The 144,179-nt window shown below is 40.5% G+C and overlaps 4 protein-coding genes across 15 annotated transcripts in view; 1 reads left to right on the top strand and 3 right to left on the bottom strand.

Moving 5' to 3' along the window:
- LOC133127783 (volume-regulated anion channel subunit LRRC8D-like) overlaps positions 1–6,906 on the bottom strand; it is a 12,167-nt gene extending 5,261 nt beyond the window's left edge. The window contains exons 1-2 of one of the 2 annotated variants that reach the window (XM_061240947.1): positions 6,779–6,906; positions 1–1,304 (exon numbers count right to left, since the gene is read on the bottom strand). The exon at positions 1–1,304 is cut by the window's left edge and continues 5,261 nt beyond it. In XM_061240947.1, the coding sequence (XP_061096931.1) occupies positions 1–1,302 (1,302 nt within the window). In that variant the 5' untranslated portion in view covers positions 1,303–1,304; positions 6,779–6,906. Of the gene's footprint in view, positions 1,305–5,180; positions 5,391–6,778 lie in introns of those variants that run through there. The other variant, XM_061240948.1, reaches the window with a different exon arrangement.
- Positions 6,907–20,566: 13,660 nt separating this feature from the next.
- On the bottom strand, positions 20,567–34,895 carry lrrc8c (leucine rich repeat containing 8 VRAC subunit C). 3 transcript variants are annotated; one of them, XM_061239468.1, is made up of 4 exons: positions 34,775–34,895; positions 30,214–30,268; positions 29,546–29,688; positions 20,567–24,382 (listed from the first exon to the last, which is right to left on the bottom strand). In XM_061239468.1, the coding sequence occupies exons 3-4, from the start codon at positions 29,681–29,683 to the stop codon at positions 22,121–22,123; spliced, it is 2,400 nt and encodes a 799-aa protein (XP_061095452.1). In that variant the 5' UTR covers positions 29,684–29,688; positions 30,214–30,268; positions 34,775–34,895; the 3' UTR covers positions 20,567–22,120. The 3 variants fall into 3 exon arrangements, with proteins under 3 accessions (XP_061095452.1, XP_061095451.1, XP_061095453.1); XM_061239467.1 differs by lacking the exon at positions 30,214–30,268 and having other exon boundaries at positions 34,775–34,881; XM_061239469.1 differs by lacking the exons at positions 29,546–29,688; positions 30,214–30,268 and having other exon boundaries at positions 34,775–34,876.
- A 14,471-nt stretch (positions 34,896–49,366) lies between these two features.
- On the top strand, positions 49,367–61,043 carry LOC133126515 (kynurenine--oxoglutarate transaminase 3-like). Of its 8 annotated transcripts, XM_061238812.1 has the most exons (15): positions 49,978–49,995; positions 50,920–51,026; positions 51,241–51,305; positions 51,414–51,558; positions 51,981–52,130; positions 52,329–52,415; positions 52,518–52,643; positions 53,085–53,205; positions 53,315–53,391; positions 54,154–54,243; positions 55,399–55,585; positions 57,258–57,331; positions 59,399–59,485; positions 59,597–59,662; positions 60,699–61,043. In XM_061238812.1, exons 2-15 carry the CDS (start codon positions 50,928–50,930, stop codon positions 60,756–60,758), a joined length of 1,434 nt encoding a protein of 477 aa, XP_061094796.1. In that variant the 5' UTR covers positions 49,978–49,995; positions 50,920–50,927; the 3' UTR covers positions 60,759–61,043. The 8 variants fall into 8 exon arrangements, with proteins under 8 accessions (XP_061094797.1, XP_061094800.1, XP_061094802.1 ...); XM_061238813.1 differs by lacking the exons at positions 49,978–49,995; positions 50,920–51,026 and adding an exon at positions 49,367–49,450; XM_061238816.1 differs by lacking the exons at positions 49,978–49,995; positions 50,920–51,026 and adding an exon at positions 49,461–49,546.
- Positions 61,044–70,528: 9,485 nt separating this feature from the next.
- Positions 70,529–112,284, bottom strand: LOC133126357 (serine/threonine-protein kinase N2-like). Of its 2 annotated transcripts, XM_061238519.1 has the most exons (22): positions 111,938–112,284; positions 100,091–100,391; positions 88,376–88,530; positions 86,329–86,452; positions 84,601–84,743; positions 83,223–83,436; positions 82,358–82,543; positions 81,869–81,978; positions 81,122–81,265; positions 80,794–80,869; positions 77,962–78,097; positions 76,773–76,878; positions 76,435–76,556; positions 76,127–76,202; positions 75,931–76,022; positions 75,667–75,843; positions 74,704–74,766; positions 74,398–74,474; positions 73,818–73,960; positions 73,485–73,592; positions 72,621–72,701; positions 70,529–72,526 (listed from the first exon to the last, which is right to left on the bottom strand). In XM_061238519.1, the coding sequence occupies exons 1-22, from the start codon at positions 111,956–111,958 to the stop codon at positions 72,323–72,325; spliced, it is 2,859 nt and encodes a 952-aa protein (XP_061094503.1). In that variant the 5' UTR covers positions 111,959–112,284; the 3' UTR covers positions 70,529–72,322. The 2 variants fall into 2 exon arrangements, with proteins under 2 accessions (XP_061094503.1, XP_061094504.1); XM_061238520.1 differs by lacking the exon at positions 72,621–72,701 and having other exon boundaries at positions 70,529–72,580.
- Positions 112,285–144,179: the final 31,895 nt, after the last annotated feature.

The following is a 144,179-nucleotide window of genomic DNA, read 5'->3' as shown; positions in this document are numbered from 1 at the left end:
CCGCAGCTTGTTCTCACTGACTTCAGAGAGAAAGACCCCAAACCGCTTTGAGTACAGCTGGTCATACTGGTCAACCATGTGCAAAAGGAAAGCAAAGTCATTCTTAACATCTGGAATGTCACTGAAGCTGCTCTCCTCTCTAACTTTCTCAAAGGAATACTCCTTCAGGGAGCGTCTGAACAACCAGAAGAGGGTGTATATACACACCATGCCATACACGCACATGAGGGCAATGTAGCTGATGAGTAGCTTTCTCAACATGAATGCCATGTTATGTGTGCACTGGAATCTAGCATACCCAGTCAAATGCTTGATATCTGGCTGACACAGGTGCTCAAAGTTAATGGCAGCCGCAAAGGTTAATGTATAACACAAAATCAAGATAAACTTTACAGTTTTGATAATGGTCTGAGCAACATAGAGCTTGTAGATCAAGTCGCTGTCTTCCACATGGGCACGGAACTTCCTCACCTTCTCAAAGAGGGCTTTGGCCTGCTCCCCATCTTTTTTGTCCAGTATGGTCATACTTGGGACTTCAATGACCGGCTTCTCAGCAGAGAATTTCACCCCAGGTTTTGTTAGCATAGGGGTGGACTGGTTTGGACTTCCCTCTTCGCTGCTGGTTGAAAAATGCTTTGGTAAAGAGGTTGTACCTGCGAGTCTCTGCTTGTTCTCTTCAGAGTCCTCACACGCAGTCTCAGACAGTGCCTTTGTAGTCCATGGTGACTCAAAACATTTCCCTAGAATAGACACAAAATGCTCAATTTTTGAACTGGTCTTTGGATATTTGAACCAAAAATTGCTGCTGACCATGAGTACAATGGTGTGGATAAGAGCTAGGTAAGGAAAGTACTTGGAATACCATGGCAAGGCATCATGGTAGCACATCTGATTGACAAAGACATACTGCTGAAAATCTAGGTTGGTTCGGACCCCTGTGGGTTGTGGCTGGCCAGGGTATTTGTTTTCCATATCCTGAATCACACTCTCGGGCACATCTTTAGATGTCAACGGAGCAGCCGCCAGTGTCACTCTGTTGACCATCCCTCCGTTGCCTGAGGCAACGGTGGGGTCTGCTGGTCTCTGTGTGGTGTAGCCATTTGGAGTTCCATGCCCTCCTCCAGATTCCAGAATGGGAAGGCAAACTACTTGGTCTTTGGTTAACTGCATTGTCCCAGCAAATATTGCCAACATCAGCATGACAACTCCAAGGTAATCCATAAAGACGTCCCACCATGGTTTCAGAATTCGGTAAGTTGGCTGGATGTCATTGAGAGAAGCTACTTCTGTGAGGGTAAACATTCCTGCCACAGAAGAAAACAATTTAGTTAAAACTGGTAAAGTGTACTTAATGCTTGAATACACAGAGGAAGTTACTGCAATCAAAAAAACTTGAAAACATATATAACAGTTATAACAATATATCCTGTTAGTTGCAAGTATAATAATGGCCATAAGTGTTAACACAAGACATGCATGACTAGGCTCATCTCCCTGTCTGCTCATCAGAACCACCTCCAGAGAAGTGAAAGAGAATGAACTAGACCAATCACTTTTCAGAACATTGGCATCTCTACCAAGCACTCATACAGAATAGGAATTGATTCGTTTTTGTCCTGATTAGAAGGAACAAAAACTCTCTTTTAGCCTTATTAGTGGACGACACACCACAACTATGCCAAATATGGAGTTTCTATGTGCCACCAGCGCGTGTTCGTTAAATGTACTTCTACAACTAGCACAATGCATTACACAATAGCATCCATCTGGGAGTTGATAAAAATATTAATTGTTCAAAACAGACAATTAATAGTTAAATATATGATCAGTTATGATTTACAAAGCATTATTTCTCCATTTTAGATAGATTTGAGGACAGTAAAGGACAACAGGATATACTGCTTACATTTTGCTTAATTTTGCTTTTAGTAGTTCTGCATATTACCCTCAGGTTTTGTACATTTGTGGTGAAGGGGTTTAGGATCCTGTAAATATACGATCCCTTCAAAAAGTATTGGAACAGCAAGACCAATTCCTTTGTTTTTGCAATACACTGAATACACTGGAGTGAACATGTAATAATGTAATGTAACATTAGACAATTTCAGCTTTTATTTCCTGGTATTTACACCTAGATGTGTTAAACTACTTGGAACATTACATTATTGACATTTGGCAGACGTTCTTATCCAGACCAACGTAGTTGATTAGACTAAGCAGGAGACAATCCTCCCCTGGAGCAATGCAGGGTTAAGGGCCTTGCTCAAGAATCCCCCCCCCCCCGTTAATCACCTATTCAGGAGGTGAAATGCATGCTCAAAAGGGTTAAGGTCTGGTGATTGAATTGGCCAGTCTAAAACCTACTTTTTCTCTCTAATGAAGACCTGTTGGGTTGGCAGTGTGTTTTGGGTCATTGTCTTGCTGCAGGATGAAGTTCCTCAGTAAGTTGGCATACACAATGTTTCATCAATAAAGATTAGTCAGCGCACTCCAGAAGCAGTCAGCATTCCTTCTTTCTCCACACTTTGGTAGAGGTTAATTTTGGTCTCATCAGTCCATAAAACTTTGTTCCAGAATTTTTATGGCTTATCTCTGTACCTCTTTGCAAATTGTCATCTCGCCTTACTACACGGTTTGCATCTTGTGGAATAGCCTCTATAGTGCTGTTCTCCAAGTCTTCCTCAAACGGTTGAGATACCTTCACTCCTGCCCTGTGGAGATTGTTTGTGATGTCACTGACTTCTGTTTTGGGGTTTTTCTTCACAGCTCTCACAATGTTTCTATCATCAACTGCTATTGTATCCAAGTTGCTGTACAAGCTAACCCCAATGCTTGTGCAATGGCTCAGAGTGATTTCCCCTCTTCTCTAAGCTTTTCTAATGGCTTGCTTTTCTCCCAAAGACAGTTCTTTGTTGTTTATATATATCATGTTGGTTTATATTTTCTAACACAAATGCAGTCTCCACAGTAAAAACCCTAGGCTAAAACCAAGAGTAGACATTTAGAACTATTTATTGTTTAACCAATCAATCTAACAGGAGACATCTGGGCAACAAAAAACAACTGTCAGTCACATGTTCCAATACTTTTTCTCACCTAAGAATTGGGTGGTCTGATACAAAAGTTGATATTTTTCAAGTTATTTAACAAACCTAGGAAATAAAAGCTGAAATTCTGAACTCTTGTCTCGTGTTCATCTTTTTATCTCAACTCCAATGTATGCAGCTGAAATTCAGATCTGTCACCTCATGGTACATCTTTTGAGCTGAAACTCAATTGTCTTCAGTATATAGCAAAAAAAAAAAGGAATTAACCTTGCTGTTCCAATACTTTCGGAGGGGAATGTATGCCACATCTTGTTAACTACAACTGTCATCTGCAAGGTGAAAACAAAAAGACAGATTTTACTCACAGAAAAGATTTTCTGTTTTTGAGTGGATACAGATTATTGTGGAAGTGTCTGGCATGCTTAGAAACAATGCAGACAGACAAAATACTGGACAAATCCCCTTTCAAATTTGATGACATTGTCACCAAAAATGTCTTGAAAAACGACAGAAAAATTATATGATACTATGGGTCTTATGATGTGTAAAATACTGTATTTTGCTACTAAAGTATTCTGAACAATAAAAAAATAAAAGTCTTTGCACTTCCCCCTGCCTGTCACTCTCCCCCTACCCCTACCTCTCCCTCTCCCTCTCCTTGTGCTCTCCTCGGACAGCAACAGGTCAAGAAGACTGTAAAAACAGTTCCTTCTGTATTGATAGTTATTGAACTATGGGTAAATTTACATCATGCATGAGGAAAGGTCCCCTTGCATTGCACTGAATACAAATAGCCTACTCCTTTTGCTGCTAAAAGAATATAGGCTTTTTTCATCGGAAATGTTACAGTTGGCAGTATAGTTTACATTTTGCTGGAGCCAGGCAGAAACATAAATGGTAAAAGCAAGGTTTTTTGGGGGGGTTTTTTAACAGTGATGCCTGAAACTAAAAAAAAAAGAAAAGCCAATTATGTATCGCTCCTGTGGGGATGCCAGCCACATGGGCACCGGTCGGGTTCAATCTGAGACTTTGGTACATGGTCATGCGCCGCAAAAGGCGCTTTTGCTGAGCAAGCTACCTAGCACCCCCAAGGAAATATCACGTTGTTATGATGCAAATCATGCAGCAAATCAAAGAGTGAGTGAAGGCTGATGTGCAGGCATTACGCAGGACCACCCTTCATGCAGATGTAGAAAATAAAACAATGAGTGTGTCTTACAATAAGAAGCACAGTCACACTAACAAAATATACCAGTTCATTTCATTTGTTGACTTCTTTCTACAAATTGTATTCAGTTTAGGTAACACTAGAGTAGAGATAAGATATGCACATTTTAACTCATCAGATGGCAATGTTAGTCATTTGTCAAGCAATATAATTGTTTTATCAAAAGTTTTTTTATATTAGTTTTTAAACAAAAATCACTGAATGGACTTATTTGGAATGCTTGCGGGTTTAATGGGTATGCATATCGCCTTTAAACCCAGGACTGACTTCTTAGACATTAAGTAAAATATCTTTATTTAATTGAAACAATTTTGAGGTGAACTGCTGTGTAATTAAAGGTGAGAGATTAATCTTCCCATGTATTATTGCTTTTTTGACAAAACACTTAACTGTTCATTGGAAAATTGTCTTGGTTTAGATTTAAGTACACTTAATGGGGGGGCGACAAGAACACGTAGACGACTTTATAAAACGCAGACACGTTAACAATGTGAAGATGCAACAACAAGCAACTTTTTAGAAACAGTGACCTCGGAGATCTTTAAAAAGACATAGAAAATAAATTATTCAGAATAAGACTACAATTCACGAATTTTCCACTAATAAACCTCTCTCTAAAACACGAAGGAATTTCGTTATTAATTTACAATGCATCAAGTCTTCAGATATATGTATTCATAATTAGCTAGATAAGTTTCATTGTTCCACAACCCCGCACGTTAAAGTGTCGAAGCTATGTCGCGGCTCGTAGCCTACAGACCACGTTTATTAACCAATAGATGGCCACTGGGTACAAAAAGACCACACTATATCTCAATATAAAAAATACTAGTACAAAATGTAACCACGTTACTATCGAATACGCTAATTGTCCAATATGAAAGAAAACATCGGAGAATACTTACCGTGACAGGGCGTTATTTGGACATCTGCAATTATCTATCCAAGCAAACTCTTCCGAACAAGCGTTCTCTATCTACACATATTAATGTCAGTCAAGCTATATGCATTCATGTGGGCACGAACACATACTTCGTGATACATGAATCGTGGTTTTTATTTTGTTTTTCTTAGCCTACTGCATCGACATCAACGCCATTGTGATACTGCCTTTGGCTGGCATGTGAATCAGCTTGATACAATGTGACATAGGCTACTTCTTCGCAGTTTCGTTATCGAAACCCTTCTTTGAATAAAAATCTACATAGAGAGCACGGTCGCGACATTCAGAAAGTAAACTACTCATGGTCCAGTGTTCAAACGTAATCCGGAGTAGGCTATGCGGGAAACCACGGGCATCTTCTACGGGAAGTTCACGGTTTGGAGCGTTCTGGAAATAAGAGTAGCTAGCCTATGATGTGTACGCTAGTATCAAACCGCTGTAGCCTACACCTTTCTAAACGTTCAGATAAAAAAATGAGCCGATAGAATACAGACGAAAGCTTTGTTTCCACTTTCGTTCCAGGTAACAGAATGAATAAGACTTCCGTCTCAATTCTAAGTATAAAGGCTAAATGGGTGCCTCGCGCACGGCTAACCAGTCTGCACCGGTTCTCGAAACATTTTGCAAGCTGCGTCTCTCCTAGACTGTGGCATGAGGGAAATACGCGTTTATTCTCTGCAGAGCGAACAATTTTTCAAACCCCACTGTTATAGTCTTATCCAAATGTCAACATCGTTACTACGTGCAATAAAGAAAATAACAACAATTCATCACCGAAACAGGAAGTATGCTACATGATGGCAGTTTGTGAGTTTACAGGGCAACGTGAATCAGGCTATATAGGCTACTTGCGTGAATTAGCCTACTTGCCCGTAATAAGAGTGCTACAAAATAGGTTATAGTCATTACATGTATCTATATTCATTGTCACCTTCATTGCTTTAGTGTTTTTTGAACTTTGCTCTTGAACAGTAGTAGCATAAGCTAAGTGATGACGAACTGAAGACCTTTGAAACAAAGTCACTGTTGCTACTACAAATCAAGCACAATGTCAGCAGATTCTCTTAGGATCTGGGTTAACCCCTTAATGAATTGAACAGGGCAAACATACTTGCCTATTTTATTTTAGTCGCATTATTTATAAAAGGCTCCTAGTACTAGCATATTGCACTACCATATAGCCTACACTTTATTTACGATTAAACTTGAAATTGATCTCACTTTTAGGAGATAAAACAATATTCAGTGCAAGTACTATTTGTATCAGTCTTTTAGATCATATTGCTTCCATATAATTCTGCTGCCTTAACATATAGATTAGCTATCTTTCGTTCCTTGGTTTATTTATTCCACAAGCGCAAACTGAAATATCTGTATCCTACAAACTAATAGGGGGGCGCAAACACGCAGCTTTAACTAGCCTACGTATCCTACATTATTTTCAATCCACGCCGAAGCGTGATTTAGTTATACATCGCAAAATATTGAACATTATATAAAATACTAGGGACTAAAACTGAAAAGCACAAAAAGGCGAAACCAGTCTGTTATCATACAAACCGTCAGCTGAATGAGATCCACAGTCTCGGTGTTTCTGTCGAAAAATACGACCCAGCAATACGTTCCATGCTTCAGAATGTAAACAAAGCCTTTAGCGTTACCCCAAGGAGCTAAACGTACAGTATGGCATGACTGCGAATAAGAAGATTAACTACTGGACTATGCTTCATTTGTACCTCCGAATTAACATGCTATAGCCATTGGCCAAAGGTTGGTTGCACTACTGTAGCACGCTCCACAAGAAGAGCTGGGCCAATAGGAGATTGTTAGCGACGAAAGTGCTCACAGGAAACTGCACGAGGAATCGCGCGGTATCAGGTACATAGGTGCGCATAAGGATATTATATTCTGGTTTAAGTTGTAGCCTACATGCGGTTAGTCAGGTCCGATGTATTCTAAACAGTGATGAAGCAGTCTGACTTAATAAAATGTTGCCAGGATAAGTTTCTAGAAATTCTTAGAAAACGCATCTTTAAAAAAACTTTTTTTAATTGCGATTATTCTGATTTTTTGAGGGCCAAAATACTGGAGGAAAAGGTGGTTTGTATAAGGGAATAAGTGGGTTTGACAGGTGCTTGTGACTACAGCTGTCCCTGAGAGGGCTGCAGCTGTCCCTCTGAGAAACACAAAGAACAGTTGCTGGATCCCAGAAGCTGTTGCAAAAGCCTTGATTAAAACAACAATATGGACCCCTCTCTCAACCTTCAAACCCATCCTGCTGACATGTCGGGATGCCTGGCCGATTTCTTGGCACGTGAGCCTTTGGTTACTCTGTTCTGAAAGTACAGGTTTCAGCCAGTTCAAACTAGACGACGAGCACAGTGGGACCTGCCTGGGTTCAACCCTTGCACTTGAGAAAGAAGGATGTTTTTTCTTTATGGACAGGCTCAGTATTGCAGGGGGAAGTTGGCCTGCATTGCGCTCCAAAATTATTGCCACCCTTAATAAAAATGAAAAAAGGCTGCATATAATAAACAACACAGATAATAATCTATATGTTCAAATGTATGGGAACACTATATACTTTTATTTCAATACATTTGCTTTCATGTTTCTAAGTTTTTTTATTTAGTAATCAAATTTATTCTGAAAGCCATAGGTGTCAAATTGACACCCCGAACAATTATTGCACATAAAATCTAACTAAGTGAAATGATTTAAAGTATTTAATCTCAGTTTAAAGGAACTACAGTGCAGTCTGTAAATATTGGGATAGTGGTACGATTTCTGTTCTTTTGACTCTGTATTCAAGCAGATTGGTTTTGAAATGAAATAATGGATATGAGGTTAAAGTACAGAATGACTGCTTTAATTTGAGGGTGTGTACATCCATATTGGGTGATCTGTGTAGGAATTATATCCTTTTTATACATTTTATGTCTCACATTTTAGGAGACCAGAAGTAATTGGACAGTTGGCTTCTTAGCTGTTTCTGATTAGTCAAGTGTAGCTGCCTTTGGAGTCTGTTAAAGGCATTTGTCAACATGAGAACTCATTGTGGATGTATCAGTGACTACTCTCTGGAGGCTAGACTGCAAAATGCAAACCATAGAGTTCTTGAAATTATTGTGGACAAATGAGACCAAGATTGTCTTGTTTCAGAGTGATGGCAAGAGCAAAGTGTGGAGGTTAAAAGGAACTGCCCAAGAGCCAAAACTTGGAGGGTGTTATAATTTGAACATGTATGGTTGCCACTGGTGCTGGCTCACTTGCCTTCATTTATAATCTAACTGCTGATAGCAGCAGCAGAATTCTAAATTGTGGAGAAGCATCTTATCAGGCCGCTTCCAAATGCATTGCTTCATCCCACAGCAAGGAAATGATCCCAAACATACACCAGTGCTCTCTTTCTTCTTAATGATGTTCCAGTTTGGTTATTTAAGCCTTTGTTTTTTATTTCTCATCCTCATAAACACATTCTTGACTGCCATTGGCACAACTCTGGGCTGCGTTTTTTGAAGCCTGCTTAACACTACGTTGTTCCTAAGTTGTACCTTAAGCTGTACCTTAACATTTCAGCATGTTTCCCGGAACGTTCTTAGCTAGGTTTACCTTCTGTACATCATACTTTCGTAAGGTTGGTCTATACCTTATCGATGTTGTCAGCTCACTCCTCCATTTCATTTGCTGGGAAGCTGTGGGACCGCTTCTTTTGTTTTTTTTTCTGCCATACCTTATGTTGTTTTCGCATTGGTGCGTTTTGCTTGTTTGCGCGCTTTTATTGAAAACGTCAGCTAATCAGAGAAAATAGTGAACTACACCAGTAATGTGATGGTGCTTCTGGCAAATTAAGCCTGATTGCAAAGTCATTTAAGGTACCATGACAAAGATATTAAAATAATGTAAATAAAACATGCTGAAGAAGGCGTATTCCTAGTTGGCGTAGCCACACAGCATACCACAAACGTATAATTTGGCAAAAATTATATACAGGCCTACGGTTGGATAATTTAGTTTATAAGTTTTTAATTCTATTAATAAGTTCCCATCAGTCGTGATAAATGCAATATTATAAAGTATTCCTGCAGTGTTTTATTAATAAATAACACTACTTTCTTTCATAACACAGTCAAGCAGTCACTGCATGGAGTGCATAATCGATCTTAGAGTGAGTCAATGGGCCTAGTAACCTCGCACGTAGGAGCAATCCCTTAAGCAACTGCCTAAGTGATAGTTCGGGGAACACGCCTACAAAAGTAAACAACTTTAGTAATGTATACCTTTCGATTCTTCGTAAAACGATAAGAGACACTGTTAGCGGGAATCGTGGCCCTAGTCCTTATGTTGACAAACAGCAATAACAGACTCTAAAGGCAATCACACATGGTTAACTTCTTGTACAGGGTTTCCCACCCTTTCCAACAAGGTATATGTATCATATTCAGATGATGGACAGTTTAGGAATATTGCTGCATTCGCACCTGTAATTGTAGTGGTTAACCTAAGTTTGAAATAAAGTTCCATTTTAAATGTGATGCAGGTTGGTTGGAAAGCATTAGGGTGAGTAATTCTTTTTGGTGAGTTTTTTGGACACTTTGGGCATGTTTTATAAAAACATACTCATATACAGGTATTTTACATTTTAGTCATTTGGCAGACGCTTTTATTCCAAAGCAACTAACAAGTGCATAGGTTCTTCCACAAGTTGAAGCATCACATCCATAACTAGTAAAATACACATGAAGGGCTGTTCTAAACAAAAATACAGTTGTTGTAAGTGCAAATTAGTTTTGGGGGGGGGGGGGGGGGTTAGACAAGAGGGATAGGGATATTGGAAAGGGGGGGGGGGGGGTCAGGAGGGAGGACTAAGGTACAGTTTGAAAAGTGTTTTTAGTCTGCATCGAAATAGGGGGAGGGATTCTGCTGTCCTGACAGTGGTAGGTAAGTCATTCCACCACTGAGGAACCAGAACGGAATACAGGTGTGAACGTGCAGCTCGACCGCCAGGTGCTCATTGTGGGAGAACCATAAGGTGACCAGAGCTGGCAGACTGGCGTGGTCTTGCTGGGGAGTAGGGAGTGATGAAGGATTGTATGTAAGGTGGGGCAGTCCCCTTAGCAGCCTGAAATGCCAACACTAGGGCCTTGAAGCTAATGGGTGCGGCAGTAGGAAGCCAGTGGAGGCCAATGAGGAGTGGGGTGACATGGGCCGACCTTGGCTGACTGGCGATTAGGCGGGCTGTAGCTTTCTGGACCAGTTGGAGGGGCTTGATGGCACAAGCCGGGAGACCGGCTAGGAGGGAGTTACAGTAATGATGAGCGCCTGGACTAGGAGCTGGGTGGCTTTCTCTGTCAGAAGATGACGGATACGGCGTATATTGTAGAGGAAGAACCTGCAGGTTCTGGCAGTGGAGGATACATGTGGAGCAAGGGTGAGGTGGTTATCAAGAGTCACCCAAAGATTCTTGGCCGTATGGGAGGAGGATACTATGAAGTCCTCAACAATCAGTGAGAGGTCGATTGTCGGAGAGGGCTTAGCAGGGATGCAGAGAAGTTCAGTCTTGGCAAGGTTAAGCTTCAGTCATCCACGCAGAGATATCAGCCAAGGTATGTGAATAAAGCTCACACAAAGGTTAATTCTCTTTACATTTTATATCAAAAAATTAGATTTATTTGAAAAATAAGCATTTCTGATCATTCTTGTGTCTGGACAAAAATATATTTTGTATTTGGAGAGATTTTGGGACATCTGGGCACAGTTTTAGGAAAACTTTGAATTTGAATGGCTGTCAATAACTTTACCACATTTTGTAAGCAAGTTGGCATAAAGGTTTGCACAAATATAAAGTAGATTTGGGTTGGTCATTGACTTATAAATTGAGATATTCAGTGCTAAACTATAAAAACATAAGGCATTTTTGTAATTTTAATTTGTAATTGTTTTGTATTTTAGTGTTTCTTTTGTGTACACTGTATGTACATGTTTTTACATTTGTCTAAAATTTCTGAATGGTACAAACCTCTTCTTTAATTCAAGTGTTCAACTATATGTGTGCAGTAAATCGTTTTTAAGGACTTGATAGGACAATATGGGTGGAAAGGGTTAATATTGATAATACAAAACATTGCATTCCACTCTGTCCCGTCACCACTCAAGTTCCATATCAGTCCACCTGCCTGCTACACAGTTGGTAGTATACAGGCTACTAAAATAGCTTAATGGAATATTGCAGAAAATAAACACTGCTGATGTTCATGCTTTACTACAGGATACTATTTGGAAAGAGACATTACTGTTGAACTTTTCAAATGTAAATATTTTGGTGATTTGAAATCACACGATGAAGGATCCATATGGTCTGCTTTACCAGGGTGAACAACAGCAAATATTTAGAAAACACAATGCATTTTTGCAAATCTATCTGTATGGACAGATACCACAGGTAAGTAGAAAAATACCTTCATTTTATTTTTGGGTGCACTACCCCTTTTAGTATATGGCAGAAATCATAGAAATTATAGGGCACTGTATGTTTTCACACACACAAAGAAGAAAAATAAATGTCACCCTTTGAGAAGTAATTAATTGACATTAGGATCAATGCTGCACCAACCTATTTAATGGCTTTGGTCTGTGTCACGGCATGTCTTGTCCTCAGAATTAAGGCAATATAGTTTTATATTAAATTTCACAGTGAATTTCAGATGCAATCTGGAATGTCAGTAGATTATCAGTGGTAAACTCTGATAGACACCCCAGCAGTCTTTTCCCCTGTGATTCCCCTTAGGGGGGTTAATTCCTCAAGGTCAAGCATATCCCTAGGGTGGCAGCTGGCCCTGTTATCTGATGACAGGATAAACTGTGGCTTTTCCCAAGCTGCTAGATGTTCTAAATAATGCACACAGCCACAACACTCCACAGCAGCTGAACTCACAAGCAGCACAGGCATGTGGAGTCTCCCCAGAACTCATGCTGGGATGAATTCATGCTACTCTCACAGTCATGAGTTTTGAAGAGGAAAATGCAAGGGATTATTTCTTAATACTGTGATATTGCTTGTTGATTTAATTTAGCTATTTAAGGTCATTTCCATATTTCTACAGTTAGATGTTGTAGCAGATTAAATATGTTTAAATGAATCCTGATGCACATTTTGATATCTAGTCTTGATTCTAAGCTTTTGATTGCCTTTGGAGTCTGTTATTAGCATTTGTCAACATGGTCCAGTTTTGCCAATGAAAGTCCAGGAAGCCACAGGAAGGCTGAATGAGAAAAAAAATGTAGCGCCCCCTAGCGTGTCTGGCTATTAGTGTGGAGTGCGCTCCCCGAATTCCTATATAGCAAGAGATCACTCTCTCTAGTGTTAATCAATGCTCTAATGAAATAATTCACTAAATGTAGGCTACTGTAAACCTTTTCACTTTTAGCTTACTCTCAGTATCAAATAAGCTACCCACAGACAGGCAAATATCCAAGAGAATCAAGTTTAAACTATTTACTTGAAAAATATGTTATATACAAATATACACATGGAAATATAACAGATAAACACAAATGAATGGCTTGCTTTTCAGTTCTTTAACTGCTATGCATTCACTCAAAACACAGTTCAGTCAAAATATTTAAACCACACTTTTAGTTTCAAACCTAAAACTATGCCGGCAAATATATAACCTAAATGCAATAACATTGGGTACGCAACCAGTTGTCAGCAGAGAGATGCAGGCCTGTATCGATGCTAACGTTCGGTGAAGCCTGAAACAAAATGGCTGCTTCGCCGCCCAAAGCGCCGCGAGAGAAAACAAAACAAACTTGCGCTGGTTGTCCTCCTCACCGCGATAGCAACGCAATGTCGGCAGCGCTGTGTGTGGAGACGTCGACACTGCGGTCCTCCTCAATTGTGTTCGGTCCATGGAGATCTTGGAGACGATGTGTGAAGGAGTGACCGGGCTGGCTACTTATACAAAGTCCTTGGATCCTCCAAAGAAGACATAGAGACATAGCCAGGCTGCCACAGGTGCTGGTTCACTTGTCTTCATTGATAATACAACTGCTGATAGCAGCAGCAGACTGAATTATTTAGTGTATAGCGTATCTGCTCAAGTTCAACCAAATGCCTCCAAACTCATGGAGAGAAAGACTTCTTAATGATATTCCAAACAGTTTATTTTGGTAAGCCTAGTGTTTTTTGTTATTCTCATTTCAGCTTCATCATGGCTTCCTTGACTTTCATTGGCACAACTTTGGTCCTCACTTTGACAAATGTCAAAACAGACTTCAAAGGCAATCAAAAGCCTAGATACTGAAAACTCTCTTATACCTGCACGAAGGAAGTGATTGAACACACATGACTAATCAGAAACACCTGTGAAGCCTTTTGTTCCAAATATTATGGTGCCATGGGGGCTATGTATGAAAAGTGCTGTATTTTATTGATGTGTGAAACCAGAATGTATGAAAATACTTGTAAATAATAGCAGAAAATCTGTACTGTAACCAGTCTGTAATTGTTTGATCTAAAATTACAGTACAGCTCACCAAATCAAGAAAAAAAAAATATATATATCAAGACTTGGAGCTCCTTGTAAGTAATATTAGTGGCAGTAAAGCTGTCTAGTGTCAATGGAACAATAATATATTTCCTATTACTCACATAATAATGTTACTATGTAATTCAGTTCTTTTACAAGTCATAAGAAAGCAGCCAATAGTTCCTGCCTGTCCTCGCTCACTTAATAACAGGTTACTTTGTTACAGCTGATAACAAAGTGACCTTTCTTCATTGTAGCATAGGAATCAATGGGCCATTAAAATAGCTCTTAGTGAAGTCTGCCCGACAAAAATTCAATCTTAACCACAACCTTTTTGCTATGTTGTTTCTGGTCTTGACTCCTTTTTTGAGGAAGTGGTGATAACAGCCATGTGAATCGAAACTAAAGCTGTTTGGGCAAGATTTATGGCATTTGGAGATTATTTGAAAAAGTGTTCTGTTTATGACACATAAAAAGGCGGATGAATACCTCACTTCACCACGTCCTGCCCTGTGTGTTAGGGGCATCTGTGCCCTTCACAGCTCTATGTTTATGGCCAAATAAGCTCTCACAACACAATAACAGCTGTTGTCCAAAAGCTGCGGGAAAGCCAGCTACAGGACACAAAGCCTTAATCACAATGAACTGAATGAACAAAGACTATATAAACAGAGAGAGTGTGTTTTTAAATTATGCAGTTTTCTGTTGTTGTCATAGGTCAATGAAGGTCAGTTCTATTGATAATATCTCTATTCAGTCTCTGTTTTAATTGTAGTGCTTGCTGTTATAATATCTGTCTCTGGTCTCTGATGCCATTATGATTGCTGGGCACACATTCCCTTCATCTTATGATTACAAAGCAGTGGGTACACACATTGAGTAATTGTAGAATGGTAACCAGGAATGAGAGATCAGAATCTATTGATGCCGAAAGACTTTCTAATTCGATCAGCAGGATAGTGGATATACACTATGGCTTAAATGAGAGGGCTCCACCTTGTGTAATGGTCTAGCTTACCAGTCTTGATCCAAGCTTTGGAAATAAAAAAGTATGAAAAGAAGGTGATGGAGACGATCAAGATTCATGCTGACTCCGCTGAACCCAGTGTGCGTTTCCTGTATTCTGGCAACTGCCATCCTCAAAGAAAACTAATCTTTTCCACAAAGATTGAGTTCAGCTGAATTAACTTGCATGATGAAATTAAGAGCTCCTAGTCTTTAAGTTTATATTTCTTAAGTCTTTATTACAGAAGATAATTATGTACCATGTGCGGTACAGCAACAAAAAAAAAATTAACAGGCCAAATTATAGGTCCACTGGAGAATTTGAAAATCAAAAACATTTACAGAATGAAACAACCATTGATAGAAGTACAGCAAAGTAATTATTATGTGAGAATAATAAACGTACACTATAGTTCAGCACCAGCCAAGATTTCTGCAGTGCATTTGACCTCTATGGTCTCCTTCAGTCAGAGGAAGACCTCAGCAACTAAAATAATATTTCTGCTGTTCTTATGGTTCCCAACTCACTATTCTCTGCTCTACTGTAGGAGCCAGTCTTGTAAAATGCAATAGATGAGCATGTCGACATGTTACATCCGGTAACTCAACCAGGCACATTCGACAGTTTCACTTTCAACCCCATGTTATTCACTTATGTTCTAAGTCAAGTAAACAGAAGAACTTTCTTCATGGGAAGGAGGCAAAGACAGCTTCCTCCCCCTCCCCCCACCCACATCCCTTCTTGTTTGCAGGTGACACATTTCAAGTTGAGGTGAACTGAAAGAGAAATTAAGCATAAAGCATGAATGCTTTGAAACTGAATGCATTGGAAAAAGGCACAAAAATATGTCCTAAAAAGGCACAAACGATTGTCACTGGGGTGGAACCCCATAGGTGCATAAAATTATATCCCTAGCCAGCAGTACATTCATTTGTATCTTTTTCGTTTGAAAAAAAGGAGAATATTTTACTTTCAGGGTATTTGCTATTTGCTATGTGCAAGAACATTTCACTTTTTGGCCTAAAAAACTCCTTGGTTGCTTTGGCTGTGTTTTGAATCATTGTCTTGCTGCATGATGAACAGCAAAGTACAGCAAAGAGAGAGCAATCAGTTTTGACGCATTTGCGCGGATCTGAGCAGGCATGATGTGAATTTATACTTACACATTCATTCTGCTGCTACCGTCAGCAAGGAACACAAGTGAGCCAGCACCTGTGGCAGCCATACATACCCAAACTATAACACCCCATCCACCATGTTTCAGATGACAGGGGTGCTTTGGTTCTTGGGCTCTTCCTTTTAACCTCCACACTTTGCTCTTTCCATCACTCAGGTTCAGTCTACGGGCCATACTTTCCAGCCGGCATCTGGTCTGAGTTGCGAGATGGTGTGATTTCAAATTTACCAGACAACTCAGATGCTTCTGGTAATTTCGGGACTCGTAGGAGAGCCACTGCTCGAGGTGTGTCAGTTAAGTTCATGTAGCTCATTGCCATTTTGGTTTAGCTAATTGCAATTTTCCGGTCAGACAGGTCCGCATTTCACCCTTCGCCACCAACCCGCTTAACCCAGGTCAAAGGCACGAGTCGCAGCCCGGTTTAAAATTTCTGGGCTTTCAGAATTGTCATGCATCTCATCATCAGCCTACTCAAAATCCAAATCAGTTTTCATGGATACTATGCTGTTCAGTTTGTCTTTGTTATAAATCCCACAAGCAGGAAAATGCATCGGTTACATTTTATTTATTGTTTACTGTTTTTTTTTTCAATCTAATTTTTATTCCTGTATTTCTGTTTTTAATTGTTTGTGGCTATTCTCATTGTAGACTGTGCCACACTATTTCATTATTTTTCTTATACCCATCTATAATGAGAAGAATGGTTTAATGCAACTTGAAAACAATTGTTTCATTTTCATTTATGAACTGTAATAGCCAGGAATATCCTATAACTCTACTGTTGGTCTATAGTCGTAGCAAGGACATGTATATTCTTTCTTAAACACTTGCTGTAATGTGTATATATATATGTATTTTAATTAAGAGTTTCAGGTTGTTCAGGTTGTTCCTCTGCTACCTACCAGTATTGTTTATTATACTTCCATGATGCACCGATTGGGCCTACTACCAACATCACTGAGTATTTATTTATTTATCTTGCTGTTAAGAGGATTAAACTGCAGTGTTTCCAGTGTTGTGCTCATTATGAAAGAGACTGAAAAACAACAAGATGTGTTTTTATTATTTAGACATGTGCTAACCCAAAATGCCTGTTTACCACTCTGAAGAAAATGGCGAGGTTTGTGGCGTACTGGATATGGGCGTACAAATTCGCCTGACTTTGGAAAATGTCAAGTTTCAGTAGCCATGCCCAGTATGCTACGCACCGTGTCAGGTGACTGCGTCAATGCACCGTGATTCCGGACAATATGGCCCTAAAGCCCTCAAAATACTATCTAGGAAACAAATTAATTCATAATTTTATAATGAACACAGTATAAAGACAGACTAACCAGAACCCATTTTGATCAAAGTGAATCAGAGAGGAACAGGCCATATGGTGATGTTTTTGCTGGGTTCCAATGTGTAATAGCATTTACTGCACAACACTGCCACCTAGGCAGGAGTAGTTTCCACGGAATAACCAGCAAACACAAAACATGATATTGCTCAGTAATGAAATCCCTTTATAATTCTTGCAAGAGAAAAACATTCAGATTTTTAGTTGTCTTATCTGATGACTCAAAAGGATCATTCCTTGTATTACTGTTTATGGAACTATATCTGTGACAGTGGCCTGGTTTGAGCATTTCTTCCTAATTTTGATTAACATAGTCATCAAATCATTTCAATTTGCTAAATTATAAAAGGTCACACTACACACAGTCCAATAATATTTAACCCTTGAGTCGTGTTAGGCTCTGTGGAACCTAACACCACTGTATAAATATAAATAAATGTTTAAATAAATGTAAAAAAATGTAAAACACACACACATTTATATTGTAATGGTGTTTGGGTAATACAAGTGTGCAAATTGTTGGTGAAAACAAGTAAACATGGAAAATATGAAACAAAAAGGTTTGCTGTGTACCTTCACACATAGCACAAAGAACCTCACACTTGTTACCCTCTGTAGTGTGTAAAACTTCACAATGTCTTGTGAGAACCAGCACAATGTTATTTTATTTAACAGTGTAATTTACAGCTGAGTCTAGTCCCACCCACCGATTCCCATAGAGATCCATTCAAATGCAATGTAGTGTAAGCAGCACTTATAAACAAACCACTGACAGTATTTCTATTTTGAAATCAAAGCATTCATCTGTACAAATCTGAGTAGAAATCTGACCCTATCACAACTGGTGAGTGACTGATTATTAAAGTGAACCACTTATTAGGCCTGCAACTAAAATGGACAAGATGCGAATCCAATGCAGCTTTGCAACGGGAGGCCTATGATATACAATGAATTTGCCACCTGCAGTCTAGTATGTACTTTACAAATACATTTTCAGCTCTTTCATTATATTGGCCATTTACTGTAAATTTGTTGTGTTGATATTGTGGTTGCATTCTGGGATGGGTGTTTTAAGTCTTTGGCTAATTTTTAAGTTTATTTGCCAGCTAGCTAGTTAGCTAGTAGGTACTGTAATCAAGGGTATGTATACTGGTTCCCTAGTAACTGAGTCTGTGAATCTGCTGACAGCAAATGAAGTGGTTCTTTCTCGTGTCACTGTTCATACAGCTGCTTCAAGAGTGTTCTTCACTCAACCAGAACCTGTTTTAAGATTTATGAATAATACCATCTCTGATCTGTGTATTTATAGCAAAATATAATTTGTTGTTCCAAACATAAAACAGCTTTTATTTTTCTCATGTTGATGCCCAGGCAGCACCTATGACTATTTATTAAGTGTTTTACCACTTCATTAAAAAATACCGATGTCATTGAATTGCTTATCAAAATTGACTCTATTTGTTTTAACCTCATCATAGAAAAAAGGTGTGCATGTGTGCAGAACAAAAGAACAACACTTTAGTAATCATTCATAGTACAAAACAATACATTACAGCTTGCTTGCTGAAAGAAACAGAAGCCTGTTTACCATAAATTGTCAATCATAAGCTCAACATTCTTATCCCCACAGGGGGCAGGATTTTAGTTACTCCATTTCGGAACAGGAGCACTCAGCTTTTAGCTCTAAAATGAAAGGGAACTTGTGTTTATTTGGATATGGATAAAATAATGTAAAATAAGTTGTAAACATTGCAGAGCTCAAAAAGACACTAATTTCTCAAGTGTGTATACCTTGGGGGTTCTGCAGGAAATTCAGGTATAAGTGAAACAGAATTATTTGGTGATACTTTAAGTGAAAAATGCTTTCCTTTCCTTCAGCTATTTTAAAAATACAATTTTCATTATGTACAGTTGCTATGCATCTTAGCTGTATTGAATACTATTGACTTCCCACATGGAGAAAATAACTAGATAACATGCCTGTGGAGTTTGCCCCCAAATTAGTGTGATTCTCCAATATTGAAGAGTGGCCGTGATATGATTAATTTATGCCGCACAAGACTGACTTGTCAGATGACAACTGAAAGCGCAAAAAATGTCAGTCTTGCAGCCCCAGAATGGAAAACATTCCAAGCCATATTGGTAGATCATTCAAGAAAGTCCATCATACTACAATTAGTGACATTTAGATTCAATGTCACTAATTGCTGAACTCAAAGTCTCTTCCGGGACATCTGGAGACAAGTGCTGAAATTCATGTAAGCTCAGATCATTGCATTCTCTAGATTTTTCTCAGAACCTATTTATAGCTAAACAAGATCAAAATATTTATGGGCATAAGGTGAACTTTCAAGGACATTTTAAAATCTTTTACCAGTAAAGGCTAAATCACCCCAAATCTCGCATCACAGAGCTGGAAATATGTGCTATGATGGATATTTAAATCACTTTTCTTTTAATTCCATTGTGTGTCCATCAAATATAACCTGCTTTCATGTCAGGAATCCTAGTAACTGTTTCAAGTACTAGTTCTCTTATTTCCATAGCTTATGCAATTAACATGGGAAACACACCAGGACAGGAGCTGGGAGTTGGAGTGAAATGTCTCAAGAATAGTGTGTGTATGCTGATCTGTACATGCTGGTCAGGAAAATAGACTTGCCTTCATTTAGTCATGATTATTGAATAACAACACACAGTGGTAGGTTCCGGCGGTGAATGATCTGCTATTTTAACTTCAGCCTCCAGTCATTCTGTTCATTCATCACCAAGAATGCGTATACAGCTAACTCTGTAAGAGTCTCTGTACCTGTGGCAGATTTATAACTAAGAAAACCAAGCCTTGCACCATATGAAAGACAACACAGTATGTACAGTCTATACTTTTTTCCTATATGACACAAATTATATACAGCAATGGAATGCAAACTGTTGATGTGTCCTTGAGGGGGAATATTTAACCGAAATTGAATCAATATGATAATAATTCAATGCACTGCAATTTTAAGAAATTCCTTGTGACTAAATAATCACAAAAATGTAATCAATGTTCTTGTCATCATCTATCTTAACATTGCTTTTAAGTTTCCTCCAAACTATTCAGAAAGTTTCTGCCATCAGCATAGCAATCCTATAGCTAAATAAATAAACTAGTTTTGTTTATAAAATAACATGAAATGGCATGTTGCATCTTAAGCAATATTAATCTGATTTTGAATTTTGTTACATTTGAAGTGAAATTCTCAAATGAGGCATATTCATTTGAACATGTTAAAGTACAGTTGGGACCATATGGAGTCAAAATATAATTTTAATTAATTTACTTGGTATTAAGTTACAACTTTGGTATATAAAACCTAAATCAAATTCACATATATAAGAATAACTTTACCTTACAATCCATGAGGTTTCTAAAAATAAAGGTGACATTTTTTCCTTTAATCTTCAACAGTATATGAAAAACATACAAAATAGATATAGTACAGAGTGCACAGTACATTTGGCAATCATATGATTGTATTTCAAATTGCAATGTATTCATTTTTTTTTCCGTACACTACTGCTATGAATTAATCTCAGACTAAAAATCAATAGCTGCATGAACATGATTGTTTTAAACGTGAACATAAATCATATCAGAAATATAGCTTACTCTAATAACATTGGGGGCATAGTAGACCATTATTCTCTTTCTCTCCCATAAACCAAGTAGAGCCAAATCCATTCCTCCGTTGTCACAATGGACATTGGAACATGGCTTAGAGTAAAATTTGTACTGTGAGTGTCAGAGGAGCAATCTGGCAGTGTCGGCCATAGATTATAATAGCACTTATAGCAATTGTTGTACTCTGGGTATTCTAGCTGCTAACCGTGGTATAAGTTGATGTATTCTTCAAGGGTTCAAATTGTATCTATGTGGTCACGCAAGGACTCGGAACCATACTTTCCTCTAGGGTCCTCATTGCATGTGTCCCTGGGTTCGATTTGCACTTAAATTGTACGTCGCTCAGGATAAGAGCGTCCGCTAAATGCCTGTAATGTAATGTAATGTAATGTTGTGTGATATTCCATACAAACATACTGTATGTAAAAAAAACTTCATAAAAAGCCTGGAAACAGAACTGAGTGATGCAATCAGATTCAACCGTTGACAACTATACATATAGGTCAGCTGCATAAATGTTCAGTAGTTTTCCAGTGCAAATGTATGGTAATGTCCATATGCCACCAGACATAATGTGAATAATGTATTATAATAATTCAATCATTTAAATATATATATATTGTACATATTGTACATCATGGCCTACATAACATTCTTATTGTCTTACTGAGTGTGATTGCATAATAGCAGTAATAGGAGTAGTATTGTGTTTGAGTAGTAACTTCAGAACAGGGAGACCACTAGATGAGCATAATCCCTTTCTTCTTGATTAAATGAAGGTAAAAAAGACCTTGGAACATGGTGATTCAGAATAACAAGTAAAACTTTTGTATGAACAGAACTGCAGTGAAAACAAACTGCATCACATACATTGCAAACATGAAACATTTACCAAGAACTTAAAGATTGAGTTAAAAAATAATCTAAGCCTAACAGAAATATTTTTTCGCAACCATTTTCCTTTAAATAGAGTTTAACTATAACTATAGGGCTATGCCTGTTTCAGGATTTTTGTAAAAATTATCAATCTTTTTCACAGCAGATAACACAATTATGTGTACTGTGCAAACATTATGTTTAAAAATAAAGTAGAAATAACTGTTCCAATGTAGAAGTTGTATACGATTGTCATATTTAGATTGTAATATTGAATATTCATATTTTTCAGAAAGTCGAGGCAGATCACTCAACTGTCATTTGTTCCCTAACATCTGAAGGCAGTGTCTCAAAGAGGGCAGCCTCCACCACAAGGCCACTGCGCTTCAGGGCCCTACAGGAGCCCAGCTCAGCCGGTAGAGCCTCAAAGTGGTTGCCCTTGAGTTCTAAGTGTGTCAATAAAACCAAGTATGAAATCTTTGGTGAGAGCAGTGACAGAGTGTTCTTCCCCAGTTTGAGAGTTTTGAGCTTTTTACAGAAGAAGAGCTCATCTGGGAGGTTCTCAATATTGTTACAAGTGACAGAGAAGTACTGGAGGCTCTGGAGGACTCCGATCTCAGGGGGGATGAAGCGGATGTCGTTGTTGGATAGATCCAGGTAGCGTAACTTGTTGCAGAGGAAAAGGTGAGAGGGGAGGATCTCGATCTTGTTGTGGCTGAAGTAGAGCCGCTCCAAGCTGCCCAGTTTCTTTATGTGCTCTGGAATGTAGGTGATGGCATTGTGCCACAACTTGAGACAGGTGAGCTTGCGCAAGTGCTGGAAGCTGAGGATCTCTTCAATGGACTTGATGTTGTTTTCCTTCAAGTCCAGCTCCTGTAGGTTGGTGAGGCTGAATACAGCATGAGGAATGCGCTCCAGGTCACAGTGCATCAACTCCAGTTCGGTCAGGTTCACCATCTTTTTCAGGTTGTTCAGCATAACCAACTTGGTGCCATCATTGTGGATGTATAGCCGTTGCAGGTGGCTAGACACATCCACGATGGACTGGGAGATTTTAGTGAAGTTGCTCTTCAGGCTAAGGGTCTTGAGGGACTTTAGCTCACGTAGGGACTCCAGGATAATGTTCTTGGAGGTTTCTGGACTCAAGGAACCAATGAGGTGGAGCTCCTCCAGGTTGCGCAGACTATAAATCCAATGTGGCAGCTCCCTGCTGTCGTCGAACTTCACCCGCAGCACCTTCAGGTTCTCCTTCAGGAAGGATGTAGCTGCACTATGGATCTTAAGGGAGCACTGGTAAAGGGAGAGCTCTTGGAGATCCACGAGCTGGGCAATGGAGGCTGGTATTGTAACATTATTGATGATCTCTAGCTTCAGGGACTGGAGCTCGGTCACTTCAAAGATAGTGTCTGGAAGGCCAGAGAGCATGAAGAGCTGCAGCTCCAGCCGGTTGTTGGAATTGACCTGCAACCTCTGTCGCAGTTTCTCTGCGGTCCACTCATGGTTCAGATTCAGTTGCTTCAGTTTATTCTCGCTTACTTCAGATAGAAACACTGCAAACCTCTTGGAGTATAGAGGATCATACTGGTCGATCATGTGCAGCATGAAGGCAAAGTCATTTTTTACATCAGGAATGTCATCAATACCAGTCTCCTGCCGAACATACTCAAAGGAGTACTCTTTGAGTGAGCGGTAGAACAACCAATACAAAGTGTAAAGGGACGTAAATCCATAAACACCAACAAAGCATAAATAACAATAAGACAGCTTGGAGAACAAGTGAGCCATTGTGTGATTGCAAGAGAAGTTTTTGTATCCAGTCATGTCCTGAATATCCATGTCACATTTAACCGTTATCTGAACTTTTGACACCAGGGCACTGTTATAAGCGATGATCAAGAGAAACTTCAGAACTTTGAGAACAGTCTGACGCACATACATGATGTAGAGCAGATCTCCTTCTTCAACATGAAGGCGGAATTTTTTAACCTTTTCAAACAAGGCCTTAGCTTGTTCTCCTTCCTTCTTGTCCAAGACACTTGCAGCTGGCTTATCGACTACAATCTTTTCCGGGATGGACCTGAGGGACTGTGTCTTCTCCAGATTGCCTTCAGTCATGGGTACATTAAGGTTGGACCTGCTGGTGACACTGATCTTCTTCTTGTCCTTCTCCTCAGGGTTTTCCCCTGACACCTCAGACAGTGCCCGGGTAGTCCAAGGCGAATCAAAGCACTTACCTAAAATAGAAATAAAGTGTTCTATTTTGGAGCTAGACCCTGGGAACTTGAACCAGAAATTGCTGCACACCATGAAGATGAGGGTGTGTATGAGGACAAGATATGGAAAATATTTAGCGTACCAGTGCAGTGCTTTTTCATAGCACATCTGGTTTATGAAGCTGTACTGCTGCAGGTCCAGGTCAGTCTTTAAACCCTTCATTTCACGGACAATTGGCAGAGCGGATGTAGGAGACACCGTGGACTCCATGGCCTCTGTTTGGTTTATCAAGGGGACTGTTTGATTCCCAACTGGCATTATTTTTGGAAGACAGATAATTTTGTCTTGCATTACCTAAAATACAAAGCATAAGAGAAGGCTGTTAGATGAATGTGAACAAATTTGTGACACTGTATTTATTCTGTACTAGAATAATAACTGAACAATGCAGATCACCAAAAGAAAAAGAAAGCAAAACAAGTTTTCACATTTTCATTTTTATTTCAGAAATTTTCACATTTTATGCATTTTCAAACTGGAGGAAAACCCCCATCCCTTTGTTCTTATCAAAGCCTGCAGATGCATTGTTTGCGTTGTACATCTGAAGCTTTTAGTGAATGGTTCTATTAACCTGAGAGAGATGTAGCAGCAGTATATTGTGGTACTAGTCATGAATAAATATAAGAAGATGGAGGGTGAGGTAGGGAAAGATAAGAGATAACTACGGGGAGTCGTGTAAAAAAAAAAGTGTGACTAGTGAGGTAGCAGACATTAATGTCGTTTCAAGTATTAATATTTTTTTGATACACAGAGCTAGTATTTTATCTTAAATTTGAACTATAACGGGGCGAACACACTAATGTTAAATATCTAAATATCTGAGGCTGTGACCTCAATGAGACTCTTGGCTCATACAGGCAGTGTTTCCACTACATTGAAATAGCCCACCACTACAAGCTTCTCACTGCCTCTGCAAGCATGTGCATGAAATGATCCAATTTATCTGGATCATTTAGCATTAATAATTTGGCTTAATCCTTACTGTGTCCTCCAGTACTGACACATGCAGTGGCACATTGCTCATACATCCAAGAGTTCCAAGAGATCACCAAGCAACACATCATAACACCATCAATGAAGGACAAACACCATGCTCACAGTTCTGCCTTGATGAAACTAGCATATCTTGAAATATAATATGAAGGTCAAAATTAAGCTGTTTTATTATTTAGTTAAACATTTATGTTGGCTCTGTACTGAAGCTAGTTAAAGACCACTTGAGTGGATAGAGCCTAACTCTACTCAAGGTAGAGGCAACAGATGTGATTGGGTTGTGTAAAACCATCAAATTCATGTGTAGCTGTGTGTAATATAGCCTACAAAAAAACATATTATGGCACCATGATTTAAAGCAAAACATTTTAGTCGGCTTTGTAAATTGTTCCTTTGTTCCTGAAGTTAGCTTCATTTTTTTCTTGCTGTCAGTAGATGGGAGATCTTAAAAAGTGGATACAGTATATGAAAAAAGCTGTTGAAAAAATGTTGTGAATTCTTATGCAAACAAAATATGTTGCTTTGTTTTGTTCAGTATTGATCCACCTTGTTATTATTCTGCATGCTAAGGTGCTGGGTAATGTGCATGGACTTTTGTTGTGTTTTGTTTTGTTTTGTTTTGTATGGTGAAGGTGCATTATCCTATGTATTGCATTTGTAGGCAACAAACCATTTTGCATATGGTATGATGTGTATGAAATGACCATCTCTACTGTTCAATAAATCAAGATATTGGCAATTTTAGGAAGAAACACACAATGGGTACATTTAAAATTAAGCCAAAATTAAGGCAAAAATTAAATACAAAGAAACGAGGCATAAAGTTGTAGAAAGGCACAGATTAGGGAAGAAGGGAAATTATATTCCATTGACTCCACTGAACTGCTGTGTACAGCAGAGGCAGGAAGGAACCCATCACAAAAGGTGTGTGCAACAAAGAAAAAAACATCACTGTGAGGTTTTATGATTAAGAAAACCACACACAATTACAGTAGACCCATTTTGTCTCGATTTGCCTCTGATTTGCCACAATTTTAGATTTAGAGTCATAGAATGAACGTGTGGCTAGCCCCTTAAGTCTCAGTGAGGTTTTTTTTTTGCATTCATTCCTTTTTCAGCCTGCAATTATCAATCACTATGGTAACAGGATATACTGTACCACTTGCAAGCGTTAACTCATGGTTCTATCTGTATAACCTATTTTCACATACCATTGCTTTAGCTCATCCACATACTACATGAAATAACGTAATGTTACTGTCCAGCGGACCAAATGCATAGTAGTCTCTCATTCTAAACATGTGCTAACTTGGAGAAACGTTGATAGAATGTCCATTGTTTCTTAAGATTTCTCTGGAGGAATTATCCTTTTCGCCATTGTATACTTCTACAAGTACTCGTACATAGAAGTGCTATTATCTAGCTTTTGTATAGGCTCTCTAGAACACAATGAGCCCAAGTACAACCGTCTCTGAACAGTATTTGTACTAGTGTTACCTCCATCCATGTGTAAGAAAATTCAGTATAAATTCAGCTCATCATTTTATTATTATTCAGTACGCTTATACATAAGGAGCCAGCCTGCTTTTGAATAATAAATAGCATGTGAAATTATGGAATGTGTTTGACTTGATGGGGGTTGGGTATTTCACAAAAAACTCATATATTACTATACAAGATGGTATTATAGTAATTATTGTACTTATTTTTTATGATCTTAACCTGTTGCTGTCTGAGGATAGCTGCAAGGAGAGGGAGTTTGGAACAGAGAGGTAGGGGGAGGGTGACAGGCGGTGGAACTTAGTTTGCTTTAGTAAGCAAAAAACTGTATTTTAGATGTCATAATATTGTTTCCAAATGTCTTTTTTGGAAAACTGCCTTTGAAAAAACAATGCAGAGTGCTCCTTTTTTTGTGATATTGTCATCAAATTTGAGAGGGGCTGTGTTTTGGCTGTAACTGTTGTGTTTCTAAGCATGCCAGGCACTGCCACAATAATCTATACAGAAATACTATATACTCAAATACAGAAAATCTTTTCAGTGCAAAATAAATCTTACACTTCCACTGTGTTTGAGCCTCTGTAACTTTGTTTTAGTAATACTGAAGAGTAATTCTTTTGGCTTTTCAAGTGTCATTTCCACTTGAACTACTTTCCTGTTCAGCTTGGACAAAACTTGAGATAAAATCATTAATTTGATTCTGGCAGCAGATTTAATCATTTGACACTGACTTCCTGAGTATGGATGACCACTTATAAAAGAATAATGGAGTAATTACTGGTCTGCTTTCAGGTGCAGTGGGAGTGATACCTTTCGAAAATCAGAGACAAAACAGGAGCAAAAGTAATATCAGCCAGAAATGCAAGAAAGCCATAATGAGGAGAAAGGGAATAGGAAACTCAGATCTGCTGCGTGGAGCTGCTGAAGATCAGCAGAAACCTAGACATTCCACAACCTCAACACACTTTATCACGCTGTATAATACGTACAAGGTGTACCAAGATGTAATGTACTAATCTAAACAACTATATATTGCACACGGTGAAAATTGGGAGTAGAAATCAATTTTCACAGATAAGCCCATGTTTACATCTTTCAATCTTGACATGGAGCTCCATTATGTCAGGAAAAAGTATTAATTAGAACAATAATGGCTGTTGTACAAGATTTAAACTATAAACTGGGCAATCTCATGTCCTGCATTTCAGATTTAACAGAATTTATTAACTGTAATAAATTACATTTACTTATGAAACCAATTCATACGGGAGAGCAGAGCAAATTTCCACCCTAATACTGAGTTCCTGCCGAGGGGATTTGTGTTATCTCCAGATAAGAAGCGGCAACTAAAGCTTCACCTGCTTTGGCTAGTTCAGCAGTGGCAAAGCAGTCTGAAGGGCTGGAATCAGTGTAAGTTTTTTAGAGGGACTGAGTGCATCAGGCAATGTTTGAGAATCCACCCCTTTTCCATTCGTAAACTCCCAGCACACTGCAAGGCTTTCATTCGTTAACACTGTACTGTTTGTGAATTCAGCAACTGTAGAACACTTTCTGCTGTGTCATATTTTGTTTGTATAATATTATATTTGTATGTGTGTATAATATTTAAATGTTCATGTGTGTAGGTGAGAGCATACTACTATAACATCGAATTCACCTCTCAATGGTCTACTAATGAATTTTAATCAGGAAGTAAGTAGAAAGGTGATGTGCTGCCATAAATCTAAAATCAATCTCAAAAACAGAAATTACATGAACAGGCTTGTGATTTAATTTATTCTAGTAGAATATACAAATTATTATATTTGTAGTTATGTTACAAAGCTGAGAACTATTCATGGCTGAGAAGCATCCATTATTCATCAATAATAGAAATATTACTCTAAAACTACTGTGCAATAATCTTGATGTTTTCCCTGGTAACAATATACAATATGAATTTGCTTGTTTTCAAAGGTACAGTAGGTAATTTTGGTCAAGAGAGGAGTTTCAGCAACAAAGGGTGACAAACACTGTTTATCCCTCCCCCACACACACCATTGGCTGTGGCAATTAGAACACATTTTCAACCAATGAGCTTGAATTATTGTACAGCTTAACAATGTTTTGGTACAGAGGGTCGATCGGTCAACTGTATATTTTGAAACCTGAATTTAAGGACTATAAACACAGGTAACATGTTAGTGAGCCTTTTTCAATGATAGGAAGGAATTTACAATTGTCTTGTAACAATGTTTTAACAGAAAAATCTTACCGATTGTACTTTTAAGTTCATCAATACGTTACTCAAGGTATTGCAGCTTTGTAGCCTTTGGTGCCAAAAAGCACACTTTGCCATTCAAAACTATGCATTTACCCATGCCAAATTATACTATTATGAACAGTACTTTTGAACTCAAACTCTAAAATGTCTTCCCTCTAAACTAATCACTCTCCAGGGACCGATTGTTTTTCTATGCCCTTCTTTTCAGCGATTCTTTTGAGGTAGTATTTTTTTTTTAAACGCGTAACACGCGTGATTGACCTGCGGATCCACCTCTCCCCATCTGCCACATCTGCCATTTTCCTATTTCACATTTTATCGATTTGCATTATTGCCATTTGGCAGACGCACTTATCCAGAACAACGTACAGTTGATTAGACTAAGCAGGAGACAATCCTCCCCTGGAGCAATGCAGGGTTAAGGGCCTTACTCAAGGGCCCAACGGCTGTGTGGATCTTATTGTGGCTACACCGGGATTAGAGCCACCGACCTTGCATGTCCCAGTCATTTACATTAACCACTACGCTACAGGGTGCCCCCTGTCTTCACCTCCTTTTCTTGCTTCCCTTTCTTGAGCTAAGCCCAAGAAAAGGACTGAGGAAAGGAAAAATATGCTATTGGAATGACCCCCCCCCCCCCCCATGTGTGCCGGTTCCTTTCTCACACTGGGTCTGAGGAAGCCTGTGATGCCGGCACTGACCTGCAGGGTGCACCCAAACACTCCGATCATAAGCATGACCACTGAGAGGTAGTCTGTGAACACGTCCCACCATGGTTTCAGCACACGGAAAGCCGGCTGCTGCTCTGAGAATTGGCGGAACTCTGTCACGGGAATCATGGCTCCTATTGGGACAGAAATGCAATGTCAGCAACTTCAGCCTGTCTGACCGCAATGGTTCAAAATTGAAACCACAGATGCTTTCATCCAGACAGCAGGGGCATTGCTGTTTATGAAATGCAGTCTTTTCAATGGGGAGTGAAATAAATAATAATTAAATTTGGTCAACAATTATCAGCATTTTGGATAATAGCAGTGCATCACAGTATGATCCATTCTAGCAGAGGCAAATGGGTTATCTTTGCTGTATCCAATAAAACATTTCAAAAATAAGAATTCATAATGGTCAGATATATTTTCCATTATTCACACCAGACAGGGTGAAGTAATATTTAAACAACAATAAATGAAAACAGGTTTGCATTGCTAGCTGAGTAGGTAATCTGATTTGTAAATAGAATTTGGTGGCATGTGGAATCTGTCATGGCAGTGCTGAATTACTTGGGGATTGTTGCACATTTGTTGTGACTGCTTCTTTCTGATACGTTTGAGCAAAGCTTTGGTACTACTATATGGAAAGTTAGCTGTACCTTGAAAGGCTTGCCCTTTAGCTTCTCATAAATATTGCAGAAGGGACTTCTTTCCCTGTAAGGAGACATGGTTTTGGATAACTTGCACCTCGCCATTTAGCATGTAAAGTAACTACAGTTCCCTATTCCATGGTACTATGATCAGGCAACCAAACACACCTAATTCTCAATGTGCATCACATTTCTAGCTATAACACTGAGGAATTAAAGGGAGAAAAAAAATAGATTGAGAAAGGTGGTGTTTTGGGGCCACAGGGTGCTTTTCAAATAGCTCTGAACTAAAATGTGCATTTTTGAGCTCTGCTGATGTTTGTGCCAAAATATGTCACATCTCAGCTAAACTACAGTGGGGCAAAAAAGTATTTAGTCAGCCACCAATTGTGCAAGTTCTCCCACTTAAAAAGATGAGAGGCCTGTCATTTTCATCATAGGTATACCTCAACTATGAGAGACAAAATGAGAAAAAAAAAGAATCCAGAAAATCACATTGTCTGATTTTTAAAGAATTTATTTGCAAATTATGGTGGAAAATAAGTATTTGGTCAATAACAAAAGTTCATCTCAATACTTTGTTATATACCCTTTGTTGGCAATGACAGAGGTCAAACATTTTCTGTAAGTCTTCACAAGGTTTTCACACACTGTTGCTGGTATTTTGGCCCATTCCTCCATGCAGATCTCCTCTAGAGCAGTGATGTTTTGGGGCTGTCGCTGGGCAACACGGACTTTCAACTCCCTCCAAAGATTTTCTATGGGGTTGAGATCTGGAGACTGGCTAGGCCACTCCAGGACCTTGAAATGCTTCTTACGAAGCCACTCCTTCGTTGCCCGGGCAGTGTGTTTGGGATCATTGTCATGCTGAAAGACCCAGCCACGTTTCATCTTCAATGCCCTTGCTGATGGAAGGAGGTTTTCACTCGAAATCTCACGATACATGGCCCCATTCATTCTTTCCTTTACACTGATCAGTCGTCCTGGTCCCTTTGCAGAAAAACAGCCCCAAAGCATGATGTTTCCACCCCCATGCTTCACAGTAGGTATGGTGTTCTTTGGATGCAACTCAGCATTCTTTCTCCTCCAAACACGACAAGTTGAGTTTTTACCAAAAAGTTCTATTTTGGTTTCATCTGACCATATGACATTCTCCCAATCCTCTTCTGGATCATCCAAATGCTCTCTAGCAAACTTCAGACGGGCCTGGACATGTACTGGCTTAAGCAGAGGGACACGTCTGGCACTGCAGGATTTGAGTCCCTGGCGGCGTAGTGTGTTACTGATGGTAGCCTTTGTTACTTTGGTCCCAGCTCTCTGCAGGTCATTCACTAGGTCCCCCCGTGTGGTTCTGGGATTTTTGCTCACCGCTCTTGTGATCATTTTGACCCCACGGGGTGAGATCTTGCATGGAGCCCCAGATCGAGGGAGATTATCAGTGATCTTGTATGTCTTCCATTTTCGAATAATTGCTCCCACAGTTGATTTCTTCACACCAAGCTGCTTACCTATTGCAGCCTGGTGCAGGTCTACAATTTTGTTTCTGGTGTCCTTTGACAGCTCTTTGGTCTTGGCCATAGTGGAGTTTGGAGTGTGACTGTTTGAGGTTGTGGACAGGTGTCTTTTATACTGATAACGAGTTCAAACGGGTGCCATTAATACAGGTAACGAGTGGAGGACAGAGGAGCCTCTTCAAGAAGAAGTTACAGGTCTGTGAGAGCCAGAAATCTTGCTTGTTTGTAGGTGACCAAATACTTATTTTACCGAGGAATTTACCAATTAATTCATTAAAAATCCTACAATGTGATTTCCTGGATTCTCATAGTTGAAGTGTACCTATGACGGAAATTACAGGCCTCTCTCATCTTTTTAAGTGGGAGAACTTGCACAATTGGTGGCTGACTAAATACTTTTTTGCCCCACTGTATCTCGATGGAGAGATAGTACTCTGGGTAAGTGGAAACATACTTTAATTGCATTTTTAGTGAACTGCCCCTTTAAGATGAAACCATATTACAGTGTACAAGCCGGTCATGGCCTGTATCCACCATGTCCGTAGTAATCCTGCATGCCACTTACAAAAGCTGCCTCGCCCCTGTTGATGTCCCCCAGCCATAGTGACGCAATTTCTCAGCAATACCTTTCAGTAAGGCCCCTTAATACACCCTCTGCTGTTGTCTCAAGTGCTAAGAGCACTTCTGTAAATGTTGTACATTTATAGGAATACTCACATAATAAATGCTAATAGCACAAGCTATTTCATATCCCTGTTAAATATATAACACAACTCCATTGCTATCCTGACTCAACTGTTGGCCTTCTCTAGCAACACAGAGCAGTGCTCTTAGTGCTAATTATAGCCCCTGTTGAAAACAAATAGCAGCTTACAAAATTCTAAACAATACCTTTCATTTCACAGCCTTACTCAAGCGTAAATTACAGTTATTTCCTCTTTGTGTTTGTGTATTATCAGCATCCAAACATTGAACAGAACCAGTTTACAAACAGTGTTTGTTATTTGATAATTACTGCTAAATAAGCTGTAATTATGTTCTCTATGAAGACAACTGCATGACACAGTTGCATTATTTTCTACCTAAATTATCCAGAGCACAAGTTTAATCTAATGTGCAACAATCCTATACATATTTAGTGCAGTGAGATCGTCTGATTCAAGATCCAGGCGGACACATGGATAAATATTTACACTCTGAAGATACCCAGCTGCTTTTTATTCAAAACATCACCAAGACGGATTATGTTTAAGATGTGCCTGTTGGTTTGAATATAGTACATTAGCTTCCTACGGTAATAAACAGAAGTGTATATGTGTGGCATAAATATAGATATTCTGTGTACTGTGTTCTAAACCAAATATGCCAAATCAACTTGAATTGTATTAAAAAGAAAACCCTATGTATAAAGAATGAGAAAAGGTATGTATTTGTTTGCAAGCTTGAAAAATGTGTTTACCCTACGTTGGTAGCATAGCACCATCACCGATCTCATCTCCTTTTTTCAAGAGTCGCAACATGAGAGGGACTTCATATCTATTTCCTGGACACCATGGCTTCTATTTAATGTGTTGTTTTGAACAGGACAAATGCACAGCCTTCATAGTCTGGCAAGCTAAGTGGAAATAACTCATTGCTTGTACCTTGAGGAGGAAGGATATAAAACAAACTGGGGCAAGGGGGATGTTTACATACAGCTGAGAAGTGCATAACGTCCGGTGAATGCCTATGGACTTAAGCCTCCACACCAGACACTATCAGTGTAGTCAAATTCTATTTTTGCAAAGGACACATTAACACCCCCATAAGCTCCAATAATGATCTCACTCATCGTAAGCCAACAACTCTTGACGAGTGAAATGGAAGCATAAGTCCTTGTCATTTCTCATAAGCACGGAACAATAGCCTTGCTTTAATGTGTCTGTGGACTGTTGACTTGAACAAGCTATCATTCCTGTTTCAGTGTTTTCTTTTATCCTCCTGGACCCTGTATCTCAAACGAGGACATACAGTTTAGGCTTCCCTAACTGAGTGTTAGTATACTTTTACAAATATTTTTCACTGCAACATGTTTTTTAAATTCAAGACACTTGTATTACGTCAAAAAGAATTTAATACTTAAACCTATTTTCTCCTGGGTCCCAGGGAGTTAAATCTAGTGAACTGCCAAGCCTTCACGACTGCCCCCTTCCTGACAGGAAATGTCGCCAGGCTCAACAGCAACCCAAAAGAGACAATGTATGTCTGACTCACACCCAATCCCAGGGCACAAATCCTGTCCAAGACATGTCCCAAAGGAAAATGTAGAACAACTACATCATTGTGAGGCTAAAGGACAATGTTTCCATGAAGACCTGTTGCACATAAACACAGCTTACTTTGATGTTATAAAATAGCACTACCACATCACCTTCTCCCAGTGCAAACACTGTTGGATACTGTACTCTGGCATGTGAGTAATATAAATGACTGTTCTTTGTTTTTTCATATAAGCAGATGGTATGGTATAGTATGACTAGTCACTGATTTCAAATATTTAATGTAATATTGGTTCCTGCCCATTCCAAATACAAACTAACCAACTGTTCTACTCAGGGAAAACACAACATTTACTCAATAGCCTATATTCTTAGAAGCACGTTCTGTAGGCTAATTTTAGTGACAAACTACGCACATTTCCTACTTAATACTCCTCCCAACTTTTTATCAATCAGGCTTACATATAAAAAAAACAATATAACGGGCTGCATAACTACATAACGGTGTAATAGACTGCTCCATGAGATACCTATCTTACTTGCTTGCGAATTGCAGTATGTCATCCACGAGTCGCAGTAGCCTATGTGTAAGTTCTGGGAAACTAAAGCAATATTGTGACCACGCTATATGGATCTTAGATACTTTACAGTAAGATTCAGTCCATAACAAACATTATTTTAACAGCAAAAACTCCGATCTAAATCATGTTTAGCGTTTCCGCCGAGGAAGAAAAAAGCCCCCAGGAAAATGAGAAATAGGCTATGTGTTCTACAAGATAATTTTATATTTCTCCTTACCGCTATGTCGTCTGTTGCCTATTTCTTTACAACGGTTGGGATTATGTTACTTTCGGTGGCCGCATGTCCTTGCTGTCGCGCGGAAGCTGTGGCTAGTTCCACTGCTTTCCGTTATTTCTCCAGTTCAACATCGTGTGGAGCTGAAAAACTACGGCGCTGGCTGAGGCTGGCAGGGCGGGGACTTCAGAAGATTTGGGCGGCTGAAAGAGGACATTGTATAAACCATGTCTAATGGCTAATGACCAGAGTTAGCATTTCCTAATACTTTTCGCGTTATTTCTTTCGTTTTTATATGAACGTAATCGACTGTAACAATTCTGAGGAATATGCTTCTTACAGGCCTAATTAAGTTTGCATATTACAATGGAAACATGCAGTACATTGTGCAGGATAATTGGGGAAAGCAGTGGTCAATTTTAATATAGTGATTTCGTGTGTGTGTGTGTGTGTGTGTTTGGGCGCACATGATCTCTCCCTCTCTCTCTCTCTCTCTCTCTCTCTCTCTCAATTACAATTTTTTATTGGCGTGGCAAATAAATGTCTAAAGCATAGAAAAAACAAACAAATCGATAAACAAAAAAAAGTAAATGGACAAGATGAAAAACACATGCACATACATATTATACATATAATAACATGTAAATAAATAATAATTAAAATGAAGTGATTATCCTATTATTAGTTCAAGCAGAGAGGTGGATACTTGGATATGGATACTTAAGATGTGATCCCCCACAGATGGAGAGGGAGACCATAAAAACCCCAAGGATCACAGTTTAAGAAAAACAGAGATTGATTGCATCTTGGGGTCACCAATTCTCAATTCTCAAAGTATGGAGGTGCACTTCCATACTAACAAACTCTTTGGAAGAGTGGCAGGAAGACAACGCTTATTAAGCACAATAAACAAAACCAAGCATCTGGAGTTTGCAAAACATCATTGGAATTTTGACTGGAGGAGACTGCTATGGTCAGATGAGACCAAAATTGAACGTTTTGACCATACATACCATCAATAAGTTTGGCAGAAAAAGATGAGTGTATACAAGCAGAAGCACCTCATACTTACTGTCAAGTATGGGGGTGGATCATTGATGTTTTGGAGATATTTAGCTGCCAGTGGTCCAGGCCAGGCAAAGTACCAGAACATTTTGGCAGAAAATCTGGTTTTCTCTGCTTGGAAGCTGAGACTTGGTCATAGATAGATTGAGATCTCATGCAAGAACATTTTCATATTCTTATCATAAAATTCTCTTTTCTCTTTGTTTTTCAAACAAATGGCTCATACAAGTGTGCCACGTTGGACTCAACAAACACACCTAACTTCAGACTTTTAACTATCCCAAATGAAGATGTCTACTATAATACAGTATATGCAGTACTGTGGGTGGGTTCCATTGGATAAATGGCCAATGAACAAGAGATAACTGAGACCTGATTGGGTAGACTGTGGTTCCTTCATTTTTTGGCAAAACATAATAACTTGAGTCAGTGCAAGCTGTACTTATCTCCTTAATGTATATATATTTAAAAATTGATCACACAAATAAAGGACAGAGGTATTATAAGTATGGCTGATTATGTATTCTGTTGTATTCATGCAATTAATGAGGGTTGATTTGTGCGCAAAATGTATCCGCCTCAAAATAGCAGGCGTAAACCGAGCTGCAAGCAAGACAGAGACACATGCTCATTAATATAAAAAATATGGTAAAATATGTCATGTCTCTGACACAACATTCCCATTCTATTCTGGCAATAGTCAAACTCATTGCAACGTTACATCTCACATTTCATTCAAACGACAATAGCCGCCACAGCTGGAATATGCTGCAATTGATACACTATTATGTGGAGTCGATACAAGGAATATAAAAAGGAATATTCAATGCACAAAACATGTGATCTGCCTCTCGCAAAATGCAGGTTGTAGGCAGTCCCATTCGCTGATTGCGCAATGAGTTGTAGCCTTTGTAAATAAGACGTTAATTTCAGGCAGACTGCAACAACACCAAGTTTTCATGTATGTAAATCTGGCCCAATGTGTTTTCCATTTGAGTTGCACATTAGTGTACAGTGCTGTGCAAAAATCTTGGCACTTCTGCTCAAAAAGCCTTTTACAATTAATACAGTGGCGTTGATATAGGCAGTGCAGCAGGTGCAGCGGCACCAGGGCCCCTGGCTTGGGAGGGCCCACCACTCTGTATCTTATATCAGTACGTCCGTTTTTTTACAGGTCTTTATATTTTAACCACTCACCAGAAAATAACACAACTACGTATGCTTAAACAGTGGTGTGTGTTTATATAACTTTAATAAGCAAACTCATCTCGGTCATGGTTATTACACTCTCTTTGTACAATATGTGATTATGCTAAATTTATACCGTGTGTCTATTTTACATAAAAAGGCTATAATGTATAAACTATTTAATGAAATAACTTGTGGCAGGCTAATTCATTTCGTGTTCGTATTATTTTCTGATATACCAAGAACACAGTGAACAATACATTCAGTGATGGTATTGTGTTGTGCTTTTCCTCCGATACTGACATATGAGTAGCCTATGGGCCTAAGCTTTAGTTATATAAACATCCCAACTATCGTTAGTTGATTTGTTGGATGTGTGTGTGTGTGTGCATAGGTTATATGCGTTTGCATGCGTGTGCCTGCATTTTGGTTACCATTTTTTGGCAGAGGATGGGCCCATAAAAAAATCTTGCACCAGGGCCCATCCTAACTAGCTGCTGCCACTGAATTAATACCTTGTTAAACAAGTTAAACATGACACATTTTAAAGCAAGATTACTTTTTATTTTTAAAAATTACAGTTTCAAAATAATGAAAAAAGGAAAAAGGCCCTGTGCAATAGTATGGGAACCCTGTCAGTTAGTACAACCAGGTTGTACAGTTCAGGTTTCCTTTCCCTCACATACAGATTGAACCAGGGGTTCCCAAATGTTTTGCACCTCGCTGTAGTTAGTCGTATCAGGTGTAGTGTGCATGCTGGGAATGGTTTGATCAGTGTTGTGGTCAGTGTGTGTGCATGTGTGTTTTTAGGGATGTTGGAGGGAAGTGAGGGTGGGGGGTTTTTGGTTTTGTTTGGATGGGGGGGGGGGGGGGTCAGGCGGTGGGGGAGAGGTGCTGGGTGTCTGGCTGTGGTCTGGGAGAGGTGGATCACTCAGGTCCTCTCTCAGCCTATACGGCCTACTTCTGGTTGCTGTGGATGGTGGAGTGGCTGGCCAGCTCCTCTGTCACTAGTCTCAGGGCCTGGTTGTCTTCCTCCAGCTCTCCCATAGCCTGCTGCAGCTCAGTGCTGTAGCATCAGAATGGTCATCCATGTTTTTTCCTATGTATATTGTGGAGGCAAGTCAGACTCCACAAACTCCCTCTCTAGAACAGAAAGTCTCAGCCACTCTCTGGATCCTCAGACTGCTGATGAGTTTGGGACTGTTTGAGGCTTAGTCGCAGCTTCACTCACTACCCTGACCTTGACCAAGGTTACATTCACCTGGTTCTTGGAAGCTGAGACAGCGTTTTCTGAACGTAATAAACATTTTATGCTGCCCCCGTTCTGTTTATTCCCGATCCTGGCATCAGAGCGGTACTCTCACAGCAAACGTCTGATAATAAGATGTGCCTGTGTGCCTTTTTCTCCCGCCGTCTTACTCCCATGGAGAGGAATTGCAGTATTTGCGACCAGGAGCTACTGGTTGTCAAGCTAGCTTTCGAAGAGTGGCGTCACTGGGTAAAGGGGTCTTCTATACCATTCATTGTCTGGACTGACCACCATAACCTTCACACAGCCAAGAGACTTAACCCCCGAAAAGCCCGCTGGTCCCTCTTCTTCAACTGCTTTGACCTTACGCTCATTTACCATCCCGGATCTAAGAATATCAAGCCCAACGCACTCTCCAATGTACACTCACCTGCCCAGATCCTGCCACCATCCTGCCACCAGGAGCCCTTGTCGCCACCACAAAGCTGGAGGTTATCAGCACTGTCGAGAAAGCCTTACGAAGTAATCTTGCTCCAGCCCGTCTGGTCGACTCTTTGTCCCTGAACCAGTTCGACCCAAAGTCCTCACTTGGACGCATAGCTTACCTCTCACCTGCCACCCAAGGGTTAGCTGCACGCTGGCCCTCCTGCCCTGTTGGTTCTGGTGGTGTACTATGAAACATGGTACCACCAAGTTTGTTGCCACCTGCCCTGAAGGGAAGTTCAGCAACCAACGTCTACAAGGCTTACTCTAGCCTCTATCCATTTTGCACCATCCCTGGTCCCATGTTGCCTTGGACTTTATATGATGGTCATCCTCACCATTGTAGACTGCTTCTCCAAGTCCTCCATGGAGACATGTTTTCTGTCTTCACAGTCTTCCATTGGAGGTCACTCAGGACAGAGGTCCCCAGTTTTTCAGCAACTTCTTGACTGCCTTCTGCTCACTCATCGGAGCCAAGGCTCAGCTCTGGTTTCCACCCTCAGACGAACAACCAGACGGAATGAGGAGAATGAACAAGGGGCTTGAAAAGAGTCTGTGCTGTGTGGTGGAGAGGTTGCCTACGTCCTGGGATAATTTGCTTACCTGGGTTGAATCCGCATATAATTCCCTGCCGATTTCGTCCACTAGTCTGTCACCGTTGGCCTGTTGCCTGGGGTACCAACCGCCGCTATTCCCGGAGGAAGAGAAAGAGGTTGAGGTTCTCTTCCAGCCTGGAAGAGAGCTTGGGCCTCTATCTTATGCCACGTGACTGAGATGAAAAGAACGCCATTGATGCCCTACTCCCCATTATGTTGTGTGACAAAAGGTCTGGCTTTCGGCTCAGGACATCCCCTTGCAAAGTGTGCCAGAAGCAGGCTCTGTGGTTCATTGGCCCATTCCCCATCATCAGGGTGATCAGTCCTTCAGCTGTCCAACTCAGCCTCCTATCTCCCCTGTGCCACATCCATCCGGTCTTGTACATCTCAAGCTCCAGGTGGCCTCTTGACTGAGCCCTCTTGCCAGACCCCCAGCTCATCAACAGTGACCCTGCATTTGCGGTATGCCAGCTACTCAAGTTTCGACTTCGAGGTAGGGGTCACCAGTTTCTGGTGGACTGGGAGGGCTGTAAGCCTGAGGAGCATTTGTGGGTCCCCGAATGCCACATCCTGGACCCCTCCCTCATTAGAGACATTTTTCTGAACACGCTGAACTATATGTTCAGGCACCGGTTGTTGCCTCTTGAGGGGGAGTTCTGACACATTCTGTTTCCCCAGTTTTGTGTTTTCCTGCCGTGTCTTCCGTGCCTTATGTCCCAGTTCGCTTTCCATAGTATGTTCATTCATTCATTCATTTCACCTGTGTCTCGTTACCTGTTTTCCTGCACTCACACCTGTCTGTCATTTCTGTGATTTGTCTGTGTTTTTATAGCAGTCTGTTTGCCTTAGTTCCCTACCAGATTGTAATGTGTGTATACTAGGGGTGACTCGTTTTAGAAGAGGACCCATAACAATTATTGACTTTTTTCAGATCACGTGTTGTTTACATTTTTTGTCATTTGGCAAAAAAAGTATGAGTAATTGGATCATTATCCATGATCAGAGAATTGGTGTGCTTTATTTTTAATTTTTTTTACATGCTGTAGTAGCTGTACATGAGTGAAGAATGCGTAACATAAAGTGTGAACTTGTTCCAATCGTAGATTAAGGATATAACTACTTAACTAGTATCTTGACATAGTGTCACCGTTCATAACTTTTTTCTGTTTGTCATGAACATTAGCTAACAATTTGAAAAGGTAGTGCGCCATGAACAGATATAGCTGCAGAATCGAAAATTAGCTAGCTGGCATGGTTAGATCTAAGTCGTATCCATTTGTATTCAATGTGTTCAAATGCATTGCTGGCAAGCTAAATGGAATGTTCATTTAAAATCATTCAACAGTAACTGTTTGCTGCATACATAGTTTGCCATGAACGTGCTCTGTTTTGAATGCACTTTGTATGGAATGAGGTTCTACCTGGGTCAGACATACTGCATTCTCCGATCGGGGTTGGAAATCACTCGTACGTATAAGTACTGTGTTTAATGATCATGTCAATGAATACATTTTTAGCTCCTAAAATGGTGAAGTAGCTGAATTGAAATAAGCCTGTTTATTGTAACCTTAGATGGTGGTTGGTAGCCTTGCCGGCTACTTTAGGCTGACTGGACTGTTGATGGATAGACATCACCCGATAGCAAAGTAGTGTGGTCGCACAAGTGTTTGTGACTTCCGGGTTACATCACACCCACTTCCGAGTACGTGTAGCCTACGGATAAGGATACGCATAATTCATTTGGTTTAACGGATACGGAAACGGATATGAATAATGCACTACACGCTCACCCCTAGTGTATACTTTGTGTCCTGACTTGTTTTGTGTACCGCGGCCTCCTTATTTTGCATTACCCTTCTGTTGTTTGTTTGATTATGTTGCCACACTCTGATTAGACTTTTTGTTTACGACTGTCGGATTACATTTTGGACCTTCACCTTTTTGGATTCCCTAAATATGCTAGGCTATAGTTATGAACAGACATCATTTAAGTCTGTTAAATCATGAACCTTTTGTTGCATACTTCAGAGCCACAGCATGAGTCAATAATTTGCAGCTCACCGATTAATTTGCAGTGTGATCATAGTTTTTCCATTTATGTATTTTATTTATCCAAAAATTTGGTAGTATTGTATTTTATCCAAAGCAGATTTCTGTCTAACAATAATTAAGGGAGAAAACATATCCTTTAGTCCATTGCAGATAGTCAGTATGAAAATAGGGGTCCAGACAATCCAGACAGAAAATCCTTTTGCAATGCAAAATGTAGTTTTGAGCTGTCTCAAATTCTGCAAACATATTTGTTACGCCATCACGACACTACTATAGCCAAGTTAAATGGAGAACAAGAGGAATGACTCATTGACCACCTGAGCACATCAAAGCTGATGACAGGGTCAAATAATATTAGTACATTGCATATCAAGTGACTTATTTTGCAACTTATGTTTAGGTGCAACTTCAGACACAAAAACAAAAATAACTGAAAAGGACACAAATGAGGATGAAACAGCTGTTGAAAATCACAAGGAAAAGAAAGCAGTGAGAGGCATCATTTAATTTATGATATCAGAGGTTGGCCAGTACACATATTTTTATTGAAAAAGTAGGTCACCCAAGCATTTGATGAACGGAGGAGAAATTCTAATATAAATTCTAATTCTCATTATCAAATGCATAAGGTGCATTTACTGCACTGATTTGCATAAAAATAAAATCTTGTGATTGATCAAGTTTTGCCCATTGTTTTATTTTGCAATGGTAATCATTTGTGGCTGACTTCAGTCATTCTACCAGAGCCAGTGTATTTACACACAGTTGATTTCTGTGCTGTGGGGGAGGGAATTATACAATATTCAACCGCATTGAAGTTTATGATTGTGTTCATCTCAGACAAGGCAAGCAACATGATTAAGGCGTACAACATTCCTGTGGTTTGATAGCCAGACTCTCTGTAGCTGGTGCATGTGCTCCTAAGCCAGAATGGGGAAATGTCGTAGACAGCAGTCCCGCCACATGCAGAAAATGGAAATGTACTGCATTTATAAGGAATCTTTGTTGTTGCTGCTGTGCCTTTTGGCCAACGAATCACACTGATAGCAGTCTATTGTGGCAAATGACAATAATATTCTGTAGAACAGGGGTTTTATAACTCAAGTACTATCCTCGGTCAGCCTATGCCAACTGGTTTTTGTTCCAGCCAATCTTTTGATCAATTTGTGTTTTTGAAAATATGTATTAAATTTCTTCCTTAATTCTAAGACAAATAGTTTAATTTCAATGAAAATTTCACTCTTCAGTCTAATGAAACCCTTCAATGCAATAACAAGTTTATGACCCATTGACATCACCAATCATTTGGCATCTTCTTTGGAAATACCTTTCCAGGCCTTCACTGGAGCCTCTTTAAGTTGATCTTTGTTTTGGGTGTTCTGTATTGAGTCTCCTCTTCAGCAAGTGAAATGCATGCTCTATTGTACTTCAATCAGCTGACTGACAGTCTAAAACGTTTTCCTATGATTGTCTGCATGACCAGAGTGTCCAGAGTACCCATCTGTACACTTCCGAATTTATCCTTCTGCTGCCATCCTCCATTACATTATCAAAAAAGATGAGTGAGCTGTTCCAGAAGCAGCCATACTGTCAGGCTTTAGAACATCAAACCCAATTGCAAGACCATAGAAGTTAAAGTCAAAGTCTTTATTAACTTCAATGCAGAGTTGACAGGCGAGGGTCAAGAACCAGAAAACAGGTACAATGAAGGCACAGCCAGCATTAAGATTCATTAAAACAAATGAATCACATTTCATGTTTCAGCATATCATATATCATAACTTATTTGTTCTTGTATATCACTGTAATCCGTACTATATTAGTACTTACAGAGAAAAAATAGGAATTGTGTGACCATTTATCCTATTTATCCACTGCATTCTGCGGTATAACCCCTATTTTATAAGACTCATATTAATGTATCAGTGCCCCATAGTCACAAAAAAAAAGAGGGGGGGGGGGGGGTCATGCCGTTTTGCTGCTATTAGTAATTGTCTTTGGGTTGTGCAATTCTTTCTCTAATCAATGCTAGGCATAGAAGAATACAAATACAAATCTAGTCCAGGTTAAAATGCCCACACTCGAAACAGCTAAATAACATATTAACAAAGTGCAAGGAAAAAAGCATGTGCAATTTAGAGGCACATAATCAATATTTATTAAAATATAAGGGTTTAGCAAGCTGAAGATACCACAGGGAAAAGGAAAATATATTTAATCTTTTCAAGATTAAAAAAAGAAAAGAATTTGCTGCAGGCTTTTTATTGTACTTGTTGTCTGCTCTTTTCAGCAGAGTGAAATTTTCCAATTCATAACAGAAGAAGCCCATAAAAAATTAAATTGCAAGGATTGTGAGAAAAAAATGGATGCATTATAAATTCACTTTAATTTAGATAATTAGACCCAAAAGGCATATACGCTGAGATAATCTAAGAAAACTCATCCTTTAGGATTCATATTTAATGTGTAACTTGGGTCATAAATAAATCAGTAAGTTAATGAACAAAAAAAACCCAGTTAATTAAAAGTTGTCCATTTAACTTGGTTACAACTTTGGACAGGGGGAAAATAATGGTTATCAGTACAAATTGACTGAAGTGATACTGCTTGTCAAAGTATTATTTTACAAATAAAGAAATTTAAAAAATAATGAAATGCTGGTATACAGTATGTCTGCCTAACCATCTCAAACTCAATTTACTTGTATAATTTAATATTTTTTTCAATCCAAAACCTTCACCTGCCCTTTGACAACATTTACCTAGGAGAATGACATTCATGTCTAGATTTCTTCTCTATGCATGTATTTAATTACATTTAATGATATTCACTCTTAGAGCCTACATGGTACGGTTACTGCACTGTGACTTGCAACAACTTAAAACTATAATTTGTTAATATTTAATAAGCTACTGATACAAATACTAAATCTCAGGGTATGGTTTTATTTTAACACACTGTCCTTTTTCACAAATACAGCTTGTTGTTCTGGCTGAGATATCCTCTAGGCTCATTAAAAATCAATGGCCTGTGACCAAAGTCCCAGGATTAATCTATATTCTCATCGTTATAATCCTTTTCACAGAACCAGTATGTTTTGGTGTGCTACTTGGATATAGCACTCACTCAGATTTCAACACTTATTTCAACAGCAAAACCAGCCAGCCAATCAATTACATCTTGGTGTACATAAGACAAATTATTAGCAGATTGAGGGGGATCTTAAATTCAGAATTTTTAATCTTGAATTTAGTTCTTGTATTTACTGGAAGAAATATGGCACAACATTGTAATTTAAATTGTTAATATGACTTAAATTGTACAGCAAAACATTGAAATGAGTGTGTGGGGAATAAATGAATTATTGGTGAGATGCATTATTTATTAAGCCTGTAATATACAATTCAGTACACATATTTATTTGTCTCAAATTAGAAACTCACAGTGAAGGGTTTCCCAGAAACGAGTGGTCATTCATTTTATTTAAAGTATTTAATATGTATTTAGCTTCTGCTCGGGATATTTTCTCTGGGCTAAAAGGAACTGTATGTGTTGCGAACTGTCGAGAACATCCTGATTAAAATGCATATTCTGAATAAGCTGTATACATGCCCAATACCGAAAATAATATCAGCATATGTCAAGTGTTAATCGGAATAAGCCATATTTGGAATAAGGCCTTATTTGGAGTATTTCACGTGAATATGCTGATTACATGTCCCATATCTTATTCAGGATATTGTCTCGTTCAGAATGAGTGTGCATGGAAACATATCAATACCTTGATAATTGGGTCTCTTAGTGCTAGGTGAGAACAAAAAACTGCATTTACAATTAAATGGTTGGCATTTATATAGCGCCTTTATCCAAAGCGCTGTACAATTGATGCTTCTCATTCACCCATTCATACACACACTCACACACCGACGGCGATTGGCTGCCATGAAGGGCGCCAACCAGCTCATCAGGAGCATTTGGGGGTTAGGTGTCTTGCTCAGGGACACCTCGACACAGCCCGGGCGGGGGATCGAACCGGCAACCCTTCGACTGCCAGACGACTGCTCTTACTGCCTGAGCCATGTCGCCCTAGGTATGTAATGTTCGTTATGCAAAGTAACATTTTCATGTTCTCTTATTTTTCAGACGGGTGCGTGGGGGGTTTGGACCCAAAATGCATGACTCAGAAACAGTAGTGTAGTAAGGTCCCGTCAGGGCTTTATTTGGGGAATATCCAGAGAGCGTAGTCAAAAAACAAGCAATGTTCATACATGTAAATATCCAGCCAGAAAACCAAAGCGCAGTACCGAGGGAGAAGGCAGTCTCGTAGTCGGTACACCATGCAGGAAGTCCGGAAGCCAGGAAAGCTGTCAGCGGGGCAGAAGTACAGGCGGACGGTAGGCAGGTAAGGTAACATGAACACATGATTAGAATGTTAGTATTACCCAATCCTGATCTAGCATTAGTAGGTTAGTAAATAGACAAGGAAAGTGTGAGTGACAGAAAGGGAGAGCGAAAAGGCAGGAATGCAAGGTTTGCAGAAAAAGTGTAAAAAAAGTGAAAAAGTGTATGCTAAATTAATTAACAGTACAACATAACATGGAACATAAATTGTGACATAACCAGTTTGCAAAACAATGACAATAAACTATATAACATGACATGGCAAGACTAACATATATACGTTATATATTAACCAACCATCCATTATCTTAACCTGCTTATCCTGAACAGGGTCGCAGGGAGGCTGGAGCCTATCCCAGCATACATTGGGTGAAAGGCCTGGAATACACCCTGGACAGGTCGCCAGTCCATCGCAGGGCACACACACCATTCACTCATACACTCATACCCATGGGCAATTTAGACTCTCCAATCAGCCTAACCTGCATGTCTTTGGACTGTGGGAGGAAACCCACACAGACACGGGGAGAACATGCAAACTCCACACAGAGAGGCCCTGGCCGACCGGGATTCGACCCCAGGACCTCCAAGCTGTGAGGCGGCAGGGCTATCCACTGCACCATCACTCACACCATTATTATTATTATTAATTATTATTATTATTACATCCCTGAATTAAGGAACTATTCTGGCTATCTCAATTGGGTGGTCTAATCATCACTCAAATTAATAGTTTTTTTAACCTGCCATAGTTCATAACTCAGCAGATATGTGACAAGCATTCTGGTGCAGAATTGCTACCATGTATCACGCAGTTGGGTTGTACACTTTGGTGATCGTTGAGGTATAGGAGTTCACCCCTTCATTCTAATATCATTTTTATATTATGAGGTAAAGATACAAGTTCAGGACAATATTATTGATAATTATTAAAAACAACAGGCAGCACGAGGGGGTGCATTGGGGTAATATCAGTCCAGGATTTTGATTCTTTGACATAGGTTACTGAACTAAAAGCATTACAGCAATGTGCAAATGGTGTTTATCACAAATTGTAATAGAGATAATCATTGTAGATGTCCTCTATATTCAACCAATTGTGCTTAATGCTGTATCATGACAGCCTCTCTATGGAATCTTGGGCTGTAACCCCACGCAATGCTTGGATCATTCTGCTTTTGAATGAAAAGAATGCTCATTGTAATCACATGCTGGTTACAATGTGTTTCAGCAAGAAGGTAAATATGTTTGAACTCAGTGACCACTTTATTAGGTAGACCTGTACACCAGCTTATTAATGCAAATATCTTATCAGCCAATCATGTGACAGCAACTCAGTGCATAGAATCACACAGACATGGTCAAGAGGTTAAGTTGTTGTTCAGACCAAACGTCAAAATGGGGAGGAAATATGATCCAAGTGATTTTGACTGTTGATTGTTGGTAATAGTCTCTGAACACACAACAACATATCATAACTTGAGGTGGATGGGCTACAGCAGCAGAACACCAATAAGTCTAAAATATCTAGTCAAATAAAAAAGAAGTCAAATATCCAAAAAAGTGGTCACTGAGTGCTTAAAATGAACTTACTGATTGCAAAGGTTTGGTTTTCATAGTGTGCAGTGACTTGAATTTTAGCTAACCTATCAGTTCTGCCTGGCATATATTTGTTCACTCCATACCAAAACCACAAACATTATTATATTATTATAATTATTATAATAATTACGGAATAGGTAGTTCAATGTCAATGGAAATAACTTAAGAATGATATAACAATTCTAAACTGTTGACTCACATCCAAAAACAAATTCTGTAAAATAACTGCCAAAAGCAAACATGTTGCAAGTGTTAAATATTTAAATATCTTAAAGGTACAATAGGAATTGCAGCAACAAACACCCTCAAACCACAACACTGTTTATCCTTCCCCCTTCTCTGTGAATGCCCCCATTGGCTGTGGAAATTATAAGCAATTTTCAATTGAATTTCTGTACAGCTATACAATGCTTTGGTACAGTGTCAGTCCGTCAACTGTATATTTTGAAACCAGAATTTAAAGACTATAAATCCAGGCAGAGGGTGAGTCAACATGTCAGTGAGCCTTTTTCAATTTTTCAGTAGGAAGGGTTTGTAAAATGGTCTTGTAAGAATGTTTTAACATAAAAAATCTTATGTATTGTACCTTTAAAGTTGCCTCTGAAGGATACTGTTTTGTGGTAGCCAACACTCCATGCCTTGTATTTAGCCCCATCTACTGCTCGCTTTGAGAACATTTGAACAAAAGAACTAGATCCCAATGATGGAGTAATACAATGTACAACATTGGCCTTTTTAAACAATTAAGATTTAGCATATAATAATAATAATAATAATAATAATAATAATAATAATAACAATAATAATAATAAAAACAGGGCAGCCTGTAACATAGTGGTTAACGTACATGCCTGGGACCCAGGAGCCACAATAACATCTGCACAGCTGCCCATGAGCAAGGTCCTTTAGCCCACACTGCATTTTGTAGCTTAGCTACATTACATTACATTACAATACAAGGCATTTAGCAGACACTCTTATCCAGAGCGACGTACAACGAAGTGTGACCATACAGATACAAATAGGAACCCTTGAAGAATAGCTACATCAACTTCCAAACTAGCATACCACAGTTGGCAGCTAGAATACCCCGAGTACAACAATACAATAGCTAATACAAAACACAAGCTACGTGGTCTGGGCTATTATTTCCCAATGAGTCCTCTGAGACTGGGGAAAGGTGTGTGTGTTAACTTTATATCAGCTAGGTTGTATTCTCGCTTTGTTTACAATTATCGGAGGGACATCACGTAGTATTGGTTTATTGTCCGCCATGGATAATTTTAAGAAGCGTGTGGTTCGGTGCAGTGTAACAACATGTTGCTGTTCGTGGCCTATATTGATCAGAACAGGCTAGCCAGTCGGCCTTTTTAGTGCCGTATTTTTCCCTTCAGTTAAAAATGAAACTTAGCAATTCAGGCTAGGATAACTAGCTAATGTGTCAATGTTTGTAGTGATCAGTCAGCCTTAGTGCCGTTCTTCCTTCTGTAACGTGAAATTAAGCCTAATGTATGGTTTGCACCTCTACAATAAACAGGCCACAGGAGACATCGCAAATACCGTAGGCTATATGGGCTAGTATGATATATGCCATCATGCTCTGTTACCAACGTCTTCCGTGACAACGGGATTAATGAAAGGGGGACAATGTTAGAGATCAGAGATCAGAGATCAGAGATCAAATCTGATCTGGCTTGGAGATGAACCTTGGCCATCGCCCCCTGCCACTTCACCAGCTAGCCCTGCACGCCAGCAATCCCAACACGCGTTGCAGAGGCCACCCACCACGATTGAAAATGAATGAGGCCCCCCTTCCGACATTTCTCGTCTAACCTTAACCCTGAATAAAAGAAAATGCACTTACGATTACTATTTTTGTTTAGAACAGCTGTTCATTGGTGTTTTGCTAGTTATGGATTTGATGCGTTTAACTTGTGGCAGAACCTATGCAGTTGTAAATCGTTTAAGATGAAAATTGTCTGCCAAATTACAAAAATGTAAATGGGGGCGGTGCCACCGCCTGATGAAACCGAAATTGGAGAGGTATGTGTTTTGCCTACTTGTACTAGGTATTATTCAAAGACTAAAATATGATGATCTCGCGTTGAGAGGTTGAAAACTAGCCACTCTAATACTGAGGTAGGCTAATTTACTGATTTATTTATTTCGCCATTTGATTTCGGCAATTTCCCCAAGAGACAGAAACATATTTCGCAACGCCAGCCATGTTTGATCTGACACGCAGATCAAATGGTCGTAGCCATGCTTATAGGCATCTTTTTTTTATTTGCTCAAGAAAGAAAGTTTAAAAGCAACATATGCATATGTGTTACAAGAGTACACAAAGTGCTTATAAACATAGGCTTTAAAAACTGATTGCATCGCCATGCAAATTGCAGAGGAAGTTGCCGTAGTTTTATTAGGGAGGGCAAAGTGGAGAATGTAGACCGCTGTGTGTGTACGTGAGCTCGCCGATACATTTCTCACAGAAAACGTAATTTGTCCACTCTTTTTACTTCACAGTAGTGTTCAAACTTACAAGAACTAAGTGCTAGTGTGTTCTACGCATTTACTGATCCCCGTATGAGGTTAGTATGATGTAGCTAGCATAAACTAATTGCACAAACCCATACAATTAGCTTTTTAACGGCACTTGGACATTCGAACGATATAAATTAAAGCATTCGATTACGGTCAATGGCACCGAAAATGTCATTGGGTGTCACTCCAACTAACCAATCGTAAATAGCCTAGGCTAAGCGATGGTTGAAGACACTTTCGCAATTTTTGTTTAGCCTAAAACAACGAAATGTAGGCTACTGTAGACCAATTGCTACTTTTATGATGGGATATTCGGATTCCGGCTTCAATTTCAATAGCTCTGGAACGAAACGTCAAATAATTTAACAAATCAATGACACAGTTCAGTGGCAACACTTGCTGTAGAATCTTACTGTCCCAAACTACAGAATAGATTTACATTTGCGGTTCGCATGCAACGTAAATTGTGAAGCTGATCCTGGCACCGCTATTTGCAAAATGATATTCAGCATTGAAGCGAGACGTATACGATTTCTATTAGTGGAATCTCGCTAGAATTGTAGGCGATTAAAGGTTTTCGGCAAGCTCCATTTGATAGACCATATTTGTGAACACGGTAAAACGTCATTTCAGGAGGTTGCACTGACAGTTTGCCTACTCTTGCCAAGCTAGTTTAACTAGCTAGGTAGCTAACAAATTTATTTTAGAGGTGAAATGCTGAATTCTGTGCAATGAACATAACACGGCCGTGGACGTTTTGATTAGCTAATCGCGACTATTTTAAATAAGATGCGTGTTTATAGGCTATGCTACATACAAGGATTTAAATGGAAAGATTAATCGCTGAATTTGTGTTTCGCATTTGTTGCAACACATTGTGCCTCTAATTTGTGGTGTTGAATGCCGTTGCTTTGCGCTGTAAATTCTGCCGCAGGTATAGGCTAATCTACTAGTGAATTACGTGTTTTCAGTTGTAGAAATGATCATCGCACATCAAACTTTAAGGTGCGGCAAGTCAGCAGCATGTCGTGTCCTTAATTTTCATTCAATGAGAGCATTCCGTCTTTCAACCACACCCGTGAGTTATAGTTATGTTTTTGTGTTTATTGTGAATTGTATTTTCACTAACTTTTGCAATGTGGGTGTAGCCTACTTCTGTCTTTGTGTTGTAACCTAAACAGTTCGCAGTACCTAAACAAGTGATTTCATTGATGTCCAAATAGTTTTTTTTCTCTACACATTCACATTAAATCAACTCTTCCATTAATTTAAATTAATTCATTTCCTTCCAGCATGAAATGGCGTCTTTCAGGCATACATATTCCAAGAGAATAGAGGGACTGGATAAGAATGTTTGGTGAGTAGATGCCATTAAATAATAACTTAAAATAGAAAGTTAATAAACCTACTGATCTGTTCTCAGCTAGTCCCTCATCAAACATAATTCCTGTGTGTCTGTCCTCAGGGTGGCTTTTACCTCTGTGGCAGCAGACCCTTCCATTGTCAATCTGGGCCAAGGATACCCAGATATCCCTCCTCCAGCATACATCAAGGAAGGCTTGGTAGAGGCTGCAAGAGTGGACAGGCTGAACCAGTACACAAGAGGATTTGTAATTGATTTTATTTGTTCTACTGTATGCACTTGGGCCACAACAGTTTTAGGACAATAATAAACAATAATAAATAATCTTAAAAATAAGAACAATTATGACATTCAGCCTGAACTGGAGCAAATGCAATGCAGTGGATTGCAAATTGTGTGTGTGGCAGGTGTACTATTGTGCAAGTTGTTTTGTTTTGTTTTGTGAAGCTCTTGTGGAGTGCTTGTCCACTCCACCAGAGAGGAACTCACCATCTTATTCAATCTTCAATTTGGCTTTTTTTGGATTTTGTGTAGAATCATGGTGTGGTGCATCGTTGATCCAAATTATTAAAGGACATTAAGACAAGGAAGCAGAAATATTGTCTTGATTTTAACCAAGTTGAAAAATGATGGGCATGTGCTCATTGCTTTTTTTCTTCTTCAAAACAGGGGCATCCATCTCTAGTCAAGGCTCTGTCACAAGTGTATGGGAAAGTATATGACAGATGCATCGACCCATTCAAAGAGATTTTGGTAACGGTAGGAGCATATGGTTCTCTATTCAGTACCATGCAAGGCCTGGTAGAAGCAGGTGATGAGGTAAGGGATTGCATCTCCATTTTCATTCTTTTTTGTAGGCTAGAAGTGTGATTTCAGTGTATAGCTCACTTAGAAAAATAGTTTTTCAATTGCTCAGAATTTACATTAGCTATACCGAACATTTCAATGGGAGCGTAATGAAAACTAAGTATGCAAGCAAAAAGCACAACTAATTTTATCACTTTCTGTCTGTTCAAGGTTATAATTATTGAGCCTTTCTATGATTGCTATGTACCCATGGTCCGAATGGCAGGAGCTAAGCCCGTTTTAATTCCCTTAAGGCCTGTAAGTTTGACCAAATATTTTGTAGAATTTGTATTCACTTGACATGAAAATACAGCTCATGAAGATGAAACCATCACGTTGGTTTCCATTTGCCTTTTTCAGAAGTCTGAAAACAAGGCAAGCCTCACAAGTGCTGACTGGGTTCTGGATCCAGATGAGCTAGCGAGTAAATTTAACTCAAAAACCAAGGCCATAATTATCAACACGCCCAACAATCCTGTTGGGAAGGTCAGTGTTCTGCCTCTCACCAGAGAATAATTGTTAGGCTTTATGTGTTTCGGGGTTCATACTAGCTTGATGGTAATGCAGTGTCTTGTGAGTGTGCCTGTTTCTGTTAGTCTTGTTAGTCTTGTAAACCATGTGACATTATGCTTATGAGCCTGGCCTGACCTTCGGTGTGTGTGTGCATGTTTGCATTTCATGAAAAAATACTTGAGTTTTAAATGGTTTCGTGGTTCAAGCACGAGAGATTTATAATACTTTTATTCAGAAATTAGGGTCCCCCAATATCCCTCCAACAAAAAAGGGAATGCATTGATTGTCTTTTTGCAGGGATAAGGCAGTCTTCTATTGACTTACAGTTTGTATAATTGCCTTCAGATATTGCTCGCTTAAATGAAATGTTGATTGCCACAAAGTCTTTTTTTTAGAATTGCCTGTCCCCAACAGGTTTTCACCAGAGAGGAGCTGCAGGTGATTGCTGACTTGTGCACGAAGTACGACACACTCTGCTTCAGTGATGAGGTTTACGAATGGATTGTATACAAAGGCCACGAGCACGTCAAAATAGGTACAGCTATCTATCTAGGTGTATTAAAGATGTGCAGAAAATGCAGTTTGTTGCAGTGATGGGAATTGTCATGTTACTGTGACCTGAAGTTCAACTGTCTCTCTCACAGCTACTTTCCCTGGTATGTGGGAGAGAACCATCACTATAGGCAGTGCTGGGAAGACCTTCAGTGTGACTGGATGGAAGGTGAGAGCTAGTGGAAATTTGGGTTTGTCGATTTTGGAGCACCATATCTTTGGTATTAAAGCAGAGGAAAAACCTGAAAACATGGAGTCTTACAACATTTTTCTGTAGTTTCAGATTATGAACTTCTCATAATACTGCTCAGAACTTATGGTCGCTCATAAATGCTATATTGTACCACTTGGCAATTCTTTCCAATATTTGATGGCTTACCACAAAAGCACCACTTGTATGATGTATGATTTCCAAACATCTAAGACGAATATATATTTTGTTTAAGAACAGGCACAAGGAAAATTAAGTCAAATTGATCATTTATTTACAGAATTATACAATGCCATAAAATGACCAAAAATATGGCATATTCAGCCAAGTAATTAGGTCTAAAGTTTCCTATCAAAATGAAACTAACTGTGAGGTTTAATGGGCCTACTTGCAGTATGTAGAAAAATATTGAATTGTTACTGCTGTTTCTTAGCATGTTTTTATCATTTCAAATAGAAGCTCAGTTCACCTGCGTATTTGCCACAATTTCCTAGAAAAGTAACTACTTTATGGTAGGTATAGCCCATTGCGTATTTGAGTTCCTTGGTCCTTTATGTATAATAAACACATTGTATCTTGGTTCTTTATGTATAATGTACCCATTTTACCATGGTTCTTTGTGAAATATACACTTTTGTCTTGGTTCTATATGCATACTATCCACTGCCCACATTGTACCCAACAAAACGACATTAACATATCTTTCCCCTTTTTTTTAAGCTTGGCTGGTCCATTGGCCCTGAACACTTGGTCAAACATCTTCAGACAGTAATGCAAAATACATTGTATACCTGTCCTACCCCTTTACAGGTAAACCCATTACAGTTCATTGCAGGAGTTGACTCCATTGTATAACACTACTCTCCCTACCATGAGTGTCTAAGACGTGGTTCTGGAACTTCCTGGGGTACCAAAGTGTGTGCTGGTTTTCTTTTCAAACCTATTGATTCACCTCAGTCTTTCATTTGATGCATAGTTGTTTCTTGGCATGCTGTTTCTGACATAATGTGGCTTAAATCCCTTTCGGCCAATGGGCAGATTAGACCTCAAGCGACTAATAATATCATTGCCTTAAATTATTGCTTTTATATTTCATTGATTCACGGTGCAGTGATATAACCCATGTAGTGGTTGTCAAGGATATATACAAGGAGTTCAGTGGCAGCTGTCCGCTAAATGGTCTCTGTTTGGCCGAATACTTTTAGACATGTATTTAAAAATGTTTTTGGCTAAAATTATGTCAACAGAACAGTTTGTCTCCCCACTGCTAACACCCCTATCTGGCTACTGAAAAATGTGAAACATACTGTATATAGGGGGCAATAGAGCTTTTGCACCTTTTTTGGTGAGGTGGGCTTTCTTCCATTATGGTGGAAAGTCTTCAGTTTCTCTCTTTCTTCTTAATGATGTTCTGAACAGATTTTTAAAATAATCCCCAGATTTAAATGTTGCAAGAAGAATTCTGATGTCAAAATGGGCACCTTGCATAGAGTAAGTTTGAAGCAATGATGTGAAACCTTCAGGCTAAATTCTCATTCAGACCTCATTCCTGTATCTTTTTCCAGCATAGCCTCGGCAGTTTCTATAAAATTGCCATATGAGACTATTATTCCCTAACTAGGAGAATCATTTGTTCAGTACTTTGCACTGGCTTTTAAGATCCCAAAGGTTATGACTTTAATGCCTTTTGAATAGCCTCTCTAATCCCTTCAGATCTAGTGTATCTTCCACTTTAGGACTTGGAACTGTACTTTCCTCTGGGGTCTTCAACGCACTTATCCCTGGTTCTGATTTGCACTTTATTGTACGTCGCTCTGGATAAGAGCGTCTTCTAAATTTACTGTAAAAGTACGGTGTATTTACAGTTGTGCAGACCTTTGTGACTCAGTCTGTTGTGAGAGGTGACAAGGCAAAGGAAGTTTGTCGCTGTCCCATAACAAAGGGAATGTTGTGTCTGCTGTGCAGGAGGCTGTAGCTCAAGGATTCCTCCGGGAATATAGCCTAATGGGCAGCAAGGACTGCTACCTCTCCTCACTGGCTGTGGAGCTGGAGGAGAAGAGGGACCGGTTGGCCACCATCCTCCAGTCTGCCGGCATGTCCCCTGTCATTCCCGAGGGAGGCTACTTCATAATCACAGACGTGACCGCTCTCAGTGAGTTTTCTAGATCTTTAGGTCATGGAAGACTCTATCAAAGCATCCTAAATTATGACTTGCCAGTAAATGCACTTTTCATCCTCAGACAGTTTGGTGAGTTAATTTTACTGACTGCTGAGCTTGCTAAACTATGCTAGTGATTTAAAAAGGTAAAACCTTCATATGTTCATAAGTAAAGCACAGTTGTTGCTTTATTGCAGACCAATATTTCAGTTTGGCAGTTTTAGATTGAAGGATTAAGGTCAACATGGGTATTCTACATCCGTTGAAGGCTACAAAAGAGGAAGTGCTCTAATACAAATTTATTTAAAAAATCAAAAACTGAAATTTCTTGTTTACATAAGTATTCAGACCCTTTGCTGTGTCACTCTAAATTGTGGTTCGGTGCATCCTGTTTGCTTTGATTATATTTGAGATGTGTCTAGAACTTGATTGGAGTCTACATGTGGCAAATTCAATTGATTGAACATAGTTTACAATGTTCAAAGGCACACACGTATGTATATAAGGTCCTGCAATTCACACTGCATCTCTAGAGTAAAATGCATATGACAGCCTGCTTGGAGTTTGCCAAATGGCATTTAAATGAGGCAAAAGATTCTCTGGTCTGATGAGATGAAAATGTAACTATTTGGACAGAACTCTGAGCATTATGTCTGGCACCACCAGGCACTGCTCATCACCTGGCTAATGCCATCCCTACGGTGCATCTTGCTCTGGGGTTGCTTCTCAGTGGCAGGGACAGGTAGGCTGGTCAGAATTGAGGGAAGGATGAATGCTGCCAAATTACAGAGGGGGCCATGAAGAAAACCTGCTCCAGAGTGCACACGACCTCAGACTGGGGCAACGGTTCACCTTTCAACACGACAATCACCCGAAGCATATAGCCAAGACATTGCTGGAGTGGTTTCGGGACACGTCTCTGACTGTTCTTCAGTGGCCCAGCCAAAGCCCAGACTTAAACCCTATAGAACATATGTGGAGACACCTGATGATGGCAGTTCACTGACCTTTCCCATTCAGTCTGACGGAGCTTGAGAGATCAGCCAGGAAGAATGGGATAAATTGCCCAAATCCAGGTGTGCAAAGCTTGTAGAGACTTACCCAAAGAGACTTGAAGCTGTAATTGCAGCCAAAGGGGCTTCTACAAAGTAATGAATTAAGGGTCTGAATACTTCTGTATAAATGAGAGATTTCAGGTTTTGATTTAAGAAATGTGCCAAAATTTCTAAAAACATGTTTTCATTATGTAATTATGGGTCATTGAGTGTAGATTGATGGGTTATGCCTACAGTTAGCCTACAGTTGACTTTAAAAGGAAATGATGTGGGAGGGAGGCAAGTGAGGAGAAACAAAAAGAAATAAAAATTTGATGTTTTTTTTCCCCTTAAACCCCCCCCCCCCCCCCCCCCCCCCCCCATCTAATAATTATAATTGTATGCCAATACTGGTGCTATTCTGTAAAATTATGCTTACACCACCAGATTTCCAGTCATCTTCTGGATGTTCAAGAAGTTTGCACGTTCGGAAAGTGACTGCAGTTTCCCTTTTATTTCTGTCATTTGGCTGAGAAGGGGTAGCGCATGATCAAAAATGGGGGCAGCTCAAAGATTTTGAGTTTTCAAGCCGTATGAAACATTTATACTGATAATCACTCATTTTTTTGCAGACGCAGACCTGTCACAAATGGGAGATGATGATGCGTATGACTACAAGTTTGTGAAATGGATGATCAAGGAAAAGGTGCACAATGTCTCTTGTTTCTAATGACCAATGGCACTATTATGAGGATAAGAACTTAATATGGTTACACCTATTCATGTACAGTGCATCCGGAAAGTATTCACAGCGCTTCACTTTTCCCACATTTTGTTATGTTACAGCCTTATTCCAAAATGGAATAAATTCATTTTTTTCCTCAAAATTCTACACACAACACCCCATAATGACAACATGAAAGAAGTTTTTTTTTTTTTTTTTGCTAATTTATTCAAAATAAAAAACTAAGAAATCACATGTACATAAGTATTCACAGCCTTTGCTCAATACTTCGTTGATGCACCTTTGGCAGCAATTACAGCCTCAAGTCTTTTTGAATATGATGCCACAAGCTTGGCACACCTATCTTTGGGCAGTTTCGCCCATTCCTCTTTGCAGCACCTCTCAAGCTCCATCAGGTTGGATGGGGAGCGTCGGTGCACAGCCATTTTCAGATCTCTCCAGAGATGTTCAATCGGATTCAAGTCTGGGCTCTGGCTGGGCCACTCAAGGACATTCACAGAGTTGTCCTGAAGCCACTCCTTTGATATCTTGGCTGTGTGCTTAGGGTCGTTGTCCTGCTGAAAGATGAACCGTCGCCCCAGTCCGAGGTCAAGAGCGCTCTGGAGCAGGTTTTCATTCAGGATGTCTCTGTACATTGCTGCATTCATCTTTCCCTCAATCCTGACTAGTCTCCCAGTTCCTGCCGCTGAAAAACATCCCCACAGCATGATGCTGCCACCACCATGCTTTACTGTAGGGATGGTATTGGCCAGGTGATGAGCGGTGCCTGGTTTCCTCCAAACATGACGCCTGGCATTCACGCCAAATAGTTCAATCTTTGTCTCATCAGACCAGAGAATTTTGTTTGTCATGGTCTGAGAATCCTTCAGGTGCCTTTTGGCAAACTGCCATGTGCCTTTTACTAAGGAGTGGCTTTCGTCTGGCCACTCTACCATACAGGCCTGATTGGTGGATTGCTGCAGAGATGGTTGTCCTTCTTGAAGGTTCTCCTCTCTCCACAGAGGAACGCTGGAGCTCTGATGGAGTGACCATCGGTTTCTTGGTCACCTCCCTGACTAAGGCCCTTCTCCCCCGATTGCTCAGTTTAGACGGGTGGCCAGCTCTAGGAAGAGTCCTGGTGGTTCCGAACTTCTTCCATTTACGGATGATGGAGGCCACTGTGCTCATTTGGGACCTTCAAAGCAGCAGAAATTTTTCTGTACCCTTCCCCAGATTTGTGCCTCAATACAATCCTGTCTCGGAGGTCTACAGACAATTCCTTTGACTTCATGCTTGGTTTGTGCTCCGACATGCACTGTCAACTGTGGGACCTTATATAGACAGGTGTGTGCCTTTCCAAATCATGTCCAATCAACTGAATTTACCACAGGTGGACTCCAGTTAAGCTGTAGAAACATCTCTGTGGAAACAGGATGCACCTAAGCTCAATTTTGAGCTTCATGGCAAAGGCTGTGAATACTTATACACATGTGATTTCTTAGTTTTTTATTTTTAATAAATTAGCAAAAAAAAAAAACTTCTTTCATGTTGTCATTATGGGGTGTTGTGTGTAGAATTTTGAGGACAAAAATGAATTTATTCCATTTTGGAATAAGGCTGTAACAATAAAATGTGGGAAAAGTGAAGTGCTGTGAATATTTTCCGGATGCACTGTATCTGTATATACACTCAATGAGCACTTTATTAGGTAGACCTGTACACCAGCTTATTAAGGCAAAATGTAATCAGCCAATCCTGTGGCAGCAACTAAATGCATAAAAGCATGCAGACATCAGACTTTCAGCTGTTTTTCAGACCAAATGTCAGATTGGTTGAAGCTGACAAGAATGTGACTGTAATGCAAATAACCATGCAGAGCACCTCTGAACACACGATGTATCAAACCTGGGTAGGCTACTGCAGCCGAAGACTTGAGTCTAAAAAAATAGGTCTAATAAATACATAATAAAGCGCTCATTGAGTGTATGTTTACAACACAATGTGACAAAGGCGTGTGACACACACCTTAACAATTTATTTATTTTCTAGAAACTAGCAGCTATTCCAGTGTCAGCATTCTGCGGGGATGATTCAAAGAAGGAATTTGAGAAGTACATCCGGTTTTGCTTCATAAAGGTAACTTGATTTTGTGTCTCCTTTCGTACGCAAGTTCTAAAATAATTCCAATGGCCGCACAGCGTGAGGTGTTTATTTTTTTCGTTTTTTTTTTTTTTCTGCGTGCAACAGCCATTTGGCAGCAAAATAGGAATGCACACACGGAGAAGCACCTCATACCTACTGTCAAATATGGAGGTGGGTCATTGATGTTTTGCTGCCTGTGGTCCAGGGGGCACTATTTAAGGTCAATGGCATAATTAATTCAACAAAGTACCAGGACATTTTTGCAGAATACTGGTTCTCTGCTAGGAAGCTGAGAAATAAATACAGTCCGCAAGAGTTTCTATAGGATTATAGTTATTATTATTATTATTATTACATTCAGTATAGTATCATTACTATATTGCAATACTATATTTACAATAATTGTCAGCACTCATATCGAGGGCAACTTCTGCCATATAAAGGCTAGTGTGATGTAAGAGTAACAGCTGCTGAACGCAGGGAAAAACTTGCTTGCGAAAGGGTTAAATATGATGATTGAATGCAATTTGCTGACATTATCATTCATTAAAATATAACATTAGAAATAATCTACGATAGTTCCCCATTCAGAACAATGGCAGGTGCAGGTTGCTTTCCCCCCTCGTAAGGTTCTGCCTACATGCCTATGACGCTTTGGGGACTGGATCTGGATCCTATACAAGGTCTAGATGAGAGCACTTGACCAAATTGTCTCACTCTCTTTCAACCTGCCATGAAAACATGCTTTGCTTCACTCAGCACTCATTAAATGCATTCATTGCACCATTTAATACCTCTATTGTAAATGCCTTCATTAGGCATTAGGCATTTACATATATTGTAAATGCCTAATGACCTCTGGTTTCTAAAAATCCAGCTATGGACTAGCAGGATACTGTATTGTTACAATCTCAGGATATTGTATGGCCTTGGTCATGCCAATAATTGGGGCATATTTATTGTATGGACACATTGTACAATGTATTTAAATTATGTAATGTATAATATAAATATAATGTTATATGATCTAAATTATTTAAACATGTCACCACATTCACAATGTTCATGACAAAATACATTTATCAAGTGAACTACTTCTCTTTACATCTTTATTCTAAAGTGTGTAAATCATAAGTACACTGATGTTGTGGGAATTGAGGTTGTGATCCATTTGTGATTGCACTGACATTTTGCTTTCTTTCTGCAGCAAGACAGCACTTTGGATGCAGCAGAGGTCATACTGCGTAACTGGAACAAAGACTCCTAAAGCGGTAATAAGTGCAACACTGTCCCTGCTTCCAAGGTTGCATCTGCTTAGTAGGGACATTGAGCATATTCTCTGATGCGTGTTGCAGTGTGTAGTGCAAAAAAGAAGCTACTGTAGGTTTATAATTTCAGTATGAAGACTGTTACTATATTCAATGGGCTTATGCCCTTTCTTTGATTTGTGGCACCCTTGTGTGGCATCAAGCAATAACTTGAATAAAAAAATGTATGAAAAGTGAAATAATGTGTGCTCAAAAAATAAAATGGCAAATGCTTTAAAAATCCATTTGAAAACACTGTTGTTGGGACAGGTTTGGCACTTTTGACATGGAGGCAGGAATGGAGGATTGCATGTCTTTGGTTATGCTGTACACCACTGTGCCTTGTCATGAACATTATACCATGCATGGCAACAAATGCAGTACACAGTTACTGAACATACAGTAACACTAATACAACAGCGATCAGTAAAGCAGGCACTTTTAATGCTGTGTTGGGGACTTTGTACTGATGAATTAAATATGTATGGTAAATCAGACATTTAATCTATTTAGGTGCTGTTAGGATATGTTGGCGTTCTCAAATGCAGGACAATGAAGAACACACAACTTCTTCTCAAAGAATTTCGGTTTATTACACAAGGGAGAGACCAATGCAGAGCATTCAGGCAGTCTGCTCTGAGAATATCTCTGAAGACTTGAGTGTGTGGAGTGGCCTAATGTGACCGAATGCATGTTTGAGGGGCATATTTGCTAAATTAGCATTTTTAAAATTTGATACTAAAGTACAGATTTAGAGCTACAGAATGAGGTGTCACTTACCAGATTGACTAAATACTTTGGTCGTAATGCTAAGAAGAACATTATACATTTGCTAACTGCAGTTCTGATGAATCGGCTTTTTTCTCTTTTGCATACATTCCCAAGAAAAAAAAAGGAATCAGTGGTTTAAATGGATAGATATGGATAGAGATTTACACTATCTGAGCCTTCGTAATCATCTTTTTAAAAAGTATATTCCAAAAGGGTTCCCAAACTTTTTCACAGGGCCCGTTGCCTTTTTTAAAATCATTTATAAACCGTAAAAATTTAAATAAAAAGCAATCTTGCTTTTTAACTCATGTCACATTTACAGTTCAGGTGTGTTTCTGATATCAATTTTCAAAGGCTTTTTGACCAGGTGTGCCCACATAAATAAAAAGGGGGAAAGGTTACAGAATCCACTACTACAGTCTTCTTCATTTAGTGGGGTTTGTATGCTTAGTTCTGTATTGACCCTTTCAGGACATATCTGCTTTTCCCAAGCTTAAAAAAAATGCTCTAATCCATCCTGTGAAGGTAGGTGTTGTGTGTTCTTTCCAGAGGAGAATAATGACCCGTCTAGCAAGTAAGGAGGTGAATGCAATAAGAACATTGGCCTTTCCTTTAAGTGATCGGGTTTCTGGAGTGAAAGCAGATATGGTGTATATGGGATATGGGGCAATTTGGATTGTAAATCCCTTGTTATAGGCATTAAAAATGTTTGTACACAAGGGCAGGACCAAATGGTCTGATGGTTTTGCAGTGAGAGCACAGTGTACAGCGCTTTGGATAAAGGTGCTATATAAATGCCAACCATTTACCATTTAGCACGAGGGGTCAGCATTTGGAAACATCTTTTCCAACCTTGCCCTCGTCAAATGTACTCTTAAGATAATTTTTAGTTGAACCAAGTTGTGCTTGGAAATGCCTTCTAAATTGTGACCTGATTCTGATTGAATGAAAAACTACTGAGGAATTGGCTTTGAGGAGAAGGGAGAGGTGGGGCACACAATACAAAAGTGAAGCGGGCTACATGCACACTCATTTGACAGACATTTGAACCCAAGCATCACAATCTCCAGGTAGGCATTCTTCAGTCCAGTACAACATTTAGTGAATATGACAATATTTCATAAAGTTTGGTAAGGCCAGGCCAGCAAGCTTTTTTTTGGGTAATTTCTTTTAATTCTATGTGATTTACCATTCCAAATAAATGTTGAAATGCTTTTATCCAGAGAATTAAGTCTCTTTGATCAGGTTCAGTATATTTCACTTAACCAACATATACTGATTGGATTTAATCAATTAAATCGACAAATTCTTAAACCTCACTCTCATTCTGTTCATATGTTAACATGAGAATAACTCACTCCTCTGAGGTGAAATGCATGGCTCTTCCTCTGTCCATGATATTGTGCGATTGGCTTGTTACAAACACCGCTTCTTATGTGATACCAATTATCTGTGATTGTCACAATTAGGAGTTGTTGAACCGGCTAACTTTGACTTGGCTTCACCGAGTAAAACCTGGACCCCCCAAATCTGGAACATGGACTGAAGGAAAAAGTGCTGCTCTGGGTTTTATTCTGTGCAGTTATCCGGCTAACTGAGTAATTATGCTTAGTGGAACAGGACCCAGGGCAATATTGACATAAAGATTGTTTTCCAACATGTGCAAAGTAGTGTACTTCATGGTTCAATGGAATCAACCAAAGTCTTACATTTTTCAACTAAAAAAGATATTTCCCCAAAAAGCAGGTTTCACAATTATTGCCAACCACTGGCAAAGATGACAGTTGTGAATCTTTGGCTATAATTTGTGTTAAGGTTAGACACAAATTATAAACTTAGACATCCACATTTGAATGGATTTTTGACTATGCAGAACTTTTAAAGATTATTGCAACCTGGTCTCACAACCCATTTGTAACTATGGTATGAAATTGCATTGCCTCAATATTCGTAACATCACTACGAATGACCGAAAAACAGCACGTGACTTCACAAGACTCCACGAGTGGTGTCAAAATAATACGAGACGGCTGCCATTTTTCTATCACCAGTGAATCAATACAGGTAAGCCAAGGTCGATATTTATTCAAATGTACATTTCATACATTTGTATAAAAGCTTTCTTATTTCGGAATTGCATTTTAATACAATATGATGAATCATTCTCTAGCTTTTTCATCGCATTACACACATACAGTACTGTGCAAAAGTCTTAGGCTCCTGTATAACATTCTGTACAGATAAGATTCTTTCAAAAATAATTAAATGAAAGGTCCTAAATAAACATACTATAAATTTTACATTATATTTGGCAGAATAGTTAAAAACAATCAAATCAATATTTTTTGTGACCACCCTTTGACGTTAAAACTGCATCACTTCTCTGAGATATAGAACTGCAGGACAGTGTTGGCTAAGACAATCAGCAGGGAGGTTGTTCCAAGCAAGTTGGAGAACTTGCCACAGTTCTTCTGAGACTTTGGTTGGCTCCTTGCTTCTGATCTCAGACAGCCTTGATCAAGTTTTTAAGTAAATGTAGTGAATTGCTTACAGTAATATGTTACTTTTTTTAATTAAATACAAAAATGTCTCTGTAAAATTAAATCTTTTGGATGAATATTTGGAAATCTGAAATGTGTTCTTTTATACTAACACACACAAAAATAAACATTATGTTTTATGATTTAATTAAATTGTCATAAAATTAAAACATAAAATTTAATATCTACAAAATCCAGCCTGTCTGTAATGTTTATCCATAGGGTATTTGTCATTACACGTCCTAATGGCATACAGATGCTCAGACACCCTGTCCCTCAATCTGCGCTTGGTGCGCCAAACATAGAAACAACCACATTCACATTCCAACCTGTATACAACAAAAGTGGTATTACAGTTGACAAATGATTGTATCTTATATGTACTGGCTCCATGAGTGCCCTTGAATGTGTTGGTTCTCACACTGATTGCAGTTCCCACATGGGTGGTTTGGGGAGCCAACTAGGCTTAGCTACGGGAGACAGGTCACTGCACCAGCTTCACTTCACACAGAGTAGGATCACTTTCAGTGATGCTCCAGTTTTGTTTTGTAATTTCCTCAACCTGAGTCATCTCCCAACTGTGTTGGGTCACAAAATATATTTGTTTGCAATGCTATCCTGGGTTCGAATCCCGGTCGGCCGGGGCCTCTCTGTGTGGAGTTTGCATGTTCTCCCCGGGTTCGCGTGGGTTTCCTCTGGGTACTCCAGTTTCCTCCCACAGTCCAAAGACATGCAGGTTAGGCTGATTGGAGAGTCTAAATTGCCTGTAGGTATGAGTCTGTGAGTGAATGGTGTGTTCCTACCTTTTTCCCATTGTATGCTGGGATAGGCTCCAGCCCCCCTGCGACCCTGTTCAGGATAAGCAGGATGGATTGTATTGCTAATTTAAATGTGTTTGATTTTATTTACAATAATTGTTTGGGGTGCCAATAATTTTGACACCGAAGATTAGATGGCTTAATAAAAAAAATATTGAAACATGAGAGTAAATGTATTGACATAAAAGTAGTTTTTCCATATGTTTGAACACAATTTATAGATTATTATCTGTGTTGTTTATCATATGCACCCTTTTTCTTAATTTTTATTACAAGTGCTAATGATTCTGGAGCTGACTATTCATGGCAATGATGAAAGACATTGATTGCTTAACTTGTTGGTTGATATTATTATTATTATTATTATTATTATTATTATTATTATTACACCTTAGATTTGAGGTGTTTTACTGCAGATTCCCTTTCATTAAATTATGGATGGTAGATATGTACTTTAAAAGCACATGAAATGTGTGCATTCTGAATACCACTGCAATGCATGTAATTTGTACATGCATTTTTTACATTCTGCATCATGTTGTTGATCTTTCCAATTGAACCAGTTTCCACTAGGTGGCAGTATTGTCTTGAGAACCTTGGTTTGAAAACATTTGCTTTCCATTTATTGGGACTAATTCAATATCTTGCACAGATTCCACTTTTGTCAGTTATACTGATCACATCACTTTAATTATATGATGTCAACAAGTTAGTAACTATACAGATATGCAAATGCAGATACTATGCAAATGCTAATTCTTTCAATCAATTAAGTAGTCCGTAAATGTATTTACAGCCTCAATAATCCATCTATCTAATCCATGTGTTGAAAATAAAATCTTGAGTTATATTACAAATAGTTGATCAAATTGATGTCTTGAGATTGTGCCAGTCCAGGACATAGATTTTTACACTTAACCATTTCTTGAATGGGGACTCTGGATTGTTGTCATTCTGGAAACCCAGCTTGGGGTTTTGTAACATGTTTTGTCAAATTGTCCATATATGCATGGTCCTATCCATCTGTCCTGAGACAAACATCCCAAAAAAAACTTAAAGCTCAATATTTTCTATATTGTGTGTAACATCATACATAATTGTCATAGGAGGCAGAAGCTTCTGCTGACTTCCAGGCAACAGAAGACAACACAGAATATAGTTCTAAATAATTTGATGTGAACTAATTTGATAATCAAGGTTCCTGAAGGATAGTTTGTAAATAATTCTGGTGCTTTATGTCATGATATAGAACTGTTTGTATTTATTTGATCAAATTTCTCTATATTTCCAACAAATTTTTCCTTTGAATATTTGTTATTTAGTTCATTATGGGTATTAATAACTTTGGAGGTCTTTGTATATCACTGCAGTGTGTAGCTGGAGGGTTGGAAGATGCTTAAGTAGTAGATCAATATATTTTTGTATGTTCACTCTGCTCCACTATCCTGTCTTTCAAACCTCACTTTTTCCTATGGAGATGAGTCATAGTTTATAAACGTTTAAAGGACCATTTGCTCTCAACAAAATCAGGAATTGCATCACACACTACCAACAGGCTCTGATTTGTACAAAGCACACTCCCACTCCCAGGCTCCCATTCCATTCAGGCCCCGCAGATTTGAGGTTATGTTCACGCACACAAGCATCTGCTGAGTCAAATAACCCTGAAAGAAGAACACAAATGCTATTTTAGCAATTACACTGATTTGTTATTCCGCCAAGAGCTTGTTTTACCCTTCCAGGTTCCTTCTGAGAGTTTTGGGGATATTTTTAGGAGGTCAGTGAAATATGGAAACAGTTGGTATAGCATGTGCAACCCTCCAGATGTGAACATGCCTAATGGACCCTGTTTGTCTTCACAACCCAGTAGGTGACTGTGACACTGACACAGGGTTCCCGCGGAGGACATTCACTAATGACAGAGGCCTGCCCTGTGAAAACCTCCCCTCCTTCTCTGTAGGGAAGGAAACCTGAAGGGTTATGCAAAAATGTTTTGCTTTGTTGCCAAAAAAGGCTTGAACAAAGTAAGCCACCAGCTGGTTAGGCCTATTTGAAACACACTTTCTAATGTCTTGACTGAATCACGCTGGTGACTGAATCACTCTTAAAAGACTCAACTATGCAACTGTAACACAGAACAAAAACAAGGATTTCACATGTAATCATATACTAGTTTAGGAGAAAAGGGAACCAAAACCCTGTGTTTCACTACATTTGCAACTCCAAGTTCTGTACAACAACCACAGAAACACTGATAGTTCAACAGATCATCACTATGGGCAATAGAATAAACCGGCCAATGCTCAATCATACTGATGCTATTTTGCTTTGCTATTTTTCATGCACCAGCTAATTAGGAAACTGCAGATAGTAAATTCTGACCTTTCAATTGTCAGGGCCAGTCAAATATCTGATTTTAACAAGTATATTAAGCAAAGACCCTGAAGGGCTGAAGTAATGATACCATTGCTACTTCTCATCTCTGTATCGCCTGAAGAAGGTCCCAGGCACATCCAAAAGCAGGTTTCCGACTAAATGCAATTAGTTTTTACAGTTCAAGGATTTCCTTTCCCTTTTCACGTCAGATTACTGACATACAGTTTATCAGAGTCATTTGCACTGAGTTTATATAATGATCAGATGATACCTTCAGCAACCGTGTTGTAAATGTTTAATGTGGTTCAGAATTAAACGCAAGGTTCACTCTGGAAAGAGTCACAGACAGTAAGAAACTTCTGACTATTATTGAACTTATTTGGGGGCATAATTTATCCTGTTTAATTATATACATCTTTGGCATTTCATTTTTTATTTTTACTGTGAAGTTTTTATTGCAACTTCTGGAATTACCTATAAATACTCTGTATTTACATGGATGTCTTCAAGCATACTATAAGCATACTATATCTCATGCAGTCTGCCCTCTCCACCTTCTTTTCCTCAGTTTCAAGAAATTAAATACATAGGGAATTAAATAGGGAAATCATTCAGTACCTCACTGTGATGTTGAAGACCTTGGATAAGAGTGATGATATGTTCATGAGTACTTGACAGCATTTCTTCTCCAACTTGGGACTGCCCAAACTGGTATAGATGGGTACCTGGTACCTTACAAGGAAGGCTGTTGAGGCGAATCGTACATAGCCTCCATCTTGAAAGCAGCGATACAGTCCAAAAGTCTGGAAACTACTAGTGAAAATGCTTCTATTTAGCATTATTTTCTAATTTAATACAAACTCATCATTACTAATTGTATTATCACCATAACAATTTGAGTGAAAAGTTGAATCTTTGAAAAAATTACATTCATTTCAGAATTTCTTAGTATTTGGCATGTCCAGCTTTTGCTTTAATGACAACGTGCACTCAAACCGGCATGCAAAACCTGATGATTCATGTTATCCCAGCATTATTTGACAATGTCCCAAATAGCATTTTGTGATGTTACTGAATACTTGGCTTTTGTCAGTCTTTAAGTGTCCCCATAAATGTTCAATAGGGTTGAGGTCAGGTGGTTGTGAATTATGCTGGACTCCTTGCTTCTCTTTGGTCTTGGAGTAGTTCTTGCAAAGCTTTGAAGTCAGTTTAATTTGTTGAATTTTTTTCTAAATCTTAAATCTTTCTGTTTATTTCCAGAATTACATTAAAAAAACAATATGGTCTCAGACTTTTGGTCCTGACTGTGCATGCTGAAAAGTCCTAGGAAGTTTGGAGCACTCAAGTGTTTGGTGCACAAGGGACATACATTAGTGACATTTTGGGCCAAAATTAGTATAATATATCAAAAGAAAATCTAGTGGCACTTAAACTACACTTAAATAAAGGGTAGAAACCTGAAGATTCATCCCAAAAACCTTGGTTCCTTCCAAGCATTTTTTTTCAGCTCTCCAGTAAAATTCAAAAAATGGCAGTTACGCCCCTTGTGCACCAAACCCTCGATCTGCTCCTCAGCACTGTGCCCCAGTCTCTCATGAGACAATTTTCTGGAATATGCCCTAATCCTGATTCCTGGCTTTTCATAGGGAAATTGTTGCTTTTTACAATGCGATTACTCACTGCACTCATTCTTTACATAGTAACTGATAAACTTACCCTGTTCAGCACACTTTTAGAAAATAGACACCACAGGAGTCGCTGACATCATTGCCTGACTCATCGCATCCACCCTCACAGAGGCAGTCTTCTCCCACGGATCCTCTGATATGACACATCAGAGGACAATGCACAATTGGTAGATACTCTCTATGGTACAAAAGGGTTCAGCCAGCTAGGGGTCTGTGTTTCATTAGTATTTGGTGATCCCCGCTGGTTGATCGGCGCCCTTGGACTGCATGTTACAGGTACAATATGTAATAGTTTTGTGTTAAAACATTGTTAAGACCATTGTAAATCCCTTCCTATCATTGAAAAACGCTCACTGACATGTTGACTCACCCTCTGCCTGTGTTTACAGACCTTAAATTTGGGTTTCAAAATATATAGTTGACGGACCAACAGTCTGCACCAAAACATTGTATAGCTGTACAATAATTCAAGCTTATTAATTGGTGATTACAGCCGGTGTTGAATGCCAAAAAAACAAAAACTATTTGTCGGGTTGTAAAGCTGAATACTGGTTTAGGACATGCAGAGATAATGCACAGAATGTGATTTGTTCTAAAGCTAGCATTAACCAGAGAATAACAGTAATGTATTGTTATGTTAATGCATTCCTGGCAGATGCATTTACTAAACAGTGCAAAAGTAACAGATAAACACACCTTGTTGAACAGGAAGTCTCTGTATTCCTACCACTTATGAATTCATACTATTGTAAAACATGCCAAGGTCGTATCTATTTTACCACTTGTCACAGACCCTCGATTAAACCATACCAATGCACTCATTTCTTTGTCTTTCCAGAATATAATGGCCGCTCCTATAATTCCCCTGCTCAACAAAGCCTTTCAGGACTGCTGGACAAGTTTAACAGGTTATTGCATATTTCAGCTTCTTCCCCAGTTCACACCACACAGCAAAAAGGGATGTCATTATTCAGAACCTTCCGGCAAGGTCTGTGTTTTACACAGCACATCTACCTACACAAACAGATTCCCAAAAGGCACAGCTGGGCCCAAACCCCGATCGTTACTCTTGCCAGCTCCACAAAGACCCACTAACTTTTAATCTTTTTTTTGCCAGAGAAGCACTTTCTGCGGTGGTTTATTGTAAAGGTAACATGTCGCCCGGTCGTGTTTGCTGTGTAGCAGATGAGGTAGCCTAGCCCACTTTCTGTTTCGGGTTAATTGAAAACAGCTGAACACCAAGCGCTTTCTTTTCCAGCTTTCCTCCTCCTGCACCTCCCACCAGCTGGGGTTGGCGGAGGAGCTTTTCATTCACAGACACCTATTCAAAGACTAAACCGCGCTAACCCCATCCCCCAATCCATGGGAGCTCCCACTCATCACCATACTGTAAACGTCCTACTCTCCACTTATACTAGACAGCCATCTGTGACAGGAAGAGGAAAAGAATCAAGGACTTCTATCCAAATACCAAAACAACAAACTGGGGTGAGATGCACACATCCAAATTAAACAAAAACAAGAAATAAAAAGTATGTTTTGGTTTTTTTTAATGACATTTTTTATTTTATTTGTGCATTCATGGTATCAATGCTTGTAATAATTTTCCTCAGCACCCTTATAACTTCAGTATAGAGTACCACTGAAAGAAACATTCACTTCCAACAATGCGCTTAGGCAGCTACTTAATGTACAGTATATAGAAAACGTTATTTACAATCAATTTCCATTGTTCAGCTAAGTTCATCATTTAAAAAAATTAGTGCTTTGAGCTTTTGTACGTATACCCTGACATCATCATTTCCCAATACCCCAAAAGGCCTACTGTACAACTCCTGTTAACTGAGCTAGTATCACCATCAGTTTAGTTTGATGAGTGTGTGTGTGTGCGTGCGTGTGTGTGTGTGTGTGTGTGTGTGTGTGTGTGTGCAATCCCCTCTGTAACCACTTGACTGAAACAAATGGAAAACTGGCATTAGGTTGTAGTGTATATTTATAGGATTTTGGTAATTAGCTGTGTGGGATTCTTGGCTTGGCACTGCTTCACCATCAAACGCCTTGATCTTAAACACTACCTTGCCTTGTGTTGAATCACCTGGCCATGCTATACCTGTTGGCATACAAACATCCACTTTGTCAAACTGTAATAGAAAAAAAACCATTCAAGCCCTGTAAGGAGAAATACCTGACTGAGAGTGCAAACACACAGCTGTGTTTACAAAAGCACCACTGACCCACAACCGATTCTTTATGTTACGTTATAAGACTAAAGTCTTCTGACAGAGCCTCAACTATGCATGCCATTTCAAAGTCACATGGCCCGCTTCGGCATATTATGGTATATGCCAAAATATATACTTTAAGAATATACATTTTTACATTCCATTTTAAAGTAGTCCAAAATGACTCAGCATTTGGGCTATGCTCTCGATCTTGACACCCTTACACCCTTAATTTTCCATATAAAACTTCCTATACAGCAGATGTAAGTATGAAAAATACAGTATAAAACTATAACTTATTTCATTCCACTGACTGGTACATGACAGAGAGAATAAAACTGGAAAAAGTAGAGAAAGTACAACGTTTGTATCATTGTAGAGATTGTAGAAGGTTCAAGCTCCTCCAAGGTTTCATTACAGATCCACATGGAGAATGGATCAGAAGGACAAGCCCATTTGGCAGTTAGCTTTGGTAGGTTTTCAGTAATAGTAATAGCTACTGAAGACACCTGGAAAATGGTCAATAAATACAAAGACAAAGAAAGTACTGCAAGTAGTGTTCTGAAAGTCAAACTTAAGATTGCCAGTTCGCGTAAAATACACATTTCTTAGTGGAAAGTAGTCAAGACTTATTATATTGCAACATGATGAGTCCTAGGTTCAGTGTCATTTCAAAATACCATCTTTACTATCAATGGGGAAAGTTCACACTTTAAATAACATCAAATGTGGATCATGACAACTGTATTTAAGCCAGAAAGAGGGGTGGGGTGATGTGCATTATGGCATGAACTTAATTAAACTGTAATGAGGCCAGATAATGGAACCATTCCCTGAAGCAGTTCATTGAAATCTATATAGTGCTATCGTGCTAAATATTATAAAATGGGCAGCTTGAAGCCACTTCTCTCAGACCATTTTGTATGGTATTACTTTTAGCAATTTCTAAAATAATGTCTTTGTTCCTTTAAAAGTGTTTTGCAGCTTCTTTGGGTGGCACAGAGAGCAACAGAAGGCTGGGAGAGCACAGCTGCTGATCTTCCAAGGGAGCTGCAAGCCTCTGTCAGCCGCAGCAACTTTACAGTGTTGGGAGGGAATGGGGGAAGAGGCTAGCACCAGTCGCCGAGGTAGTCAAAGTCGGCAAACATCTCCTGCTCTGCCTCAGTCAGGACTCTGGGCTCCCTGGGTGGGGTAAGAATGGGCGCTTCTGAGGTAAACTCGTCATCGAAGTTGCTGACGTCCTCCTGGCCTCTGATGGTCGGGACGAAGGGGGGCTTCATCTTCTTGGCAAGTAGGCCGCTCCAGTCAATGTTCTGGGAGAACAGATACAGCAGAAAAGGATGTGAATGTTGTCCAGTGACTGTTTTCTGTGAAAAGATGAAAGGTAATTGGCGAGTGCTGACATACTCTGAAGAAGGGGTGCTTCTTGACCTCATCCGCGTCTCGCTCCCCGGCACCGAGACGTCTTTCCGGATTTCTCCTCAAAAGCTTGATAATGATTTAATATGGATGAGTAAGTACATGATTATGAACAGTATGACTTCAGGCTTTGAACCTCACTCCAGTATGACACATGAGAGGGTTCATTTTCAGTGCATCCATTTGTGTATGGAGAATACAAAGCTTAGCACCTGTTCATTTATACTGGTTTAAGACACCAAGAAATCTGTACTAAATTCAAAATAAGTACTAAATAAGTCCTAGTAATACACCCTCAATATTCTTCCTGATTAATTATCAACATTAGATGAACACTTCCTTCCATGTTGGCAGCTGGCCTCATCAACAAGGCCCAAGGGTCCCCATTGTCACAGACTTTTATCCGTCCCCCATAAAACTTCATAAACTTTATATTTTTTAAATTTTATTTATATTTTATATATTTTATTTTTTGCACTTTAACAATACTTCATATACCCCGCTTCAGCATTATGTTGTATTGTATATATTTACTTATTTTTACCCAGATCACATTCCACCTTATTATATATCTATGTTCCTATTTTTTTGATTTCATTCTTTATGTTGTTTGTATGCACCCACAAACCACAGCAAATTCCATGTACGTAAAACTACATGGCGAATAAAGAGATTCTGATTCTGATTCTGATGTTTGGAATTTGTTTTGATCCAAGAAAAAAAAAGAAAAAACTGTGCATTAAATGTAATTAATTTGAAGATTAGTTCAAAAAGCTTTTTAAGTTGGGGTTTGTAAATTTGTAAAAGGAAATATAGAAGAAAATCAACAATCATTAAATCCTGTAAACTAACCCTTCTCATTATGGAGATTGCTTCCGTAGAGAGGAATCTTGGGTAGCGGACTTCATCGTTGACAATACTGTCAAACACCTCCTCTTCATCATCGCCAGGGAAAGGAGACTTGACAAAAGGACAAAGATTACATAAGAAAAGTGATGTGACATTATTCTGAAAGTTACATTTCATTCATTTATAGCAATGACTTTGTCTTCAACACGTTCAGCTGTTAACTGCTAGGTAATGTACCACACAAAAGCTCTTTGAGGACGATGGCATTTTTTGGTGCCCTGAGCAACAGACCTTGTAAAACGGGAGGCCCGGAATAAAAAAAACTTGGCCACACACCTCTCCAACCAGCATCTCAAAGATGAGGACGCCCAGCCCCCACCAGTCCACCGCCCGGGTGTATGAAGTCTCCGTCAGCACCTCCGGGGCCAGGAACTCCGGGGTACCGCAGAACGTGCTGGTGCGGTCCCGGAAACCCATTCCTTACAAGGCAGATCAAACCAAACGATTGGTTTCCACAATCAAAACGGATACGAATCAACTGGCCCCTCTCACCACTAACGGGTTTAAATACAGTGAGGTCCGTAAGTATTTGGACAGTGGTACAATTTTGTTCGTTTGGCCCTCTACTGAGTTTGAAATTAAACAATGATTATGTGGTTAAAATGTAGACTGCCATTTTTTCATTTAAGAGTATTTACATCCATACAGGGTGATCCATGTAGGACTTAGTCATAGCTTTGTTTCAAAGTCAATATTTTGGAGTACAGAGCTAAAAGAACAGAAATCGTACCACTGTCCAAATACTTACAGACTGTACTTTAAATTAGGATATTATGCATGTTTAGTCAGCAAAAACATGTAGCATTGACCAAAGCTACCCCCTTGCGAATAAAGCCTGCTTCGCATGTTCTCATACCTTCTTTACACAGACCAAAGTCGGCGATTTTCACGTAACCTTCAGTGTCAAGAAGCAGGTTATCCAGCTTTAAATCCCTGGAAGGTAAATTAGGTGCAATTACTTTATTTTGAGGAACAGGATACAACAGTGATCGTGGCTATTTTAGATGTGGTCTACCAACACATGCTGATAAACACAGATACTGTGACCATGTCTAATGTAAATTCCTCATACTAGTCACAGTAGTATTTAACCCAGAGGATGGGAAAGGTATAAAATCTTGAATAGCTACAATGAAAAGATAAAATCACTGTGCAACCTTACCTGTATACAATCTTGTGATCATGCAAGAACTGCAGCCCCAGGACCACGCAAGCAGCATAGAAACTATGGACAATAAAACATGATCGTTGATTAGAAAAGCTCATTAATCATACTTATACAATAGCTTGCCTGAATACTCTATTTTGATTGGCTAAAACATTTGCATTATTTTTCTAGAAACACCCTGTGGCTATGAAATAGTAATGACAAAAGAATCTGCATCAACGGCCGAAAAGTAAGACACATTCTGTATTTACCGGACACTTATGTTTCGTATTTTTGAGAATGATTAGGTTTATAGTATAGCATCTGCTTTCATATAATTCAGTAGTTGACTTGCTAGCTATCCATGATAACTAACATGCTGTGAGACAATGTTGACCTAAAACCAAACTGAATTTTAATGTTAACTAGGTAATTTGAGATAGCAAACCCAACATTAAACTAGTTTAGCCCGGTTATATTTGCTTGACTATTTATTCAAGTAACGTTTTCACTGCAGTAGTATTTCATATTTTAGCTCAGAAAAAACCTAGAGAACCTAGTAAGTGGTTACAGACAGTCATGCTGTAAGGCTGACTGACAGTACTGTTAAGCAAGAGGTGCCCAATGAAAAAAGTATAAGCAAGTAGCTTATTCAGCACACCATGAGTGTCATTTTAGGTCCAAAAGTTCACATTGTTACTTGTGCTACATATTGTATACTGTACATGGTTAATATAATTTTTGCCAGATATCAGGTACTTATTTTACTTCAAATTACAGTGTTTTTTTGTCACCATTTGCCACCATCAGGCAAACATTGAGCACATCTCCAGAACATACGAGAAGACCACGGCTACAACTTACTGTTAAAGCCGGTCAGTGTAGCTAACCGTCCAAGTCAAAAGAAAAAAAGAAAGCGAAAAAAAAAAAAAAAAGGGGCTGGAACTGATTTTAGACCAGTTCCAGTTTAGATCTTACACGGCTCGAGATTCTGAGAAGACGTTGGCGTGAATGTGCATCATCAGGTCCCCTCCTGCTGCGTATTCCATCACAAAGCACACATGCTCTTTGGTTTGGAAGCAGGCGAAGAGATTGACCAGGAATGGGTGACGGACACTGTTCACGGTCTCAAAGATCCCCTTCTCACACATTAGGCTGACAGGAAAACAACAAAAGACGAAATATGAAAACAATTGAATTTGCTTGGCGTCCTTAGGCAAACTCCTCAAGGGTTAGACTTACCTGTCCACCTCATCACGAGCCACAATGTCTCCTTTCTTTAAGGCCTTGATGGCAAACATTTCTCCTGTCATTTTGTATTTGGATAACAATACCTGTTGAATCAAAATGAAAAATTGATTAATGTGCGAATTATATGAAGAACGTTAACAGCCTCTTCACATCAACAGGATGTGGCGTCATGTGAAAATTAAGTTACTTTTCCAAAATGCCCCCGGCCTAGAACTGCGACACAGATGAAGTCTGCAAGACTAAACTGGAATGGTTGTTCTTCCCTGGAGAGAGAGGGAGATGGAGAGAGGGAGGGAGAGAGAGAGAGAGAGCATCAATTAAAAAGCCCATGTATATATCCTCTACTCATCTGTAAATCCCAAGAAACCTATTGATTTATATATCTTCCTGTTAGATCAAACTTACAGTAAAAAACACAGAGACATGAACTGAAATCCAAGTGCATTTACCGTGAAAACTGTATAGGTTGTTTCAGAAGAGTCTACTAGACGGTACCTTATGTCTTTTGTCCATGGAGCAGTTATCAGCTCCAGATCTGGCTGCTGGTTCTCATTGTCCACAATTCTGTCATTGTCTAGTTTGACAGCTGAACTGTTCCTGTTGTTCAGGAAATCATCCTGTTAAAATGGGGGAATGCTGTGTCAGGAGGAGGAAACTGGAGGACTGTCATAGCCAGAGGCACTCTGTCGCCACTTTGCCTGTGTGGCATCGGTCATTACACAGATACTGATTGTTATGTAAACAGATATAGTTTGACTTTTCCTCTTCCTCTTGACCTTAAGCTACTGAAAGCTACAGTGCCAGCGACAGGCTGTTTAGAGAACGGTGTTTACCTGCGCTTCCCGTTTGTCCGCCGCCATCTGCTGTCTGAGCTCGTCCATGAGCTTCGAAGCAGAGGTGGGCTCTTTGTCAAAGTCCAATTTGGTCACCGTAGGGTCACTGGAAATATTTATTCCATTTTATTTATCAGGCAAGGACATTTCCAGCATGGAAGTTCATCCAGTACATCTGAGGTCATTCAGTACATTGTGCCAATAAAAACGCCCAAACAATTTGTTCATTTAGTCCTTGTGGATCTCAGAAGTATATAAAGGACACTCACTGAGCACTTTATAAGGTAGACCTGTACACCAGCTTGTTAATGTAAATATTTAATCAGCCGATCATGTGACAGCAACTAAATGCATAAAAGCATGCAGACATGGTCAAGAGATTCAGCTGTTTTTCAGACCAAATGTCAGAATGGGGAAGAAATGTGATCTAAGTGAACGTTGAATGATTGTTAGTGCCAGAAAGGGTGGTTTGAATATTTAAGGAACTGCTGATCTCTTGCACAACAGATTTTTACGTACAACAGTCTCTAGAGTTTGCAGAGAATCTCTGAACACACAACGCCTCAAACCTCTAAGTGGATAAGTTGACAGGCAACAGCCACAGAAGACTAATACGTCTAAAAAATAAGTCTAATGAATACCTAATGAAGTGCTCACTGAGTGTATATACTGTATATACAGTGCAGTCTGTATTTATTTGCACAGCTGGTACAATTTCTGTTTTTGTGGGTATGTAGTCCAGCACATTAAAGTTGAAATGAAACAATACATGTGAGGTTAAAGTGCAGGCTGTCCCCTTTAATTTGAGTGCATTTACATTTATATAGGGTGATATCGGAATCTTTATAGTGCTTCCCCCGCATTTTACGGGACCAAAAGTAATTGGACAGTTGGCTTCTTAACTGCTTCTGAAAGTGTTTTCAATTGCTTCCATAAAAAGCCAGAGCAGATTGAAGAGGAAATTGACCACAAGCCTGCTCTGAAACAGTGCTTTGACGCATTCACACTTTGCCCACACTTATTAAGCACCGTCCCTGTGTCCCGCAAGGCCTGACACAGTGCTGAACCATGACTCACCTCCTTCAACGCAGGCTACTCCCCGTTATGGCGAAACCTCATTCTAATTAAAGAAAACAGCAAAACAACACAGGGAAGGCCTGAGGCAAACCGGGGAGGGCACGGGAGGTACCTGGGGGAGGCTGGGAAACTGGGCTGAGCGGGGGAATCCGGGCGTGGCGAGTGCACTGAGGGGGTGGCGCGCCTCACCAGCCGGCCCCAGGTGGCGACGTTGATGTTCATCTGACGGGCGCGTAGGAAGGTCTTTCCTGCGGTGGGGGAGGAAACGGACGAGGAACGGTCACAAACCCTTTTATCCACCTCACATCTGAATGACTTCAAGGCTTTTGATTAGATAGGTAACAAAATCACCTGCTTTTCCAGGGCTAAGTCAACCGCGTGTTAAAAACGTGCCTGAGAAAACATTCCTAAGACAACACTTCTATCATTCTAGGCCGGGCCTCTTCCACAGCTGGGATAGGACAAAAAGTTTACTGTTCCCAGAAAGCTGTGGCTTCCTGCAGCTGTCTATAGTTGAATGTCTCTCTGAAAAATGATTCACTTGATATTGAATGGAGTCAGTTAAGTTTACCCTTATTGTGTGCTGCGCATTGCAATACAAAGCAGAGCTTTGTAGTGCAAAAACACACACCTTAATATTCTCAGCCATACTTCATAATTTTATTGTGTGCTGCGCATTGCAATACAAAGCAGAGCTTTGTAGTGCAAAAGCACACACCTTAATATTCTCAGCCATACTTCATAATTTTATTTATTTAATTTTCTTCCTTCAAAAGTTCGGCATGCTACTCCTCCCACAGCTTTGAGAAATCCCAGGCAAGATATATATCAAAACGACCGGAATAGATGGGAATCGATGGGAAAGACTTTTCTCAATTCTGCGACATTTCGTTTTCTTACGAAATGCGAAAAAAACCGACCGATTTTTGCCCATAGGAATGAATGAGAATTTATCAAACCCACCCCTCTTTGGAGCCACACCACTTCGTCATACTTTGTCGCAGAAACGTGATGAAAGGTTTAAACAGGTCACAAGACTTTGAACTGTGTTGGTCTAAAGACACTTTTTGATATCTTCTATGGTTTTTACAAAATCACAGTTTATGTTTTATGAAATTTTTGAGATTTTCAGATTTTATAACGGGTGTGTATTGCGTGGCTTTAGAGTGCGGTGACATCACCCACTCTAGCATTCAGCCCTTCTAAATTTTATCAAAAATATTCAAGACATTCTCATCTTACTCCCACAGCTTCTACTCCACAACAACATACATCAAAAAAAAAATCCTCTCTCATTCAATGTTAATTCCATTGAGATAGGACTCACGGTTTTTTAATAAATCGCCCAAAAGTGCAGAGAGTGCCGGATCCAGCTCTCATTGACTCCAATGTTATCTGAAGCGTCAACTGCCGCGTAAAGTAGGCACAATATGGTGATTTATAAACTGTCACCGCTCCTGCATTTTAAATCCTACAGACACATCCATCCGCCATTGAAGTCTTGGGTCGCTCAAAATACAAAAATAAATTAGATCTGACTTATACTTTTGAAGATACATGGATTTGTTTGGCACCAGCGCCAGTTAGCTTCACCACTAGCATTCAGGCCGTAAGCAGTTAAACATTTACACACATTTTCACCTTGTCACTCACATTCAAATATCTAAGAGATATGACGTATAGTTTTGGAAAGAGAAGCGTTTAAACCCGAGCATGTCAGAAAAAAAAGTTAGTTCCTAGATCTCTAACAGACAGAGACTCTCACACACACAGAACATGCACGAGCCCCTGGTTGCTTGGCAACCAGCACACTCAGCTCACTCAACTCACTCAACTCACCAGAGACACACGCGCGGTGCTGGTTGCCTTAGCAACGGCCCTGACACATAGCAGGCTGCGACATGCTTGTATGTTCAGGTGAGGCTAGCCGAGGCTAGCCATAGCTTCGACCACAACATAAATATGAAGTCTAAAACTGACACAAATAAGCACAATACATGTAGTATCACTCGTTCTAACCGCAGCATTCACAGCCTGTGACCGGAATAGAACCGGAAGTAGCCGAAGCTAGCGGTAGCCTTGGCTAACTTCCCATGTTATCTGAGTGGTAAACTGCAGAGTAAAATAAATAAAATATGGCGATTTTTAACTCCTGCATTCTAAATCCTACCGACACATCTCATAGATCGATCTCGCCACTGAAGTCTCGGTTCACTCAAAATGATTTTTTTTTAAATGCGAGTTATAGTTTTCAAGATACAGCAATTAGTTTGACGTTAGCTTCGTTGCGCTAGCTTGCGTTAGCTTCGGCGCTAGCTTGCGTTAGCTTCGTCACGCTAGTTAACATTAGCTTCGGCGCTAGCTAGCTTAACTAACTAACTGATGGTCTGACTAACTGATTAACTAAGTGACTGTTACTAACTGGCTAACTAGTTAGCTGACTAGCTAACTAACTAACTAACTAGTTAGCTGACTTACTGACTGACTAACTAGCTAGCTAGCTGACTGGCTAACTAGTTAGCTGTGTGTGTGTGTGTGTGTGTGTGTGTGGCCTATGAACTTATCATAAGGGCAAATACACACACACACACACACGTGTATAGATGAGGTTCTCCATTTTTGTGAGTACCAAATTGTGGGTTACATCTGTGTTTGTGTGAGGGATGGGCACCAGCAGCAGCACACTTAAAATTTCCCTGGAATTTTTTCTTGTTATTATTATTATTAATATTAAGCCAGCTGCAGCTTTCTAAGGCCTATCAGGGGACTGTGCCCTCCATTTGTACATGAAAGAAATAATGGCTGTGGAAGGAATGTTCTTACAGTTGCTACTGTTACTTTACTTTACAGACATCCTCATCAATTTTCCGAGCAAGCAATCCAACAGCAGTCACACCTTCTTGGGCTCTAAGCGCTGTGCTGATTGGTACAGCTTCATAAATACCTTGTTGCTTTGAGAAAATCTTCTTTTGCCGTTGCAGTTTGGGTCTCCTCTCAATAACAGGGTTGAAAAATGTAACCTGTGCAAATGTAAGCAAGGGCAAAAAACAACCCAAACATGATTTTCTTCATACATGCACAATATAATACAAATCCGGACCCCATTTTTTAATCTCTCAAGTTGTTCTGGTGGCACTGATGTCAAGGGACAATTAGGGGTTGGGTCCTGACAATATAAAGCGATGCCATTTTTAAAGACGTGGTTGAGATGCGTCTAGCTGAATAATGTGGAATGTGTGTTTGAGGGAACGTGGAGGGAAAGGATAAAATACCTCAGCAAAGAGTGTGCCTTGCGGCTCGAGGTACAGGCACATTCCGTGTCGCTGGTTGTCGAGGAAATCCTCCAGTCTAAGGAATTTGAGGGCAGACAGCGAGCGCCAGTCCCTCCAGTACACCGAAATCTCCAGCTCGCGAGACTGTGGGGAAAATTTGTCTTAATTAAAACTTTCATTACAAACATTCTTCCTTCCATGGCATACTTAACATGGCATACTTAACAGCCAGTACAGTTCAGACAAAAAATTGCATTTTTTATTATCCTTTACATCCTTCTCCTTCTCCTATTCATTATCACTATATTTTCATTATTTGTAGTTACTTGAGAGCCAAAAATCGAAAAAATCAGTTAGAGGGCTGCAGTTAATCAGTTATGTTACAGTACTGTTGAAGTTCGACATTATTATATCCTAATAGGCCTATGTTTTTTCCAAGATAAAAGATTGGGTTAATTTGCTTCCAAGTCGCACAGTAACCTACAATGTCAACGTTCGACATAATAAAACACATAGTTCCAATACTGTAAGCAATTAACACTCGTATCCCTGAGATGTGAACAATCATATCTGCGAAAACAAACAAAATTTACAGATTAGGAACAGTGGCTGGTTTCATTCATTTTGGAAGCTCTGTCTGCTTTCCCTAAGGCAAGCAAATGGGCAGATTAAAGGTTCTAGCTTTAACTGGGGTGTAAGTGGGGGCTGGTGACGCATTTTGCATGGGAGGGGTACCACAGGTCATACTCGGTCAAGCTCCAGAGTAAACTTCTGGTCCCACGCCTGATTGCTGACTGGCTTCCAGCTTGTCTGTCCCACCACGGTGTTATCCAGCTTCAGCACGGCACTGATCTCATCTGGAAGGGAGACAAAACGCAAAGCTCGGCTAACTGCTACACGCAATAAAATAACAAAAAAACGCTGCACTGTTCAACCGCCACTCTGTTGCTTCCTGGCTCTGTCTTCACAACCCAGGAGAGGTTTACATCAGGAATTCGCTTCTTAAAAGGAGAAATAGACACACTTTCTCTCTTGGTTCATGAAGAACATGTCCAAAATATTTCTCAGTTTGGCGGATGGACATGAGACAAAAAAAAAAAACTATTATAGAAGAAAATGCTTAAGAAACATTTCCTAAGAGACAAAATGAGTGGTTACAAATGTTACTGTTGAGAGAACACATTTCACAGCAACTACAACCGTACACTACAGAAATACATTCAAGGGCTACTCAACTGGATAAATCGTCAGTTTTAAAGATGTTCCGGCTGCTGCCCCCTCTGTTCTTGTTAGCCCTCATCATGAAAGAGGACCTGGTTTCGTTTGGGCTCCAGCCAGGCAGAGAGACAGAGTTTGTTTTGACCCGGCCCGGAATGTTCTCCAGCAGGTCCTGACAGCCCATTAGTCTCACTTCTAGGGTACCTGTTTGGCAAATGGCGGAGTCTAGTTCAGAATGGTATTGCCAGTGTAAACACAAACATTTGTAAATCTGCAGTGTAAGTCTGCAGGAGCTCAAGCTTGTTTTCATCAGCGGTGGCTAGCGCCGCTATTTACAGATGCACGCCGACATGTGCGTCTACACGTGCATGTGTTGGCCGCTGATTAATGAGATGGCTGCCGTCCTGCTCATATACAGCAAACTATGCAAACTACGCCCAGGAGCTATTCATTCTGAAATGTTATGGCCCAGGTTGTTTTTTATTTTATATTATATTCATTTCTTTTTTATATTACTGTATGCATGTGTTATTGCATTTTCTTTATGGTACCAGACCTGGGTCAAATACATAATTGTTTTCGATTCAAATATTTGTCTGTGCTCCATTGATCTTGCCTGGTGCAACTGAACCAACAAAGAAGGTGGAGTTTGCGGTTTTTGAGTGTATTTCATAGGTTCCAATAGACTAGCTCAGTAAAGTGTAGACCCAGGTCTGCACGGTACTACTGTAATTGAAAATGACTTAATTACTTAACAAAAAAAGAAATAAAAATACGTGAATAGCCTGCAGAAAAGCACAACCCAACAGCTGAATGGATGACAGAGTTCACCGTCCTGTGCGAGTCTCGTGCGATAATGAGGTCAACGTCACTGTAAGGTCACCTGTTAGAGCAGCAGGCTTGGCTACTGTACTGTACTGGTTGAGTGCGGAGCCGAAGCTTTGACGCTGGCTGGGGTTCGGCGACGCCAGAAGCGTCAGCTCCTCCGTGATGACGCTGGCTTTGGGGTGGTCTTCAGGGAGCTCGTTTAGCCTCTGCTCCAGCGAGTATTTCAAAAGGTCCCGCTTCTGACAGGACTCGTCAAATCTGGCTTGAGCCTGAACAAGAAGAAATAATTACTTAAAGCGAAGCAAGGCTGCATTTGTGCACGCGAGGAATCGCAATCTTTCAGTCCGCGGACAGTTTACTTTGTATAATTTCTTGTGTCCTTGATTATGCTGCTCACACTGTGTGAAATGACAATGCTGCCACTGAAACTAGTCACTTCTGAGACAGCGCAGCTCTAGAGTCCAATATTGTTCCCTCAAGATATAAACTTGTTTCATCAATAAATGGAAAATGGTTGGCATTTATATAGCGCCTTTATCCAAAGTGCTGTACCATTGATGCTTCTCATTCACCCATTCATACACACACTCGCACACCAACGGCGATTGGCCGCCATGCAAGGCACCGACCAGCTCGTCAGGAGCATTTGGGCGTTAGGTGTCTTGCTCATGGACACTTCGACACAGCCCGGGTGGGGGATCGAACCGGCAACCCTCCGACTGCCAGACAACTGTTCTTACTGCCTGAGCCATGTCGCCCCCAATAAAAACACAGGGCTTTGTGCCTGAAAAAGGCAACCACATTAGTGTGACGCTTGTGATCACCTTTCATCTTAAAAGTGTAGGGGATCTCTATGATATATAGAATTGCGAGGATTGACAATTAAAACATATCAGTCTTAATAATCCTGACATATGGCACCATTTATGTGGGTGTAGCAGTATAACTGCAAAAAGTAATCATACAATTACTGTTATCTAATGAAAAAGGTGGAATTACAATTAATAATTAAAATCACCAATAAAATGGGGCAAATATAATTAAATCAAAGATTTAATTGGTAACCTGAAGGATGGAGTTCTTTGAAAGACTAATTTGACTACAGTATATCTGTGGTGCCAAGTAGCTGTTAAGAACTTGTCCTCTGTCCGAGTGTCCAGAGCAAGGGGGCAAGATTGTTGGCACAATGCCAAAAACAGGTAAAGAAGGGAAGACTTTTATGGTAGGTATTATTGCTTCCAGCATTTCCCAGTATTACAGTATTGATTTACTAGAGGTCACGCTGGGGGTGGTGCTATAAAAGTCACTGGTTTCCTGTGGAATGTATGCAACCATCCTCCTTTTTGGAGTATCCCTGAGTATCCCTGACCTATACCAACAGAATAAGTGTGATTGTGCTCTGCAGAAATGACGGGCAGACTTTTGGCGTGTACCTCAGAGTACGCCTTCTTTTCTGAACCCAGCAGCTTCATCACGTTCTTGGCGCCCTCGAGGACGGCGTTCTCGATCTGCAGATGATGGCGGAGCTCTTCCACTCGCAGGTCCAGCGGGCTGAGGAGGGGTTTTGGAGAGGTGGCTGCAGAACAGCAAATGAGTAACAGTGTCTTACACTCTCCTCAATGCAGTTTACCACTGAATATACACAAGTACTTTCATACAAACCTTTCATACTGCAGATACTAGGTAACATATTAAACCCCAAAATGGTCTGAGTATAAGAGTACATAGTGTAAAGTGTAAAACACGGGTTCCCGATAGGCAGCCCGCAGGCCACATCAGACCTGCGAGACATTTTAATTTGACCAAGCCAGCTAGCAAACATTTAAATGACATATATGGTAAATGGTAAATGAGAATATAAAAAGATAAAAGTCACTTAATCAAAAGAAACAAACAAACACCTCCACCTCTGCCACAATATCATATCAGCTGAACTTTCCAAAACTCACATTTAGTAGGGATGTGACAAATCATCAGTTTTTGTAAACGGTTACCATCCCATTTTCAAAGCGGTTAACCGTGTAACCGATTCTGCTTATGAACACTAGGTTGTATCTTATTCATGAAAAAAAAAAAAAAAAAAAACTTGGGAAGCCCACTGACAAAATGTAATAGCACTTTCAAACTGTATTTTGGGCCACCATAAAATAGTTTAATTTAAAGGTGCAATAGGTAAATGTGTTAAAACATTGTTAAAAGACCATTGTAAATCCCTTCCTATCATTGAAAAAGGCTCACTGACATGTTGACTAATCCGCTGCCTGTGTTTATAGCCCTTAAATTCGGGTTTCAAAACATGCAGTTGACGGACCGACACTCTGTACCAAAACATTGTATAGCTGTACAATAATTCAAGCTCATTGGTTGACAATTGGTTCTATCTGGTGCAGCCAATGGTGTGGAGGTTCAATGTCACCACGTTCACAGAGAAGGGGGAGGGATAAACAGTGTTGTGGTTTGTTGCTGCAATTCCTCTCTTGACCATTAGAAGTCCGAAATGACCAATTGTACCTTTAAATGACAACATTGTAAGTCAGATAATAGCCGAATTGCCAAATTAAGGATTTACATTGACATTGACATCATGCTCAGAGAAGCATGATGTCAATGTCAGAAGAAGTTAAAGCAGGGCATGCAGGTTGATTGAGTGTCATTTAAAAAAAATGCATCGGTTAAAATTATAATTCTTTGTGTTTTCATCCTTCTTCCCTATGGATTCTGCCTGAAAGATTTGATTGGCATGAAATGTGCCCAATCTACTGCTACTGAGAACTCCGTGGTCATGTTAATGTCCAATATTTGCATGATATACAGTCACACGATAACAGCGTGTCGTGGTGGCGACACAATAAATCTGGTCTATTTTAGGCACGGATTTGACTCGTCTTGACATTTTCAAAGGCGTTTCAAATGTAGGTGTTAGAAAATGAATTGGAAGGCTCTGGTGTACAATATCATTAAAAAGGAGAGGGGTCCATAGATATGAGGAATCCGTAGATAACCTCATTTATAGCCTTTGCTCTTCAACCGGTCATTAACTCCTGACAAGAACGATCTGATAAGAACAATCAACACAAAGCACAGAGAAAATTCACATAAAAGAAATGGTTCATAATGCATGCTTGTAGACACAAAAGCAATAGGGCATGACCAATCCATACCTTCACTGTTCTCCAAGTTCGTCTCACTGGTCTGGCTGGCTTTCAGAATCTGCATCCTGATGAACTCTATCTTTGTTTTACTGTCCTGCAGCATCTGTTGAGCAGTTGCAAGCAATTTGCGGTCCTGGAGAAGAATGAAAACATTGAATAACAGAAAAATGCTACCTCGTATACTTAAATGGTAGCTACGAAATTTGGACAACTACTGGTGCTGAACCTCAATAAAAAAAAGTTTGTGTATTACTCATATTCTGTCAGGTTTTTCAGCAGTATCTGAATTGTTCTTATTAAAACACTAAAAACCCGAATGCCATTTATTACTTAATCACACAGATTTAGTTACGCAGAATACAGCCTGCTATTGCTGAAATGTGAAAATATGACAACTGAAGACGGTTCATTTTCTGTTAGCTGCAAAGCAATGGAGAGTAAATGCTTTTCTGTTCTTTACTCTCTAACACACTATCCTAAAAACCAAAACCTAACAGAAATTTTCTGTTCTAAAAAGAATTTTCTGTCCTCTGCTTAAGTACTGACTCCTGCTAAACATGCCTGCAGTCACTCAAATCTTCAAGCAGGATAGCTAACAATAGATCACTTATAGTGGCTTTGGATGTGCTTCATGAATACTAGCAGTAAAGAAAGAATTAGAACATTTTAATCTCTGCACCTGTATTTAGAATAAAGCACAATTTTTTAATACATTTAAGTTACATTTTTTTAATACACTTCAGAACTGCTTTTTCCACATTATGTTCCTGCCATTTCATGGTGCCACTGGAAGGAAGACTTCCTTTTGCAGTTACTTCCTAGCTGACATCAGTCTAGGTTTTTTCCTATACAACGTGTTGCTTTCCAAGCCCCCGGAGCCTGACAGAATCCTGACAGACAGAGGCCAAGGGCTACAGACCACTCAACACCAGAGTGGAAATAGTGGAAATGCACTATAAACTACAGTTCCTGAAAATGATGCTACACAATGTCCCAACAATGCAGAGAAACTCCTACTAATAAGGTTGTTCACAAGGTGTTAATGTCAGCAGATTATGGAAGAATTTAAATGAATTACAGCCTCCAAAATCCAGGGTCCTAGGTGCAGGACACATAAAACAACATTCAGCACCGTTTCCAGAGTGACGGACGGAAATTACAGACAGCACATTTATACAGCAGGATATTTTCCGAAAACAAGTCAAGTACCTTGCTCAAGGGCACAGTGGCAGTGCCCAGAACCTCTGAGTTACAAGTTCAGTTCTCTACTTTTTTTCTACACTTCAGACCTGGGTAAAATACGCAATTGTTTTGGATTCAAATTGGATTCAAACAAGAGGAAAAGAAGGTGGGGTTTGGACCTTATGAGTGCATTTCATTGGTTCCAATACACCAGACAGGGTCAACGAAGCGTAGAGAAGTATTTGAAGCCAAAACAATCATGTATTTGACCGAGGTCTGCTGCTTGGCCCCTCTAGCAGACACAATAAGAATAGAGCCAACGATTGGGCAAATATATTTCATGACAAGAGTATCTCCAGACAGATCTGACAAAAAGCAGGAAGACATACCTGCCTCTGATATACAAGCAAAGGGAATGAGGGCATGGATCAGGTACAGCATTTGAACTGTCAGGACTAAACTTCTGTGTGGTTTCCTGAGAATAAACACAGTCATTTTTTCATATGACTGTGTTTTCATACATCACGCCCCTGCTACAGTAGATGCACTGGCTACCAGTTGCTGCTAGGATCAGATTCAAAGTTCTAACTCTGGCCTATGCTGCAGTCAACAAGACGGCCCCTCCCTACCTACTGACGTCTCTCATTAACAAGGTGTTTCTGTCTGCAGAACTGCTGCTCACTGGATTTTTTTTGGTTTCTTTTTTTGCACCATTCTTTGCAAACTCTAGAGACTAGTGTGTGTGAATTCATGGTGTTCATAAAATGTTTGGCTCAAAAGGTTTAAAGAAGCAGAGCGACAATGCACAGAAGCAGAGCGGCCATGTTGAAAAGGCTGTTTGAGAAGAGCATAACAACAGATTGAGCAATGCTACCTTTGAGGAGCCGTTGGAATACATCTGGATCATATTCTCCGCCCCCTGTTTCACTTTCAATTCGATGTCTATTTGCTTCTTCAGGGCTGCTATTCGGCTGCTGTTGGTAGACACCCGCATTTCACTGTTGGGGGCATCTGGTGTTTGTGGGGACTCTGAAATTGAGGAAAAAGAAAAATAGATAAAGATATAAAAATATGGAATTCAGGAACTGATAACAAAGCTGACAAATCTATTAGGGCGAGCAACATGGTGTGAAATATGTGTGTTGGAGCTGAACAGTTCCAACAGTTACAAAGGATTACACTAGAGCTTGTCATCAGTACTGCAGTGCTGCTTCTGCTACTTGAACCCAGCTGCCTGTGCAGGAAAGCTGCTGCTTTGAAGACATATGTATTCGCCGTTGAGTTGCTTTATATGTGGTAAATCTCGTCACATACCTGTGTGCATTACACAACATTACAGTGCTAGCGCACAGGACAAAACAAGATCCATCTTGTTCAGAAGTGTGCAGAAAATGGAAATAGGTGCACGTATAAGAGAGCTTTCAGTATCTAGTCTGCTGCGCTCAACCAATAGTGGGTTCAACTAGGGGTGTGAACAGTTAAACGTTTAACTGGTTAACCAAAACTTATTTGTAAACGTTTACAAAAAATTGCTAACCGATAAATGATATTTTTTTCCAGAAGGTGAAACGGTAAGCTCAGTTTAAAATGAATGCATGAAAACTAGCAATCGAAAAGCTTCAGTCGTTCGAGCAAGCAATCTGGCCATTTCAGGGGGTTTAAAATGCAAACACCACAGGGAATCGAATGCTACAGCATTAAGAGTTATCAAATAATTTTTGTAGCTGTTGATAGACTTATGGCTTATTGTAACATCGTCGTTTCTTAAGTTTCATAAAAGATCTGTGTTTATTCATTGACACGGGCACTCAAACTACCAGAACGTGGCTTTCAACTATGCTGTATCTACATAAAAATAAACAAAGCAATACATCATTGCACAAATGTTGCACAAAATATTACAAAAACTGCTATGACAATCCACAAGCTACAGTCATACAAGCAAGCAATCTGCGGCCATTTCAGAGGGTTAAGAATTTTTACAGCATATTCACAGATTTCATGCCAATCAAGTCTATCAGGCAGAAGCTATAGGGAAGAGGGATGCAACTGTGAGGTTATACTGCAGAATATCAATGTAAATGTAAGTATTTAATTTCGCAATTAGGCTGACTTACTATTATCCGATTTACAATGTTGATGTTTAACTATTGAGATGGCCAAAAATAAAGTTTGAGAATGCAATTAAATTTCTCAGTATCCCAGTTGAAAAAAAAGAAGATACAACCCCTAGCGGTCATAAGCAGTATCGGTTAAAAAATGGGAGGGTAACCGGTTGCAAAAACTGATGATTTGTCACATCCCTAGCCTCAAAATGAAAAGATGTAAAGGAGCATTTACCCTGTACCCTGTAATAAAAAAATAAGGTTAAAAGACAAATAAATCACCTAATTTGCATATTTGCAATTTTGAGAGCCCCCGTCTCCTGAGTGGTTGGTCATTCCGGCTAATCAAACAACATTCTAACACTCTCCCATACAAGTTAACATGTACTTAAAAATTAATTCAAATTTAATTGATTCAATGATTTCTAACGGAATGCCCCCATTTCTCATGTGTAGCGCCCAGCATATACTCGTACTTGCAACACTGCAACATCCTTTTAATTTGCAAACCTGTTTTGCCAGCTGCCACTTCTTTTCCCCATTCACAATAACACTAACTCAAACTCTCCCTCCCTAGGAAACTATGTGGTCAGTTGATCACTCCCCTGCAGAGCTCCCAGCCACAGTTAAGCAATGTCAGGATTTGTTACCAGAGAATGCGAGACATATACAAAAGTGCACCCAGTGCCTTAATAACATGAACCACCAAGCAGCCCCGGCCACTTATTTTCATATACACTCACTGAGCACTTATTAGGAACACTTCACTAATGCTGGTTAGGGCCTCCCTTTGCTCTAAAAACAGCCTCAATTTTTGTCTCTTGGATTCCTTTGAGATTCTGTTCCATGTTGACATGATTGCATCACACAATTTCTGCATATTTGTCAGCTGCACATTTATACTGCGAATCTCGCATTCTACCACATCCCAAAGGTGTTCTATTGAATTCATATCCATTGACTGGGAAGGCATTCACCTCATTTGTCATATTCATGAAACCAGTTTGAGAGAATTTTTGCTTTGTGACATGGTGCGTTATCATGCCGGAAGTAGAATATGGGTACATTGTGGCCATGAAGGGATTGCACATGGTCATGAAACAATACTAAAATATGCTGTGCCATTCAATTGATGATTGGTATTAACAGGCCCAAAGTAAAAACATTCCGCACACCATCACACCACTACCACCAGCCAGGACTGTTAACACAAGGTAGGTTGGGTCGATGGATTCATGCTGTTAGCACCAAATTCTGACCCTACCATCTGTAAGCAGAAATCGAAATTTTAACCGTTTTTTCAGTCTTCAACTGTCCAGTTTTTGTGAGCCTGTGCCCACTGCAGCCTCAGCTTTCTGTTGTAGGCTGACAGAAGTGGATGCCGGCGTGGTCGTCTGTTGTTGTAGCCCATCCACCTCAAGGTTCAACATGTTGTGCATTCTGAGATGCTTTTCTGCTCACCACAATTGTAGAGTGGTTATCTGAGTTAGTGCAGCCTTTCGGTCAAACCAGTCTGGCCATTCTCCGTTGACCTCTCATCAAAAAGGCATTCCGTCTGTAGAACAGCCACTGACTGGATGTGTTTTGCACCATTCTGAGTAAACTGTTGAGAGACTGTTGTGCATAAAAATGCAAAGAATGGTGCGAAAAAGAAAAAAAAAAACCAGTGAGCACCAGTTCTACGGGGAAAAATGCATTGTTAATGAGAGAGGTCAGAGGAGAAGGGCCAGACTGGTTGAAGCTGAGAAGAAGGAGGCAGTAACGCAAATAACCACACAGTATATTTAACTGTATTTTAATCATTGTATCACTTTTATGTAAAGCATCTTTTATGTACCTTGAAAAGTGCGCTTTAAATGAAATGTATTATTATTAATTATTATTATTATTATTAGTATTATTATTACAACAACAGTGGTATGCGGAAGAGCATCTCTGAACACACAATGTGTCAAGGCTACAGTAGCAGAAGACCAATAAGTAAAAAAAAAAAAAAAAGAAAAGAAAAAAGTCTAATAAATACTTAATAGAGTGCTCACTGAGTGTATATTTGGCAATATGACAAAAAACTTCACAGAGAGGACGAATGTTGCCAAAACAGTCTACAGTGCGAAACTACTCATACGGTTATTTTCTTTGACAGATATTGACAGATTAATCAGATGGAGCACAACTAGAGGCATGTGCAAACAAGTCCCGTTTCAATGCAACAGAGCTGGTTTTCAAGTTTATTTCAGCGCGGATTTCCTCGGTGAAATGGAAATAGTTGCACCCATTATATCTTGCGACAGAAAAAATTACTAAATTCACACGACGGTTTTTACCAAAAAAACTTTTCCTATAGCATTGTGCAACAATCTCCATATGGTGTTGTGAAAGCTTAACAGTTGTGAAAGCTTAAAATGTTATATGATATGATATAGTTTTTCTAATTAGAAGGGAATGGAGAGACAGCAAAAACAGTCACAAATCACAAAGCAAAGCCAACTTTTCTTTCATAAACGAATACAACTCCACATATGACAAGATCCTGACCGTAAATGTCTGAACAAACTTCAGGCTGGGCAAGTGACCTGTAAGTACACATGTTCCTGTCTGGTGTGACTACACAGCGCTGCAGTCACCATTCGGTTACACACTTTTTTGGTCCCTTCCGGCCATAGGGGAGATCTACACCCGGCTGAAAGTTGGAAAACAAACGTTCTCTCTGTAACTCCAGAAAGGCTGCTGCTCTGAAGGATGAGCTCACAGTTTCATGCCTGGGCTAGAGTCTCATCCCATCCCCCCGAGCCTGAACTGCACTGAAAGCCTTCTTTTCACTGAGGGGCAGCCCCTTTCCCATGGGCTGTTCAAGCACCTCGGGCAGGGTATTGGAAAGTTGTGTCCGCAACGGTACTGCCTAATAATTTTTCCTGTAAATCTGTAGTCAAAATATTTTTTTATTTGGAAATAAATAGCCAGGAAAGTGGTATAAAATAAACAAAAGGGGTAATGTGGTAGATTCTGTGCCGTTGCAAAATTATTCACACCCATAAAGATTCCCTCACGTGAGGTGGTTACAAAGTTTTAAAAACTAGATACCACTGTCCATATGTTCCATTACGCCAACTTGCATTCTACATACAACCTTCACAGTATACGTTTCCAAGCTTCCAAGCTACAGTAAAACATGTCATAGACTGCGAGAGCACAAGTATGCTTTTATTGTATGGCATTTGGAGAAACAACAGCATAATCACCATCAGAACACCGCTGACCAAACAGAAAGAAATATGCTGTACTTGTACAAGTACTTGAATGGTTGGTGGCATTAATATAAAATGTAAAATAAAAGGTGATTATTAACCAGATCCATCCAGCTATGAAGAGCACTATACAATTAGTTAGAAATAACAATCTGCTTTAGGGAGATGAGCAAGCCAGTGTTAACGCATACAATGCATTCTGTAAGTGTTTTTGACAGTGACACTTTTTGTTGTTTTGGCTCTGTACTCCAGCACATTGATTTTGAAAGGAAACAAATATGAAGCTACAATACACACAGCTATTTTCATCCATATCAGGTGAACCATGCCTTTTCACACAGTCGGCCCAAATTTTGGGGGACCAAAAGTAATTGGACAAATGAACATACTTACACTACATACTACTATAAAGTCATTATAGTACTTGTATATTTAGCGAGTGAATACTTTGAGGGCACTGCACATACATAAAGTGCATATACCTCTGACAGTGTCCAAAGTTTCCAGAGCCTGGGAATCACTGGGTACTGAAGATTCCACTACGAGGGAGGCAATGAACCAAGTTTCATGACTTGCATCTCCATAGTTACATAAAGCAGGTTTTGCAACTTTATTTTGAAGCTATATCAGTGAGTCACCGTTCATGATGAAAGCAACATGATACATGATTGCATGCAAATTAACCCCTTGTTGATAAGCCTTTCTCCTGGCTAAAGCTACACCTTGTACAAGTATGTCCTGGTACAGAAAGAAAAATAAATATTCCAAAATACACTTGCTCAATAACCATGGTGAAACACTTTATTACTTATTAACTTTGAGCCCTTGTCATTTTTGTTGGGTTTTACAGTCGACAAACAGTGTGTGAAGATTATTTTTAGCAGCATTAGACCCAGCCCCAGGCTAGAAGAGATACTGCCCCCACCACTGTGAGACTGCCAGACACTTACACACTCCCGGATTAACTCAATTCACATGTAGCTGAAATCTCCATACCATAATCACAGAATTCCCTACTTCTGGCGGATCATAGCTTGCACATTATTACAGAGATTCATAGGAAATACTTTCATTTATTTTGGCTAATACAGTGGATGAGTAGATGCACAAATTGACTGATGCATACCTAAAAAGATATTACAAACCAATGACCATAAGTAGCTTTTGCATATTGATTTGATTTTTCGTCAAGACATCACCTCAAAACAACGTTAGATCAAAGCTAATACAATTAGCCTCTAACTAAACACTAGAGCCCAACTGATTAATCGGAACACTGATATTACCGGCCGATATTGGTCTATCAAAGATCTATCATGAGGGGAGCTGGAACTCATTATGGAGTGTTAGGAAGGTTACAAGTGTATAATTACAAAAAAGGCAACACCACAGTTATTAATAAAGCGAAAGATTGAAATAGATTGCAAAGTGCAAAAATGCACAAGTTAGTCTGATTGCCCAGTCAGTGCAAATGTGTTTTTTAAGTATTTTAATATAATTTTTTGTGCATTCACGAGCAATCCCAGTGGAACAAAAACACTGCAATTGTATTCCAGACTTAGTGACATATATATGGTATATTATCATTTTTTAAGTTCTGTTAAATGTCTGAATGCCTATGTTATATGTGGTTGCATGTTAATGTGTGCTTAATACAATTTTGATTATGCAATTAAGTACTGTTGTGTGTGCTACACATTTTCTTTTGTTTGCTACTAACTAACTTTTTCAACTTATTGGCACGTGCTACTTGGGAGAAAGGTTAGCGTGGAGCCCTAGCCCATTACACTCAATTCATTTCACTTCATCCCAAAGTACCCAGCCTTCTAATAACCATATCCCTTGACCATCCAGGACAAGTAGTTTTTGTCTTCTTGGCATTAGTGTGGAAGTCCGCACGAAAGCATCCCGACTGAAAAAAAAGGTAATATCACTGGTGTCACCTATGTGTGTACATTCCAGCTTATGCCATCAGGGAAGTGGTACAGAGTCACACAATACAAACACATAAGATACAAGTTGAATTTTATCCTATAAATGATTTGAATCCACATTTATTCTCAGCATGCCATTCTGATATTGTTCAACAGCAAAGATATGGAGTCTGTATTAGGTCTTGACTTGGCTGTCGTTAACTATCTCTAACTAACTATGTCATCATAAAGCTCCTGAATACAATTTTTAAATCATCTGGTGATGGATAGGTTTCGCACTTTCTTAAATGGCAAGTTTCAACAGGAGGAGGTGAGATAGACAATCCCTACAGTGATTCAAAGGTACTGTATAACTGCTTGAGCACTCAGTTGTGGAAGTTTAGATGAGAAGACCATCAGCTTCGCATTCTGATTCTGATGCATTTTGCAACAGTTGTGCAACAACCGTCTGCCAACACAGTCCTTTGGTTGCAAGTCAGCAAATTTGGAGAAACCAATTTCGATTCAGGATGTTGCGTTTTCGCACCAAAGTATTGAAACTGTGAATAACCTTGTGTGTAATCTGATAATAAGAGAACCATACTGTTAAGTTTATTTTAGAAGATATCTGCGACTTTAGGCAGGGTGGGGGTCCTATATAGGTCAACTGTGAGTGTCCCCGTTTCCTGAATGGTTGGTTATTCTGGTTACTCAAACCCATTCTAACGGTCTCTCATATAGTTTAACATGCATAAAAAATGTGTTGATGGGCGATTGATGGATTTCTGATGGAATGCCCCAACAATTATTATTAATTCCTGGCTATGGTAGTGTAACCTTGTGAAATTTACGGGGGAGATAAGTGCGTATATGGCCTTGCCTCCCAATGAAGCCAGCACCGAGCACTTACACGTAACCAGTGTGCAGCACTGCATTTCAAACCACTTTTAATTTGTGGTTGCTCTACTGCTGTGACATGCTACAAAATGCTACTGTTTATGTCTATTTCCAGTAAAAGAATATAGCCCATCTGGCCTCTACCTCCAAAATGAGTTCATTTCTAATGAATGGCAATATGATCTAATTAATAGAAATATACATCCCCGGTCAAAAGTTTGGAATCATTGTGCCCTTTTCTGCTTTAATATTTTATTTATTGTAATCAAACAATGAACACATGGTCAAAGCGCAGGCTGAGATAGTTTATTGAACAATGTAGTAATTAGAGCACTTTTTATATCTAGTCCCTAATGTCAATTTTTGAGACAAATTAACATACTGTATAAAGCATAACTCTTTTATTTGACATTATTTGGTAGCATATCCTTTGTATGCAATGACTGCCTGATGTCTATCACGTATCAATCTATCAATATGATCACAGTCTGGATATGTTATTTTCACATTATCCTAAAACTCTTTGCATTAGAATGGATTGCTATGGAAATTCGGGAGGGACTAGATTCAACTGTAAATTACACTGATACAATATGGAACACATTTGTTGGCTGAATGGCTTTAAGTCATCAAGGGTCCAAGGTGAGACCCAAACCATCGTGCTGCTTTCAGATATGCAGTAGATCCTACAAGAATTGTTTCTCCCAACTAATTTTCCTGTTCAACTCAATGGAAAAAATATTTAGGAGAAACAACCCTTGATGTATCTATTGTATATCTTGCATAACCATTACAATGGTTTCAAACTGGTTTGATACCTCGGAGCCTTGATGACTTAAAGCCATTTAGCCAACAGATGTGTTCCATACTGTATCAGTGTAATTTACAGCTGAATCTAGACCCACCCCCCAATTTCTATAGAGATCCATTCAAATGCAAAGTTTTAGTATCGCTTATATGATAACCTGAAAATAAGATATCCAGACTGTGATGATATTGATAGATTGATATGTCACAGACATCAGGAAGTCATGGCATTCAAAGGATATGTTATTATAGTACAAAAGCATGACTCTTATTTTACATTGTGTTAATTGTCTCGCACACTGAAATTGAGAACACCACATAAAAGGTGCTTTAATTACTACGTTACTACGTGGTGAAACCAAAATACACTTTAATAAGAGCTTTGAGTCTGTGAATTGCTTGAAAAAAAAAAAAAAAAAAAACATTAGCTTGAGGAAACAGAGGGTTGACGTTTTCCAAAAACCCCACTGTTCTAAGAGGAATTTAAGTGCTGAGCAACTGCACATGGGATCACAACACAGGAACAGTGACAGAGACATCTTCTTTTCTGGTTTCTTCTGACAAAGCAGACCACAGGACCGTGCTAGTCCCAAAGCCAACCTCTGGTCCTCCAGGAGGAAGCCCAACAGTGCATGATCAAAACTTCCTCCAACAAACAGAGCAGTAACACCTTTTTCAACAGATCCATATTTTTAAGACCTGGCAGAGCAGTGTAGTGATTGCAGGCCTGTGACACGGATGCAAATTTTAATCTCTAGCGTGACTCCACTGTTGTATGTAACCTGCATTGGTATAGCAGATGTCCAGCTTTATAACGCAATAGCATGCCTAATGTATGCAGTCGGAAAAGAACCAAGAGGCTCTTTTACAAAAATGACCTGATGTCACTGAGCCTCAATAAAATGGCAGATTGCCCAGTCCTATGCATAATGCATGGTACCTTTGTAGTTCATGAGTCATACCACATGATTCAGTGGTGAGTCAGGACCTGATGAACCCCACACGCTTCTCTACTGAGAGCTGAAAAAGGACCGAATCAGGACAGTCCTGGATTGCAGAAGCTAAAAAGCACTCAATAACTCAAAGGTGAAAATTTGAAACCAAGAGGAAACAAAGATAACACTGCACTGTTCATCTAATCACAGTCATTTCCATAACTTCAGCCAATTAATGTACAATTATGGGCCAAGAGACTGCATTAAATGTAATTGCATTTAACACATTTTTAAACATGTTTAAAATAGGGTTTTGTTGAGGAATCCAATTCTAATACTCCCCAAAAAAGCACACATTTTCAAAAACAAATTCTTAGCAAATGGCAGTCAAATTCAAAATTTTGAATTATTTTCATGTACCAGCTTCATACAGCACTAATTGCTCGTCAGCAATTTCTTTGAAACCCTCATGTTCTTGAAGTGTAATTTATCTAATGTGGCTTTGAAATGTGGGAAGTGTGTGTAAATGCAGTGTGTTCGTGATTCCACAAAAACATGCAAAACACATTTTCCAAGTATATTTCTACATTCATAAGTATATGTAAATACGATATATATGTAATACAATATACATATATTTATATATAAATACTACATGTCAAATGAGCTCATGAATAGGTTCAGAAAATGTGCATGCATACATGCATTTGACCCAGGTCTGTCAGGAATGTGGAATGTGGAGTGTTTTATATACTTGACGCACAGGCTACATAATCAGTGGCTTCTCACCTTCTTCTTGGGTTTTCAAGCTAAAAATGTAACTACTTTATCTGCAAAGAGACTTCTGCAAAATGAAAACACTCCCAATTTCCTTCCTGAAATATATCAGATTAAACAAAAGAGGAACCTGTTTGAGACAATAGAGCATATGGAATTTAAACTTTAAATATATAATCCTATTAACATCAAGGCCTCTTTATCTAGTGCGTTGAGCAGGGAGATGAGGGAAATTTCTAACATCTGGTTTATTTCAGGTTTCAATGCTTATCTTGGCTTCTGCTGCAGAGGTATTATGATATGTGAAAAGCACACAAAGTATACTTTAATCTGTACACAGAATCTCTGGAAGGCACAGTAGACACCCAATACAGCACTAGCGCATCTCATGAATAACTTACTGTTGGAGCACATGACTGGACGACATGCACGCCTAGTTTATGAGTAAGACAGTACAGGAAACTGAAACTGAGCATAAATGCTCCAGGCAGGAGGATATTAGGTGAATATAAGGCCATCCATTGTCTTCGGTGCAGTGAACAGACAATAACTGCTTATCACCAGAAATGGATGCACTTCACCTGCATTGTCCTGCTTCTACTGCAACAGTATGCGTACTGTTCATTGTGCAGAAACAAAACATCTATAGGCAATTCCATCGTGGTTTCTTGAACTAACATTTTCTACGGCAGGGATTTCAGGGAGTTTACAGTCAAGACTATGGGTAATTTAAGACGCCTGGATCAGATTTCTATTAAACAAACAGGCTCTACACATAAACCCTCTCTAGCCAGCTGCAGACACCCTTAAGGCAGAGCCTCTCAAGTGGAGTAACGGAATCCAGACAATTTTCAGACTGCTATTTCACAGCCATTAGATATAATTCTTAAACAGAAATGCATACATACTGGTCTTTAGGAAAATTTAGATGATACATATGAATTTATACATTTATGAATTAACTAAGGAAAGAAGCTGGAAATAGCTGCCCAGGTTCCTTTTACATCACTGTGGTAGAGCTCACCACACATACGCTTCCTATTAAAGGCCACACTCGGCTAAACTAGGGGCTACACAGGAGCACCTTTCTCCCTACCCAGATCCTGCACTTCTGCAATCATGGAGCCTGGCCCAGCTGCTGGAAAACGAATATTCCGCTTCTCTGGATGGGCTGGCTGGGTAATCCCAGAAGCATTTTGCTGCGCGCACTCATTAGTTTTAACAGACACCACAGAGGCCTAAACCCTATTTTCATTAGAAGACGTCCCGATATGAATGCAGGCACTCTATGCATTCATCACGGTTGTGCAACAAACACAATGCAGGAATTATGGGACATGAGGTAAATCCTAATGATCTACTCCCTGCAACTGACATGCACACTGATTATAGTTTTCCTACGAAGAAGAAAATACATTGCCTTATTATACAATATGCTTCTTTCTACTGTTCTCCAGACACATCTACACATTTGTACATCATTATTTCTCATGAAAACGGGGTAGCAAACAAGGAACAAATTCATCATGTTACGGATATTCATCATGTTAATGATTTAAGAAAAATGATTTTCTAACATCCTTTGAAAGACCTATTTTGTTTATTTTCTCTAAATATACGGTCGGTTCAATATGCACAAAAAGACCAAAAAAATAGGGAGGAATATTGACACGATGTGTAAACCAGTGTAAAACTATTACAATAACTTGTCTGGATCCAAAATATTGCCATTCCTTCTTAGCTTCTACTTTTCAGCGAGTTCAATAATGCATTGAGGCACTCTAATGTACATTTTATCTGTCCCCACCAAACATTTTCTCTGTCTTTTTAACAGCACACCAAAATAACCAGCCTGTAATATAAAATAGCTTGTGTGCTGTGTTCTGAGCAAGAAAACAATGTTGTGTTACCTAGCAAATCCTCAGGGTCCTTCACCACGATGTGAGCGTTCAACTCCTGGAGCTCTTGGTGCAGCTCCTCGACTTTCTTGCTGGACTTCTTGAGCATGTCGTCCACGTAGGCCAGGCTCTTCTTATCCGTGGTGACCTTGCGCAGGTTCTCCGTACCCTCCTTGATCTTCAGCTCCTTGCGGATCTCCCTCTTGATCTGGTCCTTGATTTCGTCCAGCTTCTGCTGGACCATGGTGTCCGACAGGTCCAGGTTCTGCCCCAGGCCCAGCCGCTCCGAGACCAAGGGGCTCATGGTGTCTCCCTGAAGAGGAAACGCATAGCCCATAGGTCAGTAGGGGGCATGGTTCAATGACAAGCGTCAAGGCATAAACACTCCTTGTGGATAGCGACCATCAACAAGTCATTGTGGCTTTCAGTGCTTTTCAGGGCAATTTAGTTCTAGGGTTCACATACACAAAAACTACCTCTTGAGGTTTTGAGTTTATCATACAAAATATATCACAGAATGAATTACAAAATCCACTCTTAAAATACCCAAATCTATGATCCAATTCTGTTTCAGGAGAAAGATTATCTGGGTTCAATCATAATCATCGATAGATTCTAATATAATTCCATCAATGGAAATATAATGCTTAGTTGGGTGTTCATGTAATTCTGTTTTACAGATCTCATTGCAAGGATTTGCATACATGCACCTGGGCGAGACAAAAACTGCCAACCTCTCCTTCTTACATTCTTTTTTGGGGCACGGCATATGATGGAGTTACACTAAAAGCACACCATTTAAATAACCACCACAATAAAAAAGCACTGACCACTGAAACATCACAGAGGAATCTCTCAAAAGGTGAAATAATTATGGTATAAAAACTATAGAAAGTCACAGGATTAAACAGTGATCAGTTTAAGATTAAGAGTTTGCAGATTAAATTCAACTCTTTGCCGAAGATTTCACTGAGGGCAGTAGAGGTTAACTCAACATCAGCCTTGCCAAAATTCTTCTGTCATTTAAGCACAAGAGAACGTTTTTTTAAATGAATATTTTAATTTAAAGGAATATGATGCAGGACAACAACCATGTCATTACTATGGTCTGCTGGCAGCCTGTGTTTGTGTTCACTACTGTTTCTGTGTGTGATCCTCTTTTCATTGTGTACAGCGTCTGAAAAGCATTGGCCTAACAGATGAAGGAGGAGCATAAGAGGAGACATTCATGGACTGATGACTACAGTGGGGCCTTCGCTGTGTTGGCAAGAGATATCCTTGGTTGCTAACCGTTAAGCAAGTGGCTGGCCAAGCCTTCGGCAACTTTAGGTGGCTGCCACTATTATCAAACTAAATTCAGTTATTCACATATTTTGGGAGATTCTACTGAATGTTTCCAGGAGATTGATCCCTCTTGTGCCTCAATAATACAATAAAGTAATAAAAGTTCATGCTTGTTTATGTTATAGAATTGTTATTTGAAGGGAGAGTAGAGAAAATTTTAACATGTAGACGTCATTGAACAGTTACTGTACGCATAAATTGAAATTAATAGTTTATTTTTAAAGAGTGAGGATCACTTTCATCATCCGGCTCCACAGACAGCAATAGGTCAGTCAGTGCATCATCAGATGCGGCATCTCACAAGATCATGTTGGCCTACAGACACAGGCAGCACAGCCTCATGAAACGGTCCTTACATTGTCAATTGAGTTGAGCTGATGGGGCAGCCTGTAGCCTTGTGGTTAAGGTACATGACCGGGACCCGGAAGGTTGGTGGCTCAAGCCCTGGTGTAGCACAGCTGCACAGCTGTTGAGCCCTTGAGTAAAGCCCTTAAGCACATATTGCTCCAGGGGGATTCACCCCTGGTTAGTCTAATAAACTGTAAATTGTTTTGGATTATAATTTTATTACATGTAATGATGCGTAATGCATAATGCCATGCGTAATGTCATGTGTAATGTGCAATAATTAAGACAATCAGAAAGACAAAATGGACAGTAGACATCCACTAATGAAACACTGTACAGAGCTGGAGTTCCAATAAAACAATAAAATTCTAGAGAAAGAAACACCATACTATACTGGTACATAATTTAAATGAAACCTCACATAAATACAAATAATACAAAATGTATATAATGTATACACCTACAACTTTTTAATTTCCATTTCCAAAGTTCACTGGAACGTTTTGCTTTTTTACCCATCTAGCCATCTCTCAGACATGTAAAGTCTCCATTTAAGAGACATCCAATGATTTATTATCTCTACTAAACACAGTGCCTGCTGCGCATTGCCTCGGCTGTCACTAGAGTGGTGTGCACTTTGGCTTCTGTGCTGTAGTAAACATACAGTAGACCAAGAGATTAAAACTTGGAACTACTAAAAATTGTTCATGACAAAAAAACAAACATTCCTTTTGTAAAAGAACAGCATATTTCAACTGTATGTAACTGTAAATCACTGTAAATCAGTTTTTCATGTGAAAACATATTCATATCATTGTTTGAGAGGACCACATTCTGGTTTTAAAATTACGCTTTGAGAGCTAAATGGCAATGACTGCCTAATTACTAGAGAACAGACTGAATTCCACTGGCATCAGTGGCCAGTGTCACCACTAGCTAGCATTTAGCTAAAGTTAGCGTAATAAATACAAACTCAAGTAACGTCAGTTGAATAGCGACTACTAGAGGTGATGTTCCGGTCCTGGAGGGCTGGTCGGCGTGCTGGTTTTTGTTCCAACCAATTACTAGTTTCAGTTTTCTGACAGCTCTATAAACTATGCAGACCTGATTTACTCCTGTACTTGAGAACAGAAAAATCTTTAGGATACACTTCCAGTCTGCAGCTGGTGCTTCATCAAATTTCAGATACAGTTGAGTTAAATAAATAATTAAGAGCAGAAGTTGGCCCAAAATCATGAAATGGATTGGCCCTTACTGTGCACCCCTACCTTACCATAACATCCACCCCTTCCCTTATGGAAACAGCTCCAAGTCCAAAGGCCTGCATTCTTGCCTAGTTCCACAGGATGTTGTGGGCTCAGAAAGTGATAGCAATCCACTCCTAGGGCAAACAGCATGCCAGTACTATGCAACAGTCAATATAAAACCATCACAAAACAGAGCTAATTTGCTCACAAACACCCTTTGGACATTACAGCGAGTGTCGATAAGTAGTTTGGAGAACACAAATCCTGCCAGTGTATAGTTAGGTGTTGGGAGGGAACATACAACCGTATGATACAAGTACAGGTGTATCTGAAATGCGTTTGCCATTCACATGAATACATGAGGGGTGGTGCACTTCAACAGTTCTAAATGCAAAGCCATGTAAAGAGCAATCAGTGGGGAATCTGCTATAGGACTGCAATGCCTGTCTACCCGTTGCAAGTAGGCCTACAAGAAAAATGTATGTATAATTCACATACCCTCACAGCGGTTGGAAAAAATGTGTGGATCAGTCAGTGACATCACAAACAATCTCCACAGGGCAGGGGTGAAGGTAACTCAATAAACTGTCCAAAAAAGACTTAGCGAGGAGCAATATAGAGGCTATACCACACGATGCAAACCACTCATCAGTAATAAGAATTGGAAGGCAGGGGTGTACAAAGAAGAGCCACACAAGTTCTGGAACACAGTTTTATGGACTGAAGACATCAAGATTAGCCTCCAAAGTGATGGAAAGGCCAAAATATGGAGAAAGAAGAGATCTGCTGATGATCCAAAACATACAGGCTCATCTGTGAAGCACAGTACAGGAAGAGTTATGGCTGGGGCTTGCATGGCTGCTTCTGGAGTGGGCTCACTGAACTTTATTGATGATGCAACTCATGATGGTAGCAGCAGGATGAATTCAGAAGTCTACAAAAACATTCTGTCTGCCAACTTATGGAGAAATGCATCCTAAGTAGTTTTAACACATCTAGGTGTAAATACCAGGAAATAAAAGCTGAAATTCTGAACTTGTCTCATGTTTTTTATCTTTTTATCTCAACCCCAAAACCCCCATTCTTTTACTTAAAATATAATTAATTTTAAATCTTCTTCTTTCGTATATCGTCAGATGGCCAACTCAGTGTCATGCAGCCACGCCCTCGTCTCCGGTCCTAAGTCGAAAAGGCCAGCTTCTGAGGGTGGGCTGTATAGGGGGCAGCCGGTGATTATGTGCTCGGCAGTCTGTTCAGGCTCGCCACACTCACATGCCGCACTGTCCGATAGGCCCCACTTCTTCAGAGATGACTTGAAGCGTCCGACGCCAGAGCGCAGACGGTTCAGTGAGGTCCATAGATGGCGTGGCATGTCTTCTCCTTTTACACCGCCTCCTGGGTCCCGGATGTATCGTTGCATGCAGGAGGGCCCAGCCGTCTCCCACGTCTGTTTCCAGGATGCTGCCAGCCAGGCGTCTCTGGACAAGTCCTCAGGGATAGACTGTAGCATCTCCTGTGCTGCCTTGTTGTAGGGATGGCGAGACTTAAGCCTGCATGGTGGTGCCGGTGTTGTTGTGGCTTTGTGTAGGATGTGCCAGTCATGCTTCTGGGCTTTTCTTGCCAGGGCGAGGGTAGCCGCATCCCGTCGGAGACTGGCTGGGGCGATTCCAGCTAGGACTGGCAGGTAGGACACAGGGGTGGGTTTCAGACAACCAGTAACTATACGGAGGGCGCTGTTGATGACCGTATCTACCTTGTTCACATGTGGACTTCTGCTCCAGGCTGGGGCACAGTATTCTGCTACGGGTAAGACCAGGGCTTGCGTGGATATGCGTAGGGTCTGGGGGGAAGCTCCCCAAGTCGAACCCGCCAGGCGGCGGATGAGCGAGACCCTTGCTGTTGTCTTGGCCTTCACTTCATCCAGGTGTTGCTTGTAGGACAGTGTCCGGTCCAAGCATACGCCGAGGTACTTGGGGGCTTGCTGGAACTCCAGGCAGTTGTTGCCAACATGCACGTCCAGTTCCCTTCTTGCTTCCCGATTGTTAAGGTGGTAAGCTGCAGACACTGTCTTGCCCATGCTGAGCTGAAGGTGCCACTTCTGGAGGTAGTCTGCCAGGATGCCCATGTCTCGGTTGAGGCCATCTTCCATCGCCTTCCATGTTGGGCGGCGAAGCATGATGGCCAAGTCGTCCGCATAGCCATACTTGGTAGATGTTGTATCTGGCAGGTCGTGAATGTATATGTTGAACAACATTGGTGAGAGGACGGAGCCTTGCGGGACACCGTTCTTCAACTTTCTGAGCCTGCTGGTCTGGCCATCGCTGGTCTGTAGGATGAAGCTACGGTTCGATAGCATCTCCATAATGAACCTCACCATGTGCCGGTCTGGGATTGTCCTCAACAGTTTCAGATGTAGTCCACGGTGCCACACGGTGTCATAGGCGGCTGTCAGGTCCAGGAATACTACTCCAGCTTTTTCGTTATCCTGAAAGCTGTCCTCGATGTCCTGAGTGAGTAGCGTTACCTGATCCACTGTTGACCTGCCTCGGCGGAAGCCGGCTTGTTCCGGTGGGAGTTGTGGGTCCACCATTGGCTCGATGCGGCTGTGAATCAGCCTCTCCAGGATCTTATATGGGACACAGAGCAGAGAGATGGGCCTATAGGACTTCGGGTCTTCGGCAGGTTTGTTCGGCTTTGGCAAGGCTATGACGGAAGCACGGCGCCAGGTCTTTGGGAGCTTGGACCTCCGGAAGCATGATGAGAAGAACGAGCATAGCCAGTAAGATGTTCTTTCACTTTGGTGAATGACAAACTCTGGGTGGATATTGTCTCGACCTGATGACTTGCCCGGCTTCAGTTTGTTGATTGCTGCACTTAGTTCGGCTACTGTGAAGTCTCCTGAGAGGTTAGCATCGACGCTAGCTGCCTTGGAGAGAGACGATACCTCACACGAGGTCAATCGTGTGACGTTTCTGTCAGCATCAGGGAAGCGACCATTTTTCAGGAGCTGGGAAGCAATGGCATCTGCTGTCACTGGACACCTGCGGGGGGTTGTTTTTCTCCCTGAGAGCAGGTTGATGGTCTGCCACGCCTTCCGGCTAGAGTGGGTGAAGTCGATAGCTTCCACTACTTCAGTCCACCTGGCCCTTCGGGTGTCGTCCAGCTTCTGCAATAGGGTTGTTGCTGTTGCGTCCATTTCTTCCCTGGAGCTTGCCTGCTGGTGTTGGCGCAGCAGGCAGCTGCACTCCTCATCCCAGCCCGGGATGTAGTTCTTATTGTAGCCACGTGGGATGTTGTGCTTTGCTGCCCTGGGAGGACTTCACAGTAGGCGGCGTATGCAGCATCCACATCAGCTGCTTCTGGGTCCAGGAGACCAGCAGTTCTTCTTTTCGTTTCCGCCATAAACTGCCGCCAGTTCGCCTTCCTGAAGTTCCATCTCCTGACCGGTTTGCCAGATACCGGCTGTACCAGTGATGGTACTTTGATGATGGATGGCCGGTGGTGTGAACGAGGGAACATGTCCAAGACAAGTCTCTCCGGTTTCAGGTCGTTACTGCGGCATACGGCAAAGGCCAGGTCTGGGTTGGTGTGAGAGTTCCAGCGTGCAGAAAAGAAGCTTGGGGGCTCCTTTGGGTCGAAGAGCAGCAGTGCCTCAGCGTTAGAAGCCCACTCACTCAGCGCTTCACCATCCTGTGATGTGTGGTTGTAACCCCAATCTGTATGTTGGCAATTGAAGTCACCTGCATAGATGGCGGGAGGAGTCACAGATGGTAGTGATGATACAGTACAGTTGGTGGGGGCTTGTATACATTCACAACAGATGTTTCTTGGATTTTGGTGACCAGCCACTCAATGTTGCAGCCGGGTGGAGATTGACTGGTGGCTGACCAGCTCAGTCCTTCCCGGACAAAGGTTGCCATTCCATGCTTCTTGCTGTGGATGGATCCGGTGAGGAAGAACCCAGGCAGTTTGAGGTTGTCGTCAGAAACCCAGTGTGTCTCTTGCAGGAGAATAGCTGCCACTTTGTTGGAATCGGCAAGATGCCTGATGACTTCGAGTTTGGCGATGGTAAGGCCCTCGACGTTGAGTTGGAGCACCGACAGACCTTGGTTTTCGACGGTGGGGGTGTCCGCCTGTCCTGGCGAGGACGTTCTCTGCCTTGGTCTTGGCCTCGGCTTGTACCTTGGTCCGCCAGCTCGACGATTCTTTGGCGACATTAGTTTCATGAGTTGGTCTCGCACCATTTCTCACTACTCACAGGAGAGGCCGCGTGAAGGCTGTCGTCTTCTTAATTTTAAATGATCCAATTCTATTAACTGAAATAGTTGGTTCAGTGAATCTGGGGCTCATTTGTTCATTTTTGAAGTTGTTACTATTCCTGAACCATTATTTGTGTTATTATTTTACACCCATGTAAAATGACAGACAGGTTTCCAGTTATTCTTACTAAATACTCGCTTGCACAACTCAAAAAATAGGTGTGAGCAATGCAAGCCTTTTACTTTATTCATGCATTCAGAGATGGCGTGACACCAAATTGGTTTAAAAAAATGATCTCACAACCTCCAATCTCAAATGTTAATTAATGAAGCAGAGAGGAAGTTATGTTTCGCAACTGAAACCATGACGTTTTTTTGTCACACTTGAGAACCGCACTCGCTGCCTACTTGGGCGTGGCTGCACGGTTGCTCAAATTTACAGCAACACCTTTTGCGAATCGATTAATATAGGGTTAATAGCTCTTGCACAATAAGCAGCACAGACAGTGCTCTGATTCAGCAAGCCAGATTCCAAAAAGGACCATTTCAGAAGGTGAGACTATAGAAAGGGGGAGAAAAGGTGTTTGTTCAATGAATGCTGCTGACACTCATTTCAGTCATGGACTTATTTTAGTGCAGAAGATGCCTTCTCTTATGCGACTCATTGATCTTAATTCAAAAAGTCCTTATATATTATAGATTCAATTAAATACCAACCCTTTATATGCTACTTGTTAAACCACAATACTCTTATTGCAAAGGTGGAGTATTGAATGTTTTGCAAAATAAATGGTGGCAGGCAATTAGAATGGCCTGATCAATGGCCACTTCAAATGAACAACCTGTTCTCAACACAAATTAATTTTCATGAGCAAACAGACATCAATAAAAAGAGCAGTAGCATCACTTCCACTGCAGCACTTTTCTTGTCCTACTGGGATTATCAAGTATCAGTGGATGATGTTTCTTCCAAAGAACTACTACTCCGTGTTATTTCAAGGCATAGTGCACTCAGCATCTGTACAATGTCTGCCGCTCTTCACATCGACATCTGTGCTCCAGCCATTCCGCCAGATTAATCTTTGGCTATACATAATTAATCAACAAATACACACGGATCATTCTGAAGCTCCCACAAATGCACGCAGCATAGACTAAATCACAGCTGTCCTAACTTATGACTCTTAATCAATGTTTTGTAAGGCTCCTTTATTTTTTTATTTTTACTAGTGACTTATTCCCTTTTTAGTGCGTTACTCATGTCACCAGAAATGTTAAGGAACACCCTGCATTATGCCATTTGTTAGCTATTCTTTGGAAAGCATCCATTTTATTGTAAACAGAAGTTTAGATAGACCTTAAAACAATAGTGACTGTTGCATTATGTTTTCCTTAAATTACTTACAATACCACCTGCTTCCCATTGGTAATCGAGAGGCAGAGAGTTTCATGGGGAAATGACTCACAGGTAAAATGTAGGTCAGTTTTTACAAAACCCAGTTATACAAAATTCTGCATACTGCTGCTTCATACAGAGTAGAGCAATATATGTACAACAACTGCAGTTCAATGATGCTTGTAACACTGGATATGGCAAGGGGGATTACTGGTCATAACCACCATAGAGCTCATAATTACACATTTCTGATGTGTGTTAAACAGGAAAATTATCTTTGCCACATGTACACTTTTTTTGGTGTCCAATAGATGAAATACCGACATTTAAAATTCTAGATATCTCAGAAAATATAAAACCCTCAAACAATCATTTTAAAAAAGGTTACACTTGGTAAGGAAAGCCACTGAAAACTCCTCCTCAATATTTGGAAAAGTGGTCAGACCTCTTTTCTCCTATAAAAGAACACTAAACTCCACCCACTTTCTGAAAGCAAACTGGCAAGTCAAAGTATTCTATACTATATTGCATAAGAAAAACAGGCGAACACATGCTCATACAATGTGTCAAACATTGAGACATTAGACACTTGTAGGATGGATTCAATGATTGGATGAATTCAACTAAATGGACGGAAGACAAAGACAGTTCAATAGACATATCATAACAGCTATATTTAGCAATATTGATAAAGAGCTAGAGACTTAGCTAAATAAAATGCTTGAAAACTGTCGGTTCATAACAGGATTTGGAAAGCAGGTGTAAGGTTGATGTGAATGCTTAAGAGCACAATGAATTAGCTCAGGGAGACAAACCCCTGCACCAAGAGCATACTGAATCCAGGAAATCAGAATACCATTGGAAAGCGCTAGTGAATAGAGCCAACTAGATTATAAGTCAGTGAAATGTAATTCACAATAAATGGCAAATCAACTGATTGCAAAGAGAGCCATTTAAATCTGACTTGGACTTGTAACTACAGTAAACTGAGGGGAAGTGAACTCATATGCCATATACTTCCTCAAGAACAATAAGCACACATTGGAATCGACTTCATTAAAAAACACAGAGGAATGACAGAATAAACAAACAAAAAAGAACTTAGCACGGTGACCGTTTCTAGGAAGGTGAAATGGCTTAGGTTAACAGTTCCTTGCTGTACCTATTATACCCACACCCCCTATTATGGAATAGACATTTTTCAAAAGCAAAAAAAGCAAAAAGATTACAGGTTAAGCGTACCATTGCCTAATGTACATACCAAATTCTGACATCACTCATCAACTGTCCTTATCCACACCTCTTCAGTTTTGAGTGTGTTGGGATTTGTTAAAAGAAAAGAAAAAATACCTGAACTGCAAGGCCAGAAAACATTGGGTCTCGAAAAATAAAAAATGAAAAGCCTTGAGAAAAACATCCTCAGAAAAATATTCAGGCGCAGGGTTGCATAAGGAACAGATTTAAAGACTTAGGCTCTGCAATCTTAATTTCTGGTAACAGGCCAACTGAAGGCTCTCCATTCCTCTTTTTAGGACCTTGATTTTTCCCTTAAAATGACTTAAGCTCAAAAGCCCCATATCTGAATGTAAATCCATAGAGCACAAAATACACCAACCACAACTTAGTCCATATATTCCACAAAATGCTTTTATTTAATTATACATTACTTTACATTCAGACTTAAAATAATAAACTGTATGATTTTCACAGGCTGAAACTGTAGCATTATCCCAATTGTAAGAAGTCATAATGAAAGACAGATATGGGTGTGTAAAGAAAATCCCAATCTTCCTCTGTCCATTGTTCACTATAATGAGCACTGAGCATGGAATACTTTATTCTAACTTACATGCTATTTATCCAACTTGTAATACCAGATTGTCTGCTGGTTTTTTAAACTGGCAAATATCCAAATGGCGTTCTTATGAGGAAATACTAAAAGTAGTGATTCCGTAGGTGCGGATAATCTCTAAACATCCCAGAAATTCATAGAAACACAGCATTTACACAAATGGCCAATAATAATAATAATAATAATAATAATAATAATAATAATAATAATAATAAAATCATCTGATGATAGGACAGGAGATTAAATCAAAGGGGAGTCACATTCGACGTAAGCAATTGATAGCAGTAGGGAAACAATTTAAATTGTACTGAACACAGACAATATATCAAATTACAATCAAAGCGACATTGTCGCCACCAAGACTGATACTTCTCGTTTTGTTGTCGTCTTTCGAAGAGAAAAAACAAGCAGGCTACATTGTAATTTGTAAACTACTAATTCACCGTTGCTTGGGTGAATTGATTGGCACGAGAATATAAACTTCCAATTCCAGAAGCACATAGTGGATGTTTTTTTATTAATTAAATCTCCTCCCGAAAATACGCTTAAGCGATACAAAGAAATCAGAAACAAGACGCCTTGACAAGGAATTGCATCAGGCCAGGGCACTGACAGCCCTGTCAAAATGTCAATGCACAGAGCAGCTAAGTTATAGCCAACTACAGCATTCTCGAAAGCAAGGGAAAGACAATTTGATTTAGCCCCCCCCCCCCATCGCTAAAGATAAGGTTAAAAACAATATAAACAGTCAAAAACTTCTTGAATTATTCATCAACTACTTCACAATTGTTTCCAAAAATAGCCTACGACCGGTGATAGTAGGTTTGGTCAATGTGCTACTAGCACTGCTAGCTACCACCACAAAATACAAATCAGATGTTAGCTAAATAAATGAAAACTTCGAAACAAGACAGCTTGGAATTACATTGTTTCACTTAGTCTACGACAAGGGGTTCGTGTTAACCTTTTAATCAAGGGAATCATAACAGTTATGCTACGTTAGCTAGCCTTAGCTAGTTAATGCTTGAACTTCTTGCTCGATAGACCGACTGACAACCTGCACATGAAAAACCTGTTTTTGTCACGATTCTTTTTTCGTAAATATGATAGGCTATCTGTGACATTTCACTTTCGGCTATAGGCAGAAAATTAAATTTGACTATGACTATGGACATTTATGCCATCAAGCTGACTTGCTGGCTAGTCCGCACCAGTTGGTATATTGTTTGATTCGTCTATCTAGACAGACCTTGATCCTGCTTTCCAAAAAAACATTTTGTGCAATACGCTAAATTTCCTATGGAAATCCACCAAGAGGAAAATGGGAGTGGGAATCAAGTGGGAATCCTTAACAGTAGCGGTCAATTTTGCGGATTCATTAACTAGCTGCAAGGGTTAGCTAAGTTTTCTTACCTGCACGGAATCGGCTGCCATCTTGGCTCTCAACTTTGAATCAAACTCTAGAAGCGTATAAAAAATACTGCTACAGAATTCCCCGGCTTTTCTTCTGTTTCCCTTTATACGCGTATGCTACAAGGAAACCGTCAGGCTACTGTAGCAACCAGACCATGGGTCAGCCTGGAAGCACCGCATTTTTCATGGCGCTGCTTTACCTCTGCCTTGATTAAAAGTAATGAAAACTAAAATTCCCCGTTTATTTTATATATCTTAGGAACCTCTCTGAAACTGAGGCGTGTTAGCTTTGCAACCTCCGCCCGGACAGCCTCTGGCTGTGCACTGTGATCCTAAATCCTTTTACTCCCAGCCTCGCAGCCAGAATCAGTTCTTGCACTTTCAGTCATGTGATCATAAACTCCATGCAAGCATATGAGGCCAACACATTTTCCCTAGAGGAGCTGTTCGATAGCACTGCAGTGCCTAAATACTTGTTCTGCCTCTGTGAACCAAGCCATTAATAAGTCAAATTGTTATGTTATGACGCCTTGTGTGTTCGGAGATGCTCTTCTACATACCACTGTTGTAATGCAATGTTACTGTCACCATTCTGTGAGTTTAGACCAGTCCGACCCTTCTTCTCTGACCTCTCTCATTAACTACGCGTTTTTTCCCGCAGAACTGCTGCTTTTTTGTTGTTGCTTTTTTTCTTTTTCTTTTCTTGCACCATTCTCTGCAAACTCTAGTGACTGTTTTGCGTGAAAATCCCAGGAGATCAGCATTTTCTGAGATGATAGTAAGCTTAGCCAATATGTTAGCTAAATAAATAAAAACTGTGAAACAAGAGAGCTTGGAATTTTACATTGCTGCCCTAACTTAGTCTACTTCAACGAGTCATAAAAACAGGGTTCACAATTATTGGCACCCCTGGTTTAATACTTTGTGCAACCACCCCTAGCAAATAAGTATTTTCCCATCATGTGTGATAAGGTTAGACAACACATTTAGAGGGATTTTTGATCATTCCTCCATGCAGAATAGGAGTATTGATATCTTGGGTTTGCACTTATGGGTTGCCCTCTTCAGTACAGACTGAGATGGCTATTGCAGAACATGAATGTTGTTTTCACTTAACCATTTCTGTTTGGATTTTGATGTAGGTTTGGAATCATCATGCTACTGGAAAATCCACCATACCACCAAATCTCAGCTTTCTAGCAGAGACAACCCGATTTTCTGCCAAAATGTTCTGGTATTTTGTTGAATTCATTAGGCCATTGATATTAAATAGTGCCCCATACCACTGGCAGCAAAACATCAATGACCCACCTCCATATTTGACAATAGGTATGAGGTGCTTCTCCTTGTTTGCATTCTGCTTTTGCCACCAAACATGTCACTGATGTGTATGACCAAATATTACATTTGTGTCCCATCTGACTATATAACTCTCTTCAAATCACAATTCCAATGATGTTTGGCAAACTTCAGAAGCTTGTTTTTTTTATTTAGCTCAGTAGGTCCTTTCTTTGTGCCACTCTTCCAAAGAGTTTGTTGGTATGGAGGTGACGTTTTATTGTTCTATTTGAGACTTGGTGACCCCAAGATGCAATCAAGTCATCAAGTTCCACATAGATCTGTTAGCAAATAGAAAACTGTTTTGCATTGCCTCAGATCAGCTTTATGAAGTCATTGGAAGTGTGCACAAAGCATAATGGCCTAAAATTGACAAAAGTGCAAATTGGGGGTTTCAGGTTTTAAGCACACAAAAAAACACCCAAAAACTATAACATTTTTGTTATATGGATGGCTCCATCACAGTTTTTACTGAGCATATGAATATGAATTCATATTTTAGGCATATTCCCCAAGGTTCTTTGTTGCCCTTTCTCAGGAGTTGAGCAACATTATTTACTGCACTGAGTTAGGACTGCACTTAGGACTCCCCCTAGTGGAAACATAGAATTAAATAAGATTGGCCTCCAGTATTTCATAACACTCAAGACTACAATCACTATTAGCAAAGAGCTGGTTGTTTATGCTTTTGCACAGGACAGAATATCAAAAATATATCATTGTATTTTGGATGAGACACAACCAATGCTGACATAAACATGATGTTAATAGTTTTACTGGTTCTACATGTCAGTATATTGTAAATGTATGGTCTTCCTGGACACCAGAAGGCTGTGAGAATTCTGTAGACTCATACAAAAGACATTACATTTTGTATTCATAACCACTTGGGGAAAAATGCAATTGCAATGTTTCTCTGAGCAGCTCATCTTATCACAGAAATATAAAAAGTCATACCTTTTGCCTCCATCAATCACTGTTGCATTTGATAAGGACTGTTCGGTAAGGAGGAAGTTCAGGGTTTAGAGTGCTGCATTTCAAATATGCATGTCAATGATACATTTTTCAGTCTGGCAAAAAGGCAGCAAAAACTCTCTATAAAGCATTTTCATTATCATAAGGTCTTGATCAACCATGAAAAAAGAGGACCTGTTTTTCCTGAGAGAAGCGCTAAATGTTGTGCCAACATAAGAAAAAAACATGAAGGCATTAGAAGAGTTATATGATGGTGCTGTTCCATAGAGTTTGGGTTGTCACAATTACTATTGGAGTATACTGATAAAATTCTCAGAGGCATTTTAAGTTCAGTCAAAACACTTGGAAGCTTCTCAAGTCACACCTGTAATTTCAATTAGCAGGCATGAGGAGCCATATGTCTGTTCAGATAAAGAACTAAAAGTTTGTTGAGTTATAACAGGGTTGGGATTATAACGTAATGCATTTTACCCATCCCCACTGGAGATAATTGATCAGCACTGCACTATTTTGCCTCTGTGCAAATAACCTTGTCTGTTCCATCATTCTGTCAGGAACTTCTGCCAACTTCTTCGAGCAATTCTAAAACACTGACAACCGCACCTAATTTTACTGGATCTGGGCGCCGTGTAATTTATCCTTACACTCGTATTGACCTTGTTCATCCTTAAACACCTGACCCCAGCCCTACGGCTCTCCTGATTATGCTGCTTCCTGTGAGCAGCAACATTTCTCAGTTATTTAGAAATGCTTCTGATAAGCTGCTGCCTTTACAATGGGAGGTATTGGGAATTTTGGGGCTCATGGTCTAACACAAGAAAATGCATATCAGGCTATTCTTAAAATGATTGTTTACTGGGGCTATATATACACCATCACTAGCTCTATTGTATAACATTTAATCACACACACACACACACACACACACACACATATATTATATATATATATATATATATATATATATATATATATATATATATATATATATATAAACATCAGTTTTTAGATTTTAGATTCTTAAATAGATTCTTAAACTAGTTAAACTAGTAAGTGCAAGCGTGTCACTATATTTGCACCAGCAGGGGGAGACAAAGCATCAATTTTCAAGTAGCAAATACTTTGTAATCCATATTTCTCAGGCTTGTGAGTTCTGAAAACTACTGTATGACAAGACTTGGGACCATAAGACTGGATTTGTTTTCAATATCGTAATAAAAATATGTAAATTGTTTGCAATGTAGCCTTATTGAGTCCATTCACTGAAAGAGTAATGTTAGAGTTATAATTTCATTGAAGCCATGTCCTTACACTCAAATTTCAAAAGATTTGGGCAAAAAAACATGTAGGCCCTAAGACGAGGATAATTATAATGAGTATAGTGCGACACCATAATTCCGAATCAAACTATACATAGCTAAAATAGCAATTCCAGGAAATGTTGATATTCAACTCCAACTTATTCATATTACTGTAGAGATGAAGGAAATACAAATAAAAAACCTAATTTTGTGTATCATGGCGACTTGGAAGATTCAGTTCCCACGCTTTCATGCATCCTCCTGATGCTTCACATCATATCGTTTCTGCCGCCGCAAAGAAAAGGCAAAAACTGTGTTGTCTTTAATCAGTGTTCCACTTCTTTTCTTCTCATTTACCCAGCTTTGTTGGATGGCGATCACATAATTATGTACATGAAACAAAACCCCACATCACATTTGGCGGTATTGACGACAACAGTTGCTGTACATGATTTTGTAATACCCCGTGAAAATGAATACTGGCATTCAATAAAAATTGAGGCGGACAATATTGGGTTCTGTGAACTTGAAGCTGGGGCGAATGCATAATCATTGTCAGCTGCGAAAAGGATCGAAAACAATTACGCCTTTGAGGGAAAACACATCCTTTCTTCATTAAAATATACATATGGGAGGTAATGTAAACGCCACTTTTTCACCCCTTTGCACTCTCTCCTTTCATGGGGCCAGAGTTCCGGTTACAGACACAATGCACATATTCATTTAATGCTCTGGTGCACTGCACCTGACGCATAGTACAGAGCATTCGCAGAAAAAATAACAAACGTCTGCTTCCTCCGTTGCATCTCGCGCGCAGCGGCTGACATCATCGCCTGACTTCATTTTAACAGTTATTCCATGAAAAAAAAAAAAGTTTTCCGCAATCAAACTGGAGATTCCAGCGATGGATGAAATTAACAAGGGATGCAGTCCGCGAGTGCCTTTACCGGTATCTCCGCAGTCAGAGGCAAGGATCGTCTTACACGTGGGTTCAGCTCGGGCTTTTTTAATGCAAGACCTGTGGCACATCTCGGCCCAGAGCAGATGGGGGAACTCATGTTTATCAAACACTTAATGCAGTTCCCAGAGGGGAACATGAAGCCAGAAGCTGACTGACATTCATAGGTTTTCAGTGACACGGTTCCTGCCTGTGTCATGACGCACAGGTTACTGTAACATTTTATTTCCCATGAATATTTTACATGTGTTACATATAATTTTAGCGAGGGTTGTACGACAAGCCGTAAGTAATGGGAGAGCCTGAGTCATCGCAAATCTGGCCCCAGTTACAGAGACTGACCCATCCCATGGAACAAAGCAGCCCTGTGAATGGCTCTGAAAATGGACGTCTAAAGATGTGAAGCCTGTTTCTACTCGAGTGTCAGAAAGAACTGACATGTACAGAAGAAAAACATTCTTTGATATTATTTTGCTCCCTAGGTGGAGGGAATTTTAAATGGTCGTTTTAGTGTTTCTTGAATGGCATCTTAATATAGGCTATCAAACTGTCTATTTTTAATGCCATACAAGACATTTAATCAAAGCAGAGGTGTAAAGTCCAAGGGTCAGAAAGTAAAAGTCATGCCATGTGTTTCTTCAACCTCCTAGCTGCTAAATAGCAAATCCAGGTGATTGTAACAGAATTCTACCTTCTGAGCCGGGATTTCACACGCCTGCACCAAAGTCATGTACACACATTCTGTTGATGGGTGGCCTTTAGGACTCAATTCCATTTCATTTGACCTCTAAGGGGCAATGTTGCACACAAAGTGGCCTTAATACAAGGCTGACTTTGTTTATCTAATAGTTTGCAATGAAAATAACACCCTAGCTTACACATAAAAATTTATAATTAACAACAGCCTTGCAGATCTTCAAATACCACACAGCATTAGGGGATCTAGAAATGTGCTCAGGATGGAATTAGATTTGATAATGTGGCACTCTAGTAAGAAAAGCAACTCGACAGAGACACATAAGCAACAACAAAAAATAACTTGCTGAAATAGTTTCAGAGACCCCCTCATAAATTTTGACCGTGTGTATACAGTATATGGACTGTGCCTTGATGGTACATAGGATCTGCGAGAATATAGGCCCCAGAGCAGCTTTGCTGTCCCTGTTCACATATGCCAGGAGCCACAATGGGCCAGTGCTCCACTGCTAGCCCTCGCAGTGGCTCACTGGAAAACAGCTTGGTGGGCACATAATTAATTTGCTCAGGCGTCTGCCATTTATTTTCCAACCTACATTTTGTTAATTGGACGGAGGAGGTTAAAATCAAATTAATGGCTGTGGGTATGTGAATGGGACTAATTACATGCCATTTGTTAAGACACATTAACAAGGTCCTCGTGGGGAAATAAGACAGTGCTCATAGGCAAAAATAGGCCTATATTTTTTTATGGGTCATTGGTTAAGACACTATTTCACAATATTACACTTTTAGTGTTTATAATATAAACCCTAAGCTGTCAGGAATTGTGAAACAAGTATTTAGTGGTCATGTTACTTCCCTTATTACAAGTCAGGACACAAATAAAGTGAAAGTGAGGGTGTATGCTTTATATAAGTCCTGAGGAAGGTGGGAATATCTGAAAAAGCGGAGTGGATGAGTCACAACGCGCAGTGAGATTCAGCCAAATAAAATCATCACAAGAGTTGTTCGGTGTTCCTGAAAGAGAGGACATTCTAGATCCAGTTGGTGACCTGCGGGGAGTCACCCTTTCCGGGAACAACCGGACCCGTCTGCTTAAGTTGAGTGGATTGATTCGGAAAACGTCGGAAGCAACCTAAAACGGCTACTCAACACCACGGCTGACCCTTACAGTAAATGCTTTCCGAAATATATCCACTCGCTCGTCTCCGTGAAGAAATACTTCATTTTATATTCTGGCAAGGAATGTGGTGGATTTAAAAAGTGCCACTTGTTTTTGCAGAATGTTTTTTTGTACGGAAAAGCATGGGATAAATTTCACTGCCATGTTTTCTGCCTGGTTTTAAAACTCCCTGACCATCCATAAACCCGTATTTCATCATTTATTTACCAAAATGACATCTGATACGTTTGCACTGTTGAAAGTTTAACGAGTGGGCAGTTTAAGATGATTAAAACTTGCAACGCTTTCTCTTACTTCTGTAGTTCAATCTGGATTTGACTTTATTTTGCGGAAAGAAAGCTGGTGAGTGCTAATTGCCTGTTATAACATGTTTCAGTGGTCACTGGCTCGGTCATCATGCAACCATAAAAATAAAATTCCTAGAGACAGGAATGACTGAAGATTAAGAAATTTAGCCCTTTTTTAGGACGTAATTTTTAAGCTTGGAGTTTTTCCATTTTGATTATCGTTTAATTTCAAATCGGATTATGTATAAAGTGATTGAAATTACGCTTCACATATGCTTATCTTTATGCTGCCAAACAGAATAAATGGGAACAGTATTAATATACTGGTTTTCCAGTCGAGGCTGATTTATATGGAAGAAGAATGCATGGACTGCATGGCTGCATACTTAAGTCCAATTAGTTCAGGCCTCAGTCTCATTAGAGATATCTGAACGTGTGTTCAAGCACTTGGACAACAAGCCCCTGAAATGTTCCACAGAGCATTCTTTTATCTCCCATCTGTTCTTTGGGGAGGAATTCTACTCTTCTGTCTCACAGAAGAATTTCAATGTAATATTGGCTTTATTCAACCACAAACAACACATTCAATAGCATTTATTGTAGCATAACATGTGCCTTCCATAACATGTGAACCCACTCCCTCAGTGTGGTTTCCAATAGTAACATGTACTGTAGTGTGCACAGATTCACTATTATATAACTGTTCTGCCGATGATGCCTCTATGTAATGACCTTTATTTAGTTTTTTTTTTTTTTTTTTTGCATGGTTACACATGCAATGAATCGACTCCCTAATTTAAGGAAGAAACAAAATAGAAACCAGCGCACAGGAAACGCATCCCATTAAAGCAGGAATACACATAGGGCCTTGGGCAGGTTCTTCAGTGTGTAAAGTCACCCGCCTGTATTATTTATATGTAATGAAACCTGACACGGGCCACAGTATGGTTTAAAGAATGTTGGCTCTCGGTTGTGCTTTATTTTGCTGGACTTTCATTCGATCTGTTTAACAGGCTGTTGAAGAACATGTAAGAATATGACTTTAATCAAATTAATTTGGCTATAAAATACAAGCTTAATTAGGGGCATCATACGCTATGCATATGCCATCAGAGTTTCAGAATCTGCGAGCATGAAAAATATGAGTGAATCTGTTATGTTGAAAAAGCATGTTATACATTCCCATAATGGGTTTGCACAGCATACAGCCTAGGGCTCTATGATGTGTTGACCCATTGATTTAAATGTCAGAGATAGGAGGGTTCACTCTCAGCCCTCGAATGGGAAAGCCAGAGCAAAGTTTAGCAAAGCTCCCGCTGTACAGTGCCCTTACCAATTTCAGCTTGCGCTAGAGTTTCCACACCGGGGGAAGACAATGCGGTGCAGGCGCATTAATCTGACACCTCTTCTGCTCCTGTAGGCATAAACCGAAAATCTGTAAGCGTGTATTCCCCTCAAGGCCAATCTGCATCAGTTTCACTCTTCCCTGTTGCCAGAGTCCCTGTTCCGGACACCTCAGCCTCCAGAGGTATGAATGGGAGCCGGGAAGTGGCAAGCTTTCCCGGTGCTAACTGCAGCCCGGATTGATGTACCTTCCCGACAAGGCCACCTTTACCTGGCGCAGAGGCAAAAACTATTACGGAAGTGTCGTTTGTAATTCGCAGTTTTGCTGCGCTGCAGCGGCCTATGTGGGAATCATGGCTTCGAGTGAGATTCTTTAATTTTTCCTATCACCAGGGACTAAAAACGGTTTTATTATACTGTTTATTATTATAGTATAATCCATCCGCTCATCCATTTTCAATAACCACATTATCCTGTAGAGGTGTGTAGTGAGCCGGAATCGAGCCCTGCAGGCATGTGGAATTATAGGACCACAACCTGGATGAGGTACCAGCATGGAGTTTAATGAAACATCAATAAGTAATGAAAGTACAAATTTCAGGCACCCCTACAGACTATGTGTCTGTTAAAAAGATACCACTGTACACAGTAAAATAAGATGTTATGATCTATAATTTAAGCAAAGTATACTCCAAAAAGGCAGTTCATCAAAAGAATATACATGTACCTGCAGAGAAAAAACTTAAATCAAAAATAACTTCTGTGGGTAGTGCCTTAGGCCCCAGAAGCAATAGGCAAAATAGTTCATAAACTTAATAATTAATACGGTATCATTTGACACCCATGTTATCACATTTGAATTTTTTATTTATTTATTGAAATTGTGCTGTTGTTCTTATTGTCTATTTGTTGCCCACTCGTGCAACTGGCCAATAGTTGGTCAGAACCGTTGTTGCTGAGTGGAATAATTTCAGTTGTCACCTACCATTTCCCCACATTCACCCATCACCCAGTGCTTTGAAGCTTAGTAAAGAAATGTGCTGTGTTCAAAATCACATACTAAGCATACTACTAGTACTAGTTTTCAATGAAAATCAGTCTGAAATTTAGTACGAGTAGTGCGCTAGTATGCGGTTTTGAACACAACCACGGATGCATAGTTACCGCGGTCAGAGGCCCACGCGCAAAATATCTTCCCGGCACTTTTTATTTGGGTTTCCCGAGCAACCAGAGTTTCAGCCATGATTGAAGGAGGGGGGACGCGGGACGGGGTTGGGGGGGGGGGGGGGGGTGGCGAGTGAAGAAAAAGGCTAATGAGTGTTTAAGCCAGGAGTCGGTGCGTGAGGGGTTAATGACGATACATATTACGCTGGAAGTTGGTTGCACTCCTTCAGAGGTGCTCCGCCAGACAGAGCCCGCAGCAGCTGCGCTGAGGGCGAACGCACACGCAGCCCTCCAGCCTCACAAGCAGGGCAGGTTGTCTGCCGCAGCGGTCCCCAGTGTGGTTAATCACGCGCTCCCCCTCTCCGCGCTGATTTGCAAGAGCAGATTAATCAGAGAGCGGGGCTTGATGAAATTTTGCTGTTATTGTGGCCAATTTTAGCAACATCTTTTATTATCTTCATTATTCATTTACAGGGGGGACTGGCGTCAATTATGCAAATGACGTTTCGCACTTCGCAGATTACTTCATTTGCCGCTATTGTTTGTGGAAATTTAATTATTAAATATTATTAAGCTCGCGTTTTCTTCAATTTTCCAAGGCTTAGTTTCAATTTGATTTTTTTTTCCAGCTGCTCTTCCTTCCGTTCGGTGCCAAAAAGCGCTCATCAAAGCAGCTCTGGCATGTGAAGGCCAAATAAACTCCCCTCAATTTAATAATTTTGAAGTTAGTCCCTTGTTCTCATCTGCAAGCTCAAAGCGATGATGGGAGAAAGGCAGAACACATTCAATTTAATGAGCAGAAATTGAATTCAAGTTTGTTCAGAATTGACTTCAATTAAGCGCTGCCTTAATGATAAATTAATCTCTTTTTCTTTTATTCCCAGGAATTTGTTTTTCAAAGGCTGTGTCTGGCAGCAACAGAGAGACCCAATAAAGAATACCAATTTGAGCTAGATCCATCGACTGATTGCAGAATTAAAGCTTTTGTAGTTAAGGCATTCAGAGAAAATAGGATGTATCCTAAGTAGACAGTCTAATTTTCATTCATTATAACTACCACTACATTTTTTTTTCAGACATGTATAAACCGGCAATTTAAATATTGTCATGCATTTGAGATTGAGTATTAATCCTTCTTACAGACCCTTAATTGAACATACATTCTGAGATTTAGAAGTGTGTGAAATCCTGCAGTGTGTAAGGGAGGGGTTCTTTAGCTCCCTAACTGTTTTGAGACTGAAATGTACCTTACTTGTATGTTCCACTCTTATGTCATAAAATGATTTTCAAAGGTTTCTTTTAAAAAGATAAAACATAATGCATCCCATGACTCTCTAGACAGTTACTGAATATGGCTATCTGTGTCCACAGCATAGTCACTCTTATGTGCAACCAAAAGCAAATAAAGCTTATTTTGTGGTCAAAGAAACTAAGCTAATTTGGTACCACCCAGGGAAGCCAGTGTGATTGATGATTCTCAATGCCCTTTGCTCCAATGCAAGTTGCAATAACCAAAGGTTTCCATTTATTTTTTATATTTGTTGGATATAATCTGCTCAGTCCTTTAAGAGAGAGCTGTTTTTGTTATATGAAGTGTTCTCATGCTCACCCAGATCATGGAAGAAGTTATTCTCTGATGGATTGAGGTGATGGTCCTGGGATTGTGGAACCTATCCAGTCTCACAGGAGAAGAGGCATTGAAGCAGGCTCCTGTTGCAGGACTGGGCAGGGCCAGTGTTCCAGAGTGTTCCATAATGATGGTTTACTGACATTTCTCATACTCTGACACCCACGACAATTCTAGCAGGCCCCTCTCCATCCAAACCCCACTCAGTAGTAGCCTGTCCGATAGCGCCCTCCCAATTGGGAGGGGGCTCTGGCCAGAAGAAGCAGCTGTTTTTGTTAACGAGAGCTTTTGGCGGAGAGGCGAGATGAAGCCGCAGACCAGAGCCAAGCCAAAGACATGCTTCCTCCACAAGGCCGCAGGACACGTAAACAATGACTTAATGAGAACGCATGCCATTACAGTAATTAACACTGCTCATGTGAAAAACTGTCAACTTCAGAGAGCTTTCAGGAAGGTTTCACATTACACTGAGAAAGCAACGGGTAATGACCGCGGCCCTTCCAGAACAGTCTGCCATTCAGGCCTCTCCCCCATCTCCGATATCCCACTGCTTTCGGGGTGAAAGGAAAGTGGATATTTTCCCATGAAATTTGTGTTTATTTGTTCTTTGAGTATCATACACTCTTAATTATGTCTCGTAAATTGAACACCGAGGTGGGGGCGTCTATATTTATTCTTGCTCTTGCCTTCGGGAATAATGACGGTCATGAATCATACTTTAAACATATATGTGTGCATAACAGATGCTACAAAAACTGTCGTACTAATATTATTTCTAATTAACTTGTAATATTGTTCAGAGATGGCAAGGGTTAGTTCAACAAATGAGGGAAAGTAAAGTCAAATTTGCTTCGGTAGCTCAATTGTCAGGTCATGCCTATAGCCGCATGCTGAGATTTTTCCCCCCTTGTCAAACTATACCCTTTCCAAAGGACTCAAGGCCGAGCTGGTTGCTGAATGGAGAAGGGGCCCATCTGGCCACCCCCATCTCTGTCCCCACCCCCTCCCCATCCCATCTGCATAAGGAAGAACCGCATACAGTACGCTTCTGGGATTGATGGTGCCAGTCCATTCAAAGCAGTTGTGTATTTTGGGGTCTTTTTAATTAGCACTGACTTATTGCTGGTTAGCAGTTGGCAAAGGGGAGAGACTCAAAGAGAAGTGGCCTGGATTTTCCCCATTTTCTGTCTTTGGGTGACTTCCTGTGGTTTCCCACATTTGTCTAATTTTTTTTCCCCCTCTGAGCCTTCATGCATCACGGGTGTGATTAGTGGGGGTCCCGTTCCTTGGGGGTTAAGTTAGCAGTTCATTAAATGGGGGTTTGGGCAGGGGTTTGGGGGGGGGGGTAAGTCCATTCAGTGCCTTTCCAGCCTCAGCTTGGAGAGACGAGAGCGTCAAGAAAATACTGCGGTCTGCATGTATCAGGAAGAGGATGATGAAAAAAGAAGTGAAGCAGGGTTGCTGTTGACATTTTTAATCAGTCGCATTTGGGAACAAGTTTGCGGGTAAAGACTGTGAGCCTGCGTGTGTGTGCAAGTGCATGCACGTGTGTGTGTGTGCATGCATGGGTATTGGTAGTCTAGGTTCAAGGGGTAATAATGTAGCTGTTGTGTCCAGAACTGTTTTTTTTCCCCCTCTCTACTTGAGACGAGTTTGACAAAAGGCTGCATTAATGAGTCAATGCAGAGCAGTATTATGTTTAATTAGGTACAGTTTATATAATGAGGTGTTCATTTCTAATGGAGAGACATGCTGCGAGCAGCACATCTGCAAGAATAACTCACACAATCAGCGGTGTGAGGACCCATGGAACTGCAAATTAGACTTACTTATACTGAAATGAATTACATCTCAGTGCCTGTCCTAAAGCTCATTAATTAAATCCACTGGCATAAAGGTCCTTTTCTTAATTTCATGTACCATTAGCATAATAAACACAATTTGTGTTAGCACAATGTGATCAGTTTAATGGATGCTATTTATTTTACTTTATTATTTAAAGCTCCAGTAATAGAGGAGAACCATAAATATACTGTATGGCCCCCTTATTAGAAATTCCCATCAGTCCTCCACCCCCCCCAATCTCCCCAGACGCAGATGTTCACTAGCGCTCCATACATTGGCAATGTCTCGTGAGTTCATTAATTTGCCATATGGAAAGGTGTTGCATGGCTTTAATTTCATAAAATATCTGTGAATCTGGTCTAATGCTGCAAACTTTCACAAACGCAATTAATTAGAAACGGAGCCTCAGTAAGGAGTATTAAATGCACATAATACATGACACTCGGCCATAAGTATGCTTATTCAGCTTGTATTTATGTGAATGCCGGGCAGGCGGGGGGAGTCACGGGGTATCTCCTGTAAGGCATCGCGCTCTTTGCACTAGCGGGACTTAAAACCATCATTAAACCAATGCTGGGTTGTAAATGCACGGCGGCGAATTTGTTATGACCCCATAAACCAATGGCCTCAAGGTGAGATGTGATTAGCGTTATTGTTGAGGACAGGTACATCATTATCTCGCTCTTCCTTCACCACCTCCTGGTTACACAATGATGCTCTGGATCCAGTTCAGGTGATAGTAAGCAACTTAGTCCCCTCTTAATACAAGAAATGTATATAATCATCAGTATTCAAGTAGCAGCAGCTGCCCTCAAGTACTCCTCAGCTTTTAAAACTACAGGAACTGCCCCAGAGTAATCTTCACTTATTTGTAAGTTCTAATTTAACTGCCTAATATGGATAAGGGGATATTGAAGCTCCTGTCTTGAAGAGAAGCTCCTTCAGTTGAAGCAAATGGAATAAATTAGGCTGGGAGAGGGTGAAGTGGAATTCATATTTATATTTTGAAAGCTGTTCTACATTTATTGGGGACTAAAGCTGGAACCTTCTACTGCCCAGCCACCATTCGTGGTTCATTAGACAGCTAAGCTCTGTGCATAGGCTGGCAAGGCAAGTGATTCTGTTGGAAAGGACGCCAGTGGGATTTACACACTCATACGCACACACACAAACACACACACACGCACACAGGAAACACACAAACATGCATGTACACAATAAAGTGAATGTGAAGGTACATTTTTGTCCTTCAAGGATCAAATTAGGCCAATTGTACCCTGAAAGTACGGTAATGTTATCTTTCAGTTACAAATGAATTCCGAGCAGAATACGGGAAGTGGCTGCTTTGTTAATGTCAGTGGTAGTTTTTCTCCTGAGGAATGTGGTTTATGATTATAATTACTTATTCACTATCTAGGACACTAAAACACTTTGATTGATATGAATTGGACGAATAAGTATAAGAAAACAACAAATAACTGCACGACATCACTGTGTTCAGGAGACCATGTTAGCTCACAATGGTCCGAACACCGCTGTATAAGCCTGCCTAGTCCGTAGTCTCTCGCCCAGCAACAACTTCCCCACCACAAGGTCACAGTGGAACACTATTACCATGTCATTGTATGCTGAAATGGATTGTGCATGTGACTCGTACCAAGTTATGAAAATGGAACAAATTATACGTTACACACACCTAAAAACCAAAGCTGATCTGGAAGTAATGTTTTTGTGATTCATCATGAAAGTTGCACTGTTCGGAACATGGTGAGCTAACTTGGTGTTCGGAACATGGTGAGTTTACGTTACAGTTTTTCTCTTTTTCTTTAGGCTATAGGTCCTGGACAAACCATCCCTGCAAAGCCATCACCACCATTATAATCTTTAATTACTCATTGTGGAAGTTTTTATTAGTGAATCATCAACATTAATTTACTCACCCTCCGCTTTCCAGCCAAAGGTACCTGAGAGGACCATAGACATGACCACTTACCATTGCCTCCAACCTGTTCTGGCAAATCTCAATATGCAAAACTGAAAAAACCTTTTTGATAATCAGAGAGTGATCATTTCTAATAACTTCAGGCAATATGCTCAGACCTCTTTGGAACAGTATTCTGTTATAGAATGAGTGACTAGTATACTCATATTTACTTTATATAAGATATCCTATATTTCATATTCTGTTTATACTTTCACACTGTTTATACTTTCTGTTCATACTTTGAACAATTACATGAATGTATACAGTATGTTTGCAAAAGTAACATCAAACAAATGGAGACAGGGAGGTTGGTGACTATTGCTGCAGGTCTCACAGACTAAAATGTACAATATTTAACACTAATAAACATCACACAAGTCCAAATGTCCTTTAATATATTTGCTTTCTCTGTGAGGTGAGCACAGAGCACACATGCGTCTTCTGACTGGTACAGCTTTATTAAATGAATGGTCCATGCAACTAGAAGTGGAATATTCCAGGCTGTAACCACCTCTCGCCAAGGTTTGTAGATGGCACCTTGGCACCATAGCCACAAAATGCTTGCAAATGTCTCCGCAGCATGAATACACTACAGCAAACACAAAACAAAGCAAAACAACCCCAAAACAATCCTGGTCTCAATTATGATCCATCACCAGGAAATAGGGAGGGATTTCTGAGTCACATTTCTTCCCCATTCTGACATTTGGTCTAAAAAACAGCTGAACCACTTGGCCATTTCTGCATGCTTTTATGCATTTAGTTGCTGCTACATGATTGGCTGATTAAATATTTGCATTAACAATTTGGTGTACAGGTCTACCTAATAAAGTGATTACTGAGAGTATATTAGTATGATTCGCATAGTAATTAGCATAGGTCAAGCAAGTCACTTTAGGGTTCTCCCCAGAATTTTTCAACAGAGTAGTGCTCAGCAACTTTTGAAGCAAACATGTAGGTAAAGTTGGGGTGATTGGTTATTTTGGATAATAATCACACCAAAGTAATTTCCTGCTCTTTGAGGTGTAGGGGTCCTCGCACGGGACTCCAAATTATGTAGGGTCCTTGCACGGGCCGCCAAATAACGCAGGGATTTTACTCTCTACGAAACCGGGGCGCCAGTTAAACGTTGTGTAGCAGTGTAACTGCGAAAAGTAATCAGTCTCATAAAATTACTGTTATCAGAAATATCCAACCACAAATTTAGTATTTTAATTAATTAAAATAACCAATATTAATGATTGAACATACCGATAACCTGAAGGTTGGAAGTTCTTCGAAAGACTGCTTTAACTCGGCTCTCATGTCTATGCGATTCCAAAACGGACACCGGGGTTTAATAAAATATATTTATTTATTTATTAAACACAGAACAGATAAACTAACGGGAATTAGTCGGGGAAGTTAGGGTGTGTGTGTGCGTGTGTGTGGGCGCGAGCAAGCGCGCGTGTCGCTTGAACAAAGGAAAGGTGGGAGTAGCTAGCTTGAGTAAGCTAGAGTTCTGGGTGTGGTAATGAGTTAGAGTTAGCTGTGAGAAGGGACTACTTGCGTAGTTTTACTCTATATATGCGCAAAAGACGGCGAATCAATTCACGTACATATATATGTAGCTAACCAAACACATTACAATGGTAGGATGGTAAATATTGAAACACAGATTCACAAAAACAGTTAGACTAAACTAAACACTGCCTATGCCTGAATGTTTGTTCTCTTACTGAGTTCATACGCATTGGATCCAAAAGACGTGCTGTCCTTATAGGAGCCGCGATGGTGCTGTGAATGCGTGTCCTGGAGAGGTGCGCAGGCTGGGGCGTCTTAGCCGCGCGTTGTCGTCTGGTCCACTCGGTTGCTGGAAGGATGTTCGCTTGTCCTTTTTCCGGGTGGAAAAGTTTGTTGCTGTTGTTCGATGGTGAGCTTTGCAGGAGTAAACTGATGTAGCGTTCCGCGTACACCAGTTTCCACTCGCTATAGGCGACGAAGTTACCGCGAGGTAACTGGGTGTGTCCGTAGGCCTGGTAGTGCGCAGTGCAGCATTCAGCCTCTGTCCGAGTCTCGGAGCAGATGAGCTGAAGCGAATGGCCAAAAAGGGTGCGTCGAAGAGAAGAAGCAGAAGAAGCAGAAGAAGAAGAGAGATCCCAAGAACGTGTCTTGCTCTTATACGGGACCGTTTATTGCTCCCGCCATTACGGGATTGGCTGAACCAAGTTAGACGTCATTCGTGGTGGACGTCGCAGAATTTTCCTGTGGGAATGTGGAAGTTGTAGTCCCTACATCCCCCCTGTGGTCTCAGGATGCGGCTGAAGCCAGTGTTCCTTGAGAGCACAAAAGTCAGTTCACAGTCCACAGGTCAAGTACATTGGTTCGGTAACACAGTTCACAATTGACTGACAAACATCCAGGCATTTATCAACAATTAACTAAACTGGTCTAAAACACATGATACAAACAATGTGAAACACTAAGGTCGAACAGTGAATACATTGTCACAAAACATAAGAAACCTTGGTGAAAGGGTTAGTCGTTTTGTTAGTTCAGGTGTTTTGTTAGTTATTGGATGGTGTCCAGAAGGTGGAGCACCAACAGGAATGACCCAGCCATGAAAATGCTCAGATGATGTAGGGGTCTAGGATGGAGAGGCTGTAGCCTTTTTGGAAGTCTTGTTCAGACTGACCAATTGTTCTAGTCCCTACAGTCAGGTTGCTGACGAGGGTTGTCATCTGAAATATGTGGGGGCATTTTCAAATTAGGGCAGCTTTCTGTATCCAAGCTTAACCTTATGGCTGTGTCATCAGGAAGGAAATGGAGAGGTGGTCTCATTTCTAAATGATGTGGTAAGCTCACAAATGGTCTTGTCTTGCTTGGGGAAGAGGTGGAGTAAGGCACACTGGGGTGTGGCAATATACTTGTAAAGATTACACTAGTTTCTACATGCAATACTTTACGATGGTTCAGTAGGTGTAGAAAGAAGCAATGAACGTTTACGAGTTATAACAGGTGTCGGATTTAACTCTACAGTACCTACTTACGATCTGCGTTTGCTGCTGCTACATGCAAATCTAAGTGGCTGCTATAAACTACCAGTTTATTTTGCCCCCCCGCTTTGGTAGGAAAGGTGTGCAAAAGAAAGTGGTCAAAGCTTCAGCTGGGAGTCTGCCTGTGAGGAGACCACGGCTATAGATCAGTCTTATTCAACGTCTTTTGATGGAGGTTGAACAAGACCAGATAGCTCTTTGGAGTGGTTACTCAAGGAATACACACTACTGAAAAAAGGTTAGAGGCTTTAGTTGTCCTCAGAGTGACTGAAGAAGACGTGCTGTCCTTATAGGAAAAGTTTGTTGCTGTTGTTCGATGGTGAGCTTTGCAGGAGTAAACTGATGTAGCGTTCCGCGTACACCAGTTTCCACTCGCTATAGGCGACGAAGTTACCGCGAGGTAACTGGGTGTGTCCGTAGGTCTGGTAGTGCGCAGTGCAGCATTCAGCCTCTGTCCGAGTCTCGGAGCAGATGAGCTGAAGCGAATGGCCAAAAAGGGTGCGTCGAAGAGAAGAAGCAGAAGAAGCAGAAGAAGAAGAGAGATCCCAAGAACGTGTCTTGCTCTTATACGGGACCGTTTATTGCTCCCACCATTACGGGATTGGCTGAACCAAGTTAGACGTCATTCGTGGTGGACGTCGCAGAATTTTCCTGTGGGAATGTGGAAGTTGTAGTCCCTACAGAGGCGTGACAAAAACACTCAAAAAAAGAAGCCTGCAAACAAGGGTTAAGAACCAGAAATCTTGATGATCAAAGTGTTATGACTTGCAGATAAGGACCCAGGTGCAGACCAGATGCAGTTGGCAAAAAAAAAAGAATTTATTATTTTCCTCCAGAGCAGACAAGACAAAAATGCCAAACTCAAGAATCCAAAAAGGTAAAGCACAAGAAATCCCAAATCAGAAAAGTCACTTTAAACAGAGGAACAAAAATATTCTCAAAAATCAAAGCTCAGAAAAATCACATAAAACAGCGGATCAAAAATATTATCAAAAATCCAAACTCAGAAAATTACTTTTAAACAGAAACCAAAAATATTCAGACAGAGCACGAGAGAGCAGAGCAAAAATAAGCAGAGCAAAAACAAGCAGAGCAAAAAACTGGCAGAATACCTCACCAGACTCTTGGGTACGATCTGACAAAGCTGAACTAAAGGGATGAACTTAAATAGCAGAGGGGAACAACTTATTGGCAGGGAGAAAACAAGGAACAGGGAAAAATCAATCAGGACAACGAATGAACAGAGCAGGTGTGGCAGACAGAGGCAGGTGAGGGCAGGGTTCAGGACAAAGAAAACAAAAGCACATGGCAAAGCAGACAAAAACACAGGCAATACTATAACAGTCCAGTAGGGCGGCCAGAGTCCATACAGAATCCTAACAATACCCCCCTCTTAACGGACGCCTCCGGGCGTCTCTTTGGATGGAATGGGATGCTGGCGATGGAAGTCACTGATGTGTGTCGGGTCCAGGATGTGCCGAGCCGGGACCCAGCACCTCTCCTCGGGGCCATAGCCCTCCCAGTCCACAAGTTACTGGAGTCCTCGGCCCCGGCGCCGAACATCCAACAGTCGCCGGACGGAGTACACTTCTGAGCCGTCAATGAGTCGTGGGGGTGGGGGGGATTTAGGGGCAGGATGCAAGGGGCTACGGATAAACGGCTTGACTTTGGAGACATGGAATGTGGGGTGAATACGGCGAAGGGGGGCAGGGAGCTTGAGCCAGACTGCGGTGGGGCTGATGACTCTAGCAATGGGAAAGGGCCCGATGGAATGAGGAGAGGGTTTTCGGGATTCAGTTTTGAGGGGCAGGTCCTTAGTTGAGAGCCACACACGTTGTCCTGGGTGATAACGTGGTGGTTGAGAGCGGCGTTTGTCAGCTTGAGCTTTCATCCTGGCTGAGGAGCGAAGAAGGGCTGAGAGTGTGCATCTCCATGTCCGGCGACAACGGCGGATGAATGCTTCGGCTGATGGTACGCCCACCTCCTTCTCCTGGTCTGGGAAAAGTGGCGGCTGGTAACCCAGTGAGCACTCGAAGGGAGACCGACCAGTGGAGGACGAAATATGGGCGTTGATGGCATACTCTGCCCAAGGTAACTGCTGGCTCCAGGTGGTGGGATTCTGGGAAGCCACACAGCGCAGCACCGTCTTCAGTTGCTGATTCGGCGTCTCAGTCTGGCCATTAGTCTGTGGATGAAACCCAGAGGACAAAAAGACAGAAGCACCAAGAAGCTTACAGAAGGCCTTCCAGAAACTGGATGTGAACTGTGGTCCCCTATCTGACACTACTATTTACACTACACTTGAATCGATGCTGCACCATTAAATTGGCGGTTTCTTTGGCAGAAGGGAGATTAGGTAAAGGAATGAAGTGAACTGGAAGTCTTGTTTTGGAAGTGGAAGTTTTGTTTTGGGCACAGACTGCGCAGGCTTGGACAAAGTCACTGATGTCCTTCTTCATGGAAGGCCACCAGAACCGTCGGCCAATGAAGGCTTGAGTCCGTCTGGATCCAGGGTGACCGGAGAGCTGGGACGAATGGCCCCACTGTGAGCGGACAGAGCTAGGGACATACAGACAGTTAGTGGGACATTGACTGGGCCCAGCCTCATTAGCTTGGGCTGCAGCCACAATGGACTCGATCTGAAATTGTGCTGCACCTACAACACAATGTGAGGGAAGGACGGTGTCGGGTTCCTGGGGTTTTTCAGAAGGGCTGAACCACCGAGACAGTGCATCAGGCTTCTGATTCTTGTGGCCAGGGCGGTAGGACAAGGTGAAATTGAATCTGGAGAAGAACATCGACCAGCGAGCTTGGCGGGGGTTGAGCCTTTTGGCAGTACGGATGTACTGATTTTTATGGTCAGTCCAGACCAGGAATGGCACAGAGGCCCCCTCTAGCCAATGTCTCCATTCCTCGAGGGCCAGTTTCACGGCTAACAATTCTATCGCCAATGTCGTAGTTCTGTTCAGCAGGGGTGAGGCGGTGAGAATAGAAGGCACAGGGGTGGACCTTGTTGTCCTTAGGCGAACGTTGGGACAGGACTGCTCCAACGCCAACATCAGAGGCATCAACCTCCACAATGAATTGCCGATTAGGGTCTGGCTGGATGAGGATAGGAGCTGAGGTGAACCGCTGCTTCAGGGTGTGAAACGCTCCCTCCAACGTGCTATAGTTCCGGATGAAGCGGTGGTAAAAATGAGCAAAACCGAGAAAACGTTGGAGCTCCCAGTGGTTGGAAGGCACAGACCACTCCACTACTGCCTTCACTTTGCTTTGGTCCATCTGGATAGTTCCAGGTGAGATCACATAACCCAGGAATGTGACCGTGTCCTGGTGGAATTCGCACTTTTCAGCCTTTACAAAAAGTTGATTCTCCAGAAGGCGTTGCAGGACTCTATGGACATGGGAGACATGCTCAGGTAGGGACTTGGAAAAACTTCTATGTCGTCTGAATAAACAAAGACAAATTGGTTAAGCATGTCCCTGAGGACATCGTTCACTAGGGCTTGGAACACAGCTGGGGCGTTGGTCAGGCCAAAGGGCATGACGAGGTACTCATAGTGGCCAGAGGTGGTGTTAAAGGCGGTCTTCCACTCGTCCGCCTCGCGGATACGGACTAGATGGCAGGCGTTCCGAAGGTCAAGTTTGGTAAACACAGACGCCTCTTGAAGCAGCTCAAAGGCTGAAGACATGAGAGGGAGAGGGTAACGATTCTTAATTGTAATGTCATTGAGACCCCCGATAGTCAATACATGGGCGCAGGGAACCGTCTTTCTTCTTAACAAAGAAGAAACCGGCTCCTGCAGGGGAGGAGGATGGGCGGATTATGCCAGCTGCCAGGGACTCTTGGACGTACTTGTTCATAGCTTCAGTTTCCGGTCGGGACAGAGAATACAGACGACCCTTAGGGGGAGACGTGCCAGGCAGGAGATCTATGGCGCAGTCATAGGGACGATGTGGGGGTAAAGAGGAGGCTCTGGACTTACTGAAGATGGTCAGGAGGTCCCCGTAGTCCGGAGGAACGCCTGACAGATCAGGGAATTCTTCAGAGGGTCTGGAGACCAGGGACAGCAGAGTCTGGGCTGGAAGGAGACAGTTAGAGTGGCAGAAGGGGCTCCAGCCCACAATTCTCTTACTCATCCAATCAATATGTGGGTTATGTTTAACTAGCCATGGGTGACCAAAGACCAAGGGAGCTTGTGGAGAATCAATGACATAAAAAATTAATTGTTCATGATGGTTGCCTGACAGACAAAAACTCACCGGAATGCTGGCTTGTGTGAACCACTGACCATTCAACGCGCTGGCCACTAGTGGAGTTTTGAGGCCTTTAGTCGGCAAGCCCCAGTGGGCCACAAAACAGGAGTCGATGAAATTCTCCTTGGCACTGGAGTCTATTAACGCCACAGGAATGTTGCCTCGTTCGCAGAGCAGAATGAATGCATAGATGTGTGCAATTACAGGATTTGGATATAGATATCCACTTGCAATAGATAAATCTGTAATTGTACTAGCTAATGAGGCTAACAGGGCTCTGGTTAACCTAATTTTGAAATAATGTTCCATTTTAAATGATGCAGGTTGGTTAGAAAGCGTTTAGGGTGAGTAATCCTTTTTAGAGAGCTTTTTGGACACTTTGGGCATGCTTTAGAAAAACATAGGTATGTGAATATGAATAAAAACACGTGAAGGTAAATTTTATTTGCATTTTGTATCAAAAAATCTATTTTAATAATTTAAAATAATTTAAAGCTTTTCTGATCATTCATATTCATATGTAGAAAAAAAAGATATGCAGATGTTTTGTATTTGGAAAGATTTGTGGACACTTGAGGACATCTGGGTGGAGCTTTGGGAATACTCATGTGGAATTTGATTGCCTGCTACAATCCTCTTCTTTAATTTAAGTCTTCAACAATGTGTGCGCAGTAAATAGTTTTTGAGATATTGACACTTGTATATGACTAGTACAAAATCGGTGGAAATTTCCCTTGAGGGGGGCAAAGTGGAAAGGGTTAATGGGTAACCTGTAGGCGTGTAATGGTACACAGAAAAATCTTGGTTCAGCATACCTCCCTTTCGCTATCATGGATGCATGTTCAGTAGTGCAAACAAAGCAAAGTGAAACATAAAACTGCTTGTATTATGAAACTGACCATAACTTCTTGCAGAACAGAATTAAGCACATTTACAACTTACCAGTCATTAGGATGAACTCAGTGGAACTCAAGTTCCACCCAAAAAGTTATGCACATGTATTAAATCAAGACTATTCGATTGTTCAGGTTACAGTGGGTCCTAAACCGAAAGCCCGGTACTGAAGGAAAGTGGTGATGCTTTTGTGATTAGACACGCGTTGCTGCATCCGCTGTTTCACAGAGGCTGCATCTCCCCTGATTGTGTGTAGGTAGAGGGTTCTGATTTTCTGCATGTTTACACTAGGACTCGGAACTATACTGTCCTCTCAGGTCCTCTATGCACTTGTTCTTGTGTTTAATTTGCACTTTGTTGTACGTCGCTCTGGATAAGAGCGTCTGCTAAATGCCATGTAATGTAATGTAATGTAGAGGGACAATGACAGAGATGACACAGGCTACTATTTATGTTACGCAGTGGCACAAGACCGGCACACCACCACTGCTATATTATTTGGGGAGAACCCTGTATGCTTTTGCATTTATGTTTCCTTATTTAATATGCTTTTGGTTGAACGGCATTTGAAAAACAAACATTAAAATAAATGCTTTCACACTGTCTTAAACTAATGTCATGTTTGTTGACATTTCTTAAAACCCATAGTTTTCTCCACAACAATTTCTGCAAAGTAGTTTTTATGATACCTGAGTAATTATAACATTAATGAAAGGAAATCCATGGTTCAGAGTTGTGTGCTTTCTGGATGGAACTACCGTAGTTCACCCAAAGTTTCAGCACTCACTCTCACTGACAACTCGGCTGTCAGAGGTGTTGGTCTTTTTCAAACTTTGGCTGTTTTTTCTACTTGCATTAGAAGCTAGGGGAAATAAACTAAAACTGGAAGTATTATTGCAAATGGTGAGAGCTCTTAGAGAATGAGCCAGAGAGGGTCAATCAAAGAAGTCCATTAAGTGCCTCTCTAAAAGTCCCTATAGTGCCTCAGGAAAGAAAAATCAAACAAAATTGGAGTATGGAGGCATATAATCTGTATGGCTGAACTACAGAAGGCTCTTTTTTCCCCTTGTCATAATGCACAGAGAAAATGGGGTGAGTAAAGTGGAGTGAACGCACGTGTCATGAACTGAGTGAAAGAGTCTGACACAAGAACCATTAGTGTCCACGGCAGAAAGACAATGCAGTGAATTCTCTCACCAAAGGATCTATGGGACTTTATGCAGAAAGTGTTCTATTAATATGACAGCTGAAAAGCACTGCTATTAGTCCAGGGGTTAGGTTGCACTCCCTGCATTTGCCTTATTGAAAACACAATGGCAAATGATGTCAAACGCAGGCCTATTAAAAGAGAAGGGCTGGACAATACCTCTGAGAGAGGTGGCATATTACAATTCTACCTGTCTCATTAGAACATCATACAATTTTGGCCTTCAAATTTTATTGAACATCATAATTGTCTAAGGAAAAAAAAACTTCAACTAATATAAATGAAAAGCCCCAGCATTATGTTAATATCTATCTAGTGTTTTTTTTAAGTAAGCAGCATACAGTATGACATCGATTTTATCAGAATGCCGACTGTTAGATCTTCTGACAATAAGACATGCAGTCCCTGGCTGATCTTTGAGATGATAAATGTGTAATTTTAGAGGAACACTTCTGAAAATGTGTTTTTGGCATTTGGGAGAGCAAATTTTATAAGTGTTAAATTTAAAATGCTGCACTGAATGTGTCATGTTAACCCTTCAGTGGGTGAATACTTAAACAGTTCATGTCTCATTTTAAAGGTCTGCTTTTACTGTATCTGCTGGGCATATTACTAATCCCTTACTATGAGTGGTAGATGACAGCAAAAGCTTCTTTTAAAAATTATTTTTAACGTATTATTTGTTAACCAAAGTGTCATACAAATAACTATCTATTTGTATATAGCTTATTCATATGATGAAGAATTCTTTTGACTTTATTTGCTTTTATGCATTTAAGTATTCATGAAAAACTATACATTTAGACAAATGGAAAGTACATTAGAAAATGTATCCACTGTGCATCATGCTACCCTGGAACTAAATTGAAATGAATTGTTTTTGAGATCAAGAATTCCAATTCTATTAAGTTCAAATTGAATTATTGGTATCATGAATTCAAATTATGACTAGGTACATTTATTTTTGATGTCAAGAATGGTAGTTTATGGTGAATCCGTAGTCCTTGAGAATCCTTGGGTTGATAGCCTTGGTCGGGTACATGGAGGCAGATCCACTTATGATCCACTGGGACTCTATTGGTAAATGTCTGCATTGATATAGTGCCTTTATCCAAAGCGCTGTACAATTGATGCTTTTCATTCACCCATTCACACACACACTAACACTCAATCACCAATGGGTTGGCTGCCATGCAAGGTGCCAACCAGCTTATCAGGAGCAATTGGGGGTTAGGTGCCTAGCTTAGGGACACTGACACACCCAGGGCGGGATCAAACCGGCAGCCCTCCGACTGCCAGACAACTGAGCCAATGTGACCCTTTTTAACAATTCTCCACCGTAATGAACAAAGTGTTTGATTGGGAAGCTGTGGGTCATGCCACCGCACATCAGCTTTTGGGACTTTGCAAAGGAAACAGTTCTGTGTCTGACTTTTCGATTTAATTCTGGACTTTTGCCTCTACGGATTCGGATTCCATGGCATTATATGACTTATTTCTCTACAGACTTTCTGACACCATAAATGAAATGAAGATGAGCTTACCACCTGCAAACTTCCTCAGAGTCTTGATGCATTAATTGACCTGGCCATCCGGTTGGACAATCCAAAATGGATTGTCGGCAAGAGAAAGAGAAAGACACTTTGATGAACACTTGTGTCTGTAATGTGGCTATAGCCCAATGCCATGTAAAAGGGAACACTCGTCAGTAAATGAGGAGTTTCTGACGGGCGCCTCCTTGAACTATACCCCCTCAAACTCTCGTTCCATCATGCAGGCAATCATTTACTGGAACGGAATTACATATCCCGTAGAAGCTCTGATCAACTCAGGGGTGGACACCAACTTTATTTGCCCCTCGTCGGTCAATCAACTCAAGATTCCCACATCCCATCTTGTAACAATGCCCTGAATGGTGTATCACTAGCTAGCTCCTGTGAGGATTCTGATCTCAGGGAATAATCAGGAACCATCACCCATTGAGGAGGTGCTCATTGATCTGTCCAAAGTATCCACCTTCTACCACGATCTCTGCGGTGTATTCATCAAGAGCTGAGCCTGCTCCCTGCACCTCATCGCCTATAAGACTGCGCCATCAATCTCTACCCATGTGCCTTGCCTCTCAGGGGTTGTCTGTTCTCCTTATCTGCACCGGAAAACCAAGTCAAGGAGAACTACATTCACTAGCTGCTGGCCTCATTCCACCCTCCTCTTTGCCAACTGGATCAAGATTCTTTTTTGCGGAGAAAAAGGACAAGTCCCTGAGACCCTGTATAGACTACTGAGGCCTTAACAACTTAACTATTAAGAATTGCTCTCCTATACCCCTCCTTGATTCTTCGCTAAACTAGATCTACACAATGCCTACCATCTGGTCCACATCAGAGAGAGTGATAAGTGGAGGATGGCTTTCAAGCCCCCTAGGGGTTACTACTATGATTACCTAGTCATGTCTTTTGGACTCACTAATGGCACCGCAGTTTTTTAGTCAATGATCAATGACATTTTGGGCATATGATCTCCTGCTCTGTTCTCCTTCGAGGAACATATACAACATTCGGCGAGTCCTCCCGTGGTTATTGGGGAATCAATTATTTGTTAAGGCTGAGAAGTGCAAATTTCATCAATACACTGTCCAGTTTCAGGGGAACGTGGTCTCCCAAGGCCACCTTGAAATGGACCCTGCCAAGATCGATGCAATGAAGGAGTGGCCATTTCCCATGAATAGATAGGAGCTACAACACTTCCTGGGGTTTGCCAATTTTTATTGGAGGTGAATACACAACTATAGTTCTGCGGCCGCCCTACTCACAGCCCTCACCTCTTGTAAAGTCCCTTCCTACTGGTCACCTGAAACTGAAAGGGCGTTTCTTGACCTAAAGTGGTGCTTCACTTCTGCTCCCATACTCACCATGCCTGATCCTGCAAAACAGTTCACTCTGGAAATGGACACCGACACTTTTGAAGATCTGTTGGAGGGTTCCTCCGTTCCCTTTGTCGTTTGGACTGATCACCGCAATCTGGAGTACCTACAACCCGCCAAAAGACTCAACCATCGTCAAGCCCTCTGGTCATTGTTTTTCAATCACTTCAACTTCACCATCACTTACCACCGCGGGTCCAAAAATGTTAAACCGGACACCCTCTCCTGACTTCACTCACCTGCTCATTCAGACGAAACTCCAGCACTCATCCTGCCTTCTGCAACCTTTGTCGCAGCCACCCAGTTGGAGGTCACCAACATTGTGGAGAGTTCCCTAAGGAACCATCCAAACCCCAGCTGACATTTCCCATGGCAGGGTATTGGTTCCTGCCTTTGTCCAGTCTTCTGACAACAATAGTATTTAAAAAAACAAAACAAGGCTACCCTCTAAATAAACTATAACTTTCCAGTTTTTTCTCAGGTTACATAAATGCCACATTTGATTTATTGACTGTATTTGATGATAAATACCGCTAATTAAAGAAAAAAAACATCTGGATGGAATTCCAGTAAGATTGTTTCCTCTGTCTTGTTTTATTAAAACCAGAAAAAAACATTTAAGTGTAGCCAACTATTATCCAGGTACAGAACACTTCTTGTAATTCCTGACTCATAATTCAGACTTTTAAGTGGGTCTACATAGCAACTATCATTATTTAATAATATAGTGTTACAAATCCCTCTGTATTGGGAAACATATCAATCAAATCTTTTTACAGATATAGAGAGCTTGGCTACTGAATAATGCCATGATTGTCCATACTTTGACTGCATTGCCAATATGAAGAGCTATGTGCCTCTGTCAATTTGAATGATAACATATGTCCCACCCCAAATCATTGTGGTGGGGCTGCTTTTTCATACTTGCAAGATTGTGACTTTATTGCACTGTCCAAACACAAACAATGACCAGGAGTCATTGACACACAAATTCATTAGCTAGAAACTAGTAACAGTAAATTTCAGACCAGCTACATAGCTTTAGCTGGTCAAACCATTGATTATGGAGCTGGTCTGAACTGATCAACCAGTGACCAGCTGTTTCAAAACCAGCTTAGCTTGAACTGTTTTTTCAGCAGGGTAGTGATATGATGGTGCATAACCACACATGGACATAATATCAATTATTACAATAAATAAAAAATATTATTAGTGTCAGCAGCTAGGTTAGCAGATATTTTGTTTTAAAAGGCCATTTAAAACTAGAGTGGCTAAACCTCTGTGTGACGGCGTTTTTAGGTTATAACCTTCTTCTTGCCGCTTATACAGGACGTAAAGTTTCTGACTCGTGTTGGTTATAAGTAGTGAGCCGTTTGTAGCTTAACGACTGGTCTTATGGAAGTCGATTGGTATAATCCACGTAACAAAACGAGACGAGTCCTAATCTATATTCCTCACTTTATCAGTTTAAGCCCTATCACTTTACCTAATAACAAAACGGTCAACTTATAACAAATGAAACGGTCAAAAAACTGTTGCTCCACGCCCTGCTCCATACATTGCCTAGCGCGTTGTGGCGCAGATAGAAAGCTTACCCTATGTACAATACACAGGACAGACTAATGGAGCAAAGATTAGCTTCTCAGGGAAAACCAATCAATACGAGAAAAGTATGATTAAACATTTCAAATAACGTAACAAATCTAGAATTCAGTAGTTGACAACTAGACACCATTCAAACAAAGAATAATATGTCTCTTAGCTGGTATCTTTCCTACGGCTCCAACATTCCGGCCCCTAATTGTTCTTGTGAGCCACAAAACAATTATTTTTTCTTACTTATTCCGAAGAGCCATGTAACAAACATCATCAGAAAAACAACAAACAAATAGCGAAAATAATATCCATATGGTAGGCTGTTCTTAAAACACCAGGAACTCTTTTAAGTCTTTCCTCACCAGGAACTCTTTTAAACAACTATGTTAGTCTGTGTGTGCAAAAAAGAAAAAGAAAGAGGGGGGGATGGAGTCAGAGGTTCCAGCACATAACTCCCCTTAGAGATCAGCCTTTACCGCTGTCTCGTGTGTGACATGTAGAAGGGCGGCTACACATCACCTTCCAGTAGTACGCAAAGCTTGATCACGGGTCTTAGAAGAACATTTGTGCTAGTTTTCACCTTAGCCTGACGAACTTGGCCTCTGCTGTCCTCAATTGTCTGGATCACTCGACCCATTGGCCATGAATTTCGCGGGGCTGATTCATCCACTACAAGGACGACGTCATCTTCAGTGAGATTCCTTTTTGGACAGGACCATTTTTGTCTCTCTTGCAGATCCGGCAGGTACTCTTTGGTCCAGCGTCGCCAAAACAAATCTGCCAAGTACTGGACTTGGCGCCATCTGCACCTGGAATAGAGATCAGTCCTGTCAAATGAGCCAGGAGGTAGTGGAGTTTTGGCCTTCATCAACAGCAGATGATTTGGGGTTATGGCTTCCAGGTCGTTTGGACCGTCTGAGATTCTGGTGATGAGGCGGCTATTGATTATCGCCTCAACCTCACACAGTAATGTGTGTAGCCCCTCCTCGTCGATAATTTGCTGCTTCATAACGGAATAGAGAACTTTCCTTATTGTCCGTATCTGCCGCTCCCATACTCCTCCGAAATGAGATGCGGCAGGGGGGTTGATGAGCCATGTGATGCCTTTTGCCACCAAGGTGTCTTGAATCTTTGCATGATCCAATGCCTACACAACCTGCGCAGGACGTGAATACAGGAGTCCGTGTCCAAAGAGCTCGCCATCTCAATGTGAACAGCTCTCACTGCTAAACAAGTGAAAACCACGCCATACCTTTTGATCATGGTCCTTCCCCTTTTAATTTCAAAAGGGCCAAAATAGTCCACGCCAATGCTTGTGAAGGGTGGCTCATCAGGTACAAGTCTTTCACTCGGAAGGTCTGCCATAATCTGACTTTCTGTTTTTCTACGCTGACGTCTGCAGGTTACACAACGTGACAGAATTTTCCAGATGGCTGCGTGAGATCTTAATATCCAGTACTTCTGTCTTACCTTTGACAAGACGTGATTCCTGCCACTGTGTCCGAGTTCCTCATGAACAGATCTGAGAATGAGAGAGGTGATATGAGAGTCTTTGGCCAAGATAGCAGGGTGCTTGGACTCCTCCTGCATAGCTGATCTATTTAACCTGCCACCCACTCTTAGTATGCCATCTTGTATGATTGGTGACAACCGACAGAGAGGGCTACTTTTCGACACCAGTTTTCCTTCCTGAAGCATGGCAATTTCCTTGGAGAATCTGTCTCTTTGAATGAAGCGGATTACCTCCAACTCTGCCTCAGCAACGTCACTTACAGAGAGGGATAGAATGAAGAGTGACGCCTTGTAATCTCCCATTTGTTTCGCCATCTCCAACCTTTGTCTTTCTTCATCCAACTTGCCAGCTTTGAGTAATGTTTTCAAGTCTTTTCTCTTTTGAGCGAGTAGCTTCAGTATGCACTTCAATTTGAGGACCCATGCCACACCCCTCTTTAGATGGTACCAGCTTGAGTAATGATGAATAAGCTGGGATGTGGCATTCATGCTCTCTTCAGCAGTAAGTGCAAAGACTGAAGCTTCTTTGACCTCTGGGTCATTGCTAAGAGGCTGACATATGCTGACTGGCATTTCCGGCCACCCAGCCTCTGATTTTGTTAGGAAGTCTGGACCTGTGATCCAAGTCTTTGCCTTTAGAAAAGCATCCACGGTAAGTCCTCTGGAAGCATAGTCCGCGGGGTTGGCAGAGGTATTCACGTGTCTCCACTGGGAGACCTTTGACCGATCTCTGATTGCAGCGACCCGATTGGCAACAAAGGTGCGGTATCTTGTTGTCTCGTTCCTGAGGTACATAATGACTGCCGTACTGTCCGACCAAAAGACAGATTCCTCTAGATTTAGATCCAATTCAGCTCTCATCATTGTGTCCATTTTTGCTGCTACAGCCGCAGCAGTGAGCTCAAGCCGTGGTATAGTAACTGGTTTCAATGGCGTGACTCTGGCTTTACCAATGATGAAAGCGCTGTGTGCCTGGTTCTGATGGTTCTTCGAGACCAGGTATGTGGCTGTGCCATACCCCTTCTTGCTCGCATCGGCAAAATGATGAAGTTGAGCTGAAGTGGTTTCACCAAAGTTGACTGGCTTCACACATCTCTCCACCTCAAAACTGGCCAGGAGATGTAAGCTTGTTACCCACTGTTGCCACTGTTGAGCCAGAGCCTCTGGCATGCTGTCATCCCATGCATGCTTTGTTCTGCATAGCTCCTGCAGAATTTGCTTCACTGGGAGAATGAGCGGGGCTAGAATTCCGAGTAGGTCATATATAGTGCTCACCATTGAAAGCACTCCTCTTCTTGTCAGTGGCTTGTTCTGAATAATGACCCTGTACTTCAGTGTGTTAGACTCCACACACCACTGAACTCCTAAAGCTCTTTCAATTGGGAGGCAATCCTTTTCCAAATCAAGCTCCCTGACCTCTTTAGCCCTGTCGTCCTGATGTATGGAAGCAAGCACGGCTCTACTGTTGGACATCCATTTGGTGAGCTTGAAACCTCCTGCATCGCACAAAGCCCGTAAGTCCTGAATGAGAGCGACTGCCTGTGGCTCGGTGCCAACGGACTTCAGGCAGTCATCTACATAAAAGTTCTTTAGGACAGTGTCTGTTGCCTCTGAGCTGAATTCTCCCCGGTTGTCCTCAGCACACTTTCGTAGCGCATAACTCGCACAGCTCGGAGACGAGGTTGCACCGAATAGATGCACGACCATCCTGTGTTCTCTCAGTTCCGAACTGAGGCCTCCCTGTGGCCACCACAGAAATCTCAGCATATCCGTGTCTTCAGCAGGAACTCCGACCTGATGGAACATGCCTTCGATATCAGACATGAAGGCGGTCGGCTCCTGTCTGAATCTTGTTAGCACGCCGATGAGGGAGCTGGTCATGTCTGGGCCTTGCAACAGCTGTGAATTTAGTGAAACTCCCTGGTACACGGCCGCACAGTCGAAAACCACCCTTAACTTGTGCTTTGTCGGGTGGTAGACCCCATGATGTGGAATGTACCATGTCTTATTACCACCTTTGCAAATCTCTGCCATAGGAATCTCCTCTGCGTAGCCTTTCTCCAATGTTTCTGTCATGAACTTTGTGTAATCCTGGTGCAACTTCTGATTTCTC

Source organism: Conger conger, chromosome 4 (assembly GCF_963514075.1).
Source record: "Conger conger chromosome 4, fConCon1.1, whole genome shotgun sequence".
Lineage (NCBI taxonomy): Eukaryota > Metazoa > Chordata > Actinopteri > Anguilliformes > Congridae > Conger > Conger conger.
Note: the sequence above shows the minus strand (reverse complement) of the source record. Positions and strands in the feature narration are given on the sequence as shown.

Coding starts and splice junctions, on each gene's coding strand:
- lrrc8c (XM_061239468.1), bottom strand. CDS start 29,683: ATGATTCCCGTGACAGAGTTCCGCCAATTCTCAGAGCAGCAGCCGGCT. Junction 24,383..29,545: donor TGTTTGGGTGCACCCTGCAG/GTCAGTGCCGGC, acceptor TTTGTATTTTAG/GTAATGCAAGACAAAATTAT.
- LOC133126515 (XM_061238812.1), top strand. CDS start 50,928: ATGATCATCGCACATCAAACTTTAAGGTGCGGCAAGTCAGCAGCATGT. Junction 51,027..51,240: donor TCCGTCTTTCAACCACACCC/GTGAGTTATAGT, acceptor ATTTCCTTCCAG/CATGAAATGGCGTCTTTCAG. Junction 52,131..52,328: donor TGGTAGAAGCAGGTGATGAG/GTAAGGGATTGC, acceptor TGTCTGTTCAAG/GTTATAATTATTGAGCCTTT.
- LOC133126357 (XM_061238519.1), bottom strand. CDS start 111,958: ATGGCAGCCGATTCCGTGCAG. Junction 81,266..81,868: donor TTACTCTGGAGCTTGACCGA/GTATGACCTGTG, acceptor TTTTCCCCACAG/TCTCGCGAGCTGGAGATTTC. Junction 76,203..76,434: donor CCATGGACAAAAGACATAAG/GTACCGTCTAGT, acceptor CTCTCTCTCCAG/GGAAGAACAACCATTCCAGT.